Raw genomic sequence first — 123,784 nt, 5'->3', positions numbered from 1 at the left:
AATATATCAGTCTGTGTGTAATGAATGAATATAATATACAAGTTTCACTTTTTGAATGGAATTAGTGAAATAAATGCTGTTCTTTTGAACTTTCTATTCATCAAAGAAGTCTGAAAAAGAAAATATCTGAAATAGAAAATATCTGAAAGAGAATATTTTTCATCAGCCGTTTAGAATCAGATTTTCCAATGTCTAATTTATGAATGAATTACTCTTTTGAATGCGTAAAATGGGTTAGCATAATAGTCTGAAACATTCAGGGGCGTGTTTCCCGAAAGCATCGTTGGTGAACTATGGTCATAAGTCCCATTGAACCCATTGAAAACTGTTCTTATTTTAGTCCATAAAAACAGTTAAAATACTTAAAATTATAAGCGTGGCAGCCTCAGTGTGGCTAAGTCTGCAGTTTTCCTGTGAATTGGGCTACTTTTACACTGTTACCACCCTTCCCTCCTCCACTGGAACATGTTTTTTACCCTCCGTAATGAGATTTTTATAGGGGTTGGTTGGTACCGTGATTTGACTAGTTTTGATTAGCAATTGGGCAGATTTTGTTGTGTAGATCTGGCAAACCTGGGCAGCATATTAGCAAGGTTTTTGGAAATGTACCATGGTAGTACAGCAGAATATTTTTTAATATCAAATTTATTTTACAAAAATTACATAGCTTAAACATAGCATGCTACTTTTGCAATGTAGCTTGTTCAGTACTATATATATATATTATTTATATATATATATATATATTATATATATATATATATATATATATATTATATATATATATATATATATATATATATTAGGTGTGTCCCAATTTGCTTACTTATGCACTATTCTATGACGTTTTTAAAGGATTAGTCCACTTTTAAATAAAATTTTCCTGATAATTTACTCACCCCCATGTCATCCAAGATGTTCATGTCTTTATGTCTTCAGTCGAAAAGAAATTAAGATTTTTGATGAAAACATTCCAGGATTTGAAGAATGTGGAAAGTGGAAACACGTGCAAGGCGATAATATGTGTTTATAAAGCATATAGAATTGTAAATGACGAACATTTTGCTAGATAAGACCCTTATTCCTCATCTGGTATCGTTTAAAGGCCTTTGAAGCTGCACTGAAACTGTAATTTTGACCTTCAACCATCTGGAGGCCATTGAAGTCCACTATAAGGAGAATAATCCTGGAATGTTTTCATCAAAAACCTTCATTTCTTTTCGACTGAAGAAAGAAAGACATGGACATCTTGGATGACATGGGGGTGTGAAAATTATCAGGAAAATTTTATTTAAAAGTGGACTAATCCTTCAAGTATAAATAGTGCAAGTAATGCGTTCACATTGAAAATTCCAAAAATAAAAAGTGCACTTTAAATACCCGGATGATGCACTAAATTAACAGAAAAAACAAAGTGTTGAATGTTGGACTCTTCATGCACTCAACTGTTGCAGCCTTAATTACGTAGTGGAGGGGGAGGGGGGATCAGACTCTGTTGTTAAATGACAAAATAACCATTATACAATTCATGCACTACATGGATGAGTACATAGTGCATGAATACATAGTGTATAGTGTGTTGTTTGGGACGCAACTTATGTCCTTTCTCTAAGGATAGATTTCAGTTTAAATGAGCTAAGTTAGCATTCCCAAAACTGTTTACTAGTTTGAACATGTTACTGGAAATTAAAACTTTTCTGTGTGCCTGATCCCTATAGCCTTGGTTTTCTGGGCCTAATAAAAACACAAAATGAACTTCCGATCAATGTCACACTTGACCAAAATGAAAACAGTAGCTCCCAAGAATATCAATTGTGCCCTAACAAAAGTCTCAAATGTTTTGGTGGAGGTCACAGGCAGTCCAGGCAGGATTCTGTAGAGTGATTGATGACAGAAAACCAGTCATCGGTTGCATAACCTGGACACACAGCCCTTACCCCCTATTAACAAAGAAAACAGGGATCCAATTACCACATTAACACCAGAGTGCATTTGAGATGGAGCCTGAAGTTGTTAAAAGCCAGATCTGCTTGAATTAGATTAGATCAATGGGTTAGAACGCTGGTTTTTGTATGACTATGACTCATTTTTGTAGATCTAAATATTAAGATGAAGTCATGAATTGTAAATGGAGAAGAAGTTGATCACTTATATCCGTCCACTCATGAACAAATCAAAGAAAGCATCAAATGATGTTTGAATAAGGTATGTGTTTAACAGGGAGTGGTGGCAGGTTTAGTCTTGTGGGTGTTGCTTCTAAACCCACAATCTCAACAATCAGGTTTCCAGAGATGCGATGACACACCTTTACAAACAGGTGCTGTCATGTCTTTTTCTGCTCTGCCGGACGTGAACCGGGTGACCTTGCTCTTGTTGAGCACTCAGGAGGCCGTACACCTGGTGCAGAACAATGACTGTTTGGTCACATGACAAAAGTCTTTTCAGGTTTGATCAATGTGAAGTTAAAGGGATGAGCCGGATTCTTTCACGGTGAAATAACCCTGCAGTGTGCTATGGGAAAACCTTGACTTGACTTGCTGTGGTTAAAGTGAAATGCTGTGGATTCCACATATTCAACATTATCTTATATAATTAAACCAGTAAATCTATTTAAAAATAATTACTGCATCTGCATTTTCTACATCAATATGCATTTCCTTTCTTTTTTCTTTACAATGTGTTTTTTTTATATATAAAATATTTTACTTAACTACTTGCAAGGATTATATATATTCAGAAAAAACAAATTGCAATTTCATTCCCAAATGAGCTAATTTAAAAAAAAAAATAATACATTTTAAACTGATTCTTTTAGAGTCATTTAATTTTTTTTTTTTATGTTTAATGCAACCTAATAATTGGCCTCAACAACAATAGGCCTACCAAAAAATAAAATAAAAAAATGTGCTTAAATATTTAATTCAGTAGGCTAATATTTATAAAATACTGGCAAAATGCTCACTGTGATATGAACAACCAGAAAGTAACTACACTAAGTCTCTGCGTTGTATTTTTCATTCACTAAAAAGAAGCAGCTCAGAGTCATTCAGTTGAGAGGTAGACTATACCGGTTTCGCTGATGTCTTTGATTCACTAAAAAGACTGGCTCATAAGAGTAATTAGATCAGGAGTCAACTGACTACCCTGGCTGCTCTATTTGTTTTTGCTTGACTAAAAGAACCGACTCATAAGAGTCATTCATTCGGGAGTCAACCGACTACATCGGTTTTGCCCTATGTTTTTGATTCACTAAAAGAACCGACTCATAAGAGTCATTCATTCGGGAGTCAAACAACTACATCGGTTTTGCCCTATGTTTTTGATTTGCTAAAAGAACCGACTCATAAGAGTCATTTATTCGCGAGTCAACCGACTACATCGGTTTTGCTATTTGTTTTTGATTCGCTAAAAGAACCGACTCACAAGAGTCATTCATTCGTGAGTCAACTGACTACATCAGTTTTGCTATTTGTTTTTGATTCGCTAAAAGAACCGACTCACAAGAGTCATTCATTCGTGAGTCAACTGACTACATCAGTTTTGCTATTTGTTTTTGATTCGCTAAAAGAACCGACTCACAAGAGTCATTAATTCGTGAGTCAACTGACTACATCAGTTTTGCTATTTGTTTTTGATTCGCTAAAAGAACCGACTTACAAGAGTCATTCATTCGTGAGTCAACTGACTACATCGGTTTTGCTATTTGTTTTTGATTCGCTAAAAGAACCGACTTACAAGAGTCATTCATTCGTGAGTCAACTGACTACATCGGTTTTGCTATATGTTTTTGATTCGCTAAAAAGAACCGGCTCATAAGAGTCATTCATTCGTGAGTCAACGGACTACATCGGTTTTGCTATATGTTTTTGATTCGCTAAAAGAACCGACTCACAAGAGTCATTCATTCGTGAGTAAACTGACTACATCGGTTTTGATTCATTAAAAGAACCGACTCACAAGAGTCATTCATTCGTGAGTAAACTGACTACATCGGTTTTGATTCATTAAAAGAACTGACTCATAAGAGTCATTCATTCGGGATCAGTTTTGCATTTATTTTGAACAGATACATTTCTGGTCACATTGCTCCTAATGTGTAAAACCAATGTAAAAAATATTTCTCTCCATCAGTTTTTTTGTATATCAAGGCTTTTTTTAGAACACAAAAACATATAGTCATAGCACTGCTCCATTTTTCAACATCTCCTCATTCGTCCTTGTGAGAGTTTGTTCTCTCGTTTCAGGCTACAAACTGAGAGCGTAAACAGTTTGACATGAACTAAAAATAAAACATCCTAAAGAATGTTTCTCTCTCACGCTTCTCTCTACTTCCTCATCCTCTGTACAAATGGAATCATGAGATATAAAGAGGAAGCCAGATATAACTGCTACTGTTTTGTGTCGAGGTCCACATGACCACACGATAAATGCCGCTATTCATTAGCTTTCACAGCGAGGGAAGAACCTACTTTACAACCGCAGACTGGGTTTTACTGCCTCAGAGGGTTTGGTCTTGTATGACCTCTATTTAGGTTTCATTGTGTTACATCAATGCTTAACAGTGAAGTGGTCTTTTGTGAGAGGTGATTCATTAGTTTAGACATTATTAATGAATTACTGTGAACATCTTACACATTAAGTCATTTGTCAACAAGTTACAAATGAAGAGAGTCAGAACTGAGAGAATGAATGAATTCAACAGTGCCGACTGAGGCAATTTCCCTCTAAATAACAAAACAAATGGCACACCTAATCTTTCTGTCAGGGTGTCATTTGACCCTTCAGTCGAGGGTCGAACCTTTGGCTCCTCCCATAAACAGGAATAAACACACACTTCTCCTTCAGCATAATTATATCCTGTTATAAAAATTCCACTGTGTTCTGGTTGCGCCTTGATGACAGACTCATGAAGACAGGCGTTTTGAAGAGGCAGTTCAAAAGGTTGCTCCTGAGGAGGGGGAAGTGTCGCACCTGATAAGGAATTGATGCAGGGCACACGGGTCGCTTTGAACCTTTTGATCTGGGTAGGAGGTAAAGAGGTTTGCACTTGACGACCACACAAGCTCCAAACAGGAAGTGACAGTAGCACATTCTTTCAGACAGTGCCAGTCTAATTGGTGACAAAAACAGAATGTTTTTATCACATAGTCACTGATACAGTAGTTGAAGTTGAAGTGAATAATTCTTTTTCGCATTTGCTGATCTATCTTCCTGTTGCTGAGCTAAGAATGCATTAAAGTCACATTATGCAAGAATTACCTTCACTCAAGCATGAGAGAGAGAGAGAGAAGCAGAAAGCTGACCTGCTTAAATATTGATGAGTTTAAAACAGTCATGCCGTGCTCAGTAAACTGTTCAGGTCTTTTCCTTTCAGTGTTGCACAAAGGATGTCAAATCATCCATCCTGCCCCCTGCACAAGATAAAACGGGTCACAGATCCCTCACTGCCCAAATGGTACACTTACTTAGCTTTTTTAATTCATATATAAACAATAATCTATTTAAAAAATATATAAAACTACACACAAATTTTTTTTTTTTACCTTCAGTCTTATGCTCATTTGTTTTGTAGACACATAAATGTACTTGAATTATATATATATTATATATATATATATATTATATATATATATATATATATATATATATATATTCAATATATATATATATATATATATATATTCAATATATATATATATATATATATATATATATATATATATATATATATGAGATCATATAAAACAAAAAATAAGCAATAACAAATACAAAAAATAATATTACACACACAGCGGCTATTTACACAAAGTGAAATTAGCAATATATTCCATTTAAACTAAGTGAAACTAGCATATTTTCTTAGCGATTACACGAAGTGAAATTAACGATATATTCCATTTAAACTAAGTGAAACTAGCATATTTTCTTAGCGATAGATGCTATTTACACTAAGTGAAATTAGCGATATATTCCATTTAAACTAAGTGAAACTAGCATATTTTCTTAGCGATTACACGAAGTGAAATTAACGATATATTCCATTTAAACTAAGTGAAACTAGCATATTTTCTTAGCGATTACACGAAGTGAAATTAACGATATATTCCATTTAAACTAAGTGAAACTAGCATATTTTCTTAGCGATTACACGAAGTGAAATTAACGATATATTCCATTTAAACTAAGTGAAACTAGCATATTTTCTTAGCGATAGATGCTATTTACACTAAGTGAAATTAGCGATATATTCCATTTAAACTAAGTGAAACTAGCATATTTTCTTAGCGATTACACGAAGTGAAATTAACGATATATTCCATTTAAACTAAGTGAAACTAGCATATTTTCTTAGCGATAGATGCTATTTACACTAAGTGAAATTAGCGATATATTCCATTTAAACTAAGTGAAACTAGCATATTTTCTTAGCGATTACACGAAGTGAAATTAACGATATATTCCATTTAAACTAAGTGAAACTAGCATATTTTCTTAGCGATTACACGAAGTGAAATTAACGATATATTCCATTTAAACTAAGTGAAACTAGCATATTTTCTTAGCGATTACACGAAGTGAAATTAACGATATATTCCATTTAAACTAAGTGAAACTAGCATATTTTCTTAGCGATAGATGCTATTTACACTAAGTGAAATTAGCGATATATTCCATTTAAACTAAGTGAAACTAGCATATTTTCTTAGCGATTACACGAAGTGAAATTAACGATATATTCCATTTAAACTAAGTGAAACTAGCATATTTTCTTAGCGATAGATACTATTTACACGAAGTGAAATTAGCGATATATTACATTTAAACTAAGTGAAACTAGCATATTTTCTTAGCGATTACACGAAGTGAAATTAACGATATATTCCATTTAAACTAAGTGAAACTAGCATATTTTCTTAGCGATTACACGAAGTGAAATTAACGATATATTCCATTTAAACTAAGTGAAACTAGCATATTTACTTAGCGATGGATGCTATTTACACTAAGTGAAATTAGCGATATATTCCATTTAAACTAAGTGAAACTAGCATATTTTCTTAGCGATTACACGAAGTGAAACTAACGATATATTCCATTTAAACTAAGTGAAACTAGCATTTTTCTTAGCGATAGATGCTATTTACACTAAGTGAAATTAGCGATATATTCCATTTAAACTAAGTGAAACTAGCATATTTTCTTAGCGATTACACGAAGTGAAACTAACGATATATTCCATTTATACTAAGTGAAACTAGCATATTTTCTTAGCGATAACACGAAGTGAAATTAACGATATATTCCATTTAAACTAAGTGAAACTAGCATATTTTCTTAGCGATAGATGCTATTTACACTAAGTGAAATTAGCGATATATTACATTTAAACTAAGTGAAACTAGCATATTTTCTTAGCGATTACACGAAGTGAAATTAACGATATATTCCATTTAAACTAAGTGAAACTAGCATATTTTCTTAGCGATTACACGAAGTGAAATTAACGATATATTCCATTTAAACTAAGTGAAACTAGCATATTTTCTTAGCGATAGATGCTATTTACACTAAGTGAAATTAGCGATATATTCCATTTAAACTAAGTGAAACTAGCATATTTTCTTAGCGATAGATGCTATTTACACTAAGTGAAATTAGCGATATATTCCATTTAAACTAAGTGAAACTAGCATATTTTCTTAGTGATAGATGCTATTTACACTAAGTGAAATTAGCGATATATTCTATTTACATTAAGTGACAATAGCAGCATTTTCTTAGCAATATGCTATTTACACTAGGTAAATAAAATACCGATAGATTCTATTTATACCATGTAAAAGTATCAGTTCTTTGCAATATGAGTAAACAGTAATTAGATGCTATCTATACTTTTTATATTAGCAGATACTATTTGCACCTCAGTATTTTTGTACATTAACAGGATGCAATAATATCATAGAGTGTAAAGGATTATATTTGTTAAAATTATTTAATGGATGCTGCCTTATTGGGAGAATAAAAATCCTCCCTACACCTTCCCCCCTACCTAATAAACGCTTTAAATATTATTAAACACTTGTTTGCAGTTTTTTTTCACTTTTAGAACATTATTATCATTTTTACTGAAAATAAATGTGAGCTTGGCAAAAAGCGGATTTGAACCTGTGTTGAGCGTGTTAAAAGCCAGGTCTGCAAGCCTAACTCACTACAGCTGTGCCACTGAAGACATTGAATTTTAAAACCAGACACTGGTGGGCGGAGCTAGTGTAAATAGCATTTGCCAACAAGGGACGCTATTTGCACTTAGTGTAAGAGACACTCCTATATTTTTAATGATTCATTTGTGTTAGTAAACATGTATGAGTATATATACAGTCAAACCAAATATTATTCAGACATTTCTGATATATTTTTACTAGTGGGTGCAGGACACTATAGTTCATTTATGTAAGTGAGGATAGCAAAAATAAAGTAAACTGTGACATATTATACTCAAAAATTATTTATACAGTGGACTACCAGTAAAATTATTCAGACACTTTGACCTGACCATGTTTTGCTTAAGTGTTATCTGACATAATTAAGATTATTTTTTTTCTGACAGTTTAACTATGAGATCTTGTCACATTTTATTAACATTTTTTTTTAAACTATAGTAAATAAAATATAATAATGAATAAAATGTTGGAGGTGTCTGAATAAATTTTGGTTTGACTATGTGTATGTGTGTGTGTTTATTTTATTTTGCTGTTTTGTTGCTGTGTACATTTGTTTGTGATCATTTGCACACATTTCCCCTTAAATTATGATAATTTGAGCACATTTCCCCTTAAATTATTACTATAAGTGCATATACTGTATATGGGTTACAGTAATAATAATTTAAGGAGAAATGTGCTCAAATTTTATTTGATTTACGGCTAAAAATGACCCTAAATTTTCTTTATGAGACTGACTTGGTTAATGTGTTACTTTTGGTGTGTAAAGCAGTTGTATAGTCCTCTAACTCTATTTTGATAGCAAAGGTCACAGCACTTTGTATATGAGTGTCTACAGTGGAATAGCAGTCATATCAGTAGGAAGAGCGCTAAACCAGAGTTCAGGATGTGGTCTGCGGCTGTTGGTGACAAAGGGAGGGCTGGGGTTGAACTGTTAGGAACCCATGCTCAGATGACACCATAACAAAACTTATGACACCATGTGGCTACTGCCAGTCACTGCTCCACTGGGAGATGTTTACTCCCTTTTATGCTAAATCACCCTCAGCTCTGATCCAGCAGTGGTTTCCCATTACCCACCAGCTTCTATACCCATACTGGCAAAAAAGTGAAGTTTACTTCTAAAAGGTCACCAGAGAAGGTCACAAGTGTTTAATGGTTCATCTTGTGTGCAGAAATAGAACATTTGTCACTGTAGAGCAGAACATCCTGTACCCTTACACTAGAGTCACCGGATGTGATGTTTCATTTAATAAAAGTGGCAGATTTGCTACGATTAGGGATTTGGAAAGAATCAAGATTGTGACTTCTGCACACATTCGAAGAGTTTCTCTATGAGCGCATACACTGAGTAACATCCATTATTTATTCCTTTTGAAGGTTTGGGCTAGTACACAGTGAAAACACTTGAATCTTTAACAAGAGTACCATGGTGGTGACTGTATTTGGGGAAGCTGACGTGTTTTGTGTCTTCACTGACTCAAGGATCCATGGTTGTTCAACTTTAGTACGCAACAGGGCGTGAAACAGCATTGAGTGCACCTGAGCGGGCAGGAGGTGACGTGCCAGTCTCATGTCGCACTTCTGAGATGAGATATGCCGTGGTAAGACTTGCAAATGAGCTCCGTGTTTGTAGCAGAGATTGCTAGAGAGGTGCGTGCCGAAGCCTCAAGTTTCATCCTGTACAACACAAAAGAAGTAGTTGAATTCTTCCTTATAGTATCAGACAAACTCAGATCTTGGATTTTGGATGATCACAGATTGTTCTAGAAGAATTGTATGAACCAGAGTAAAATAATAATAATAATAATAAGAAGAAGAATATAAAATGTAACTTAAACTTTATATCTCACATTTGCAACATTATATATCAAATTTACAGCTCACAATATGACCTTATATCTTACAGTAGTGACATTATTTCTTAAAAATTTAAGCTTTAAATTTTTGAAATTGTAACTTTACTCCTCATAATTGACCTTTCGCCGGGAGTTTGATTGACAAGCGATCTAACCAATCAGAACGCCGCATCCGCCATTTTGTCCGACAAAGCAGCCAGTAGTTAAAAGATTAACCTCGGTGGAGTTAAACTTAAAAAATGGTGTGTATTGACGTGTTTCTGCATTTGAAACAACATTCATTCTCATGTTCATGGACTAATAGGAAGAGATGATCGTTTTTTACGAGCGGTTGAGCTGAGGATCTACAGCAATCTGTCACGACCATGGTCACGACACATTAAAGAGCAACAAAACGGTTTTTATTGTTTGAATTTCTTTAATAACTACACAGTTTGAAAGCTGGGACTTTGTTTAATATCATAAGTAACCTGCTCTGTCTTGTCTGTCGATGTGTGGTCACGGTCAGTATCCTCTTTGTTCCGCGATGTATTTTTCACTGCGTGTGGAGTGACAGCGCAGTGACAGTGACAAAACAACAGTAAATAAGGGAGGCGGGGCTCGGCGAAAGGCTAATTGCGACTGTATATCTCACAAAATGACTTTATATTTCACAACTGTGATTTTATCTTACATTTATGACATTATCTTGCAATATAACTTTATATTACCCAACTGTGATTGTGTTTCTCATAATTGCAATTTTATATCTCACATTGTGACTTTATATTCCTAAACCACGACTTTGTTGGATTGTGGATTATCAAAGATTGTCCAAGAAGAATTGTATGAAAGCCCTTGTCTGAACAAGAGTAAAAAAAAAAATAATAATAATAAAAAATTTATAAAAGGCAACTGCAATTTTATATCTCAGATTTACAGCTGTATATCTCCCAATATGACCTTATATCTTACATTATTTCTTAAAATTACAGCTTTAAATTTTTTAAATTGTAACTTTACTCATAATTGCGACTGTATATTTCACAAAATGACTTTATATTTCACAACTTTGATTTTATCTTACATTTGTGACATTATTTCACAAAACTTTATATCTTGCAATATAACTTTATATTACCCAACTGTGATTATGTTTCTCATAATTGCAATTTTATATCTCACATTGTGACTTTATATTCCTAAACCACGACTTTGTTTCTCATAATTGGAACTTTGTATTTCGCATTCACCAATTTTTCCTCAAAATTACGATGCATATCTCACAATTGCGATTTCATATCACACAATTTTTTCTAGTAATTCAACCTTTGCTTCTCATTATCAAGACTTTTGACTCACATTGTGACTTTATATTCCTCAGCTGCTAATGCATTTTTCATTATTGCAACTCTTTATCTCACAATGACTGTATATTTCACAATGTTACTCCAAATTTTAAAGTTTATATCTTTACTCTGAGACATAAATGGGTTATCATGTAATTGAGTTTATCCATTTTATAAATAAAATATTACATGTAACTTGCATGAGCTCATCCACAACCATGTTGTTCCAACAGTCTAGAGTTTCCCTAACTTTATAAATATATTAAAGCGTGTTGCGTATATGTGTTATACGTTTGTCAGGTAAAAATTCAGCATTTGTTTGAACCCGGACAGAGATCAGATCAATATGTTCTTGTGTAACCTGCTCGGCCGCTGGAACCACTGGGCCAAAACCAAGCAGAAAACCTCCTTCCTAAATCATTAAATGCTTTCCATTGATTGTGACTTAAACTGGAGTTAGCATGAACACATCATCATTTAATTAAACAGGCTTCTCCTGGATACTGAGGCAGCAGGAAGAAGATAAGCTAGTGAATACAAGAGACTTAGTCATTCAGCCAAAGCATGAACAAAATGGCTAAATATACTTGACTACCTCATTTGCGTTTACATCAGTGTGAACAGAATGAGTACACATCACAACACACTAAGAATGAATAAAATATAGTTGTAGCCACACTGCACATTAAATTTGTAATATTCTAATGAATACTTCAGCTTATGACCTACGTTCATTCGATCTCTCTCTCTAAATCCTTGGAAAATTCTGACATCATAGGCAAGGGAGCTGCATTTGAATCCGTTCCGCCAATGTTCCGCTCATCTGCTTCATTTTTGATAAGATGATTTCATACCCAAAGATTTTATGAGCCCCCTCATGAGATCTTCACTACACATGTCATGACATCATACTGGATAATGCACACTAAGCTCGCACCACTTACCAAATGCACATTAATAATGTAAATAGTTTTTGCATTTTAAAACATCGTGTCATTGCATGCTTCCACGCCAGCTCTTTCTACTCAGACTAACCAATGTGGTTCATGAGAAAAACAATTTTGGGGTAACGATGTACTAAAAATGGAAAAAAATTTATTATATAGACAACATTTTCAAAGCGATCCATTCACACGGATCTGCGAAAATTATTAAAAACGCTATATAGAGTACCTCAGGGATGACGTGTTTTTGTAGGCCAACCCGGAAGTTAGCGGCACACAGGTTCCCTCGATCGAAAGCCTTTTTCCCATAGACTTTTGGAAAATCACAAAAATAAGCTCTGTGTTTAACAAAGGGTTATGACACTTACACGTTTTGTCTATCAAGATAATCTTTACAAATTAACAACATTTATACATTTTGAAGCCTAAAGTCGTCAGATAAAAAAAGCTAACAGTTGGCGATAAACGGACTACAGCACACCATGGTCGCGGATCAACGTCACCACCACCAACTTCCTTAAACGTTATTTAAAAACAAGCTCGTTGATTATGATCTGTGCTGTGTATGAATACTTATCCACTTTTTCATGAGAAATGCTGTCCAAATGTCCTGTTTGTCATGATGACGTCTAAAGTCCCCGCCAAAGGAAGCAGTCCCGTTTAGCAACTTGATAGCAACCGCCGTTTTTAAGACACAGTAAAAAGTTAAAAAAAATCAAAAGTGGGTTATAACTGGTGTGTTTTATGTCATAGATCAAAACGTGAAAGTATTTAGAGGCTTTGTTAACCACAGACCTTATTTCAGGCGATTTAGCAAAATCCCATTAAAAAAACCCATAGACTTTGGGGTGATGGAACCAGAAGTCCTAAAATGCTAACTCGCTTCTGGGTTTTGCCTACAAAAACATCCCTCTATTATGCATGCCAGGCCAGTAGTTGGCGATGTCAAAGTGCTTATTATACTGAACACGTGACAGACATGTGCATTGCGTCACTGTTTTGACAAATTCATATTTTTGTAGTTTATGCAGAAACGGTAACGTTATAGTTTTTAAAAACCTGCCATTTGAAAACCTGTTTTTTGAAAAAAATTGCATTTTCAGTCCACTAAAATGCAACTGTTGTGTAAATGAACTGCCAAAACGCATAAAAAGTTTTACGTTTTCAGTTGAAAATGGTGTTGTACAAACAGCCCCTTAAAGGTGCAGTGTGTAATTTCTGCACCATTGGAAGAACGTATAACTGTATTCTGTTTGTCAGACAACAACACAGAGTACCTCAGGGATGATGTGTTTTTGTAGGCAAAACATGGAAGCGCGTTAGCATTTTAGGACTTCCGGATCCATCGCCGTAAAGTCTATAAGTTTTTAGTATGGGTTTTTGCTAAATCACCTGAAATAAGGTCTGTGGTTAACAAAGCCTCTAAATATTTTCACGTTTTGATCTATTACCTAAAACACACCAGTTATAACCCGCTTGTGATTTTTAAAATCTTTATTGTGTCTTAAAAACGGCGGTTGCTAACAAGTTGCTATAAGGGACTACTTTCTTTGGCGGGGACTTTAGACATCATGATGACAATCAGGACATTTGGACAGCATTTCTCGTGAAAAAGTGGATTCCTACACAGCGCAGATCATAATCAGCGAGCATGTTTTTAAATAAAGTTGTTTTTTAAATAAAGTTTGAGGATGCTTGGTGGTGACGACGTTGATCCACGATCATGGTGTGCTGTAGTCCGTTTATAGCCTTCTGTTAGCTTTTTATATCTGACGACTTTAATTAGGTTTCAAAATCTAAAAATGTTGTGTTAACTTGTAAAGATTATCTTGATAGACAAAACGTGTAAGTGTCATAACCCTTTGTTAAACACAGAGCTTATTTTCTGCGATTTTCCAAAAGTCAATGGGAAAAATGCTTAGGCTTTTGATCGAGGGAACCCATGCGAGGTACTCTATTGGCTCAACTAATGGCGTGGGTCTGGGAGGGGCTATCTGATTGTTGACCAATGGCAGCAGAGATAATTTTTTCTTTTTCTTTTTACCTGTTTAAAAACCTTTTTGTAGTTTTGTTTGGTGTCACTAGTGGCACATTACATATTTCACTTTTGATTAAACTGTATTGAAAATTACCTATACTACAGTAACCAGAGTCTGACCATGGTATTTGTTGTAAAAACACACTAACCACAATTTTTTTTTGCTACAATAAAATAAAACAGGCAAATATGAAGCACCCTGTTAATTGTCAATTGCCTAGATCTGAACTAGACAGATTAGACAATGACATTGCTATGTAATTGCTGGGGTTTTCAGGGTGGTATAGGACAGGGGTGTCCAACCCTGCTCCTGGAGGGCTACCATCCTGCAAACTTCAGTTCCAACCCTGCTCCAACACACCTGTTATTATCAAGCAACCCTGAGCACCCAGATTAGCTGGTTCAGGTGTGTTTGATTGGGGTTGGAGCTAAAATCTGCAGGATGGTAGCTCTCCAGGAACAGGGTTGGACACCCCCGGTATAGGAGATAACAGCAGTCTTTTGAATCAGCCTCTCACACAACAAACTTGGGTGTAAGTTTTGTGTTACTGTGTGTTCCTAACACTTTCAGATAACACACATTCTGAAACATGTGAGATAAGGAAGAGCGTGTGAGGTTTTATTCTTAGTCTGGGCTCAGTGTTCCTGTCACTGGCTAGCCTGGAGGATTTTAAGGCCTCAGCCACCTCATGCCCGCCTACAACTTCACTTTCATGTGTGACTTCTGCTAGAGAAACAGAAACCATGCCAACCATCATCATCACAGAATCAAGAACAATCCTGAACTTTATCTGACCAAATTACCTTCTTTTCATTTCTGGAAATGATGGATAGAGATAAAATGAAGTGTGTGGCGTCAATGCAACTTCTGGTTTTTGTTTTGGATTTGTGAGGGAAATATTACACCTCTCCAGTGAAACATGCATCAAACGCATTCCTTCAATCTGCTATTGACCTGCTGGCTCCACAAACACCTTGGTTCTCCCTCAGCCCATCTGTTCCCACACCTGTCCAGTATTCCTTATTCAGTAGACTGGACCTCTGGATTGTTGTAAACACTGAGAGGTGGAGAGATGTATCTTTTTGTTGAGGTGAAACAACAACAAAAAAGGACAAAAAATGGAAAAAGTAATAGAAGTTACAGGTACCAACACTACAATGGTCAAATTAAACATTTCCTTTCTTTGTTTTCATTTTGCTCAGTATAACGCTAACTGGTTAAGAAAAGCACTTTCTATTAATTCGAACGAGATATCACAATAACACCCTATGTTTGATCAGCCATCAAGAAAAGGAGATAGTGTCTTACACTAGCACTTTAAAAAAAAGATACATAAATATTTTCAGTTAGCCTTTGGTTAGCACATGAATAGCTTAGCATATTAGCTTAGCATAGCACTAACAAGAACTGAGGGAGGTGGAGAGGATTTTACATGTGGATACCACATAAGCTGTATCCCAAATCAGCCTTCTAAGTCCGCGAAGGTTGAACCGAGCATTGTTAAATGAGACGGTCTAGCCTACGGAGGATTGCTCATCGACTGCGACAGTAACATTTGTACTAGACTTTTTTGGAAGTTATATTCAACTGTCTGAAAACAAAAAAGAGTTCTTGTTTAAATGTGTTCACCTTTGTCCATTTATGTACATAATAAAGAGTATAAACTACATAAAAATCGGACTTCGAATGCGGCCATCGAAGGATGCAGCCTCTGAATTGGGATCCGGCTAATGTGACGAAGTTGTTTAAGTCCAGTTGTTTGATCTAGAAATCACTTTGTGTATACTTAAATAATGCAAATCAACTATTATGCCACTTCTAAAATGCCTCCTGATGTTTTTATATGCTGCTTTTATGGCCACTTTATTCTTAAAATTCAGTCTCTGTCCAACCAGCCTCCCCAAGATGATTCCAGATGATTCAACACTTCTGCTGTCAGCACATCATCCTCAAACTCCTGCTAACTTCGCTAACAACACGACTCATGACTCAAAATAAGGCGTGACAACCGGAAAGCAGCAAGATGCTAAAAAGAGCAAACAGAGTGGGTGCTGGAAGAAATGCCCCACTTTGAAAAAAAGAAGAAAGGAGAAGAGATATGAAAGACGCATCGAGACTCCCTTCAAATACGTAATACTGAGTGAAAAAGGATGGAATGGGAATAGGGAGGAGGGAAGAGGGGGTTGACTGATTCATCCGGTTTCATAGGCAATTTATTTTGGTTCAGTGGAATAACAAACTCTCGAGGGGAAACCTAAGGAGAGAGAGTGAACATAATACAGGCCAGATATGGCTGATGACGTCAAAGCGGAAGAGCGCTGGATTCTCCATCTCAAACAAAGTAGGACAAAATAGAGGGACACACAGTTTGATTGTGTCAGACATGGCATCCTTGAGGAATCCTTTCCAAGCCAGGCCATGTCATTCCTATTTCCAAGCGAACAAAAGAGTTCATTAATAATAATAAGCATCTTTGAGAGGACAAATGGAGGTCAGAGATTAAGTCCCCTCTGATTATTATGTCAATAGACAATAATACAACCAGCGTTTCCCTTTTATAAACAGAATCTGTTTGCTTTCGACGGCGCGGTGCGGTTTACCTATGGCGGCTTGTGATGATTGGCGCTGTGAATATTCACAGGTTTTGATCTTTTTGAAGGGAATGTGGGAGGGTTATGAAATCCAGCCAGCCCACCGCCCATTGATAAACACTAGGAGGGATTCTCAGGCAGTTATGCAAGGCATTAGTCATCCTGGCATGATTCATTTTGTCTCTCTCTCCTCACACTCCCCCGTTCAAAATCTTCTTCTGTTATTATTTTTTTATTTTTATGAGACGGAGGGGGTGCTGACCTCATTTTCAAAGGGATGCTATTCTGGGTCAGTGGAGGATAGACCAGTCAAATGCCCGTTCAGCAAGAGTGGGAAGAGGTTTATCTCTCCTCATGCACCATTGATGATTCTGATCATAATGAAGCATACAGCATATATTAAAATAGAAAACAGATATTTTAAATTGAAAAAATACTTTACAATTTTACTGTTTTCACTGTATATGATCAAATAAATGCAGCCTTGGTGATGACATTCTTCTTTCAAGAACATTAAAACATTTTACTGACCCCAAACTAGGGGTGTAACGGTACACGTATTCGTACCGAAAAATTTTCAAAACGAGTCTTTCGATTCGACGAATAGCTACAGAGTTGTAGCCCATTAAGCACTTTTAACCACCAATAATCGCAAGAAGCTTTGTGTTTTGTTGCTTTCGAAGTCTCATCCCTCAAATTCTGTCCATTTTATCACAAAATTCAAACAATAAATGCCTTTTTCACTCTTTGATGTGGCGTGACAGTTAAAGCGGCAACGCGGAGAGCGCGTGAACGCGATCATCTCCTCCTCTTTAATACTAGCTACAGAATAAACATAAATGATCACATCTGAGAAGGTATGTGGTAAAATGAAGTACAACTTACTGAAACGTATCTTGTGTAATCACACAATGACTGTTTTAACCGCAAAATAAAACAGCTTGTAAATATGTCACGTAGCATTTACCTCAGAAATACCATTCAGTGTCCACAGCTTGTTAGTTCGCTAGAGATAACTCTTTCGCTACATGTATGTACTATATTAGATATATTCATAATATTTTACTTAACATGTCTTGATTATGTAATGTATATGTTTAATGTATGTTTAAATCGGTCTTGAAAACAAGTTATGATGGCCACTGTGTAAATGAATATATTTTAACATCAAATTGGAGTTTAGAAGTTAATGCAAAAACTGCCTTATATGCAATTTACATATTTGAATACAATTTTTATGTGTGTTTACTATTATATCTAAAAATAAATAGCAAATAATTTAATAATTTGGGCTCTGTTGTTAATTATAGCCTTTAATACAGTATAATGTGCAAGAAAGTGCTCCCATAGCCTAGTTCACAGCATTAGCAGAGATAATTTTTTTATCCTTAAAGGGTTAGTTCACCCAAAAATGAAAATTCTGTCATTTATTACTCACCCTCATGCCGTTCCACACCCGTAAGACCTTCGTTAATCGTTGGAACGCAAATTAAGATACTTTTGTTGAAACCCAATGGCTCCGTGAGGCCTCCATAGGGAGCAATGACACTTCCTCTTTCAAGATCCATAAAGGTACTAAAAACATTTAAATCAGTTCATGTGAGTACAGTGGTTCAATATTAATATTGTAAAGCAACGAGAATATTTTTGGTGTGCCAAAAAAACAAAATAACGACTTATAGCTTCGTAGCATTATGAATCTTTTGTGTCGAATCATGATTCGGATCGTGTGTCAAACCGCCAAACTGCTGAAATCTCGTGACTTTGGCGCTCCGAACCACTGATTCGACACGTTGCTTCATAACGCTCCGAAGCTTCCTGAAGCAGTGTTTTGAAATCGGCCATCACTATATAAGCTGTTATTTTGGGTTTTTTTGGCGCACCAAAAATATTCTCGTCGCTTTATAATATTAATATTGAACCACTGTACTCACATGACCTGATTTAAATATGTTTTTAGTACCTTTATGGATCTTGAGAGAGGAAATGTCATTTCTCCCTATGCAGGCCTCACGGAGCCATCAGATTTCAACTAAAATATTTTCATTTGCATTCCGAAAATTAACGAAGGTCTTACAGGTGTGGAACGACATGAGGGTGAGTAATTAATGACAGAATTTTCATTTTTGGGTGAACTAACCCTTTAAGATAAAAAAGGATACAATTTTTGTTTACCGTTACACCCCTACCCCAAACTTTTAAATGGTAGTGTATTTTAATGAATAATTTAAATAATAGGCCTAATAATTTAATCTTTAAAAAAAAAAAAAAAAAACCTTTTCACACTTTCAAAAGCACTTAATCCAAAAAGAATCAGGCATTGTTAAAATATCTACTAGCTATGGTTACTTTTAAATGTCTGTCAATGGAGAAAGACTTTGTGATGTGGTATAGTTATGGCATTTACCAAATGGCTCAAACCTTGACTCAGTAGATTTATGATATCATCAATGTATATTCATCTTAATTGAACATGTGGACACATCTATGGCTCATCTAAGAGTTTTTGCAATTGTCTTTACCTTTATGATGTACATAAAGTAGTAGTTTTAGTGCAATGCCACACAAAATCATGCAATATTTTGTCTCTTGGAGTTTGTAGACTTGTTCCAAAATTTGTTCCAGAAAAACTACAGAGAACTGCACCTAGCTCCTGAATCGATGACATCATCGTGCTTACGTCAAGCCCGAGCCACTGCACTGGCATGTGCTCTGCCCCCCTTTTCCCGAAACAACCGGTCCTAATAAAAAAAAGCTTGCGTATGGAAATACTTTCCATAATCTATCGTACGAATGGTTTGAAACATTTTCAGCCAATTTAAACCCACAACTTCAGATTCTGAATCGTTCTTCAAATCCTTTTTTGCACACCAGCGTCAATTCGTGGGATCTTTGGCTGAACGAGTGCACGTCTGTATTTCATTGCAACTTTGTACTGCGGTGCCTTTGCAATGACATCATTAGCTCCCTCCTCTTCCTCACTGCTGATGAAGATGGGGGTGTGGATGGATGAAGCTGTGCTCGTCCTCACTCGCCCTCCTTCATCTTAGTGATGCTCAATTTTTCCTCCCCCCCCCACGCCCAACCAGTGCAGGCCGGGAATGTGAATAGAGAGGAAATTATGAATGAATCAGCAGCCATTCTTAATCTCATCTCTTCTTTCTATCTCTTCCCCCTCCCTCTTTCCTTCCATCATCTCAGTAAGAGAGAGAGAGAGAGCGTGGGGCTGTTGCCGTGCAGATTATGGGCTGTAATCCTCAGGCAGGGTGAGTGTGAATGACAGAGTTCCCTTACACACACACACACCGCCACCCCCCCCTTCCTCTACATCGTATGGGAGGCTGGATGTTTCAAGCTTGCACATGTAATGGCGACAGAAGCCACTAATACCTAAAGCATCCCTCCCTCCCCTCCATCGGAGAGCTGAGCCACAGCCGCAGCGTGGAGGCTGACAGTCCCTGAGCTTCAGCATCCATTCAGGAAAAAGTCAGCCGGAGGGGGGAAGGGGAGGTTCATATATACCGCAGCATGCGTGTGAGAGAGTCGCATTGTGAATGGAAAGGTTTGTGTGCCATTCACAAGTCAAGTTTAAATTGAGGTAGCAAACAGGATGCAGAACTGAATCTATAAAGTCTATAAATTCAAGCCTATACATTATATATGTAACAAATTAAGGTTGAACCACTGAGGTACATTCTCGTGTTATGCAGCACGTTTGAGCTTCATGCAAGATGTTTGATCTCATTCATGAAGCAGGTTTGGTTGAGTTTCTGTTTATGTTCGCTGATCAGTGTTCATGTGTGAATAAAAGCCTAAAGTAAATCTGTACATCATATGAAGCTAAATCATTAGACTAAATCATATGGATTAGTTTTATGGTATCTTAATTAAGTTTTTTAAGCGTCAAAGTGTCAGTTGCGTAGCTGTCAATGGAGGGATTTCATCAAAAGGATCTTCGTTTGTGTTATGAAGATGAACAAAAGTCTTACGGGTTTGGAACGACATGAGGCTGAGTCATTAATGACAGAATTTTCATTTTTGGGTGAACTATCCCTTTAAGTCCTGTGTGATGTGCAAATTCAATTTCCAACTCATCTCTAAAAGGAAGCTAATTCTTAAATTGTGAATTTTACACAACCCTGTTTGGTAGAGAGAGAGTCAATGGAAAAGAGAGAGTCTGTGTAAAGAGAATGCATCTAGATTTAGAACACATTTTCTTCCTTTGTAAAGCAGAGCTAAAAATAATACCTAATGGATTCAACAGATATTAGCATTGAGTGTGGCAGACGAATCAAAGGAACGAGGGATGAATGAAAGCTTGTGAATAATGAAAGCAGGCAGACAAGCGAAAGAAAATGAATGGATAAAGCATAAATGACAGAGAAGATAAATTTGAGAGAATTTTTGTGTTCATATCCTGCCTGAATCAGACATCAATACTGTTTATAGAAAGTAAACCATCATAATGACCATTTTACATAATATTACACAACGATTGTCAAATTTTATTGGCTGATCTCTGTGCAATTCATTTCGTGGTGGGGATTTTGCACATTTACATTATTATGCCAGAGAGCAGCAAAAAGTGATTCATTGAAACAAGCTGATTTAGGAAAGAAACAAGCAAACTGTCTCACTGAATCAATCACTCAACTGATTTGTTTAAAAAATACTGATTCATTCAGGAACAAAACACCACTGTGTTGCTCTGAGACACGCAATGGCGTTGACTGATGATTCCATTGATGGAGCAAAAATAGGCCATAAAGGGCCATTCACACAAAGAATAACTACAATGATATTTATATAGTGTCCACACCAATGTTCTTTTTATTATAAGCGCAGCTACATGTTATCTGCTGCTTTAAATGCTCAAGGCTTTTAAAGTAATGATTGGCTATTAATGTTTTCAACAGCAGTAAAACAATTCTTTATTGTTATCATTATTATTAAGGACAGTTCACATCAAGAATGATAGCTATATTAGTGTCCACACCAACGGCTGATAACATTGGCTGCATCCGAAATTGCATACTTCCTTGCATAAACAATATGTGACAAATGTCCAAATTCATAAAAGAGTACGCAAAAACTATCCCATGAGGCCATAGGAGAGGATTTGTGAAGTAGGTCACATGACACAACTAGACATATATGGTTTATCTGAGTTCTTCAAGCCTTCTCAGGTATTTTCATGATGTACATAGCCTTTATCAATGTTGAGAATACTATGAAATAACATGTGTGCCTTATTGAAGCCACACCATCTCACAGCAGGATGTTATTTCAAACACTCGACTGACGTTATGAAGGGAGTTTGGAGTAAAAACGTTATTAAATGTCTTTTGTTGGACAAGAGGTTCATAAATGCTGCTCATGTTTGGAAAGATGTTTGACGCGTGTTGCTTTTTCAAATGCACGTTATAAGCAACGTTTGATTAATTTCATTTAATCGTGCAGCCCTAATTTAAAATAAGTACCTCAAAAGGGAGTACGCGATTTCGGAAGAACCTGTTCTGTTTATTATAATCCTGCACTGCAGTTTTGTCCATTGCTATCCTACGACCAATTTGTACGTATTTTGCTAGGTGGCTAATTCGTACAATCTCACACGATTTGTCTAAACCCCAGTGATGGGTATGTTTAGGGGTGGGGTTAGGGGTAGGTCATTCATACGAATTCATATGAATTTGCCAACTTGTAAAATACATACGATTTAGCAAAAAAACATACTTTTCAGTCATAATCATGCACTGTTCGCTGTTGGACAGAACAGAACTGAGCTGGACGATGACATCACTGTTTTCTATATATATATAATTGAACTCATTTTTGATTTTTACAGCCGAATGAATCAATACTGAATTTACTTAAAGGTGCCCTCGAATGAAAAATTGAATTTATCTTGGCATAGTCAAATAACAAGAGTTCAGTACATGGAAAAGTCTCAAACACCATTGTTTCCTCCTTCTTGTATAAATCTAATTTGTTTAAAAGACCTCAGAAAAACAGGCGAATCTCAACATAACACCGACGTAACAGTTGGGGTGTACGCCCCCAATATTTGCATATGCCAGCCCATGTTCCCAACATTATGAAAGGCATTACACAAGGGCAGCCAGTATTAACGTCTGGATCTGTGCACAGCTGAATCATCAGACTAGGTAAGCAAGCAAGGACAACAGCGAAAAATGGCAGATGGAGCAATAATAACTGACATGATCCATGATAGCATGATATTTTTAGTGATATTTGTAAATTGTCTTTCTAAATGTTTCGTTAGCATGTTGCTAATGTACTGTTAAATGTGGTTAAAGTTACCATCGTTTCTTACTGTATTCACGGAGACAAGAGCCGTCGCTATTTTCATTATTAAACACTTGCAGTCTGTATAATTCATAAACACAACTTCATTCTTTATAAATCTCTCCAACAGTGTAGCATTAGCCGTTAGCCACGGAGCACAGCCTCAAATTCATTCAGAATCAAATGTAAACAATAAAACAGTATACAATACTCACATAATCCGACGCATGCATGACGAACACTTTGTAAAGATGCATTTGAGGGTTATATTAGCGGTGTAAACTTTGTTTATGCACTGTTCAAGGCAAGCGCGAGCTCCGTGGGCGTGGAGCACGAGAATTAAAGGGCCAGTAGCCCTGAATCGGCTCATTTATAATGATGCCCCAAAATAGGCAGTTAAAAAAATGAATTAAAAAAAATCTATGGGGTATTTTGAGCTGAAACTTCAGAGACACATTCAGGGGACACCTTAGACTTATATTACATCTTTTTTTAAAAAGTTCTAGGGCACCTTTAAGCTGGACAAAATTATTCACCAGTTATCACTGTAAAGTTGCTTTGACACAGTCTGCATTGTAAAAAGCACTATATAAATAAAGGTGATTTGACTTGACTTGAGTTGCCAAATTTGTATGAATTCGTACAAATGACTTAATGATTTTGTAAGTCATCTGCCAATTTGTCATATGATTAGCTGCTTATGATTATTATTCATTAGCTGGACAAAATTGTTCTGAAAGTGATTCCAAATATATTGTTTCTCTATGATGTTATGGTTATAGTTGTGGTGTGGCTTTTATAAAGCTAGAAAGATTTTTTTCATTACAGTTATTGTATTTTTGTCCTTGGTGTGAACAGGCCTGAACTGTCAATACTGTGCCATGGCTACAGCTGAATGACATGATATTCGCAACAACAGCAATCTTGCTCTTAGTATTGAATGATATATTAATGATAATGTTCTCTAAACCCTTGGTTAAAAACCCTAGCTGTACAGAAACAGCTGAAACCATTCACTCAGAAGCCCATCCATGAAAACAACAATCAGAACCAAGCTTTCATTCATGCTGGGATGAGAAAACAGTCAATTTTGGTCGCAGGTCAAAGTGACATATATTCCCACATCACCAAGTACGCAGATTTCCAAAAAAGGCGAGTCATAAAATGATCTAACATAGATGTAATGTAACACAGATGTATTGGAATCTATTGTATCTTCGAGAAGTCGTACTGAGACTTGAACAAATTGTGCATTCTTGCTGCATGAAGCAAGATAAATTCAGCCATCCACTGTATGATTCATAACAAGCAAATAAACCAGAGGAACGGAGATCGGTACACTATATCCCCTTGTTTTTTTGTCACCCACAAACATTCTTTCACTGCGTCTCTTTGACATTAAAATGACAACAAGTTTTTTTAATAAGCCAACACAAAATAATAGAAATGTCATTCAGGGCACAGTTGCTGGTGGCAGGGATGACATCATCCCTAGCTAATCCTGCTTCCTCTCAGCATGTCATTAAAAGCCAGTGGCTAGTGACCCTTCCGTGTCACTATTGACTGTCCATTCTGTGTTCACAGGAAGCTAATTGGCCTGATTCGCTTGAACAGATATGTTATCAGTCCCTTCCTGTTGGACATGTAACTGTACTAGAGATTAAGAACAGATGTTGTGTTCGTTCAAAGGCCATTGTAGTGACCTGGAGAAAGACAGAACAGTGTAGTTACAGCATTTTCCAGCAGAGGCTAACTGGACCATGAACCAGCCAAATCTTGAGCCTTATACATGATGTTAAATGTTCACCAGTTTGCAAATCCTAATGTTTATGTGAGAGGAGAAATATATTTTCTTTGGGTTCGTTTTATTCATTACAGTAAGCTGTGTGAATTCATTCATGGGTTACCATGGATATTTTTGTCACAAGGTTGATGATGTCAGGAGTTTGCTGTGGTGCATAAGATGATACATGCTGCCATCTGCTGGACAGACTGCAGTGTAAGGTAATTAACAGTTGGAGTACAACAATGGAAGAGTAAGAAGAGGGAGGGATATAAAAGAATTACAGGTGATTACAAATGGCATTTTCGTTTTTTGAGTGAAATGTTGCTTTAAAAGGGCTATACAGCCTAGCAAAAATTTGATTTCTTAAATCTAAATTATTCATTAAATTTTACATTACCTTTTTGTTACTGTACCTTTAAGACAGTTATACTTTAAGCTGCAACATTCAATGTGTTATTTTTTTCCTGCCAATACTGTCACCACAGCTCAGTGTCAGCTATTATTATATATCCTTAACCAATTTTATTTTTAGAACCAAATGCTTTAATTTAAGACATAACTTACACATTTGTGACCTCAAATGGATTTGAGGGGTAAGAAACAGTATCACTTTATCACTCAGGAGGGAAAAAAAATACCTTAATTTTATTCAGAGGCCCAAATTGAGCAAAAAACATAAATGTTCCTAAACAATTTTTTTTAGCATATTTGATACAATGATACTGTAGAGGTGCAGTATGTAGGATTTCTGTCCGCTAGAGGTCGCTAGAGGCCTATTCAAAACAAAGGCATAGCTTGACGACGCCAAGTTTGAGCACGGAATCTTGAAACATGTGGTCTTCACCTCAACGGACGGTGCAAAAGCATTGGGATAGGACTCGGGAAGAAATCATGTTCATGGATGCGATTATTAACATTACTGTAGTATGAAGCAGAGCAGGAGTGAATGTTGTTGGAGCTGAACAAGGAGCGATTGCGCAACACACCGTGAGCAGCTGAACTTTTATTATGTCACAGTCGCCGGTGCCGCTTCCGCTTTTCCGGTCATGAGTATGAGGTAAGCCAGCTCTGTTTATCATATTAAATACATTTAAGTGTGTTGAAAATGATGTTATAACGTTACTCTGAGCGTTCGCTCGGCGGCTGCTGTGAGACACTGTTACACACTGCAGTAAGATAGATCGATATTAGAATATCATATTAAATGCTGGATGGCTTGTGTTGATAAATGGCATGTAATTAATTTTTAAACATATTGTATGATGGAGAAAATGCTGTATTACTGTTACTAAAAATAAAGCTGCATCTGATTATGCCATGATAGCTACTTGATAAAATAGTGTTTTTCTCGGAGGCATGGTAAAGCATGGTACTCGCAAAAAATCAAGAAAATTGATTCAAATATTAAGACTAAACGTGTTGAGCTATATAACAACAATTAGTTTTCTTTCTATATATATTAAAACAGTTGTTCTCTTGTCTATTAAAACGTGTAATATATTAAAGTGTCTTTGGTGTTTCCATGGTTTCTACAAAATAAAAGCGGAAACCGAGGGTAACGCGGGTATGACGCAATTGACAGGCGACTCCTCACACGTCCCGGAGCCTTGGTTAAAATTGCAATTTTCTCACAATTTAAAAATAGTTGGAAACATTTGGGATATGGTAAGTACTCAAGTGAACAAAATATATAACACTGGCCTAGTGGTTTTTGGATATTTTACTGCAAAAATCTTACATATTGCACCTTTAACATGATTTTTCTAAAACATAATGTATGGATAATTCAGTAAACCTAAGTTGATTCAGTCCAGTAAGCAGTCATCTTGAAATATTACTAACAAGTAACAATATGTTTACTTTATACAAATTAATAAAGATTTCACAGCAAAAAGACACGTAAACAACGACCTGAAGGTGAACATTTTTGTTAAAAAAGTACTTTAAAGCTGCAATCCGTACATTTTGCCTCTTTGTCGCCATCTCTGTTTAAAACCTGCAATTGCAGTTATTTGCAGAATGATTATCTTTAAGTGGGTTGTGCGGCTCCTCAGTGCGGATGAATCTAATGTTTTGAGAATATGTGGCTGTCAGTCACCGCACCTGTAGATACTGTACTTGTAAGTATGACGAAAATAAGAATTGACCGGAAAATGTCATCTGAACAAGTAACAAATCTGCAACTTTTGCTCTGACCAACTGAGAAAAAAAAGCATTACAATAAATCGGTGGTGATTAAAATTTAACGATGGCTTACCTCATATCACATCAAACCGTGCAAATTATTATTATTGTTATACTTTGTTCTCAAATGTTAACAACATCAGCATTGCGTGGCTATATGTGTGTATTAGCGTTTCCTGTAGATTTCAATTTCTGTACAGTGTAATCTCTAACATTCATTTGTCATACCATACAATCCGCCATCAAAATGTTAAGTTTAATTATTTCAGCTGCTGTGAGAAAAGGTTAAAAATGATCTGCCACCTGCAGCATCCTCACATATAGCCTACTAGCTGGGACTCGTTCTTTATGTAAACCGATGTGACGTAATGACGCAAAGACAATGCATGCTCGAATGGAAACCTACCAGTACCACTCAAATTAGAAAACATTATTACAAGCTTACGGTTGTGAATCGGGCTAAGGAATGGAGAACGTTTTGAACACTGACTGGTTATGTACTTGCTCAAAAATTGATTTTGGATCATTTTTAACCAAAAAAAGTTACGGACTGCAGCTTTAAACTGTCAATCAGACGTCAAAAGGCATGAAGTAGATTGTGTATAACAGTTTTTTCAGCAAAGTTTTGATAATGTAGCTCATTTAAAGGCCTTAGAAATGTGTATGTCAAATCTTTATTGGATTAATGTGTTTTTATGTGTCATAATTTTTTAGTCACTTACATTTTTTACATGTATTTGTAAAAATCTGTATGGGTGCACAAAAGTTATTTTATTTTCAAAGGGAATGCGAGGGCTGAAAAGCATTATAAAAAACACCATACACGAGTCTGTGTTTTTCTCTAAATCATGCCCGAAGCTAAATAGCTGCCCAGATATTCATAAAGTATTATATTGTATTATTCTGTATGTCATTGATGGATTATATTCATTCTGAATATAAACACTATGTTACCCTAGAAGCTTTGTAATCATGTAAAACCTGACCTGTAGCAATATGAGCATGCAGTGAATGCTCAAATTTGATGTTCATTGGAACTGTCATAACTTAGGACACAAAGTTTAGGATACTGTGGTCTGCATATTTATGTCACCACATGCAAATAACTCCGCCACAAACAAGACATAAATCAACGGCATATTATGTGAGCATGTTTGTGGGGCTTTTAGCATTAGTATTACAAGAATTCTCTTGTTTCCTTTTAACTTGAGGTCACGGATTTCTTAGAGGGCCCCCAGACCCCCTTTTGCTTGGGGGCCTCTAAACAACATCAGCTTGTCCATATGGAAACTCTGACCATTCCTGGCCAGTTCTATGAGAAAACAAAACAGTATTTCATTTCAGCTGAAATCCCATTGGTTTAAGGGGAAATGGATTGCAATGAAACAGGAGGAATTTATTTGTTCTTATTTGATGTTAATTTTCTTCTTAAATCACACTGATCTCCAAAGTTTCTGTGAGGAATTTCCTCTGAACTGATAAAATTTATGACATCTTTCCTTATGTTTTAAGTTTGTGTTTGTCATATGAACTTTAAAACATCCCAGGTATAGAATATTATATATCCCCAAAATATCCTAAAGTACCATATATCATGAAAATATCTCAGTTATGGATTACTCTGTATCCTGAAAATACCTCCAAAATATCCCGGTTATAGAGTATAATCACATTAATATCCCAGTTATAGAGTCTATCCCCAAAATATCCCAGTTAAAGTGTATTATGTATCCCCCAAATATCCCAATTATAGAGTATTATGTATCCCAAAAATATCCCAGTTATAGAGTATTATGTATCCCAGAATATTCCAGCTTTACAATATTATGTATTTCATTTATACAGTATTATATATATCATCAAAATCAAAATATCCTAATCCTAGTTGAAGGTGTGTGTAGAAGCACATTGTCATGACTTATTTATTTAATTATTTTTAAGTATTTTATGGTTATTGTATGTTTTGATGTTTTATGGATTGTCTTAAGTGTATTGCTGAATCCCCTGTCTGCACAACAAATTTACATTTGGGTACTAATAAAGATACCTTGACAAATATATTTCAATTATAGTCTATTTGTATCCCAAAATAGCCCAGTTATGCAGTATTATATATGGACAAACTAACCCAAAAACTTCACTTTCCTGCCGGAATGCGCTCCCTCAGCTGGACTGAGTGGCAAAAGAACCTGCTGCATGACTGGATTTAATAAGGGAAACTGTGAAAACGCAAGAAAAACTAACGAATTACACTAAAGGTGGCTCGAAAGTGTTTCTCACAGCTTGTCAAATAAACCTAATCCATGGATATTGACATGCAGCCTGGAGTCGTGTTTCCTGACATTTATATGTGCCTGATTTTGACGCCGGGGAAACACATAAAGCAAATCTGCCTGTGAATATTGTATATAACTTCAATATCGGTAGGTCTAAATCCGCGTAATCATTTATATCAATGTTATATCGTCATATTGTCCAGCCCTAAATCATATAACGTATAGTTTATAGTGTCGTTTTTGTCAGTATTTATTTAAAAACACCCAATTATGCAGAATATAAGATAGAAAATATTTAGTTGACGAGTTGTCAACAATATATAACAATACAAAATATACGGTATGATTGAACATCTGAACTCCAGGCAGAGAAACATGGATTTGCAGTTATCATTTTGTGTCAAATTGTTGGGATTTTGAGGTAAAATCATACCGTATATATTGTATTGTTATATATTAGTTTGACAACTCATCAATTAAATATTTTCCATCTTATATTCTGCATAATTGGGTGTTTTTCAATAAACAACACTGACAAAAACGACACTATAAAACTATATATGTTTTAGGGCTGGACAATATGACGATATAACATTGATATAAGTGATTACGCAGATTTAAACCTACCTATATTGTATAAAATATTCACAGGCAGATTTGCTTTATGCATTTCCCCGCCGTCGAAATCAGGCACATATAAATGTCAGGAAACACGACTCCAGGCTGCATGTCAATATCCATGGATTAGGTTTATTTGACAAGTTGTAAGGAACATATTCAATTCCAACCTTTAGTGTAATCGTTTGTTTTACTCACGTTTTCGCAGTTTCCCATGTTAGATCCAGTCACGCAGCAGGTTCTTTTGCCACTCAGTCCAGCTGAGGGAGCGCGTTTTCGGCGGGAAAGTGACGTCGATGCATACCCTCTATATTGCCAAAAGTATTGGGACACCCCTCCAAATCATTGAATTCAGGTGTTCCAATCACTTCCATGGTCACAGGTGTTTAAAATCAAGCACCTAGGCATGCAGACTGCTTTTACATACATTTGTGAAAGAATGGGTCGCTCTCAGGAGCTCAGTGAATTCAAGCGTGGGTCTGTGATAGGTTGCCACCTGTGCAATAAGTCCATTCATGAAATTTCCTCACTACTAAATATTCCACTGTCAACTGTTAGTATCATAACAAACTGGAAGCAATAGGGAACAACAGCAACTCAGCCACGAAGTGGTAGGCCATGAAAAATCACAGAGTGTGGTCAGCGCATGCTGAGGCGCACAGTACGCAGAAATCGCCAACTTTCTGTCAATAGCTACAGACATCCAAACTTCATGTGGCCTTCAGATTAGCTCAAGAACAGTGTGTAGAGAGCTTCATGGAATGGGTTTCCATGGCCGAGCAGCTGCATCCAAGCCATCCAAGTGCAATGCAAAGCGTCGGATGCAGTGGTGTAAAGCACGCCACCACTGGAGACGTGTTCTCTGGAATGACGAATCACGCATCTCTGTCTGGCAATCCGATGGACAAGTCTGGGTTTGGTGGATGCCAGGAGAACGGTACTTGCCTGACTGCATTGTGCCAAGTGTAACGTATGGTGTGGGGTTGTTTGTCAGGGGTTGGGCTTGGCCCCTTAGTTCCAGAGAAAAAAACTCTTAATGCTTCAACATACCAAGACATTTTGGACAATTTCATGCTCCCAATTTTGTGAGAACAGTTTGGGGATGGCCCCTTCCTGTTCCAACATGACTGCGCACCAGTGCACAAAGCATAAAGCATAAAGGTCCATAAAGACATGGATGAGCGAGTTTGGTGTGGAGGAACTTGACTGGCCTGCACAGAGTCCTGACCTCAACCCGATAGAACACCTTTGGGATGAATTAGAGATTGCGAGCCAGGCCTTCTTGCCAACATCACTGCCTGACCTCACAAATGGATTTCCAGAAGAATGGTCAAAAATTCCCATAAATACACTCCTAAACCTTGTGGAAAGCCTTCCCAGAAGATTTGAGGCTGTTATAGCTGCAAAGGGTGGGCCAACTCCATGGAACCCTACGGATTAAGAATGGGATGTCATTTAAGTTCACATGCATGTAAAGGCAGGCGTCCCTAAACTTTTGGCAATATAGTTTATCTCCAAAACTATCCCAGTTATTGAGTATTATGTATCCCAAAATATCCCAGATATTTAGTATTATATATATTGCCAAAATATCCAAAAAAATATACCAGTTACACTCTTTAAAAAAGGGGGATTTCACAATGATTACATAGAAGAACCATTTTTGGTTCCCCAAAGAAAATTTCAGTTAACAGTTCTAAAAAAATAAAAATAAAAATATAAATACAAATTATTAGAATTTCTTAAGGCCCGTTCACACCAAGAATGATAGCTATAAAGATAACGATAAAAAAAAATCATAACTATATAAAAGAATAGCAATGCCCACACCACAGCTATACCGATAATGATATAGATAAATGAACGATATAGTTGGGATCACTTTCAGAATAATTTTTTTTCCAGCTGTTGAATGATAAAACCCTGGCAGCCAATCAGAATCCGTTCTAATTTAAGGGCTCGCACATTTAAAATGGAAGTTAATCAAAGTTAATCGCCAAGGTCCAGAAAAAGCACTAGCTAGTCTACTGGTTAAAGCCGTATAAATGCAACAAGAACAGCAAAACCATGTTGTATGCTACACACTTTGAAACCTTTTGTGCAATGGATATATATCACATGTATATCACATTATATTCTATATAGCACTGAAATATCTATAGTCAGTCAGTCAAACCATGTGAGGTTCATGTGAGTCAATCTACGTCTAATTCACATTTTCTGAGTATGAACAGTGGTGCATCTATAAGGCATGATTACAGACGAGATGCTTAAAAGACAAAGATCTGAACCTTTCATGTTTGTGTGGCAGGCTGTGTTTCTGCAACGTCAAAGTCTAAATTGATTTAATTCCCTTATTCTGGGTCTGGACTTATGAATGTGGTCTACTCATTGTTCCATAACCTCACTCTGTTTTCCTCAAACGATTCCTTCACGAGACCATATCACTATAAGCTTATGGTGGACAATTTCCCCCCCCCCCCCCCCCCCCCAAGACTGCATCTGAATTATCATGCTGATTTAATCTTTTTTGAAAGGCATTCATTCTTTTATTCAGCAATGATGGATTCAATTGATCAAAAGTGACAGTAAAGACATTTTTTCATCAAAGAATCCAGAACTAAATGTATCACGGTTTCCACAAATATATTAAGCAGCACAAATGCTTTTAAAATTAATAATAAATCAGCATATTAGAATGATTTCTGAAGGATCATGTGACACTGAAGACTGGTTATTTTATAATTCATTTTTAGTAATTAATTTATTGAAAATTCTCAATTATACATTACAAATAATTGTAATTTAAAAAGGGAGCTCTGGAAAAAGGAAAGGGAAAAAGAAGCATTTGCAATAATTAACATACAGGTTTGAGTCACAAATTTTAAGAACTTTGGAATACAAGAAACAAACAAAAAAATAAATAAATCTATATTTAAACATTTGTCCAGCTGTTCGGCATAGGGGGTTGGTGACCACGTTTGAAAAAGCAAAAGACACAAACAGTAAAATTCCATGTGAAAAGTTACGCAAGTCACATCTCAGCATCTATAATTTATCATTCTGACCCTGTCACCTTTCACCCAGATTGTGATGAGACGACTGTTGTGATGAGTTTATAAGGGCTCTTATAAGTATAATAATCTAATCTATTGATTTGCAGTATTTTATTTGGCTGATGGCTGTCTGATGAGGGCGGCAGAAAAAAAGAAAAGAACAGAGGTCACAGAGATCAATTGATCCTTTCACTTGTCAATCCATCAGAGAAATGCAAAGCCATAATGACAAGAAGAGAGCTGCCTAAAGAGAGCTGCTCTGACACACTACTAATCAATTATAACAGTGACAGTGAAAAGGCATTTAAAGCATGCCATTTAAAGCTGACATGTAATGATGATTCCACAAAACTGACATCAATTTCCAAGCTGGTTTGGTGCTCAAGACTAGCACTGTCATGTTCCTCACAAACAAATCTTGATGAGACTGGTCTGCTAGCATGGTATTTCTGATGATATTGGTTAACCAAAGAAGTTTTGCTAGTTAGTTAACGGCACAATATGTAAGATTTGTGTATTAAAAAATCCAAAAACCCCTAGAACAATGTTATATACTGTATATTGTTGACTTGTGTACTTACATTATCCCAAATGTTTCCAAGAATGTTTAAATCCAGAAAAATAAGCAATTTTAAACAGGACACAGACCGTGTCTATGCGTCGCCTATTAATGACATCATACCCACGTTACCCTCGGTGTCCGGTTTTATTTTGTGGAAACCATGGAAACACCAAATATATTGGCTGTTTCTCAATATGCGTTCTTCAGCGATCTTGCGTCCTTGTGTTCTTGCTTTACGTCATCATCAACCGTCGAAGTTCATTCCAATACTCAAGAACGCAAGAACGGAGGACGCATGAAAGTACCCGGATGTGTTCATGATATCGAGGATGCATCGAATGCAAACTTGGCTGGGTTCCAGTTCGGTTTTAGACACGCACTCGCGAACTTCCCTAAACACTTCCCCTCGGGGGAATCCCTGCCGCCATTTTGAAGTGCGTTCCACTTCGTGAAGTGGACGAGGGAAGTTTATATGGACAGACCCTCGCTCCCTCGATTTTGACCGAGGGAGCGAGTCTACTTCATATGTACACTTCAGGCAGCTCCATAACCCACAATACAACACGATTGTGACGTCGCCGCATATCGCGTTTACTTTACCCCACCACAAACAACTCTATGATATATTGATTATTTTTTAAACATTTAAAACACACATATATACATATAGAATGCTGTATTAAACAATTTTGTAAGGGGAAAAAATAAATAATAAATCAGCTCCATTGCGGATTCCAAGTGATCAAGGGCTTAGGACGTTCCAGTTCAGCCCATACAAAGGTTCCGCCAGAAGTGGGCACTCGTGCAACGTAAGCAATGACGTACATCCGAGTCAACGAGACCGAGTGAAGTTAGCGAGGGAAGGGCATTTAAAAACTGAACTGGAACGCAGCCCTAGAGGGAATCGAACAGTTAAAAATCCCAGAAGACGCTGCGGCGTACGGAAGCCTGTAAGCTTTGAAGTTCTCGTGAGATTCCAGCTACAAGCTCGCAAATACGTGACGGCTCGTGAAAGTAAACCGTTTGTTTTGCTTAATTTAAATAAAATGATAACCTGAAGAAAGCCTGCAGTATTTTTATTGACATATAAAAAATAATCTTAATATTGACAAAGCATAACAGCCAAAGGCTACTCATTTTCATAGATACACGCGGTGAAATAAAAAGATAATTATATGGAAACAATGTCTATAATTATATGAAATATTTTTTTTGAACAGGTTATGACATTTGTTTAATGTTATGTTGTATTTACTGTGCATTAGCCACTTATAATATGCTGGGACGGTCAGTTGGTCAGTTGAGCAACAAGATCGCAGCACATCTCAATTCTCAAATGATGCGTTCTCTGTCCTCGCGTCCTTCCGAGATCGTTCTTTCAAGGTCGCCTGGCAAGACCGGACTCCACGAGCACGCAAGTCCGTTGCGTTCTTGGAATTGAGAAACAGCCATTATGTGTTTTATTAGACAGGCGAGCAACTGTTTCGATACATTCATCGACAGAAAACTAATCATGTTATGTAGCTTAACACAGTCTTATTGTTTAAATCTTGTTTTCTTGATTTACAGTGCATGTTTTACCATGCCTAATATCGATCTAGCTTACTGCAGTGTGCATTAAGTGTCTAATAGTATCCGCTGAGCGAACGCAGAGTAGCACTATGACAACTTTCAACACAAATGTATCTAAAATGATAAAACAGTGATGCTTTACCCCACATACGCATGACCGGAAGAAGCGGAAGTGGCGACTGCGGCACAGTTTACCAGTGCCCAAGGAAGTCGACCGGAAGTTGAAGTCGGCCGGGTGCCGCCATCTTGTAGCAGAACTTCACTTGCGTTAGCATCCCCATTGACTCCCATTCATTTTGGCGTCACTTTGACAGTGAATAACTTTACGTCTGAGGCGTTTAAAGACTCCATTTGTCCATTATTTATTTCCAAAGATACACGACAATGTATAAAGGGCTCCATTACCTTCTATGTTACATTATGGCCCCGTAGAAACAGTTTTTGTAAAAATAAGCTAACGATTGCGTCATAACCACTCGACTCTCTGTCGCACAGAAGAGAAGTTACCGTACAGACAAGAAGAGAAGCTCGCAGGCAATCGGGGAGACGTCAAGAGAGAAGCCTACTGTCGTTACATTTTAAAATACTATACAAACTAATTAATCAGAATACTTACTCCTTCTCACTCACGCCAAAGAACTCCCCGCTCAAGCTCGCCGTCTCTGCAAGATTAACGATGGCAGTTTGCACGCACAGCTACTAGAAGATTTACATCTGTCAGACAGGTTGCTGACGTCATCAAGCTTAGTGTGAGTCTGCGCGTCAGAAAGGGAAGTGCTAAAAATCGCTAAAAATGGGCTTCACTTGACTCAATTGAGTTCCAATGGGGTCGCTGTGTCCATTTCTTTTACTGTCTATGCAGTTTACATATTGTGCCTTTAAAAAGCATGATGGCTAGACCTACACCAGCACCCCATGCCTCATAAATGCAATTGACTAAATATGCTGGTCTAAATAATAATAATAATTTGATAGGAATTTGTTTTTAAATGCCTCAGTAAAAACCTGTTAATTGATTAATGGTATGTTTCCTTACCATATATGGTCAAACAACACATTGAAATTATATAGATTTTTTGAGAATTCTCGGTTTTTATTGTATTTTTACTGTCAATGTACTATAATGTTACTGAAAGAATTATGTTTTATGGAAGTGAAAAAAGAACCCTGATAACCTTAAAGGGTTAGTTCACCCAAAAATGAAATTTCTATAATTTATTAATCACCCTCATGCTGTTTCACACCCGTAAGACCTTCGTTAATTTTCAAAACAGAAATTAAGATATTTTAGTTGAAATCCGATGGCTCAGTGAGACCTGCATAGCCAGCAATGACATTTCCTCTCTCAAGTTCCATTAATGTACTAAAACACATCTAAATCAGTTCATGTGAGTGCAGTGGTTCAATATTAATATTATAAAGCGACGAGAATATTTTTGGTGCACCAAAAAAAAACTAAATATTTAAAACTAAATATTAGACTTATTTAGTGATGGCCGAAACACTGCTTCAGGAAGATTGGGAGCACAATGAATCAGAGTATCGAATCATGAATTGGATCGCGGGTCAAACTGCCAAACTGCTAAAATCACGTGACTTTGGCGCTCCGAACCGCTGATTCGACACAAACGATTCATTATGCTCCGAAAGCTTCCTGAAGCAGTTTTTTTAAATTGTCCATCACTAAATAAGTCGTTGTTTTGTTTTGTTTTTTGGCGCACCAAAAATATTCTCATCGCTTTATAATATTAATATTGAACCACTGTACTCACATGAACCGATTTAAATATGTTTTTAGTACCTTTATGGATCTTGAGAGAGGAAATGTCATTGCTCCCTATGGAGGCCTGACTGAGCAATAAGATTTTAACAAAAATATATTAATTTGTGTTCCGAAGATGAATGAAGGTCTTACGGCTGTGGAACGGCATGAGGGTGAGTAATACATTACATTATTTTCATTTTTTGGTGAAATAACCATTTATGGTGCTGCAATTATTCAATATAAGGCATATTTTATTATTATTAATATTATTTAAAATAATTTTGATGGAGAAGAGTTGCTTCAGAGAATGAGAATGCTTTAGTAGAAACTTGTTAATTGGTTAACTATACGTTTCTTTACCACATATATGGTCATACACTATATCAAACAAACATTGAATGTAATTTTACAGACTATTTTGATGAACTTTAATTCATACTGTATTCTATTTTACTACAAAACAAATTTAATTAATTAAATGATAAAATTATAATGGGTTAATTCATTCCCTCTGCTTCTGCTTTACAAAGTGTCTTTCCCAGACTGGAGCACAGATTTCGATTTTCACTGATCTAGTCAGCATGTCTCCTGTTCCACTCAACGCAAAACACCCCCTAGTGCTCCTCATGCTCAGTCAGGGTTGGTTTGATATGCCTGAAATGAACACAAACACTGGGAGCACTCGTGTGGTCTTGCGGCCCTATCAGTGGCCGCAGCAGCACATGACTCCAAAACTCTCAGTCAAGCTGCCGATTGCATAAATGCAGAGTCCAAGGCACATGTAACACACAGCTCTGGTTTCCTTGACGACCAACCTGACCAGCTGACTGCAAAGGCCAGCGTCTCTCGCTCTGAACTTATCAGAAGTGTGGCCGCTGCCTAACTCCTTCATCTACAGGTCCGCTATGCATCCCACTCAAAAGGACCAAAAGCTTGACATTGTGTTAAGAAACCTGGGCGCCACAGACTCAACTTTCGAAGTAAGTGCCAAAAATGCTCTGTATAAAAACAGCTCGATCCTGAGGAAAACAAAAACAGTATTATCAATTGCTGCTTGTTTCTCTTCATCACATGTGATTTTATGGAAAGCTCTGGCATAATTCTTGGGGCTTGTTTTGTCAGTTTTAGTTACTAACAAGTGAATAAGTGTTATGTGAATATGAACCAATACTAGTGTACATTGTCTTCTGGAGCCATGTGGTGGATTTTGGGTTAACAGAGATTAATATATGTGTTTTTGATTTTGGAATAGGTCAAAATGTTATGTGACTGAATGTAACTGTCTCCAAACTGGATTCCAAACTTCTAAGGATCTTTTTCAAATCATCATAACCATCTTGCCATTATGGAATTATGCAGCACTAACATGAGTAATCTGAGAAGTTAATAAGACATAATTTGTGGTCTTGAGAGGCCCCATATGAATGCTGGGCTTGTTGAGGTAATATTTAGCCAATGGTTTAGTGAAATTCTTGTTGCCACCACATTATGTATTATTAATTTGTTTTACGGTGCCAGTTTTCAAACACACATAACCACCAAATCAGCAATGAAACTGCATATGAAGTTCAATTTTAAAGCATAAGGTCAGATTCTAATATGATGCAAGAGAAATATTTACAATTAATTAACACACATAATCAGTACTTTTTTCTAAACATCTTATAATAAGATATGACACTACATTTATAGAATATATTATGGAATATCCTACATTTATTGAAATAAAATAACACTGTAAAGCTTAAACATATATGATTTATTTATTCATTCTCTGATTATTATTCATTATCTCTGATTATTAAGTTTATTTATTCATTCATTACAGATATATATCGGTCATTGACGAATAAGGTTTTTAAAAGTGTAAAAAAACAAACAAACAAAAAAAACATAATGGAGATATAATTAATTTTTGACAACAATGAGATTAAAAACTATGTAGTTTTATAATCAATTAACACTGCTTTTGTCATTTTTTACAAGATGGACAAAATTTGTCACCAAAAAGTCATTTGGTTTAACCAAAATTTCGGTTTTACCGAATGACAGCTTTGGTTATACCGAATGACAATATTTTCAAACAATGCTAACAGACTGACATCTAGCTAGCTAGCTAGTTAGATTGCTAGCAAGCTAAGAAAAGGACAATCAAACAATTATATTTAGTACAAGTTTTTAAAATATTAAAAAATATTTAAAATATTATAAATTATAGTGGTTGTACCGAATGACCTGATGTTTTGGGACATGCATATGAGCAAATGAAAACATGAATTTTTCAAATAGTTCAGAGAGAGTTAGTTACTTTGCTTCATGACCATGTGGTCCTTTGCAGGTGTCTGAATGATGTCACATGACTTGATCCAAAATGGTCCCTTTTTATTGGTTACTCCGAAAGACATTCTTTCTCATATCAAAGCAACGACTTCTACACATAATACCATTTTGCACTATGGTTGCGTTTGAGTAACTTACAAAACAAGAGCCGAGTGGATTTAAATGCCACAAATACAATAGCTACACAAAAATGATAATCTTGGGAAAGCAGACTGGTGGGTTTTCAACAATCACGGTGTCGATATGAACCAGAAGGTGGCGGTATATAACATCCAGAAAAGCCTCGTGGGGCGAGTACCTGAGGCGGCGTTGCCTAGTTGTATAGGCTAATTCATTCGACAAATTCAGTAGCATTCAAATTCATCCCCTGGATCTCAACCAAAAGGGAAGTGGTATGTATCCACCAGTTGGGATTGAGTATAGTAAAAAATACCATTAAGTCACAAATCCCAGTTTATCTTCACATTCAAAGAACTCAACTGATAATACAAAGTTCAGCATTTAGGCCTACTTTCCTTATTAGAGATGCTTCCCAAGAACTGTCGTCACATTAAATGGAATGTTTGCCAAAATTACGTTGATACATCCTGTAAAATCTTTCTGACCTGTGTTTGACATTATGTTGATATTTGATGTTGAAAAAATCATGTCAGAATAAAATACATTTATAATATATACATGTATTAAATTTTAAGATATTTTAAGCACAAATGAAATGCCTGTATTGACCTTTTGACACTTCAAAATCTTTAAAATACATTTACATGAAGCAAAATTTTATTAAAACCTTTTGGATTTAATAAAAAAGATCTAGTTATACTACATTACATACTTTGACTGTCATATCTTTGTTTTTTATTATTATTAAGGCCTTTGGACAAAAAAAAAAAAAATGTACCCATCACGTCATTGACCCGTGTATTAATAATTTTCTGTAATGCTATTTTGGGGGCCTCATCCATGAAAGACAGCATTATATATTGTAAAATATAGCATAACATATGAATAGGTTTAGCTCTTGTCATTTTGTTTCATATGTTGTAGAGGAAAAGGCTGATAAAGACCAGAGTAATTTAATTACAGACTGAAAACAGATTTATAAAGGTCAAATGGCTTCAGGGGAAACAGTGGGACACCATCTTGTTGTTTTAGATAAACATGCACTACTTTCTCACTTCATCCTTTTCTCTGTTTACTTCCTTTAGTGCAAAAACAGCTACCATTGTCCAACAAAGACCTCTCAACCAGCTTTTAATATTTTGCAAATATCCTGGGTTTTATGAAGGATCAATCACTAGCATGCGTAATTTCATGTCACTGAGTAACTATATCCTTGATTAAACATTTGCATGAACAATCATGTCTACACACCTAAACAAAGCATTAGTGGGGGGAAAAAGAGAAAAGTGAATAACAACACAGTCTTGTTGTGAGGCACTGTGGATGCTGTGACATAAATGAGTATTATATTTAATAAAAAAATATTACTTACAAATTTTCCATTGTTTTTAGTCCAAGCAAGGTTTAACCAGGTGGCACAACCACAGTCAGCTACACCCAAAGCCTAATAATGTGAATGAAATACCCACCAACTACCACTACGAGGCGGTAGCGAAGAAGGAACTGCATTTAAGCTATTTTTGTCCAGATGTTAGATAAACCCCAGATAAAATTTGTTTACTGTATGCAAATCCTTTAACAACATTAATAAATATGTATTCATATCCTTAATGGCGAATTTGATGTATTAAATGTGACTGGTTGCTGGTACAAATAACATCTGTAGCTTGAAACAGAAGCATGGTTGCGTTTGAGTAATTTACAAAACAAGAGCCGAGTGGATTTAAATGCCACACATACATGATAATCTTGGGAAAGCAGACTGGTGGGTTTTTATAAGTGCTTTCAACAATCACGGTGTCGATATGAACCAGAAGGTGGCGGTATATACCATTCAGAAAAGCCTCGTGGGGCGAGTGCCTGAGGCGGCGTTGCCTAGTTGTATAGGCTAATTCATTTGACAAATTCAGTAGCAGTCATGCCAAATTCATCCCCTGGACCTCAACCAAAAGGGAAGTGGTATCCACCAGTTGGGATTGAGTATAGTCAAAAATTCGTAAACCATTAAGTCACAAATCCCAGTTTATATTCACGTTCAAAGAACTCTGATAATCCAAAGTTCAGCATTTACATTTCCTTATTAGAGATGCTTCCCAAGAACTAGCGTCACATTAAATGGGATGTTTGCCAAAATTACGTTGATACATCCTGTAAAATCTTTCTGACCTGCGTTTGACATTATTTAGTTTAAAAAATATAATAAAAAGGAAACTATCTGGCTGTCTGTGTCTGAGTGGCTAGTAGCTAGCTTGTTTCTTTTTTATTAATGGATCAGACATTTTGTCTGTTTACCTAGCTAGCTAGCTAACTAGTGTTTAACTGTTTGACTGGCTACCTAACTTGCTAGCTACAGTGTCTGTCTATCTGTCAGTACATCTGTCTCTATTCTGTATGTTAATCTATCTATCTATCTATCTATCTATCTATCTATCTATCTATCTATCTATCTATCTATCTATCTATCTATCTATCTATCTATCTATCTATCTGTCTGTCTGTCAGTTCACTCAAAGCTGAAAATGAATCTGTCATCATTTGTTGTTTTAAATCCATATGTCTTCCGTCAAAAACACAAAAAGATGATGTTATTTAGACATCATCAGTCACCATTTACTGTTGTTGCAGCTTCTTTTCCCATTCAGTAACAGAGAATGGTGACTGACACTGTCATTCTGCCAAAAGTGTTCTTTTGTGTTCCACAGAAGAAAGAACATCTGACAGGTTTGGAATGACATGAGGATGAGTAAATGATGACAGAAGTTTCATTTTTGGTGAACTATCTCTTTAAGACATCATCATCAATCTCACAACCTCATAATGACTTTTTCGTTCATGCACGGATGAATCATTGTTCCCTCATTTTAAAGAAACGCTATGTATTGAACTTGACCTGAGGACATATAGCTTATGAAAAGAAAAGAGCAAACTCCTTAAAATCATTCATATGTGCATATGCGCTGGACCGAAGCGCGTTAAATCAATCCACTTGTTTGTTGTAACGTATATCCCCCGTGAGGTGCTCTGGCCTGGTTTTTCTTAACTGCAACCACAGACAAAACACTGTTTAAAGGGCCTATTATTGGCTGCATGCATGCTCATCTGAATGAACTTCTCAATGAGCATGAAGCGCAAGGAAAAAGAGTGATTGGGAAACTCATTGACTTGACTGAGTCATGCAAAAAAATAAGTATTTTGGAAAGAGAGCCATGAAGATAACATGGATGCCTCTAAAAATGAACCAGTGGTGTTTTCTTCGAGGAGGCAAGAAAGACAGAGCCTCCTCAAAAGAGCAGCATGACATAAGTTAAAAAATAAAACATAATTTTCTGAAATAACACTAGTTTTAGAGGGAATTTTAGAGTTTGCCTCCGTTGAGGGGGTAATTGCAAAAAAAAAAAAAAAAGTCACATGAGAGAAGGCAGTGCCTCCTCGTCACTGTCATTGGCTGATTACAATGTTGGCAGGATAATGTTGACCAATCACTTAGCAAATCAGCCTGAATGGGACAAACTGGTGGAACTGGTCAGATTAATTATAGAGCAAACAACTCCTTCATGTCTGAATTGTAGTGATCTTGAAATGAAGTGAGCCCTTAAATTAACTTTGCCTGCAGCATTCATGTTGCAACAGTAAGAAGTAACAGATAAAATATGCATGAAATATCATTGTTTACGTATGTATTCCTGTAGTTATTTAAAGCAGTGTAAAAAGTGTTTATTAGTCAATTTAATTAGACTTCGATGTGACTTAAGTAAATGCAAATTTACACCTGTACAGTAGAGTGCGCAGCTCAAACAAACCTTTCTGCTATTCTGGTTTAAAGAAAAAGAGGATACAGGAGAAGGAAGTTTAACACTCTTATTCCTAAATCTAATATTAAGTAATTTTAGCTTATTAGTATGGCTGAATTAGATCACTGAAGGTCAGCAGCAAAGACATTGGTTAATAAAGTGAGATTAAATACCGAAAGTATATTTGTGTCATTTAATATAGTTAATTAATACAGGTTTGCGTAAAATTCTGAGATTGCAGTACACTGTTTTTATTCATTTTGAGGAATACTGAATGTTTTTGTGCAAGTGAGATGTGCACACAACACCTTTGCAATTTTTTTCTCTCAACATGGGGACAGGAGAGCTGTCAGTCTAAAGGTGGAAAAGTAACTTGCGTTACTTATTTGAAAAAGTAACTTGGATATTTTGTTGTAAATTGAAAAAGTAATCTGATATATTACTAGTTACTTGAAAAGTAATCTGATTACATAGCTCAAGTTACTTCTAATGTGTTACCCCCAACATTGGTCAATGCCATCTTTCTATGAAGAAAACGAGAGCATGTATGCGCATAAATTAAGAGAGATTTGGCTTTAGTTAAGGCAGTACCTATAAGTACGCCCAAAGACTATAGAATAACACAAGACGTGTTACTCGTATTGTTTTGAATGGGAGAAAGTATAACGCGCAATATGGCGGAATAAGTCCCGCCTTCTAAATAAGAGCCAATCGCCGACTGGTAAAGTCATCGCGTCACTGCAGCGGCCGTTAGAATCACCGGTTTCTATAGAAACAGTCAAACTCGCGCCTCCGAAATGAGGCACAAGAGACGCGCATTTAGGTCTGTGCATGCGCATTAGCTTGATCCAGCCTGAAAAATAGTGGGGGTTTTTTTGTCATGATTCGAGCGTTTGGAAAAAAATTATGAGACAGTTGTTGTCAGATTTCATTGGTGATTGAAAGCTTGGCAAACAGCTTTGGAGCTGCATGATGCCCAGGATGCCCGAGAGGCGTTTCAAAGATGGCCGCCGAGTGAAATGACTTGTCTTAAAGGGACTTTGGTACGCCTCACAAAATCAGCTAATGCCGCAATACGACTGCCAGCCCATTTTCCGTTGTGGTTTCTCTTGTGAAAAAAATGACATGTACTTGACCATATCTATGTATATATCCAAATTAATCAATATTGAATTGAGATTGAAATCAAATCGCAAGCTTATGAATCAAATCTGTGTCAATACAACCCCCAACCCCACAGGAATATTTCTCACTCCAAGCTGAACTCATGAATTGGCAGACCTGCAATTTGGTTTGAATTAGCCAGATTAAATAATACTTTTGAGTTGAATAAAACCAGTTTATTTATATGATACCATCATCTGTATTGAAATGCTGCCTTATAGTTTGCCAAAATGGTCACTTATGAAGCTGTTATGCTGCCGCTATTTATAGAACAAAGCAGCTCCCTAGGTGCTAGAGCTTTTCTCGGACATTAAAGGCTTCTATATCTTTTTTCTCGGAAGGATTCAGAGGTCACTGTCCTTTGCTCTCTCAATTAACCTCAACCTCAGATTTCAGATGGCAATAATGACCCTGAGAAGACTGTCATCACTGAACCCCATGCTGACAGTTTGGAAGAGGGCCTGGACCCAAGGCCTGAGGGCAACCTTATCTACTCCATCAATGATCGCCCACCCTGGTACCTCTGCATTCTTCTGGGTTTCCAGGTAAGACATGATCCAACAAATCTGTAGTTATTAGTCTTTTTTCGAGAAAGGTGGCTTAACCCCTGCTACACGTGAAGAATCTTACTGCACACGTCTCCTAAGCGGACAGGTCTCTCCTCATTTGAACTATTGACATGGTGGACCTTTAATTACCTTTCATTGCATGCCAAGAAAAAGGTGTGCAATCATCTGGATGGGGGAGTTGCTACTAAAGATAAGGTTTAACTCCTTAATACCCAGGAATGCTGCACTGACGCTTGGTCACATCTGATATCTCACAGATCTACTTATTTTATTCGGATCCAGTCTTTTTTAGGTGCACAGAGGCAGCGCTGTGCTAATTAATTGTATATTTGTTTAAACACACTGAGCCTAATTTCATTAACCCCTTGACATCAGGTGTTTATTTTTTATTTCTATTGTTCTTTTGACATAATTTCAACATAAAAGTAAATTGCTGAATCCCAGTTCGCCTACTTATACTATGCCCTAAAAATATGAACTGTTTTTCTGAAGAAAAAGTACATACTTTTGAGTGTGTAGCAGAAAAGTAGGCAAACTTTGGGACATACTACTTCATCTTAATAGCATCTTTAACAGACTGCAGTTTCGTGCATTTATCTAAACCTCTCTACTTAAAGGGTTATTTCACTCAAAAATAATTTTTTTTTGTCATACTTACCCTCATGACGTAATGCCTTTATTCATCATCAGAACAAAAAAATTAAGATATTTTTGATGAAATCCGAGAGGTTTATATCTCCCATCGAAAGCAATGAAGTTACCACATTCCTGGTCCAGAAAAGAAGTAAAGACATTGTTAAAATAGTCCTCATGACTACAGTGGTTCAACCTTAATGTTATGAAGCGATGAGAATACTTTTTGTGTGCAAAAACAAAACAAAAATAACTTTATCTCTTCGATGTCAGTCTCCTACGCAGTTGCCGCAGTACAGGCAATGCAGAGTTCACGTGTTTACGTCACGTCCGATTGCCGTCTCATGCATCAGCATCACACGCATGCGTCGTGCTGCTCACGTGAACGGTGTCGGTCAATACTGAGTTCTGACATAGAACATGGAACCCTGCACTGTCTAGGATACAACGTAAACAGCATAGGAGAATGATAGGGTAGAGAAGATATTGTTGAATAAAGTTGTTATTTTTGTGCTTTTTTTTGCGCACAAAGGGTATTCTCGTCACTTCATAACATTAAGGTTAAACCACTGTAGTCACGAGGACTATTTTAACAATGTCGTTACTAATGTGGTAATGACATTGCTTCCTATAGGAGATAGAAAAAAAATCCTTCTCAGATTTTATCAAATATATCTTAATTTGTGTTCTGAAGATGAAGATGGGGTGAAGGTGAGGGTGAGTAAATAATGACAGAAATTTCATTTTTGGGTGAACTAACCCTTTAACCATTGGTCGCACCATTCTCCATGTTTATAGTTTTTTTTTAACCACTTTTTATTTGTATTTGTAATTCCAATCAAATCCTCTTTTAACGCGCAATGGGTTGTGGGCAATGGTAGCTTTTAGAGTGTGTAGGAATCTGCACTTCAAATTTTAACCAGAAAAAGTAGACCATCTGGGTGTCTTTGTACGGAAGAGGATTAGGGCCAAGCAATAATAAAAAAATAATACCATCTCGAGATTAAAGTTGTTAAATCTCGAGAAAAAACTTGTTAAATTTCAAGAAAAAAGTCGAGATAAAATGTTGAGAATAAAGTCATTAAATTACGAGAAAAAAGTCGTTAGATTATGAAAACAAATTTGTTAAATTTCGAGAAAAAAAGTCGAGATAAAATGTTGAGAATAAAGTAATTAAATTACAAGAAAAAAGTCATTAAATTATGAAAACAAATTCATAATTTAACGAATTTGATCTCGTAATTTAACAACTTTTTTTCTCGTAATTTAATGACTTTAATCTCAACATTTTATCTCGACTTTTTTCTCATAATTTCATGAGTTTATTCTCAACATTTTATCTTGACTTTTTTTCTCTCAATTTAACAACATTTTCTCATAATTTAACGAATTTGTTCTCATAATTTAACAACTTTTTTCTCGTAATTTAATGACTTTATTCTCACCATTTTATCTCGATTTTTTTCTCGAAATTTAACAAGTTTTTTTTTCTCGTGATTTAATGAGTTTATTTTCAACATTTTATTTCGACTTTTTTCTTGAAATTTAACAACTTTAATATCAAGATGCTTTTATTTTTATTTTTTTTATTATTGCTTGGCCCTAATCCTCTTCCGTATCTTTGGAATACTCATTTCAACTTTCTATGATTTGGGACACACTAATTTTAATTGTACTGTTTAGGATGGATAGTATGCAAATTGGGACGCAGCACCAGTCTACATCTAGTCACATAGCTAGTTTGCTGCGCTTGGATCCTTAAAATAGGAGAGTTCAAATTCTCAATTGGTTTTAGTTTTGTTGCATCGCACATCGTCTTGTTGTAAAGTATTGTTGACTCTGACAAACAATTCGCTATAATTTTGCTTTCTAGTAGCTTTTCCTATAAGGCTGGGAATTCATAATGCAATTTTGCAGGTCACAAATTCTCAATAAGATTAATTTGATTTTAATATGATTCTTCTGGGTATATTTTAGTTACCATTTGTGCTTTGCGTATATTGCTTAAAGGGATAGTTCATGAAAATTGTCATGATTTACCAGCTGTCAAACTGTTTGCTTATCAACATTCTCTAAAATATCTTCTTGTGTTCTACTGAAGAAAGTCATAATATGATTAAATAATGACAGAATATAGATGTTTGTGTGAACTATGGCTTGAAGGTCCATTCATGGCAAGAACAAAAACTATAATGATAACTATAATGCTAATTAAATTAGTGTTCGTTTGCACTAATGGACGACAACATAGTTTTTTTTTTTCTAAGCATGCACTGCAGATTCATAGTCAATTAATTAAAAAATGGGTCAGAAAGTGATTCCAATGTTATCTTTCCTCTGTTGTTATTATTATAATTGGCATGGTCTCCACCATTATCTATTGTCAATAGTTTGGCTCACACAGAAGTTTAAAACCAAGCAGCTTTTGTTGGTCAAAGCAGTTAATTTGTGCGAAAACGAAATCTGCGAGGGGAACTTTCTGTAGTAATCATTCTTTGTGTCTAAGGATGGTTTCTTTCACTCCAAACTGCCAATTCTCATTAAAAACAAATGACTTCTGGTTGCTTTGCCACTACCAATCATCATCTGCCTTAAGGCTTCGCTGTCACTCTAGACCTTGTTATTCCTTATCATATGCATCTGTTGTTTAAGGTGAGGGGAACATGTGTGTTCTACATACTTGTCCTGATGACACATGGAGATCAAAGGCAACTGGGTGGGGGGAGAGAAAGGGCAGGAAGGTACACAAGGGACTTGCATCGACATGTGAGGTAAGATGATGTGCTGAGCGCAAAGAGGAGTACAAAGAAGAAGTCTCACTCCTCCAGTATGCTTTCTTTCATCTCTCCAGTGTCATGGAGGGGAGGAAAAGGCAGGGAGAGACCTGGTATTTCATGTCAGCGCAGACTCCCTTAGAGACCCCGATTCGTTTCTGCTTTCAGCACCGGCGTTTTTATGCTAATGCACATCCCTCTAGTGTCATGAAATTTTAAGTTCAATTCAAAACGGATTTAGCTGCTCTACTGGCTGCTGTGAAGGCATAAACTAGAACAGTCGAAAAACAATAAAACAACAGGAATTTAAGGGTGGACAACATAAAGCAGCAAAACTGAATTTATTAATTTATATCCATATATCTCTAGCTGTGTAAATTCTCTCCTGTGCATCTCCGTATCCGCACTGAAACGCACTGAGCATTCAGCCAAGTTTTACTTTTTGTGAGCCCGACAAATTTATGAAGCTTACTGGTTAGAGTAAAGAGGTGCTATCAATTCACAACAGATAGGCCAACATCTGTCTTCCATTTCTCGCACATCTCCCTGGTTCAGTCAGGCCGGATTTAAGATTTGCTACATTTTTTGTGATCATCTGTCTTCACTCGTGTCTCGCCCCGTATAACGAGTTGTTTGCGATGAACCTACGCCCGGTGTCATCCGTGGTATCTCTTCATTCCTGTTTCTTGCTTCACACAGCATTACATACTGGCTTTCGGTGGCATCCTGGCAATTCCTCTCATCCTTGCCGAGCCGTTGTGCATCAAAGAGAACAACGCTGCCAAAAGTCAGCTCATCTCCACCATCTTCTTCATCTCAGGCCTGTGCACTTTGCTACAGACCACCTTTGGGACCAGGTATTGGTAACGTTCCTCTGAAGTTATGTACACTGCCTATGCTCTTAAAAATTCCATGGATGTTAAAGGGTTAGTTCACACAAAAATGAAAATTATCCAAGGATTTACTCACCCTCAAGCCATCCTAGGTGTATACGACTATCTTTTATACGAACACACTCTGAGATATATATGACTATCTTCTTTTATACTAACGCAATCGGAGATATATTTAAAAATATTCTTATTCCTCCAAGGTTTATAATGGTTGTGAATGGGGGGGCCGCATTTTGAAGAGAAAAATAATGCATCCATCCATAAAAAAACTCCATGGGGTTAATGAAGGTCTTCTGAAGCAAAGATTTGATGATTTTTTAAAGAAAAATATCCATATTTAGAACTTTATAAATTCAAATAATTAGCTTCCGGCGGACGACTGTATGCAAAACGCGTAATGATGACGAACGCTGAGGCGCAGAGGATAGAGCAAAACAAATCACCGGGCATGGATTATGAGTCTAAAACGATCATTTTTAAAGAGAAATGTCGGAGGAATTTCAATATAAGAGAAGTGGAGCTTAAATTTGTTACACAGCCCTATTTGTTTGACCCGCGAAAAGCATCTAAGCTTATGATACTCCTACATCCTGCATCATACATCGCGTCAGAGGATTACTTATCTGGTGCAAGTCCACTTGCGCATTCTGTGTACGGTCGTCTGCCAGATACTAGTTATTTGAATTTATAAAGTTGTAAATCTGGATATTTTTCTTACAAAAACGCATTGCTTCACTTCAGAAGGCCTTTATTTACCCCTTGGTGTCGTATGGATTACTTTTTTTAATGGATGGATGCATTATTTTTTAATTCAAAACTCGGCACCCCATTCACAACCATTATACATCTTGGAGGATGGCTTGAGGGTGAGTAAATCATGGGATGATTTTCATTTTTGGGTGAACTTTAAAGGTTCCATGAAGAACCTTTCACATCCATGGAATCTTTGCATTGCACAAAAAGGTTCTTTATAGTGGCAAACGTTTTAGTGTATTAAAATCTTTTCTCACACTAAGAAAATAATGGTTCTTTAAAGAAATGTTTACTGAAAGGTTCCTTGTGGAACCAAAATGGTTTTTCTAACCCCCTTTTGGTACATTTATTTAACTATTTAACTCTTTCCCCACCAGCATTTGTTAAAAGTGACATTTTAAACAAAAAGCTGAGAAAATGACGTTTTTGTCAAAGACTACATCCGGATTGGATTCAGAATGATGATCAAAACAAAGATTCAGCAGATCACATCCATCAACCACATTATTTTTTAAGCAAAGCTTCTATTGCTTGTTTCTGCTTCTTCTTCACCTGTGTTTTGATCCAGAGATTCTGTATTATATGAGAAGATGTGTAATAGCAACTACTAACGAATAACTGAAAACATGCCCTGTGTTGCATTTAGAAGGGCTCATCCCTATGCCCTAATCCCTTCAAAGGTTTTTCCCTCCGGAATGAGCGCTTCGAAGGGATGAAGAGTGTAGAGGTCAAAAAAAAATTTTTTTTGGAAAGCACTTCTGCATTGTCCTAATGAGACAATTAAGGAGGCGCCTTCGTCACACATTTTTGTACGCTGGTTGACCCCCCCAAAAACGCTCTAAGCGATGAGTAGATTGTGCAAGCTGCGCCTTATGTTTAAAGGGTTAGTTCACCCAAAAATAAAAAGTCTGTCATTTATTACTCACCCTCATGTCGTTCCACACCCGTAAGACCTTCATTAATCTTCGAAACACAAATTTAGATATTTTAGTTGAAATCCGATGGCTCCGTGAGGCCTTCATAGGGAGTAATGTCACTTCCTCTCTCAAGATCCATAAAGGTACTAAAAACATATTTAAATCAGTTCATGTGAGTTCAGTGGTTTAATATTAGTATTATAAAGCGACGAGAATACTTTTGGTGCGCCAAAAAAAACAAAATAACGACTTATTTAGTGATGGCCGATTTCAAAACACTGCTTCAGGAAGCATCGGAGCATAATGAATCAGTGTGTTGAATCTGCAGTTCGGAGCGCCAAAGTCACATGATTTCAGCAGTTTGGCGGTTTGACCCGCGATCCGATTCATGATTCGATACACTGATTCATTTGTGCTCCGATTCTTCGTGAAGCAGTGTTTTGAAATCGGCCATCACTAAATAAGTCGTTATTTTGTTTTTGCCACACCAAAAATATTCTCGTCGCTTTATAATATTAATATTGAACCACTGTACTCACATGAACTGATTTAGATGTGTTTTTAGTACCTTTATGGATCTTGACAGAGGAAGTGACTTTGCTCCCTATGAAGGCCTCACGGAGCCATCGGATTTGAACTAAAATATCTTAATTTGTGTTCCGAAGATTAATGAAGGTCTTACGGGTGTGGAACGGCGTGAGGGTGAGTAATTAATGACAGAATTTTCATTTTTGGGTGAACTAACCCTTTAACATAAGTTTAGTTTATTTATTTATTTTTTGGCTTATCGCTCCAAGGCCTTTTACGTTAAATATAATGTATATTGTGTCTATGTATTTGAAACATTTGAATGGACTGATAAAGGGAGCTGTAAAGTATTTTGGTTGAAGTACAATGTCGTTTTGACCATAACAATGTACCAAATCTTACTTGTATAAATAGTACAGTAGTATAGAAAAATACTATACATACATTTATAGGTAAAATCTATTCTGTGACACCAAACAACTTCCCTGTGCAAAGGATCATGGGGGCCCAAAGTGTCCATCAGTTGCACCCTTCGAAATCCTTCATTCAGGGCCTGTTGAAGTGGCTAGTTTTGAGCACTTTGGTTTGGAACGACTCTTCAATATGGGCTATATTTCCCGCTTGGAATGCACCAAATTCTGGCATCATTTACTCACCCTCAAGTTGTTCCAAACCTGTATGAATTTCTTTCTTCTGCTGAACACAAAAGAAGATATTTTGGAGAATATGGGTAACCAAACAGTTGATGGACTCATTGCCTTCCATAGTATGGAAAAATATACTATGGAAGTCAGTTGGATCCATCAACGGTCACTGTGATTTTGACATGTTCCTGGATCAACATATTTTGTTTGTCCTGGAACAACATTCCAGTCTGAAAATTTAGTCTTATCCCTAAACCTAACCCTACCCATTACTTATCCCTAAAATCAGAGGGGAAAGATAAACGGTAAACTTGTCCCTCAAATCTGATTGGTTGATTGGAATGTTGTTCCAGGATCAACAAAGATGTTGATTCAGGAACATGTCTTACTTGGCAAAATCACAGTGATCATCCATCAGTGTTTTTTTCTATACCATGTAAGGCAGTGAGGTCCATCAACTGTTTTCGACATTCTTCAAAATATCTTCTTTTGTGTTCAGCAGAAGAAATTCATACAGGTTTGGAACAACTTGAGGGTGAGTAAATTTGATCTATTCCGTACTTCAGTGAAAGGAATATTACAAGTATGTCTCCTGCCAATGTTTTTATGATTTAACCGACATGATATATAAAATAGGCTCGGAGCAAAATAAACATTCTTTATGTCTTCTCAGGTTGCCAATCCTCCAAGGGGGTACGTTCACCTTCATCACTCCGACCTTGGCTATCCTCGCCCTCCCCAAGTGGCGATGCCCAGACATGAGTGCCACCGCTCAACCGAACACCACGGATTCTGCAGCCCTCCTCGTGGATGGCGACGAGGTGTGGAAGGCCCGCATCCGTGAGGTACTGTAGGAAATATAATTACAAAACTGAACATAATTGCATAATTTGAAACAAGTATGTCTGTTCTTGGCTGTGAGTCATTTGTCAAAAGGAAATGTGAGTCACCAGCTCAAGGAATAATGACTGATGGATGATAATTATCCACTATGTGCTCAAATTATACTGGGTGATCTCATTCATATGCATATGGTAAGTGCTCACATACATTTTTGTAAGTTTTGGAGACCTCGAAACCTCATCCAAACTGAAATCGGCTTTGTGAGCGAGTAGCAATACTCTCATAGGACATTTTAAATGGCAAAAGCTCCACAAGAATGAAATACAAGAGAAACATTATTGATTTGTGTACCCAGTAGAGTGAAACCACTGTAAATGCGTTAAATTGCAATGTCATTGAACGTTTTATTTAATTTATCGTAAATACAGTAAAATTCATAAAAAGGATTGATAAATATTTGCGTCTCCTAAATATTTTCATATGTAAAAAGGTTTGATTTAGAAGCTGTCAATACATTGAAATTGTAATTATCTTTAATGTATGTACAAAAATGTAAGAATGCTGTAGTACCTGTACCTATGATACTAATGAGATCATGGTGAACTTTTGTCTGCTTATTTAAAATAATAAGCGTTGATTGGGAGAGTAGAACTTATATGTATATATTTAACATATGAATATGTTTTGAATATGCTAACATATGAATTGCCATATATTTGCAATATAAAGGGCATTTAAGTTTTAAGGTTAATTATTGCACTTTTATTGATGTTAATTATCTGTAAATTATCAGGAGGCTTTTGTGCTGTATTGTATTCATATAAAGTTCATATTCAAAGTTCATACAAAAAGTTCATATAAAGTTCATAGTTCAATTCTTTACATTTACAATATATGGCAAATTGAATGAATTCATATAAGCAGTAACCCCTGTGAAGCCGTGGTTTACAATAAATGTATAACAGCTAAGGGGCATTGTTAGGCACGACGTGGAGTGGAGTGCATGCCTAATACCCCCTTAGCTGTTATAAAATCACTGTAAACCAAAGCTTCACGGGGCTTATTGCTTTTATAAAACGGTTACCACAATACCAATATTAAATCCAAAAAATATGTATTAATGCAATGCAACTTTCATGAAGTAAAATCATTAAAAGCCTTCCTTCCACTGCAACAACAGAAGTTACATTTATCACGACATTAGATGGCGGCAAAGATTGTCTTTTATGAGCGAGTCAGTCGCAAAGACTTTTATATTGAAACTTGTTGCGAACACGGAACAAGACGCAATTGACGAATGCTTTGACTAGCGCTGTCAGTGTCAGCAGAGCACGGGGAAACCCATTAAATGTTAAAAGGACAAGATCGCAGCGGACATTCAAACTGATTTTTTATTATGAATGTAGGACTGACCTGAAGAAAAATGCAAAATCTGAATTCAGGTAATAAACTTGGTCACACAATGAGCAAAATCAATAGAGAACAAACAGATGTTTACATTGCTAAGAGTGGTAGCTAAGACAGACGCAGCAACATAAACACTCAGTGGTGCAGTGATACTTATGTAATGTGGTCAGCTGGTTTTGGGAATTTTACAACATCTTCAAACGCGGATCAACCAATCAGAATCAAGGGCCAGAACTATCCATTTTATGTAAGTCAAGTCATCTTCATTTATATATAGCGCTTTTCACAATACATATTGTTTCAAAGCAGATTCACAGTGACAATAGAAAAAATTAAGTTGGTATTTGATTGAATCACTTCTGTTGTAAAAATTGTTAATTATTACTTTAGGGGCCGCTTAAATGACACCTTTCCTACTGAAAAAATCCCTGAATACCTTTAACTCCCTCGGGTCAGCGGTCACGCCGGCGTGACCACCGTGGTTTTTTTCTAACCAGTGTGAAAGAGACTCAAAATACTCTGTCAATGTTGCACATACAATTAAGAGTTATACACCATTCAATCTGATAGTTCTCAGAAAATTAACTGTAACTTAGTGAATACTAATCACAAAAAAATTAGACTTATGTCTAAAAAACTTGAAATGTCAGGTTTTAAATCGTGTAAGTCAAATCGAAAACAAATATTCTCTGTTTATGTAATCTGTATGAAAAGAGAGCCATGTCAGAAGTCCTTGATTCAGCTTATTATCCGCTAATGCGGCCACGCCCACAGAGCCAGCGCTATTCAGACGCAAATTCTGAGTCAATACATGCATTCATCGTCTCAATCGTGTATTTATTGTCTTGAAAAGTGTTTTGAATAGCCATAGTTAGCGATCTCTGGCCTCTGTTAGTTCGGTTAGTTCCTGGATTGCCTATTCTTCTTTATACTGTGTTTCTTGACCAAAGATGTTTTAGAAAATTTAAATCTCTCTATTGTTTTATATGAACAAGCAGGCAGCATAATTTTTACCTCATTTTGAAGCAAAAACTCTAGTCTACAACCTCCAATACCCAGAAGTCTTGTGAACAAAGATTTAATATATATTTTTTGGCTTTATTTCAGTGACTTAAGTTTTTTTTTATTTTTAATTTTTTTCAATAACCACGCATATACGTTATTCCTTCAAAAACACAAACATGTACATACATGTTCCTCACATATTATTGTAGCCTAGTTTGTGCTGAATACAGTGTACTGACACTTTTTCCATTAATATGTTTATGAACAACTGAAAAATGTCAGGGCATGTCAAAACTTCTCCAGGGCCCCAAAAATCCTCAGACCCCTGAGGGTTAATGCATTCTTGCCGTTCATTTAGTCTATAGGTTTGTTTCTTTGTTTGAGTGTGTATGCAGAAGCTTGGTCTTTTCTTTTTTTTTTTTTTTTTTAAAGTGATATTTGCCAAATTACTTGTCTGGTCCGCATAATACAGAAAAATTAGTTGTGTCCGGGGATCTATGCGAACTGGAATAATTTTGATAACGTTTTAGGGGAAGGAAATACATAGGGAAAGGGAAGGAGGCCTTCACAGGGGATAATTTAGTTGACATGATAATATCTAGGTGAAAGAGTTTCTATGTGTGGGGAATTATCTGACTATAAAAACAAACTATGAACCCAATAATAAATCAAGAAGTTAATAATTATAATTATATAATAGATATGACCAGGTCGTATACATGAGATGTCGAAGAGAAACCAGTTTGCGATTTATGAATGTAAAACATATTTTAATAGAATGTCCATTTTTAAATGATAGTTGACTATGTTTTTATTCAAAAAATATATTTATGGACATTTTTTAAAAAAGGTTTCTACTGGAATCATTTTAGAATTTTTTTTATCATACATTAAATTGAAAGATTCTATATAATTGTTATCATTACTATTGTTATATATGTATATGTATATTAGTTGTTTTTAATTAAACATTATTGTAATTAATTATTGTAAATAAAGTACTGAAATTATACTGTGATCATAATTATTTTTAAAATTGAAATACTGCTGATTTTGCCATGAATTGCTGCTGCTATGGTGTCAAATCATAAATATAAAAAGTATTATTATTAATGATGAACAAAAACAATTAATGCAGAATTCAATAGTCAGCCTGCATAATTTAGCCTCTTGTTTTATAAATAAATATTAAAATTTTTAATATTTTCTCTGAACTTTCCAACCATTTCCAGATCCAGGGTGCCATTCTAGTGGCCTCAATGCTTCAGCTTGTCCTGGGGCTGTCGGGTCTTGTGGGGCTAGTGCTGAGGTTCATTGGGCCGCTGGCCATTGCTCCCACCATCAACCTCATCGGACTGTCCCTCTTCATCCAGGCCGGGCAGAAGTCAGGAGCTCACTGGGGAATTGCTGCTCTGTGAGTTACTGCTGAATTATGGGTAACATCGAGAGCTGAGTCTGTACAGTAATCTGTATTTCTAATTGTGTAGGGCTTCTGTTTGGCTCTCAAAATGCAAGGCCCTTTTAAAAACAAAACGCCCTCAGGGTTCAGTGTTTATCTAGAGATCAACCCTCTTCAGTGTTTTCATTTAAATGATAAAACATCGCTCAGATCCTTTGATGAAAAATGCTGTTCATTAATCATTACTCATCCTCAAGCATGCCTAAGAGAATACAGAATACATTAGTCCTGTCATCGGTCCTGCCTCAGACCTTCCCTGTCCAGGTGCCTCTGAGTAAACAAAGGTTTAAGGCACATATGTGTGTAACTCTGTAAATAAGATTCAGCTGCATGTTCGTTGTTGTCAGCTACTTTAAAAAAAAAAATCAAATCTTCCTAATTCGAGTCAAGTACTTAATCTGATCCTCACTAGTCTTAATCTTAAACCTCACCTACAGCGTATACAGTATGGAAATCTTTGTTGTTGAAATGAATCAACTGAAGTAGGATAAAAAATTCAAATCATACAGTCAGGTCCATAAATATTGGGACATCGACACAATTCTAATCTTTTTGGCTCTATACACCACAATGGATTTGAAATGAAACGAACAAGATGTGATTTAACTGCAGACTTTCAGCTTTAATTTGAGGGTATTTAAATTCCAAATCAGGTGAACGGTGTAGGAATTACAACAGTTTGTATATGTGCCTCCCACTTTTTAAGGGACCAAAAGTAATGGGACAATTGGCTGCTCAGCTGTTCCATGCCCAGGTGTGTTATTCCCTCATTATGCCATTCACAAGGAGCAGATAAAGTGTTCAGAGTTCATTTCAAGTGTGCTATTTGCATTTAGAAACTGTTGCTGTCAACTCTCAATATGAGATCCAAAGAGCTGTCACTATCAGTGAAGCAAGCCATCATTAGGCTGAAAAAACAAAACAAACCCATCAGAGAGATAGCAAAAACATTAGGTGTGGCCAAATCTACTGTTTGGAACATCCTTAAAAAGAAAGAACGCACCGGTGAGCTCAGCAACACCAAAAGACCTGGAAGACCACGGAAAACAACTGTGGTGGATGACCGAAGAATTCTTTCCCTGGAGAAGAAAACACCCTTCACAACAGTTGGCCAGATCAAGAACACTCTTCAGGAGGTAGGTGTATGTGTGACAAAGTCAACAATCAAGAGAAGACTTCACCAGAGTGAATACAAAGGGTTCACCACAAGATGTAAACCATTGGTGAGCCTCAAAAACAGGAAGGCCAGATTAGAGTTTGCCAAACAACATCTAAAAAAAGCCTTCACAGTTCTGGAACAACATCCTATGGAAAGATGAGACCAAGATCAACTTGTACCAGAGTGATGGGAAGAGAAGAGTATGGAGGAGGAAAGGAACTGCTCATGATCCAAAGCATACCACCTCAACAGTGAAGCATGGTGGTGGTAGTGTCATGGCGTGGGCATGTATGGCTGCCAATGGAACTGGTTCTCTTGTATTTATTGATGATGTGACTGCTGACAAAAGCAGCAGGATGAATTCTGAAGTGTTTCGGGCAATATTATCTGCTCATATTCAGCCAAATGCTTCAGAACTCATTGGACGGCGCATCACAGTGCAGATGGACAATGACCCGAAGCATACTGCGAAAGCAACCAAAGAGTTTTTTAAGGGAAAGGATTTGCAACCAAGTATTAAAAAGAGAAAGTCTAATTTATGATTGTTAATCTGTCCCATTACTTTTGGTCCCTTAAAAAGTGGGAGTCACATATATAAAACTGTATACAAACTGTTGTAATTCCTACACCGTTCACCTGATTTGGATGAAAATACCCTCAAATTAAAGCTAAAAGTCTGCAGTTAAAGCACATCTTGTTAGTTTAATTTCAAATCCATTGTGGTGTATAGAGCCAAAAAGATTAGAATTGTGTCGATGTCCCAATATTTATGGACCTGACTGTATGCACATTAAAATTATGGTTTGGTTAAAAACAAATGGATTATTGACATTTTGTTCTTGAAGGTAAGAATATGTTTAAAGCAGGGTTTACATGTTGCAGGTACTTAAAGAATTTGATTTTGCTTTGCTGGACCTACAAAACAAATAAAAATAATGGATTAAAACAACTGTAAAACTCAATAATGTCAGGAAACGTATTACCTCAAAACATTTAAAGTCCTCTTGTAGTGAATAATTTTATCCCATAAAACTCATCTTTGATCACCAAAATGACACATTTAAATGTTTTTTCCTGTGAGAACAATTTCTTTATGCCTTTAAATAGCTTGAATGTAACTCTTGGCTCATTTAATACATGCATGAATATGCAAATTAGCCTCGCCCGCTCTCACTCCTTGCCTTCTAACAATCAGTATCCTTACAAACGCTTTGAGCAACTCAGAACGTTGGTGGAGAAAGGCATGTAGTTCATCATAACATCGTAATATACATCATACACCCACTATATTGCTAAATGTCAATAAATTTGTTCATATCAACAGAAAAACATTGACATGATTACAAGTTACAAGTTAGTTTGTGACGTCACAGACACAAGCGATTTCAGCGAGTTTGTGACTATTTTTTGTCTTATTTTTTGGCTTTGTCTTAAAGCATTATAAAAACACCACATAGACATATAAACATTAAACTTTAAGTAGACTAACTCATTTTTTTCAAGTTGGTAGAACTTAAAATTTTTGTGACAAGTGGGCCGGGGCCAAGAGCTGTGGAAGTGGAGCAAGGCCAATGTGGTGCACAGGTGTCTCTCATTAACAATCACGTCACCGGCATCCCTTCGCTCCCACAGTTCTCAGCCTCGCCCCACTCATCATAAGGTTAATTACATACAGTTCATTTACATAAATAAATATAGTAGAGGGAGAATGCAGGCCCGAGGGGGCGGAGTTACAGCTCGAGTTTCTCATGTTCAGATCTTGGTTAAATGTTAGATAGCAAATAACACATGCTATTATAACTATCTGTCATTATATACTTGCATGTATATAATCATACAACATACAATTTAAAGTTTTGCAGTCCAACCTCAACCTAACCAAAGGCTCTACTTTTCACCTCAATGGTAACCCTACAAAACTAACTCTTACAAAAATGCATTGTTTCACTTCAGAAGGCCTTTATAAACCCCCCAGAGTCGTGTGGAGTACGTTTATAATGGATGGATGCACTTTCTTGAGCTTCATACTCGTTGGTCCCGTTCACTGCCATTATAAAGCTTGGATGTGTCAGGATATTTATTAATATAACTCCAATTAAGTTCATCAGAAAGAAGAAAGTCATATACACCTAGGATGGCTTGAGGATGAGTAAAGCTTGGGGTAATTTTATTTTAAAGTGAACTAATCCTTTAAGTCTGACGCAAAACAGGCTTGGAATTAGAAATCTGCTACAACTCAATCATATTAAGTTCAGCTTACTACAATTCAATTGAGTTCACGCAACTTTTTTCTATTCAGTACAATGAACTTTCATTATTAATAGAGTGAAATGAACTCATTTCATTTAACTAATTTCAATGTTCAGTTTTAAAGTGTACAATCATTTAAGAATTATTATGATTTTATGAGATGTTATTTTATATGTCATCTTTCTACAGAACTGTTTGCCTGATCCTTCTCTTCTCCCAGTATTTGAGCAAAGTTAACCTTCCTCTTATTGCTTATAAGGACAAGAAGTGGAAAGTCTTCCAGTACCCTCTCTTCAAACTCTTTTCTGTGAGTGTATTTTATCAAATTATAATTCTGTCTGTATAACATAATTATGAAGGTATATATACCATGGAATCCAAAGATCTGAGGCCACTAGAGAAAATGCTTCAGCATTGCTGTTTGAATTGTCATTACAAATGCTATAATAGCATAACAGTTTGAGTGAAAAATTGAATTACGTAATATTGGGTATGTCCTCATTTTGCCTCAGTGACCGCAATCGCCTGCTGAACCATGTTTTTGAGTCCTTCAGTTAAATTAGTGACCTAGAAATAATGCATAAACTCAAATATATGTTCTTTATTTATTTAAAATTTCAAAAAAACTTTATTTCCATGTTTAAATGGAATAAAAAGACCCCAATATGAATTTCAATGTGGTCTTAAACTTTGTATATGTTATATAATCATCTCATATAATGGTCAGGTTCACTAAAATGGTATATTTTAAGTAATAAATAGAAATAAACATATGGAACAGAAACTGTATGATGTGGAACATTGATATAGATATGATGCATTTGCAATTCAGCAACAGATTTCCACCGTAGTCAGTAAACTAGTCAGTGCTTATAACAGATAAGATATGACATATATTCTGTCAAATAGGGGTTATAAAGTAACTACGTCTAAAATACAGAGCAGTCAGTGAAGATCATGTCAAAAGAGTTGTTGGAAAGGTTAAAATGAAAATAATAGTTTCAAGTTTTACTGTTGAAATACCCCGGGGCAAATGCTTCCCTTGTCACATTTTACATGCTACAGATAGCAAAAAAAATTCCAAGCATTACTAACCTGAACAAACAAATAATAAATCCAGCCTTTAAAGGTTCAAAAAGAAGAAGGTGTACATTCATTGTAATGTACATGGCAAGGAAACTTAGAAAGCCATATGTTTATGTATGTTGTATTTAATGTACAGGCTTTATTTGGGATGTGTGGAGCCTGGCTGGTGTGCTTCCTGCTGACGTATTTCAATGCCCTGCCCTCATCCCCGGATGAGTATGGATACATGGCCAGAACTGACATCAATCTCAATGCAGTAAAAAGTGCTGCATGGTTTTATGTGCCTTATCCAGGTGAGCTGCCATCTACCAGCTATAGATGTTACAATTCACATGGGCTTTTTTTTCATAACCCTGCAGTTTTTAAAAAAAATTGAAATAAAACCTAGTCTCTTAGTCTTTTTTGCTATTGTCGGCATAATTTTTTACACATTATTGTCAACATAATTTCATCATTTCATATATATATATATATATATATATATATATATATATATATATATATATATATATATATATATATATATATATATATATATATATATATATACAGTTTCGGATTATTGACATTTTATTTTTGAAGATAAGATTATATTTGAAGTCTTAAACAGAAGTCCAACCAGGGTTTACACATGGTAGATAGTTGAATATTTTTTGATTTTGCTTTGCTGGACCAACAAAACAAATTAAAAGTAATAGATTAAAAAATCTACAATCAGAATTATTATGATCTTTTTTTTTATAAGTAATTTTAATAAGGAAAAAAGGATAAGATATGTAAACTTTTAAAGTCTTACTATTTTGTCATAATTTTCTACTTTTTATGTAAAGATTTTATTGTTTTACCTTTGTTTTCAGACCCAGAATTTCACACTTTATTTCACACTATATTTATTATATTGTGTCACATTATAGATATATATATATATATATATATACTTGTGTTTGTGTGTATACACAATATTTATAAATCACATTTTAAAAACTTTGATAATGTAACCAGTGAAATAATCACAGAAAATACAAATTTCTGTCATGAAACTCTAGATGGCCCTTTACCTCAACCTGCTCGTAATCACATCGTTATCTATTCACCTTATTCTGCCCCGCCCACTTTTATTACTTCGCTCTTCTGCATTTCTTCTTCATTTTGTAATGCGACTTACGCTAAACTGACGCGACACATCCAGTAGCTAGTTCAGTAGTTAGAAGATTGTTTATAGCTATCTATAACTTTAGCAAAATGACAAATAACGTTAATGCCGTAAACATTTTAAATTGGGAGCACGGAGAAGACATTATACAATGATCAGATGGTCTCATATTGTCCCATCCATTGACTTTGTTAACGTGGGTAGATGATATGAAGAAGTGGCTAAAGGTAACCTATGGAGACAGGAGTTGATGGAGCAGCATGTAGAGTGTGTAGGTGAAGACTGGAATTATTTTAAATCAGTTTTGTTAAACAAGAGATAACTTTGTGATTTGTGTTTTAGAAAATGTATAATTTAATATGTTGTATAAAATCTGTTGCAATAGTGTTATCAGGAAGCTAGAGACACCTTTTACTCGCCTTCATAAGGTAATATTTAACCATTTAATTGTCATATGTAATAAATTGTCATATGTAATAAACCAAGATGGAATTAATTTGCAAACTTGACATGACTTATTCCACTTAAATCAGAAGACTTAATTCCTTAAAGTTTTAAGGGGAATCTACAGAGCTCACATTATATGGTTTTATAAGAAATTACTGACAGCTAACATCTGGCCACTGTCACAGACACGCCAGGCTCCACCACTGTCCAATCACAGCGCACTCCCTCACCCGAATACTGATCACACGCACCTGCACCCAATCAGCACGATAAATCAGCCACCACATCAAAGACACTCACACACACTCCGTTACCGTCCGGTCTTGTTCGCATTAAGGACTTGCCTCCATGCTTCAGTCGATCTACTTACCTGTCTCCAGCATCTCCAAGTCTTCTCCTGTGTGCCAGTATCAGTCTCCATTCACTCACCATTCACGTAAAGATCATCATTCAACTCACCTGCACTTCTGTTTACTCTGCTGTGTGTTCAATAAAATACCATTGTATTCTCCAGTCTCCAATCTGTCTGTATTGTGACAAGACCGGGCCAGTAGAAAAACGTTCAGTGGATATAACACCTTGTTACACCCCCTTCAGGGACGTCTTCTGCCTGAAGAGAGCATCCAAGCTGCCTCCACACTGGCCATGGGACTGCACCATCGATCTGCTTCCGGGTGAGCCAGTGCCCAGGGGAAGGATCTATCCCCTGTCAATCCCAGAAAAGAAGGCCATGGAAGAGTACATCAAAGAGTACATCAATCCCCTTCCTCTCATCCCAGCAGTGCTTGAACATCTCCGGGGTGCCACTGTCTTCACCAAGTTGGACCTCCGCAGCACCTATAACCTCATCCGGATACGTGAGGGGGACGAGTCGAAGACCGACTTTGTGACCCCTACTGGACACTATGAATATCTCATCATGCCGTATGGCCTGGTCAACACCCCCTCTGTATTCCAGGACTTCATACATGAGGTGGTCCGGGAGTTTCTTCACAAGTTCGTCTTGGTGTATATTGATAACATCCTGATATACTCCCGGAGTATGGCCGAACATTGCCACCATGTTGCGGAGGCCCTGAAACGCCTGAGGGAATTCCAGCTCTTCCTGAAAGCAGAGAAATGCTCCTTCCATCAACCCTCAGTGCAGTTCCTTGGATACAACATCGACAGCAGTGGCATCCAGATGGATGAGAGGAAGGTGGAAGGCGTCCGGAACTGGCCAGCTCCCTCCACAGTCAAAGAACTCCAACGATTCCTGGGTTTTGTCAACTTCTATCGACGTTTCATACAAGATTACTGCACCATCTCCAGCCCACTTACAAGCCTTCTCCGCAACAAGCCCAAGTCTCTGTCCTGGACACCTGCTGCCACCAACACATTTAACATCTTGAAAGAAGCATTCACCACCGCTCCTCTACTTGTCCATCCAGACCCTGACAAACCCTTTGTCACAGAGGTCGACGCCTCGACCACCGGAGTAGGAGTGGTCCTTTTACAGCAGCAGGGGAATCCCAATAGACTCCATCCATGTGCCTTCTTCTCCCGCAAGCTCAACCCAGCGGAGGTCAACTACGACATCAGCAACGGGGAACTTCTCGCCAACAAGTTGGCCCTGGAAAAGTGGAGGCATTGGCTGGAGGGTGCTAAACATCCCTTCCTGGTACTCACAGACCATAAGAACTTGGAGTATCTAAGAGTAGCGAAGAGACTGAATCCTAGTCAAGCACGCTGGGCATTATTCTTCACCTGCTTTAACTTCCCTATCTCATATCATCCAGGTTCCAGGAACATCAAGGCCGACACCTTATCTTGTCTGTATACTCCTGAGGAAAATCCAGAAGAACCTGGAACTGTCCTTCCAGAAAAGCTCATTGTCAGACCCATCACCTGGTCAGAGGAGACCATACCCTCCTCCAATGCCTCCGCTAACACTCCGCCGGGTTGCCCGCCAGGCTTGCAGTACATCACCAGGACACGGCGCACTCCACTCATCCACACTGCCCACACGTCACTTGGCACTGGCCACCCGGGGGTCAATGAAACCCTCTCGCTGCTGAAAGAGCGCCTCTGGTGGCCAAACATGGCATCAGACGTCAGCTGATGGCTAGCTGGCCTGCTATCATCTGAAATCTCTGTAACTTACAGGAATAATGTGAGCTACTGCAAGACTATAATGTACCATAATACTATCGTAAATATGTACCAAATGTATAGGTGGCAATGGTAATAATGCAAGATTCATTGTATTTTGTTAACTGCTTGTTACTGATCTCAAATGTATTCATAGAACGGACCTCACAAATCTAACGTTAGGCTAGTTAGGAAGTAAGATGACAAAACAAACGCAATGGCGTCACCCTTGTTGTCATGGAAAATAAGGTGAATAGGGCACAGCTGATTGGTTCCTGCTGTGTCAGTAGACAGTTAGTTTGCATGCTCAACCTTCAAAATACTTCAACCTTCAAAATGCATCTAAGCCTAGCATTGTCTTAATAGAGCAGTGCACTTCAGAAACCCTCCACCTTCCCCAGCTCCACCTGTACAGATCTGCTATGGGTAATTCATGTATGCTATATTGTACAGCAGCAGCATGTCTTACTTGCTCACAACAGCGTGTCATGTATGTAATGGCAGTAGCAAATCCTGCACTTGCTCCACCCAGACCAAATATATCTATACAAAACAAAATTGTTTTTGTAAAATTACTTTCATTTTCATCTATCTATCTATCTATCTATCTATCTATCTATCTATCTATCTATCTATCTATCTATCTATCTATCTATCTATCTATCTATCTATCTATCTATCTATCTATCTATCTATCTATTTTTTTTATTATATATATATAGGATTTATTTCCTAAAAGTGCCAAAAAATGCCCATAGTTGAGAAAAAAACATCCACACTTATCTCTTGCTTAACTGTAAACATTCCAGAAGAGAAAATCTAATTAATCTTATCATGAATTAAAATACCATTTCATAATAGCAAAAAGCCAATGAATGGTTTAATGCAAATTCATGGTTTCCCTGGAACTCATAAAAAACAGAACATTCTGTTGACCATCTGACGGTTATGAATAATATATGAATGTTGATTTTCATAGTCAACGAAAATGAACATTAGTTATTTCAACAGTACTGTCAAAGCTGGTTCCCAAGTGTTGATTGCCAGCTGTTTTTAAAAGATGTGTCTGTTTAAAGAAGAATGAGCTATCTTGAATGATAGTGTTTCTTTCAGAATCCATAGTTGAGAGATACATATGCTCTGAGGGCACTGGTGATAAACATGAATGGGGCTTCTCTACTTCATCCTGAACAAGATTCAGGTACTGTCAGTCACTGGGAACCATAGTTTGCTTTGCTAGGGTTAACTCTCAATCATAAAGGTATTAAGGTCTAAAACACATGCAACCACCGCCCATGTTTCAGCGTGCTGCCCACTCAGGTCTTTTCAGTCATTCTGTTGTATTAAGAAATGCATTCAACACCAGTTGGTCCTCTGCTGTGAATCAGCTAGCAAGTATTTTGTATTTAAAACAGCTTTAAGGTTTCCAGCATTGCTATTCACTGCGTCACATTTGACTTCTTTAGATAAAGCCTTACTGGTATTGCCCAAAGGCTTCCATATTTGGGAATGTGGTATTTTAAACTTCAAATAGCTAATACAGGTTTGACTGCATGAGTTTCTGAATGTTAGTGAGGACAATCAGTCATTTCGCTTGACCCATTTAAATCCCTTGAGATATTTATGTGCTCCAGGCTGATACAAGAATAAAGGAACATGGGCCTCATGTTACTGTCTGTATTTTCTACTATATGCTCTCTCAACCATCTACTCAAATGGTCTGATGCTCATCAAAGCTAAATTTATTTGATCAAAAATACATTGAAAACAGTAATATTGTGAAATATTGCAATTTAAAAGAACAATTTTATATTTTAATATATTTAAAAATGTAATTTACTCCTGTGATGCAAAGCTGAATTTTCAACAGCCATTACTCCAGTCTTCAGTGTCACATGATCCTTAAGAAATCATTTACATATGTGTATGCATGTATACTGGCCACTTTATTAGGTACACCTTGCCAGTACCGGGTTGGACCCCTTTTTGCCTTCAGAACTGCCTTAATTCTTCATGGCACAGATTCAAGAAGGTGCTGGAAACATTCCTCAGAAATTTTGGTCCATATTGACATGATATCAGCATGCATTTGCTGCAGATTTGTCGGCTGCACATCCATGATGCAATTTCCTGTCTTGATTAAGATCTGGTGACTGTGCCATTTGAGGTTAGTGAACTCATTGACATGTTCAAGAAACCAGTTTGAGATGGTATGAGCTTTGTGATATGGTGTGTTATCCTGCTGGTAGTAGCCATCATAAGATGGACATGGTCAGCAACAATACTCAGGTAGGCTGTGGCATTTAAACGATAAACGATAAATAGAGACTCATCAGTCCAGACAACATTTTTCCAATCTTCTATTATCCAATTTTGGTTAGCCCATTTGAATTGTTGCCTCAGTTTCCTGTTCTTAGCTCCCATCTACTTCAAGGTTTAATGTGTTGTGGATTCAGATATAAAGAGATGGTTGTGCGTGAAAATCCCAGTAGATCAGCAGTTTCTGAAATACTCAGCCCGTCTGGCAGCAACAACCATGCCACATTCAAAGTCACTTAAATTACCTTTCTTCCCTATTTTGAGGCTCTTTGAGATCGTCTTGATCATGTCTATATGCGTAAATGCACTGAGTTGCTGCCATGTGATTGGCTGATTAGATATTTGCGTTAATGAGCAGTTGAACAGGTGTACCTAATTAAGTGTCATTCACAACCTTGAGAAACCTGTGCTTATGTATTACTCAGAAAGTCTGATTAAAATCTGGTATTCTAAGTATTTTATTTGGCTGAAAATCTGAAACAAATTTGAATAGGAGTCAAAGAAAACATACCTTCACGCCACCATAACAACCCGTTCAAACTCTGCTTCCTTGTGTCATTCGACAAAATGAAAACACAACAACCCAAAGGTTTTTTTAGGTTAAGTGTATTAAAAAAATATTCCACCTTAAACACTAAGTGGAAATGTGGCTTTAGTTTTCTAGTACCCTTATAAACTTTTTATGCTTCCAACCATACTATAATTATGTATGCAAAACTCTCCCTTACATATTATTTTTATTTGCACCATAAAGTATACTAAGGAATTTTTTTACTGTCGCAAACAAGCATTTCCTCATTTCCTAACTCTTTTTCAGGACAGTGGGGTTTACCCACTGTGAGTGTGTCGTCTGTACTGGGCATGATGGCTGGAGTTCTGGCCTCAACAATGGAGTCCATTGGAGACTATTATGCGTGCGCTCGTCTCTCTGGTGCGCCTCCACCGCCCACGCATGCTATTAACCGTGGCATTGCGATTGAAGGCGTGGGCTGCATCTTGGCTGCCCTGTGGGGTAGCGGTAATGGAACCACCTCCTACAGTCAGAATATCGCTGCTCTAGGAATTACAAGGGTAGGATTTGTCTGTTTATTAACAACAGTAATAATAATAACTATAGCTATCTTTATTGTTGTTGCCACCATGTTCAAATTCAATTCTGTTGAACATTAACAAAGCAAGTTATTCATTATTTTGCTAAAACATTAACTAGGTTTCCTTAAAGGTGCCCTAGAAATTTTTTTTTAAAAGATGTAATATAAGTCTAAGGTGTCCTCTGAATGTGTCTGTGAAGTTTCAGCTCAAAATACCCCATATATTTGTTTTTTTATTCATTTTTTTAACTGCCTATTCATCATGCAGCATGTCTAATCGCGTAAGTACAGTATTTATTTTGATGTTTACATTTGATTCTGAATGAGTTAGAGGCTATATGCTCTGTGGCTAATGGCTAATGCTACACTGTTGGAGAGATTTATAAAGAATGAAGTTGTTTATGAATTATACAGACTGCAAGTGTTTGAAAATGAAAATAGCAACGGCTCTTGTCTCCGTGAATACAGTAAGAAACGATGGTAACTTTAACCACATTTAACAGTACATTAGCAACATGCTAATGAAAAATTTAAAAGATAATTTACAAATATCACTACAAATATCATGTTATCATGAATCATGTCAGTTATTATTGTTCCATCTGCCATTTTTCGCTATTGTTCTTGCTTGCTTACCTAGTCTGATGATTCAGCTGTGCATATCCAGACGTTAATACTGGCTGCGCTTGTGTAATGCCTCGATCATGGGCTGGCATATGCAAATATTGGGGGCGTACATATTAATGATCCCGACTGTTACGTAACAGTCGGTGTTATGTTGAGATTCGCCTGTTCATCGGAGGTCTTTTAAACAAATTAGATTTATATATGAAGGAGGAAACAATGAAGTTTGAGATTCACTTTATGTCATTTCCATGTACTGAACTCTTGTTATTTAACTATGCCAAGATAAATTCAATTTTTGAATCTAGGGCACCTTTAAGGTTTCCTACTCACATATTAGTAGTAGTAGTGACAAGTCAATTTTATTTTATATAGTGCTTTTCATTTATTTTATGTAGTGATTTTTTTATTTTTATATATATATATATATATATATATATATATATATATATATATATATATATATATATATATATATATAATCTCAGACTTTATATAGAGAGCTCTGCAATATACAGTACATTTGGACATACATTTATATCCAAAGTTATATAGAGAGCTGTCCGATCATATTGTTTAAATTTTGCGACAATATAAACGCAGTTGAGATTTGCTATATAGTATGCTGTAAACTTATACAGTCTATACAACTTTTTATATAGATCTATGTGATAATAAAGCAATAAGTCCCGTGAAGCTGTGGTTTACAGTGAATTTATAACAGCAAAGGGGGCTTGTTAGGCAAACAACGCCCCTTAGCTGTTATAAATTCACTGTAAACCACAGCTTCATGGGGCTTATTGCTTTTATAAAACGGTTACCACAATACAAATATTAAAGCCAAATAATATGTATCAATGCAACTTTCTTTTCCTTCCTTCGGCTGGAAAAAAAATAGTCCCTGACAGTGAACAGCAACAGAAGTTACATTTATCACACCATTATATGGCGGTAAAGATTGTCTTTATGAGCGAGTCAGTCGCAAAGACTTTTATATTGAAACTTGTGGTGAGCACGGAACAAGACGCAACTGACGAATGCTTTGACTAGCGCTGTCAGTGTCAGCAGAGCACGGGGAAACCCATTAAATGTTAAAAGGACAAGATCGCAGCAGACATTCAAACTGATTTTTTAATATGAACAGAGGACTGACCTGAAGAAAAATGCTAAATCTGAATTCAGGTAATAAACTCGGTCACTCGATATCTCTCTAACAGTACTCTTCTACATAATGCAGTAAGCTTCAATGAACAAAATCAATAGAGAACAAAGATATGTTTACATTGCTAAGAGCGGTTGCTAAGACAGAGCAGCAACATACGCATTCAGCGGCACAGCGATACTTATGTCAGCTGTTTGTTTTCGGGAATTTTACAATGGCTTTGAGCTTGGCTCAACCAATCAGTTCCGGCCATTGATTCTATCTGTTTTATAACACTGTATTTGAGAATAAAAATCTGAGAATAACATGCAATAACATAAAGCTTTATAAAGGCCTACTTCAAAAATAAATAACCATGAATTGCAAATGAAGTTTGATATGTTCTTAATATTAATATTACCATATGATGTTCTTAATAATATCACCAGAAATACAGTATGAGACCATGCTGCATGTTTTTACACTTAAATAGCTTAATAAATACGTACATACATTTCTGCTCATAAATTTTAATACCCATATGGACAATCTGCAAATGCAGATCATTAAAAAAAAAAAAAAATGTGAATAAGCTTTTCATAACTTGTCATTACTGATATTTGCACATATTCCAGAAGATAAAATAACTAAAATAATCATGTTAGAGAAATTAATTAATTAATTAGTTCTACTGAAAGAATATGCAGTACACGGATATACTTAGAATTTTTCCCCTTCACAAAATCAAAAACTAATTTACACAAATGATCCTGATCAGAAGTTCAGTTTTTTTGGTTCTTAAAATTAAAAGATAAGTTCACTTTCAAATGAAAATTACCCCAAGCTTTACTCACCCTCAAGCCATTCTAGGTGTATATAACTTTCTTCTTTCTGATGGACACAATATGAGAAATATTAATAATTATCCTGACGCATCCAAGCTTTATAGTTGCAGTGATCAGGATCAACAAGTATGAGCTGAAGAAAGTGACAAGTGAGGGACTCATCCCCATCTATCACCAATCACCCATCTATCTCCAACAGGAGGCAACACATGACATGACATCAATGAAATTTTCTGAGGAATTTATAAACATCTGCTTTGCAGCTTCTTCAGGGCAGTGCTGTTTAAAAAAGTCTTATTTTTATTTCAATTTTTAAAAATGTTAAACATGCCAAGTTTTCTTTAAATATCTCCATTTCATGGGAATGACAATTATTGCATTCCCTGGATGTTCACAAATGTTTTTTTTTTTTTTTTTTTTGGTTTGTTTGGTTTGGGTTTCATGGCAGTGTCTTGGATGATTTATCTTTTAATGACTTATCCCTACATTGTGTGCCAGGTTGGCAGCAGATTGGTACTTCAGACCGCTGGGCTTCTTATGATCATCTTGGGACTCTTTGGTAAATTCAGTGCAGTCTTTATAACTATTCCAGACCCCGTTATTGGTGGAATGTTCCTCATCATGTTTGGGATGGTAGCAGCAGTGGGTATTTCCAATCTGCAGGTACACCTGATAAAGTTATGTCATTGTCATGAAATTGCATGTCAGGGCGACTTTGTCTGTTTCATTTGTATTTCATTTCTTGTCTTGTTCTTATCTAGTATGTAGACTTGAACTCCTCCAGAAATCTCCTGATTCTTGGCTTCTCGACCTTCAGTGGTCTTGTGCTCCCAACCTGGTTTCATTCGAACCCAGGCATGATCAACACAGGTGAATATAACATTTAAAACATATACAGCATCACCTAACGTATGGAACTCCTTTCCACGCCACAAGCTGAGTTTGACCCACAACGCTGAACCACTTTTCCTGTTGAGGGCCCCTGTTAATATTTTCACACCTAACAGTAGCTTCTACTCCTTTGAGGAACTTGTTTTATTCTGTTGATCATTTTGTAAAAGTTTTTAACCAAGTAAAATCCAAATTTGGTATTAATGTTTTTAGAAAAAACTAATCTTAGCAACTTTAGATTTATTTTTGAATAACTAAAAAGAAAAGAAAACGTGATTCATCAGACCAGGCCACCTTCTTCTATTGCTCCCTGGTCCAGCCCCATATGCAACAAACTGTGTATTCTGGCCCTTTCTATCAGAACCAGCACAAAGTTCTTGAGCAATTTGAGCTACAGTAGCTCGTCTATTGGATCGGACCAATAAAAACTTGACTTTAGAATGAAACAGCCAAGTGAACAAACGGACAGATAGACTACACAACATTTATAATATTATTTTCAAATTAATTTGTAAATTATTATAATTTTAAATGATTGTCCCTGGATAAGTAGACTACGCTTGAAATAAATTAGCAGTGGCTGGGACAGATTTTAAATATCAATTCCAATCAAAAAGATGCAATCTAATCCTGTTTACATGAAATAAGCCTGCTCACGAGCAGGTTTAAGCTTACGGACCTGTCGCTATGGCAGCAAGTCCAGGATGAGCATTGAAGAACCAAACAATCCAAGATTATGCCAAATTGTCATCAGTCAAATTCAGCTAACCGAGTTAGCAACGTACGATGAATGTACGGAAGAGGATTAGGGCCAAGCAATAATAAAAAAATAAAACCATCTTGAGATTAAAGTTGTTAAATTTTGAGAAAAAAGTTGAGGTAAAATGTTGAGAATAAAGTCATTATATTACGAGAAAACAATAATTTATTTAACGAATTTGTTCTCGTAATTGAACTTTTTTCTCAAAATTTAATGAGTTCTCAACATTTTATCTCGACTTTTTTCTCAAAATTTAATGACATTTTTCTCATAATTTAACGAATTTGTTCTCGTAATTTAACGAATTTGTTCTCATAATTTAACGACTTTTTTCTCATAATTTAATGAGTTTATTCCCAACATTGTATCTCAACTTTTTTCTCTAAATTTAATGGCATTTTCTCATAATTTAACGAATTTGTTCTCGTTATTTAACAAATTTGTTCTCGTAATTTAACGACTTTTTTCTCATAATTTAATGAGTTTATTCCCAACATTTTATCTCGACTTTTTTCTCGAAATTTAACATTTTTCTCATAATTTAACGAATTTGTTCTCATAATTTAACAACTTTTTTCTCATAATTTAACGAGTTTATTCTCAACATTTTATTTATTAAAATTCAAATAAAATAAAAAAAAAATAATAATAAAAATAAAAGCTGTTTAAAACTAATTAGAGAATAATTAAATGAAAGAACTGCATTGCTGTGCATTAGACACAAATGTTGCTTCAGCAACTGAACAAGACACAAAACAGTAGTTCTTCAAGATCTCATTTGAGAGTCAAAACCACAGCTATGTGGGAGGTCACCCGGTGCAAGTGGCACATCCCAAGCTTATCCACAGTGGTGAGAAGCATTGTCTGGACTCCTGAGGTTAGAGCGACTTATCTGCCAATCCTCTTTACAAGTCTCCGTTTGACTCTGTTGTAATCTCCTCCCTTCAGCATGAACTTTTCACGTAGAAACATCCGGGCCTGTGCACCCTTTCGATGAACTTTGTCCTAATCTTCGTCCCGAGTGTTGGGTTAAAACTGCTTAAAATGAGGGGGATTCATCAACAAAAGTCCAATAGTGCTTTATCAGGGGCTCTTTTAAGCAGTTTATTGACAGGCTCAGGAATTAGTGATCTAAGCTGACATATTGAACTCCTGACCAACGCTTGCTGTGTTGGTCTTGTCAGGTGGACATTAATTGGTCCTAGAACATCCACCCTATTAAGACATCATAATAAGATATCTTATACCAAGAGTTTCTACGCCCACCCGTTAACTTGCGTTGGACATCTGTCATTGTCCATCTGGCTCTTTGTGACCTGAATCGTTTCTGTCAACAGGCATAAAAGAACTGGATCAGCTCATTATGATTCTCTTCACCACACACATGTTCATTGGAGGATTCTTTGGGTTTGTTTTGGACAACACAATACCAGGTAAGTTATAAAAAAACATTACTGTTGGGCATGTTAATCTGCAGGGGCGCGCTGTGGACAAAAGGTTTAGCTAGCATGCCTGTTACGCCTTTGTACGGCCTTGTTTCAACTCTTCGGAAACCATATGAAAGTCGTTATTCAATAAAATGACATCTGTGAACATAGCGGGAATTGCTAATGAATACTCTTAACAGTAAAGGTTCCAAAAGGGAATTTTTACAGTGATGTCATAGAAGAACCATTTTTGGTTCCCCAGAGAACCTTTCAGTGAATAGCCATTTTTTAGTGTAAAGAACATTTTTGTAATCTATACAGAATCTTTTTCCACTATGAAGAACGTCTCGGTTACAAAGGTAACCCTCGTTCCCTGAAGGAGGGAACGGAGACGTACGTCGGACAGACCGACGAATAGGAATCTCGCCAGAGAAGCCAATCTACTTCGAGTGTAACTAAACGAGCCAATGCACATTGGCATGCAATCATCTGCATCAGCTGCTCACCTCGCAGCGCGGGTATATAATGAGCAGCAGGTGCGTTGCATCTTCAGGTTTTCGCTGAGGAGCCGAACCAAGCAGGCGGCAGCACAGCAGGACAACAACTGTGGCGACGGGACGTACGTCTCCGTTCCCTCCTTCAGGGAACGAGGGTTACCTTTGTAACCGAGACGTTCCCATTCAGTCGGTCACGTTCGACGTACGTCGGACAGACCGACGAATAGGAATCCCTACCAAAGCGCCACAGGAGCTGCCCTCCTCCAGCGCTCTGTTGTAAGCCACCTGAACCCCTTGCCTGCGGACGGTGGGACAGGGCTAACACACAGAGAGGGTCGATCACTGTTGTTCCAAAACCCATTCAGTGAGACTATTGGATAACGCTGGGAAAGCGTAACCTTCGTTTGAAGGAACGCTGCGGAAGCCACATCCTTCCCCGAAGGAGTTATGTGGAGAAGTACATATGGACTAACCCTGTAGGGCTGTGCTACATATGGAAGAACTGGGGTGACTCCAACTCGATAGAGATGGGTTCTCCCAGAGGGAAAGACACGGGCTTCGTTTAAGAGCAGCCGTGGAAAAGCCATATGGGATCCCCGTAGGGTCACACATATGGAACCCAGCCTAAATCCGGTTCTCAAGGATACAACGGAGTATAGGCCTGGCGCCAGACGCTCCGCCACGTCGGCTGCCGAAGGGTAACCGGAGGACTCAACAGGGTCTGCCCGTAGGGACTCTCTGGAGAATAGAACGCGCATGTAGCGCAGCAAGCCGACACTAAGCCGGGGCCTCTCCGTGCCTCTGACCTGAGGCGAGAACACGGGAGGAGACCGGCTCGACACGAAGGCTATAGTATCTAGCGAACGTGTTAGGTGTCGCCCAGCCCGCAGCTCTACAAATGTCTGTTAGCGAGGCGCCACGAGCCAGCGCCCAGGAGGATGCCACACCTCTCGTGGAGTGAGCATGCAACCTGAGCGGGCAGGGCACGCCCTGAGCTTGGTAAGCCAGGGCGATGGCATCCACTATCCAGTGGGCCATCCTCTGCTTGGAGACAGCCTTTCCCTTCTGCTGGCCTCCGTAACAGACAAAGAGCTGGTCTGAGGTCCTGAAGCTTCGAGTTCTGTCTATGTACAGTCGCAAGGCGCGAACTGGACAGAGCAAAGCCAGGGCTGGGTCTGCCTCCTCCGAGGGCAGCGCTTGCAGGCTCACTACCTGGTCCCTGAAGGGAGTGGTAGGAACCTTGGGCACATAGCCAGGCCGGGGTCTTAGTACCACATGGCTATCACCCGGCCCGAACTGTAGGCACGATTCGTCGACCGAAAATGACTGCAGGTCCCCTACCCTCTTGAAAGCGGAGGCCAATGCCACCAGCAGCAAAGTCTTCATAGACAGAATCTTTAAGTCTGCTGACAGCAAAGGCTCAAAGGGAGCAATCTGAAGTGCTCTGAGCACCAGAGTAAGGTCCCAAGAGGGTATGGAGGGGGGACGAGGAGGATTTAACCGTCTCGCCCCCCTAAGGAACCTGACGACCAGGTCGTGCTGACCAACAGATTTGCCATCTATGTGGTCGTGGTAAGCGGAGATAGCAGCAGAATGGACTTTGAGGGTGGAGGGGGACAGCCTACGCTCCAACCCCTGCTGCAAGAAGGAAAGCACGACACCGATCGAGCATCTTCGGGGGTCTTCCCGGCGAGAAGAGCACCACTCGACGAACAGGTTCCACTTCGAGGCGTAAGCACGTCTCGTAGACAGTGCGCGAGCCGAAGTGATGGTGTTAAGTACCTCGGGGGTAAGTCACCTAGAACCTCCGCGTCCCGTCCAGGGACCAGACATGGAGTTTCCAGAGGTCTGGACGCGGGTGCCAAAGAGTGCCCCGTCTCTGAGAAAGAAGGTCGTTCCTCAGAGGAATGGGCCAGGGAGGGGCTGTCGCGAGGAGTGAGAGTTCTGGGAACCAGGTCCGGTTGGGCCAGTAAGGCGCAATCAGCAAGACCTGCTCCTCGTCCTCCCTGACTTTGCACAGAGTCTGTGCAAGTAGGCTCACTGGGGGAAACGCATATTTGCGCAGGCCCCGGGGCCAGCTGTGTGCCAGTGCGTCTGTCCCGAGTGTTCCCCCGGTCAGAGAGTAAAACAACTGGCAGTGGGAGGTTTCTGGTGAGGCAAACAGGTCTACCTGAGCCTCTCCGAACTCTCTCCAGATCAGCTGAACCACCTGGGGGTGGAGTCGCCATTCTCCTGGCAGCGCAGCTCGTGATAGCTCGTCGGCCACACGGTTGAGCACACCGGGGACATGAGTGGCGCGAAGCGACCTCAGAAACTTCCGACTCCACAGGAGGAGATGGCGGGCGAGTTGCGACATGCGACGGGAGCGTAGACCACCTTGATGGTTGATGTACGCAACGGTCGCAGTGTTGTCCGTACGGACCAGTACATGCTTGCCCCGTAGCAGGCCTTTGAGGCGGCTCAGAGCAAGGCGTACTGCCAGCAACTCGAGGCAGTTGATGTGCCAATGCAGATGGGGTCCCGTCCAAACCCCTGACACTGCATGCCCGTTGTACGTGGCACCCCAGCCGGTGGCAGAAGCATCTGTGAACACCACAGCATGCCGGGACACCTGTTCTAAGGGCACTCCTGCCCGAAGAAACAAGGGGTCCCGACCACGGACTGAAGGTTCGGCGGCACTCCTGAGTGATTGACACCCCGGAACGTGCCACGCTGCCACGCCCATCTCGGGACTCGGCCGTGAAGCCAGTGCTGAAGCGGTCTCATATGAAGCAGACCGAGCGGTGTTACAGCCGCAGCAGCCGCCATATGCCCCAGGAGCCTCTGAAAGAATTTCAGTGGGACCGCTGTCCTGCCGTTGAACGTATTCAGGCAGTTCAACACTGACCGAGCACGTTCCTCTGTGAGGCGTGCTATCTGCTCGACCGAATCCAACTCCATACCGAGAAAAGAGATCCTCTGCACCGGGGCGAGTTTGCTCTTTTCCCAGTTGACCTGAAGCCCCAACTGGCTGAGGTGTCTGAGCACCAAATCCCTGTGTTCGCACAACTGATCCCGGGACTGTGCTAAAATGAGCCAGTCGTCGAGATAGTTGAGAATGCGAACACCCTGTTCTCTCATGGGAACAAGGGCTCCCTCCACGACCTTCGTGAAGACGCGGGGAGACAGGGCCAGCCCGAAGGGTAGGACTCTGTACTGATATGCCCGACCTTCGAACGCGAACCGCAGGAAAGGCCTGTGTCGCGGAAGGATCGAGACATGAAAGTACGCGTCCTTCAGGTCGATCGCTGCAAACCAATCCCGGGGACGGACGCATTCGAAAATGCGTTTCTGCGTGAGCATCTTGAACGGTAGCTTGTGAAGGCTCCGATTCAAGACGCGCAGATCCAGGATCGGTCGTAACCCGCCGCTTTTCTTGGGTACAATGAAGTAGGGACTGTAGAACCCTGACCTCATATCGGCTGGAGGGACCGGCTGTATCGCATCCTTCGCCAGTAGGACTGCGATCTCCGCACGCAAGACAGGGGCATCGACATCTTTCACTACAGTGAAGTGGACACCCCTGAACCTGGGGGACGCCGGGCGAACTGAATCGCATAGCCGAGCCTGATGGTCCGAATGAGCCAGCGGGACGGACTGGTGAGCGCTAACCAGGCCCCCAGAGACCGTACCAGCGGGACCAGAGGAACCACAGGCGCACCCGCAGCGGGGCAGCGAGGTGGAACGCAGGGACGCGGCCCGGGGGCTCTCTCTGCGAGGCGGCCCGACGCGGCGTCACAGTGTGCTGTGCAACACTTACCTGCTTCCACGGGTGGACAGAGGGAGCAGTCGAGGCTTTGACTGCCTGCTGCTCGCTGCTGTCCGCTGGCGAGAGAAGAGGGGGATGAGAGTGGTGAGGTTCTTGCCCTCCCACTGCTCTCCGAGCCCTCTTCGGACCCGGAGATAGAGGAAACTGCTCTTTTATTGAGAATTTGGGTACCGCTGGCTGTTGGGCCAGCGGCGGAACAAAAACAAAAGGAAACAAAAGATTTTCCACCCGGCCCTCCTCCGGGGGAAGGAGCGGTGCGGTCACCACCTCCTGTAGAGCAGTCCTCTCCATCTCCGGGTCGCCCGTCCTAGGGCCGCTTGGACTTGGCCTTGCCACCCTTCTTCTTGGGGGTGGCGGGACGGGCTGGGCGCCCGACCGCGACCGGCTCCACGGCGCCGCTTGGCCGGAGGCTGCTGCTGCTGGGGCGCGGGGAGCGGGGCGGCCGCAGGGGCGCCCTCGGCGACGAGCAGTCTGAGGTGCTGCGGGCGGTGGTGGAGCAGCAGCTGACCGCCTCGGCAGGATATGACTGATGGCCTCAGACTGCTTTTGTACAGTCGAGAACTGTTGGGCAAAGTTCTCGACCGCGTCGCCGAAGAGGCCGGTCTGGGACACGGGGGAATTAAGAAACCTGACCTTGTCGGTATCCCTCATGTCCGCGAGACACAGCCAGAGATGGCGCTCCTGGACCACAAGTGTGGACATCGCACGACCCACTGACCGCGCCGTAACCTTCGTCGCACGAAGCGCGAGGTCCGTCGCGGCACGAAGTTCCTGAAGAACTTGTGGGTCATGACCACCCTCGTGCAGATCCCTCAGTGCCTTGGCCTGATGGACCTGCAACAACGCCATAGCGTGTAGGGCAGAGGCAGCTTCCCCACAGGCCTGGTAAGCCTTGCCGGTAAGATCCGACGAGTGCTTACAGGCCCGGGAAGGGAGAGACGGCTCCCCCCGCCAGGTGGAGTTAGGGCACAGTTGCATAGCAACGGCCCGTTCCACAGGGGGTATGCGCGTATAACCCTTCGCTGCCCCGCCGTCAAGGGTGGTGAGGGAGGAGGACCCACCGACACGGTTTCGGGCAGTAAAGGTGCCGTCCACGTGCCAGTGAGCTCTTCATGCACCTCCGGGAAGAAAGGCACTGGGGTGGGGGCTGAGAACCAGCCCTTGCCACCGAGATACCAATCGTCCAACCTCGAGGGCTCGGGACACGGTGGAGGATTCCACACGAGCCCGACCCTGTTGGCGGCCCCGGGAAAGCATAGCCATCATTTCCGGGTCTGAATCGGGCACAGTTGTCACTCCCGAGGGAGGCAGCTGCGCTGAATCGTCATCCGCGGAAGTATCAGGCTCACCCTCCGATGCAGCGATCGACATCCGGTCATCCTGGGGAGCTCCGAAGGATACGGATGGTACACACCTCTGGGGTGGTCCACCACGCTCCCCGGCAGCTCTACTGGCTGCGGAGTGCAGGAGGGATGAGGGTTCCTAGGGGGTTGGTTCCCCGAAGGAAGCGCGCTCACCGTGATCCTCAGGTCACCAGTGCCGCTGCCCGAAGCAACCCTCTGAGGAGGATTGGAACGAGGCAACGGCACCGGGACTCCGCCCCTTTGCAGGAACTGGAGTCTAGACCGCAACTCCGCGACGGTCATCATCCCACAATGGGTACATGACTCGTCCACAAACGCCGCCTCAGCGTGCCTTAAGCCCAAGCACGCGATACAGCGTTGGTGACCATCCCGGGGCGCCAGGTAACGACCGCATCCAGCAGCACACAAGTAGAACGACATCTTTAAAAAGACGCGAACTACTCGTGTAAGCTCTTTCAAGGACTGACTCTTTTAGGTGCTGAAGCACGCAGGGGAATAACCGCTGCAGCACAGACAGGGAATGTGCAGCCTGTCGTGTGCACTCTCTTTGCAGACGCTGCTCTTACCAGCTGTGAGAACAGCTTTTTAGCGCTCTTAAAGCGCACCGTCACCAGCCGTGAAAACGGCCTTCACGCTGATACACAGCTTAATTTGCTCAAATAAAAAAGGCAAAACACAAAGCAAAAGAAGAAAAAAATCGGCCCCGCTGCTGTGCTGTTCCTCCTGCACCGGACGAGAAGAGCAGTCAGAGAGAGAGCTGGCTCGTTGAAGTCCGTTCTTCAAACACTCGCTCGTAGAAACCACCGTGTTTGCAGTAGTTCGGCTCCGAAGCGAAAAGCTGAAGATGCAACGCACCTGCTGCTCATTATATACCCGCGCTGCGAGGTGAGCAGCTGATGCAGATGATTGCATGCCAATGTGCATTGGCTCGTTTAGTTACACTCGAAGTAGATTGGCTTCTCTGGCGAGATTCCTATTCGTCGGTCTGTCCGACGTACGTCGAACGTGACCGACTGAATGGGAACCCTTTGTGAAAGATTTGATGAATGTTGAGGACCGTTCACACCAAGAACGATAACTATATTAATGTCCTCACAATTAACATTCTGTGCGTGCTTTAAATGCTCAAGCTCTTAAGGCAGGATGGATTCTTATTGGCTGTAAAGGTTTTTATCATTCATCAGCTGGAAAACATCATTCTGAAAGTGATTCCCATAAGATATTGTTCCTCTGTGATGTTATTGTTATAGTTGTGGTGTGGACTTCATATTTTTGAACTTTATAGTTTTCATCCTTGGTGTGAACAGGCCTTTAAAGGCTCTTCATGGAACCACTTTTTAAGAGTTCAGATCTAATTGGCATATATCTGCTTTTTCTTCTAGTTGTGTCAAAGTATTGTTAATATAATTGTTTTCTTAGGAACAGAAGAAGAAAGAGGAATAAAGAGCTGGAGAAAGGCTGTTCATGAAGGATCTCAAATACACATCACTGATCATTCCTGTTACAATCTGCCTTTCTGCACAAACTTTATTCAGAGGTTCAAATTGCTCCACTACCTCCCGTTTCTCCCACCACTTGAGTCACAGGAACTGGGAACGCATCTGTAGTGCCATAGCTCCCTGTGGTGAGGCTTGGTTTTACAATGGTACATTCCAGGCAAGAGGTGTGCAACGTTCAGGCCCGGCTCCACCATTTTAAGCTCATTAGAATAGGAGTCCACCCTAATCACAGAGTTGCTCCAGGATTCATACAACAGGGACATTTTCAGCTCTTTTTGGATTTTTAAAGTACATGAAACTTCCTCAAAGCTCAAACCAGTCTTCATTATAATACATCATTGATGTCGGGCGGAAACCTCATATGTCCAAAACCGCTATTTTTCAGGAAATGTAAAAAACCTAGACTATGTTGTCAAAGTTGATATTGTGGCTTTATATGTGGTCAGACACTATCAGGAAAAAAAATCAAGCTTAACCCTTAAATGCATGACTGTTTCGCCATTCATTCTTACATATTCGGGTCTTTATCGACCCAAATCAATATCTAACACTGAAGGATCTCTCCCTGTCGCAATAATATAAAACTCCTCTGATATTAGAGTAACAATTACAGAAGAATAAAATAAATCATATTTTGTTACCTTTTGGAGCTTGAAAGGGCTCCGTTTGAGCAGATGTTCATTGCCATCATCACTGTCCTCGTCAGAGCTCATTTCCCAGTAAATCCAGCAAATAATGGGCTAGTTTTATGTTTGAGGTCGCAAATATGAGCCCATTCATGATCTCAAACGTATTCTCAAAACTATATAATTTTCAACATCTTCAAAATCAGTATTTCGATCGCTAACAGCTTCACCAGATCCATCCAGTAACAGTTACAGTCATATATGATTGCGTTCAGCACTTGTTCTGCAGTAAATCGCTGAGCCATTTCATGTTTCTCTTATTATTTCGTTTTCTGTCTAAATGAGTCGTCACTTCAGCATTGTGTATCAGACACTGCCACCTTGTGGAATAAAGGTGAATTGCACTTATTCCGTCATCTAAAATTCAATTATTGTTGTGCAGAAAAAATATACGTACACTCATACACACCTCGGGTCGTTTGCGACCCTATACAATTTTGACAAAAAATGAATACAAAAATAGGCATTCTTTTATAATATTATGTTTTATTCTTTAAAATGAATTGATCGAGGAATACCAAGAAGGTTGATGTCTAACTTTAAAAAATGAATGAGGAGGAGGGTAGTGAATGGTCACTAAAGACCCGAGGTATGCATTTAAGGGTTAAATTGAGTTACAAGGTTTTTGACCAGCAGATTTTGGAGAATTTCAGACATTTTGTCCGTCATTAGAATGGCAGCATCTGAGGCATTACATTTTCATCAACGTACAGGTTATAAAGTTTATTGTAGCTATGTGGGCGCTGATTTTTTTCTCTCATTTGGTCAAAATCTCAGGTTATAAAAGATGAATTGCTTCGCACAGGCTAATTCAGAGAGTATTAGCTATCACTCAATGACAAATGCTTGACTACAGGCCGACACACCAAGTCAATGTCAAAGAACTTGCGGCGACAAAAGTGTGTTGTCGCCTCATGTCGGCTACATCTAGGCCAAAAAGCTGTGTTTGAACACACCAAAAGGACTGCAGGCGACTGCCAACTAGCACATGCATTCTGCGCCGGCGTGTAAGGAATTAACTGTCTACATCTGCAGGTATCAATAGACTGTTTTCGTCATTCAAAAAAGGATACTGAAACTAGATCGGCAGATATACAAACCATAAACAAAGCAGCGCTTACCATTTTTAAAATCACAACGTGTGAAAAACGCAAAAACGGCCAACTGTTGACTTGAGCCCCATCCCAAATGGCACTCAAAACACTCGCAGTCTTCCTATGAATCTGCACTTTTCTGACATAATTCATAAGTCTGCTGTGGAGCTCGCTTCAGCGCTGGCTCTGCAAAAAAGGCACATAAATGATGCATTTTGACTGCTTGTGAGCACCCTTGTGAAGCCTAAAATGACAAGTGGGACGTCTTATGGTGTCATGGACTTAACAGACACGTGCATGCGGCAGCCAATTTAAGACCACAAAACCGAAAGTGCATATGAAGAGTGCCATTTGGGACAGGGCCTTGGTATGTCATCGCCCTAAGACACTCTTTTCCCCTCCTTAAATACATAAAACATTAAAGTGAAGTGACTTGTGGACAAGTATGGTGACCCATACTCGGAATTTGTGCTCTGCATTTAACCCATCCAAGTGCACACACACAGCAGTGAACACACACACCGTGAACACACACCCGGAGCAGTGGGCAGCCATTGCTGCGGCGCCCGGGGAGCAGTTTGGGGGTACGGTGCCTTGCTCAAGGGTCTCACCTCAGTCGTGGTATTAAAGGTGGGAAGAGCGCTGGATATTCACGCCCCTCACCAACAATCCCTGCCGGACCTGAGACTCGAAAACATGACCTTTGGGTTACAAGTCCGACTCTCTATCCATTAGGCACAACAATTAGCCTTTATATATGCTGTTTCTTGAGTAAAGAAAACAACCATCTTTATTTACCCTTGCAAACAAGCAGAGATGGTGTGGCACTTCATTCAAGTTATGAGGTTGCACCGACAGTTTGAGGATGTTAGGACGTTTAGTCACAAGCTCTTTTTAATATTTTTCATTGATTAAATATTTGCAAAACCCACAGTCAGATGTAAAGAGTGACCAATAGTAATGATTTATGAGGAAAAAAAATTCAAATGGTTTCTGCCCGACAGCAACTGTATCTCACAAAAGTGAGTACACCCCTCACATTTTAGCAACCATTTTATTATATATTCTCAAGGGATAATACTATAGAAATGAAAATTGGATATACTTTAGAGTAGACAATGCTTGTATAGCAGTACATATTTACTGTCCTCAACATACAACCATTATTGTCTAAATAACTGGCAACAAAAGTGAGTACACCCTAAGTGAACATGTCATGTGTTCCAAAGTGTCCATATTTTGTGTGAGCACCACTGTTATCTAGCACTGCTTTAATCCTCCTGGGCCTGGAATTCAACAGAGCTACACAGGTTGTTGCTGGGATCCTCTTCCACTTCTCCATAATGACATCACAGAGCTTCTGGATGTTAGACACATGGCGCTTCTCCACCTTCTGCTTGAGGATGTCCCACAGGAACCATCACCTTCAGCTTCCTCAGCAAGGCAGTTGTCATCTTGTCTGTGAGTTTGGGGTCATTATCATGCCATTCAGCCCAGTTTCTGATCATGTTCTGCTTCAGAATGTGTTGGAATCCATGTTTCCCTCAATGAAGCACAGCTCCACAGTACCAGCAGCACTCATGCAGCCCCAGATCATGATGCTACCACCACCATGCTTGACACAAGACACAATTTTCTTGGTACTCCTCACCAGGGTGTCGCCACACATGCTGGACACCATCTGAACCAAACAAGTTTATCTTAGTCTCATCAGACCACAGGACATGGTTCCAGTAATTCATGCTCTTGGACAGGTTGTCTTCAGCAAACTGTTTGCAGGCTTTCTTGTGAGCCAGCTTCAGAAGAAGCTTCCTTCTGGGACAACGGCCATGCAAACCAACTTGTTGCAGTGTGCGACGTATGTTCTGAGCACTGACAAGCTGACCTTCTGCTTCTGCAACCTCTAAAGCAATGCTGGCAGCACTTGTGCATCTGTTTTTTGAAGCCAGCTTCTGCACCTGACACACAGCACAAGGTCTCAACTTCTTTGGCCTGTTCCGAGTGGAACCCGTCTTGGAAAACCTCTCTCTATGACCCTGGCCACTGTGCTATAACTCAGTTTCAGGGTGTTACTGATCTTCTTATAGCCTAGGCCATCTTTGTGAAGAGCAACAATTCTAATTCTCAAATCCTCAGAGAGTTGTTTGCCATGAGGTGCCATGTTGAACATCCAGTGATCAGTATGAGAGAAGTGTACTCAAAGCATGAGCATGATGAATAGGACATGGCTTTGCATGGTTAAACAACATACAACTGTTATCACTTAGAGGTACTCACTTTTGTTGCCAGTTATGTAGACAATAATGGCTGTATGTTAAGTTATTTTCAGAGGACAGTAAATCTATACTGCTATACAAGCAGCACATTGACTACTCTAAAATATATCTAAGTTTCATAGTCCCTTGAGAAGATATACTAAAATGGTTGCTGAAATGTGAGGGGTGTACTCACTTTTGTGAGATACTGTGTGTATATATATATATAACACAACACAACATCGTATATAATAACACATTGGTATATTTAAACAAGTAACAAACATTTTATTTTCTATTTAATATATTTATGGACAAATACAATTGAAAACTTCACTTGAGCTTGTGAACATGTCTGTACATCACTTTTCAGTGACGTACAAAGAGTATGAAATCCCAGCCTAAGATTTAGGTTTCAGAAAGTTCATAATACTCATAATAAATCAAATAAAACCCATTTGCGTCAGTGGAAGCTAGTTGCACTTGTTATTTGCAAATAAAATGTCACCTCAGGGATGTGGCAGATTTGCTGTACCCTGGAGCTCACAGCTCACTCCGTTGCCATAAACATTGCCATCGTCATGACAATAATTGCACACCTTTTATGCTATAACCTATTTGTCATTGCATACCACCAGCTTTGTTGGCAAAAAACACTTATATAACACAATATAAAAAATGTTTCTTCCTTCCGTTTTGTTCTTTCTATCTTTTTTCTCCTGGTCCCATTTCAGTTCTGCTTTGTGACATTAATTGAATTCCGGAAACTGATTTTTATGCTACCTCTGAAAAAAAAAAAAAAGACCAAATATTAATCTTTAAAACCTCTTACTAAATAGATGACTATGATGATGTCTTCAAATGCAAATGCAAATGCAAATCAACTGAATCTTCAGATCGAAGACACAAAGGTCTGTGAATAAATACATCAATTTGTGTTCATCTTCCTTGAAATGGACGATGCAGTTCATGTTTACGTGTGTTACTAAATAAATATCCTATTGACCTGTATTCCTATTCATTTTATTGTATTTTTATTTGTTCAAATTAAATTTTCTAGAATTTTATAAATTTATTAATGTATTTATAAAATGGCCTTATACAAAGTACAATTAAAAAGAAATTAAAACATGGGTCATTTTTGTCATTATTTACTCATGTTCCAAACCTGTATTACTTTTCATTACTACTTTTGAGCAATGTCTTTTCTTTTTTTCTTTTTTTTCTTCCTCATACGTTGAAAGTGACTGCGGTCTAATATTGTTTGGGCCCCAAAGTTCTTGTTTTGTGTTCTACTAAAAGTCACAGATTTGTAATGAAAATAGGGTGAGTACATAATGACAGAATTTAAAATTATTGTGTGAACTATTCCTTTTAGACATTAAGTATGGAGAAAAATCATGCAGAAACAATGTTCAAAAAAACAAGCGTTAGATAACTGAAAAGAGTTTAGACACTGGTCACTAGTGGATTTGGACTCCTCGGCACCACAATATTTAGCTCACTTACCTAAGAGCCTTCTTTTTTCTTTGACGCAGGACTGTTGCGTCAAAGTATCAATAAACAGAAAGACAGAGATCGCCATGACATTTCAGTCGTGCCAAATGAAATTACTGCACTGCCAGTTCTCATTCCCTTTCAGAGGAATTCATGCGACAACATTTGTTTTAAATGCCTATGGGAATCCTTGTGATAACTGCAGTGCTGTCTGAGGCCACGCTTGACTAAACAAGTAAAGCACAAGCAACCAATTTTCAAAGTCACCCTCAATCAATCACAAACATCTTATTTGCATCTGAAAAAAATTCCATGGAACAAGTTCAGTGGTATGCGGCACTTTTGATGGGTTTTTATTGAATAACCTTTCATTTTAATGCCATTATGTCATGAGGAAGTAACTTTCACCAAAATTCTAGATCAAGAAACCCCTTCTAGACTCTGAAACATCCCATACGTGCAAGGCAGATCACATGTCGAGCCAGTGAGTAATCAATGTGTGTGTGCATAAATGCAAATTCAACAGTCTAATAGTTAAGTATAACGTCATTCATCTTCCCATTTCACGCACGTAATTGTACTTCAGTGAAGTTCTGATGAATCGCCTCCAGATAAAGGTTTATGTATGCATCTTAATTTGTGTTTCGAAGATGAAAGAAGGTCTTACGGTTGTAGAATGGCATGAGGGTGAGTAATTAAAGGTGCCCTAGAACTTTTTTTTAAAACATGTAATATAAGTCTAAGGTGTCCCCTGAATGTGTCTGTGAAGTTTCAGCTCAAAATACCCCCTATATTTTTTTGAATTCATTTTTTTAACTGCCTATTTTGGGGCATAATTAGAAATGAGCCGATTCAGGGTGTGTGGCCCTTTAAATCTCGTGCTCCACGCCCCAAGAGCTTGCGCTTGCCTTAAACAACATAAAAAAAGTTCAAACAGCTAATATAACCCTTAAAATAGATCTTTACAAAGTGTCCGTCATGCAGCATGTCTAATCACGTAAGTAGTGTTTATTTTGATGTTTACGTTTGATTCTGAATGAGTTTGAGGCTGTGCTCCGTGGCTAACGGCTAATGCTACACTGTTGGAGAGATTTATAAAGAATGAAGTTGTGTTTATGAATTATACAGACTGCAAGTGTTTAAAAATGAAAATAGTGACGGCTCTTGTCTCCATGAAAACAGTAAGAAACGATGGTAACTTTAACCTCATTTAACAGTACATTAGCAACATGCTAACGAAACATTTAGAAAGACAGTTTACAAATATCACTAAAAATATCATGAATCATGTCAGTTATTATTGCTCCATCTGCCATTTTTTGCTGTTGTTCTTGCTTGCTTACCTAGTCTGTTGATTCAGCTCTGCACAGATCCAGATGTTAATACTGGCTGCCCTTGTGTAATGCCTAGAACATGGGCTGGCATATGCAAATATTGGGGTCATACATAGTAATGATCCCGACTGTTACGTAACAGTCGGTGTTATGTTGAGATTCGCCTGTTCTTCTGAGGTCTTTTAAACAGATTTATATAAGGAGGAGGAAACAATGGAGTTTGAGACTCACTGTATGTCATTTCCATGTACTGAACTTGTTATTTAACTATGCCGAGATAAATTCAATTTTTGAATCTAGGGCACCTTTAATGACATAATTTTCAGTTTAGGGTGAACTAACTCTTTAACTTGCATCCGCTCAAGTTAGAAATGTTGATTAATTTGAGTCATTAATTTCATGTTCATTCAATAAAATGTTTTTTTCAAATGACGGCCCTAGTTGTAATGCAACAAGGCTTGGTGTGGGAAGTAGTTTCACTACATTATAACTAATAGGTTACAACTGTTGTATTCACACTTACAGTGAAGCCAGTGAGATAATTTGACTCACAGAAGTACTGGCATAAATCTAACAGCATTACAACTCAGCCTCCTAATCTGAGTTGGACTGCTAGGATTGGATTACATTAACAGATGTATAGGCTGACTAAGCAACAAATCGCCTGGTAGGCCTTGAACATTGTGTATTAGTGAAAGTCTGTCCCCACCTGCCAAGAGGTTTATAGGTCCAATCGAGGAGCTGTTGACACCCTTTCTTTTCTTCACTGGAGCAAATGTCTAATTCAGGAATAATTCCCCCAAAAATAAATTTACTTGCGCTCAAGTCATTCCAAAACTCTATGACTTTCATTTTTTTCTATAGAAAATGGAAGGAAAAATTGTGAAGAATGTCCTGGTTGCTCTTTTCCGTGCTGTTACAGCGAATGTTGCCTAGAGCTATTAAGCTTAAGAAAAGACACCATAAGGGGCTGTTCACATATCGTGTCTTTTCAGCACGCAAGTCAGTTATTTCAAATGTAGCCGCGCGACAGGCGTGCTCAAAATGGAAGCAACGTAACAAAAAAAATTCCGTAACAAAACATCGAAAGCTCAGCCGAACAGCTGATTATAGCTGTACAGTGTGGTTTTTATATCTCATCTCCATAAATATATCTAGTAGTAAAGCTAATGCAACGGCTAGAAATCAATTTATCCTAAACTTCCTCGACGTCGTGGAGAGCGCAGTTCATGGTTGCATAGCAATGACAGATGTCCCAGGAGCACAAGCGCTTTGGAAAGAAGGAGAAATTGGCGCGGCGGCGCTTTCCACGTGTTTTTAAACGTGATATGTGAACGGCTCCTAAAAGTGCTCTCTATGACTCCCGCACTATATTCCAAGTCTTCTGAAGCAGATCGATTGCTTTATGTAAGAAACAGAGTCAAATTCGTTGATAGTCTTTTTGCTCTTATCAAACAACTAACTACATGTACTTTCTAAAGAGTAACGGTTAGGGTTTGGTTTAGGGTTAGTTACTTGTAATTATGCATAATTTATTGTTATTACTAAGTACATGTAGTACATGTAACTACAGCTCTAAAATAAAGTGTTACCAAACACTTTGTTCACTAATTTCCTCTTTGAGCTGCACACTCAACCAATTGTGCCTGTAATGTATCATGAACTGTTCCAGACTCATAAAACTTTCTTAGACCTGAGAAACACCTATTCAAACCACTTCTATTACGTTAATGGGTGTGATGTTTTGTTGTACCAAGTTGTTTGGCATATGCGCCTTTGTTCTTTTATAAGGGTTCATATGTGGAGATGGTTTTTGAAGCTATCGCCCCAGTCCCCGAGCAGATAACAGTTTAGACCGTTGCTCTGTACCTGTTCCAATAAGTCCCTTGATCCAGCTTTAGCCAAAGGTACATCATATTGAATTATCACCAACAGACCAAACGGCCACCAGCTGGTACTTGCGTCCTGAAAAGGGGGCAGTGCATTTGGCATTCATTTAGTCAGTAAAGTGATCCAATTAGGGTGGAATACCACAGCTGCCCCACTAAAGTAGCACTGCAAGATGTTAACACCTAGTACAGTGATTCCCAACAAAGGCTATGTAAGCAAACCAGGGTTTTAAAGAGATCGTTCGCCCAAAAATCTTTTACTTGAATGAGAAACCTGAATGAGTTTCTTTCTTCTGTTGAGCACAAAAGAAGATATTTTGAAGAATGTTGGTAACCAAACAGTGGATGGTAGTCATTGATTTCCATAGTAGGAAAAAAATACTATGGAAGTCAATGGCTACCGTCAACTGTTTGGTTACCAACATTCTTCAAAATATCTTCTTTTGTGCTCAACAGAAGAAAGAACTCATACAGACTTTTTGTTTTTGGGTGAACTATCCCTTTAACTCTTAGGCTGTCTGTATCTTATGTCATAATTTATTGGCCACGATGCACACCTGTAGAACAATAGCTATGAGGCCACAGACATCTGACAGGTTTATTTGGTGAGAGAAAGGCGTGTGTGTTCTGAATCTCTCGATTAAATGTCATTTTGATAAGTTAATCCTTCAAGTTGTGGCTTTGGGTTCTGGCAGGGTAGTCTAGCTTAATTAAATTAGAGAATGAATCCCTCATATTTTTATGAGATGTAATGTTTATACATGACTGTAACTCTAGAGTTGCATAATTTGAATTAAAACTAGATTTTTACATTCTCTGAAGAAAGCGAGAACGGTGCCTGCCGTGCAAAGCACACTGTATGGTTGCTAAATGATTTTTAGTGTGAATTCTGATGGCTATTTTTACATTTACCTTTACAGTCATCTTATAGTTAATCTTTAGAAAATACCGATTTAAAGTTGGCATGAAATTGTGAGAGTCTTTTCTTCCCTATTGTGACACATTTCTGATTGAAACAGCTTCTTGAACAAAAGAAAATGTCGGGAAAATGTGGGGAATTGATTGGTTTGCTATTGGTAGATCTCAAGTGAGTGACAGGTTGTCCCGCCCTCACACCAGTAAACATATCATCGGAGAAGAAAACAGATGTTGCTGCAAGAGGGAGCGGAAGTTATTTTGAAAGTCTGTTCACTCTGTGGCCATCTTTGCAGTGCCTCCAGGCAGCTATTTCAGCCATCCAAGACCAAGACCTATCTATTTGAATGGGGGAATCCTAAAATCTCAAAAACTGCTTGGCGAACCCACAATTAAATAACATATTTCAAATCAGCAACAAAATCTGACATGAACTGTCCCATAAATGTTGTTTCTTATGCTCAAATGGTGTTACAAAAAAAGCTTTTTAGGCTAGACGAGCCAATGCGCATGTGCAGTCCTAAGCGCGAGTCTCAGGTTTCTATGGGAACCTGAGCTTCTAATGACAGCTGCAGTGACGCAATGACTTTATCAATCAGTGATTGGCTCTTTTACTTAGAAGGCGGGACCTATTTCGCCATATTGCGAGTTGCAGTTTTTCCCATTCATGACTAATAGGAGTGAACCATCTTTCTATATCTTTGTTAAAGATTACAAGGGCACATGAATTTAAAGGTGCCCTCGAATGAAAAATTGAATTTATCTTGGCATAGTCAAATAACGAGAGTTCAGTAAATGGAAATGACATGCAGTGAGTCTCAAACTCCATTGTTTCCTCCTCCTTATATAAATCTCATTTGTTTAAAAGACCTCAGAGGAACAGGCGAATCTCAACATAACTCCGACTGTTACGTAACAGTTGGGATCATTAATATGTACGCCCCCAATATTTGCATATGCCAGCCCATGTTCCCAACATTATGAAAGGCATTACACAAGAGCAGGCAGTAACGTCTGGATCTGCACAGGCAAATCAACAGACTAGGTAAGCAAGCAAGAACAAAAGCGAAAAATGGCAGATGGAGCAATAATAACTGACATGATCCATGATAACATGATATTTTTAGTGATATTTGTAAATTGTCTTTCTAAATGTTTTGTTAGCATGTTGCTAATGTACTGTTAAATGTGGTTAAAGTTACCATTGTTTCTTACTGTATTCACGGAGACAAGAGCCGTCACTATTTTCATTTTTAAACACTTGCAGTCTGTATAATTCATAAACACAACTTCATTCTTTATAAATCTCTCCAACAGTGTAGCATTAGCCGTTCAAGGCAAGCGCGAGCTCCGTGGGTGTGGAGCAGGAGAATTAAAGGGCCAGTAGCCCTGAATGGGCTCATTTATAAGGATGCCCCAAAATAGGCAGTTAAAAAAATGAATGAAAAAAAATCTATGGGGTATTTTGAGCTGAAACTTCACAGACACATTCAGGGGACACCTTAGACTTATATTACAAATTTTTTTAAAAAGTTCTAGGGCTCCTTTAAAAAACAAAAAGATTTGCACAGATAAATAATATATAATACTGCAATTTTCCATGAAAAAAAAAAACAAGAATCGGCCATTTTGATTTTATCTTTATTAATACTATATCTTGTAAAACTCAAAATGAATATATATTTTTCAAACTAAATAGTTTTGATGCCTAAATTCACACGATTTTAAAATTGATTTTAGTTTTTAGTATTTTTTTAGTTTTTATGTATTCATTTAAATAATAAATTAATGTACAAAAAATAGGCTTTTTTTTTTTACAATTTTGTAATTTATCAGATATCGACATGAAAATAATTAGCAGCTTGTTGTAAGACAATTTGTAAGACGAAAGTAGCCAATTAGTTATCTTGAGCTGTTCAAACTTTCATTACTGTAAGTGTTACAGATGTTAGTCACTAATGATGCTTTCTTAACAGTGCATGTCCTTTATACTGTATTGTAAGAGCACATAATTTTTTTTTATTATTTTTTTGGCAATTGCCACAAAAGCCTGTAGGTAAATTCAAACTAACTAAATACTACTTCCAAGCTTGTAACAATATGCAGTATAATAACTGTACAAGCGTGTTTCATGCATTGCCAGTTTCTAGTACTTGCTTGTGATTACACCACCCCAAATGTGCTATCTGCCAGCTATAAGCCTTTTCCTCTTGGGACAAAGCCATTAAAGTAGTTTATGATCAGTGGTTTATGCTGGTGCCACGCATTATCTGGATGGGGAGGTCTTCACACAAATCAAGTTCAGCACTTGTGATCACTTTTTTTGGATCATGTGAAGCAAGGCTTATCAGTCTCGCCGCTGTCCAATGCGTTTTAAAATGAGAACAACAAAATAAACAGTTTGACAAATTAAGGTAAGGCAACACGCCGGACTGAACCAAGAAAAATAGTTGAAAAACAGATATTCTCTGCTTTGTTGAATGAAAGTGGCTGGTTTTCTCTCTCAGTGTGACCTCTTTTTTCAAGGAAAGACAAGGGGAAATATTTCTAGGAGGTGACAATGTTGCTTGTTGTTGTATTTCTTGACATGAATGAGAAATGTTGTTCTCATGGGTTTTTATGCCTCATATCTAGGAATTTCTGTTCTTGACCCAATATTTTAAGCTGAAACAGTGCACCGATTGACGTCGCAAATGCCCTGGGAGCAGACAATTGGAGATGGATATTTATTCGGGTGGGATCCAGTAAAGAACATTTCATGAAACATCTCTCATATTGACGGGAGGCTGATTAGACCTTCTTCAAATTACACTTGTGTTTTGTATCTGTCAGGTTCGGATGTTCGGCTAGCAATGCTGTGCATACCAGCTCTTGTCTTTCTGCGCTCTCCTCCTCTTTGGGAACACCCTGCTTCAGCCCTCCCAACATGTGGTATTGCTTATAGCAGTAAATTCTGATATATTACTGGGAACATGCAGTAGCTTAAGAGAGGCTTTGGTCTCATAAAATGAGGCATTTATCACCAAAAATACTTGGTTAAATATTTGTGATGCTTCAAAATACTATATATGTTTTAAATATTTATTTACTATTTATCTTAGAAATATTATATATAGTATATATATCTACTATTCATACATAAAAATATATAAATATACATGCCGTTCAAAAGTTTGGGATCAGAATACACAGTGCATCGCAGTTTGTTGCGTATGGGGCCGCATAGCCACAGATCAGTCAGGATGCCCATGCTGACCCCGTCCACCACCGAAAGCACCAACAGTGGGCACGTGACCATCAGAAATGGACCATGGAGCAATGGAAGAAGGTGGCCTGGTCTGATGAATCCCGTGGATGGCCGGGTGTGTGTGCGTCGCTTACCTGGGGAACACATGGCACCAGGATGCACTATAGGAAGAAGGCAATCCGGTGGAGGCAGTGTGATGCTTTGGGCAATGTTCTGCTGGGAAACCTTGGGTCCTGCCATCCATGTGGATGTTACTTTGACACGTACAACCTACCTAAGCATTGTTGCAGACCATGTACACCCTTTCATGGAAATGGTATTCCCTGGTGTCTGTGGCCTCTTTTAGCAGGATAAGGTGCCCTGCCATGAAGCAAAAATGGTTCAGGAATGGTTTGAGGAGCACAACAATGAGTTTGAGGTGTAGACTTGGCCTCCAAATTCTCCAGATCTCAATCCAATCGAGCATCTGTGGGATGTGCTGAATAGATAAGTCCGATCCATGGAGGCACCGCCTCACAATTTAAAGGATCTGCTGCTAACATCTTGGTGTCAGATACCACAGCACACCTTCAGGGGTCTAGAGGAGTTCATGCCTCGACAGGTCAGGGCTGTTTTGGCAGCAAACGGGGGACCAACACAATATTAGGAAGGTGGTCATAATGTTATGCCTGATCGGTGTGTATATATACACAATTCTCCTATATTCTAAAATTTTCTGCAGTTTTTTGGACCCTACTACAACAAACGTGTCCTGTTAAACGTGTCCTGCTTTCATGGGGCTCAGCAAGGGCCGGAGGGAAACATACATTTTTGGATAGACAGTCATCATAGGCCTGGAGGGCTAAAAGAAGTCTCTGAAAAGTCTGATAGCCACTGTGTTTTCTTGGTAATACGCAAGCTCTAGAGGGAGAAATGATGAAGTGATGAAGGAAGTGAAATTTCAAGATTTCAGCGGCTTGATTAAATTAGTGTCTGTCGTGGAGTGAAAAATTAACCTTCTGTCTGATCTCAAGTTACACATCAATATCAAGAAAAACAGGCAACAGAAAATAAGACGATTAAGTTATCCCTCCTACACGCACAGATGCAAGTGCGCATGAGGGGAGGTGAAGTGAAACTTGTGACAGCCTGGTGAGAGCGGGCGAAAGAGGAAAAAGCTGAAATAATACATGAAATCATTATCAGAGAGGTAAGACAGTGCATTAGTTCATAGAGCGGACATACCCATAAAACAACGCTCTCATAGGAGAAAGAGTGCAAGGGTTTGGTCAAAGGTCGACATTGAACACTGTTCTGTGAGAAATAGTTTTGCAGAGAAATGTTTCCTTGCAGTAGAGGAGAGTGGGGTAAGATGTGCCAGTTTTGTTTTGCTCAACTGAAACAACTTTTTTTTTCTAAAATGACATTTTTAACACAGTGTCAAGGGGTAAGTTGATCCATCTAGGGTAAACTGACCAATTTATTTTTAAGTAATAAACTAAATATAACTGGCCCATGTGCAAAGCTCCATCCCTCTTGGTTCATCAGACAAGCTTTAAAGAATGTCCCACAGGAATGAAAACGGAAATGGAGATTTCTGTAAACAAAGCGACTTTCAGTAAAATGTGCTTGAAAAAATGATTGAATATTATTCTTATGTAGACTGAAATAAGTTTGTGATAATGCAAATGTGATGGGTGATTTCTGCACTAATGCTAAATATAAATAATAAAAATCTGTTTAATAATGGACTACCTTTCTAAATATTTTGTTCTTATTTTTGATATGTTAAATTATGTATTGATACATACATTTATTATTATAAAAAATTAATTTGTAGGGTTTCAAGTGATCAAAAATTATAAAATATATTAGCTTTTACGTAAATCTTAATTAACCTTTCTTTGCTAAAATAATATTTTCAATATCAATAACAGACAGGAAGATATGGCCCTTTTTAAATATATAGTAACATAAATATTGTGTATTGTTACCTTTACAATACAGATATTTTGTAAATTTCCTAACGTAAATATATATAAAAAAATATTTTTGTAAGTAATATGCATTGCTAAGGACTTCATATGGACAACTTTAAAGGCGATTTTGATTTGATTTGTTATATATATATATATATATATACATTGTATATACAGTTATGGTCAGAATCATTGGCACCCTTGATAAATATGATCAAAGATGACTGTAAAAATAAATCTGCGTTGTTTATCCTTTTGATCTTTCATTCACAAAATTAGCAAAAATCTAACCTTTCATTGAAGGAAAATAATTAAAAGTGGGGGGGGGGTCACTTTATGAAATAAATGTTTTTCTCCAAAACACGTTGGCCACAATTATTGGCACCCTTTTATTCAAGACTTTTTGCAACCTCCTTTGCCAAGATAACAGCTCTGAGTCTTCACCTATAATGCCTGATGAGTTTGGAGAACACCTGAGGAGAGATCAGAGATCATTCCTTCATGCAGAATATCTCCAGATCCTTCATATTCCCAGCTCCATGCTGGTGCTTGTTCTCTTCAGTTCACCCCACTCATTTTCTTTAGGGTTCAGGTCAGGGGACTGAGATGGCCATGGCAGAAGCTTCATTTTGTGCTCAGAGACACATTTTTGTGTTGGTTTTGATGTTTGTTTTGGATCATTGTCCTAATGGAAGATCCAACCACAGCCCATTATTGGATTTCTAGCAGAAGCAGCAGGTTTTGATTTTTTATCTGTTGGCATTTGATAGAATCCATGAAGCCATGTATCTGAACAAGATGTCCAGGACCTCCAGCAGAAAAATAGGCCCACAACATTAAAGATCCAGCAGTATATTTAACCGTGGGCATGGGGCACTTTTTATCCCTGTTTGCACCAAATCCATCTGGTGGGTTTGCTGCCAAAAAGCTCTTTTTTTAGTTTCATTTGACCACAGAAGCCGGTCCCGTTTGAAGTTACAGTCTCTGGACTGAATATGCTGGAGATTGTTTCTGGATGAGAGAAGAGGATTTTTCTTGAAACCCTCCCGAACAACTTGTGGGAATGTAGGTGCTGTTTGATCATTTTCTGAGACTCAAGACTCAACTAATCTCTGCAATTCTCCAGCTGTGATCCTTGGAGAGTCTTTGGCCACTCAAACTTTCCTCCTCACTTCACATTAGGACAATTTAGACACACATCCTCTTCCAGTCCGATTTGTAACATCTTTAGTTGATTGGAACTTAATTATTGCCCTGATGTTAGAAATGGGGATTTTCAATGCTTTAGCTATTTTCTTACAGCCACTTTCTATTTTGTGAAGCTCGACAATCATTTAACTATATTCTTTGGTTTTACTCATTGTGATGAATGTTTAAGGGAATTTGTCCTTTGTGTTTCCTCATGTTTATTCTCCTGTGAAACAGGAAGTCATGGCTAGACAATTTCATGTTCATGATCACCCTGGTGTGCTAAAAAAAAAATGTAAATATGAATGGGAATATACTTCAGAAATATTTTACTCATAAAAAATTCTAGGGGTGCCAATAATTGTGGCCAACATATGTTGGAGAAAAACATTTATTTCATAATGTGATTTTCCCCCCACTTTCAATGCTTTTCCTTCAAAGAAAGGTTAGATTTTTACTAATTTTATGAATTAAAGATCAAAAGGATAAACAATGCAGATTTCTATAGTCATCTTTGATCATATTTACAAAGGGTGCCAATAATTCTGACCACAACTGTGTATATATATATATATAGGCTATACAGTTGCATTTTGTTTCATTACAATCAAATATTCTGAATATTGAAGCTTTCTGTTTGTGACAAAAAAACTTTGGAATAGGGCTAGGCATAAGTAAATTTCTTTTTTTTTTTTTTTAGTTCATCTTTTATTTAATGTCCTAGCCTAATAGTTTCACCTCCATCTAATTTCTCCTTGCCTAAAGGGTAAGTTCATTTAAAAATAGTTTACCACTCTATTAGACAGTTTTAGCCAGAATACTGTACTACTGCTGTAGATGTCACTGTTTACCTCAGTGTTACACACGTCTGTCACAACCGACCATATGTAACACTGAAAAGTGAAACACGTGTAATTTGAGCACATGAGATTTGCATATTTGATTAAATGTCAAGTATGTGCAGTATGAAACCAACAAAATATCTTCACTGCTAGTTTACACTAAATTTTCCGTTGGCAAAACTATGAATGGCCAGCTGCGCTGCATTTCCTACAGTTTCCATAATAACAAAATCCAATTTAGCCAAACCGAAGGTTTGTTTTGCTCTTCGTCGGTTAAGACGTTTTAATATATCGTTAGTACAGGAATAATAAGATTCAGTAAACACACACGCCTGTTATGGAAGGTTTTCCAGAAAAATAGCTACCAAAAGCATCTATTACGCCTCAGGGCGAAAACACTCCAGCTCCAGAGACTTGCAATAAGAAACATCTTACAAACTATTTACATCTTATAAACAAGCGACTCCATCCTGCGAAAATTAGCAGGAAAACATATCCATTAAAATAAATCTCATTTGGACGTTTGGATGGTGATTGTGAAATCGATTGAGTGAGAACCAGAGCGAGTAGACGACCGAGAGAAACTGGGGTGGGCGGGAGTGCGCTGAAGTCACACGATAAAAAGGCTTTGCTCTTGGGAAAAAACTCTTGATTCTTTCCGCAGCCTTCCGTTCTCCATCGTGCGGTATGAAGCGTCTACCTGGATACTTACCATCATTACGCAGATTTAGGTGACTTTCTTTCCCTCCCGACTTGGATTCTACTTTATGATGATTTTGGATATGTACCTTTGGGATGAAGAGAACCCTTTCCCTGCCCGCCGAAGTAAGATAAAATAGGGTTTCGCTGACATTGGAGTTACTCCTCTCGTTCCATATGAAGAAGTCAAACGTAAGTGAACGGCTTTTGCTTTAACGCGTGAATCACATGTGATTTGCATTTGTTTTTCGCTACGTTGCGCTTGAAAAACTGCGCTGCCTGCAGACGATAACTGGAGGGAATGTAAATGAACAGAACAGCATGTTTTATATTACAACATATTAAAGCAATAGTCTTGTCAGACTTTCTTAAGACGCACGAACACGCGCAATTTTCCGCACTTAATTAGTAGCCTAGGTGGGGGGTGTGAAAGAAGCCATATAATGGTTTATTTAAAATTAACTTGACATTAAGTACCACGAACATGCCTTGATTTTGCAGAGGCGGGTGTCATTGTAACAACATTGTTGTTTCCATCCACTTTACTTGTCACAATCTATTTAGTCATTTCTACTCGATGTGAATTTTCGGAGTTTGAACTAGAAATGGTTCATAAATTATCACTGCAACTTTCTGAAACATTTAAATCAGGAATTAAGCTTAAGTTTAAGTAAATGTTAGTGGGATAAACTGATTCGATCAGCTCAAACGTTCGCCCTGAAGAAAAAACAACAACAGCTTTTTATTTACGTTCAAATACAAATATAGCCTATATTATGTTCTCGACAATCTTTGGTGTCCTCTTGATGATATATGTGAAGAATATGACAATTAATACATGATTTATGACCTATGTACTGTATATAAAGTTCTCAAAAACGGACATAAGAGTAAAATACAATAAAACGACACGACCTTTGAACGTATACGCAGCGCAGGTGCTGCATGAACATATTTTGTGAAAACTAGAATTTCCTGATACATTACTCGCTATCTTGGACATGTTGTACAACGGGAAATAAGCCAGTGGAAATGGTTTTCATTGACTGTGGGGGATATTTACTCAAAATGCATTATGTATCTATCAACCATTATGTATCTATCTTCCTATGTGAGGCTTTGCGCTTGTCTTTTATAAATAATGGACATTCACCTGAAAAACATTTGCCATGTTGTAAGGATCTTTTTACTCTCACTCCAAGAAGACTTAGTCTATAGTGATGTATTAAGAGTAGACAGAAGTCATTGACCTTGCACCTTCTGTGCCATGCTTTGAATTTGTATTACCTCTTGCTGGGAGTAAGGCAGTTTTAGGGTGATAAATTGGCATGTGGTGCTTGACACCGCATGACACCTCAAAATGGAGCATTCACACTGACCGCTAAACTTCCACATAAATAAAACACGTGTTTTTGAGTAGCATAGACATATTGTTGTAACGTAAGCGGTTTTCTCCTGCATACAGGTTCTTAATTTGCTGAAGAACCTTTAACATTCATGTTCTTTATAGTGGAAAAAGGTTCAACACACAAAAAAAAGAACCAAAAAATGTTCTTCGTTGGCAGTGCTGCGAAAACCTTTTGGAAACTATTTTTAAGAGTGTGCCACTATATTTGAATATCATTGCTTTCCTGTTGCCATTATCACTTATGAAATAAAGTTAATCATTTGCAAACGTAAGCACAGGGAAGCTCTGCACACGTGACCAAGTTTTCTGATCAAGACAAAGTCGTTTCATTTTGTTCGAGAATTCAATGTATGAGGAAAATGTGTGTTTACAGCTCCATTTTAGTGTATAATATTTTGTGGCTGCAGTTGAAAAACCAAGCATGTGAGTAATCATTGAACTAATTTATTTCTGCCACCCGTGACATACATCGAACCCTTTGCCAAAACTGATTCACAATTATGTGAAACATCTACCATGAAAGCAAACACCTTCAATCGTATGCCAAGCCCCAAGGCAAAAATAAGTGACAGTTTGTAACGTGACTATGAGGAAGTACGCTACGCATCGAAAACTAGCAATCTTGAAGTTGGTGAAAATTTTTTATTTTGCATAATTGAATTTCCTCTTTGAGTAACTAATACCAGATTTCTGTCTGGTATGTTCTTCACACATGTCCACATGAAGCGCATAATACATCAGTGCTTCTTCCTAGAAGGCTCCATTGTAGAAACATTGTAATACGTGCAGCTGCAGTTGACATTCTTGTGTATGCACTGTATTAAATGTACAAATTTGATTTGCATGTTTAACCTCTGGAATTAGACATGGAAAATGGTATTTTAGCACCTCAGCTTTGAAGTCATTGCAAATGAAATGAGATACAGTATGGCTGGTGTTACTTGTGTTGTATAGAGTAGTCCACAACAGTAATCCCGTTTATAATCTTTAAAACTGGTTTTAGTGATAACAAATCTTTCAAGACACAGCTAGCACGAACTAAGAGATTTTAAAGCTGTGGCATATGCTTGTGTTTAAGTCATAAGTAATTTGTTTTCATTTAGTAATTTGAGCTTTATTTTAAAAATCATGTTTAATTTGCAAATCCCTGGAAGGTTTAGTCACTGTGCAAAAGTCTTAGCTAGGTAACAACTGAATGTTAATATTTAAGTTATTTAGTGAATGTGGGATGTTGAATGTGTTCTGATAAGAAAATATATTAAAAAGTGTTATTATTGATGGGCAATTCTGGAGTGTATGGAGCTAGAAATGTTTTTGTGATGCAATTAAGTATTTTTTCCCTTCCTGTTTGGTCTGTAGATGAATGATAGTGTGTTGATGTGTCTACGTTTGAGAGTTAATGATCTGTAAATCTGATTTTGTCATATCAGATCATTCAACCTGTGCTATTAAAGAAAACTGACGAAGGGAAGATTTTTATATTGTGTAAATTAAGAAGCAGAAGTCCACTTAGCACTAAACAGTTACCCACAAACCCAAAACCACACAATGAGCTGAGTCAGTATTTAAACAAAAAAGATGGTACATTGCTAAGTTAATACATAAATATGTGGTTTATCAAGACTTTCTGAAGATAAAGTACCATAAATAATTTGTGTTGAACCATAATTTAATGAAGCATTATCGCCAACATCATTGCACCCATTCCATTAAGCATGTTCACCTATTTACTTTGTTTCCATATCCTTTTAGTCTTTATACTTGCCTGTCTTTGACACTGACTAAGCCTAGTCCAAATAAAAAGGTTTTCAATAGCGGATGCCCATTTACAATAAAGGGTGAAACTTCATCCCTGTTTGGAAAGAGCTTAATTGTATAATGGACTCTCTAAAGTGAATTGAACCCAATGATAGAAATGAAATCACTGGACCGGCAAATAAATGTCTTGCTTTCATTGGCGCACTTTGTACTAAATATGTCAATAAAATGAAACTCCTAACATATAACATGATCCTCATTAGTGTTTTACTACTATTTCTGTATTATGTGTTCCAGTTGTATGTTGTTTTACAGCAGAAATTGGTTTACCCCAAGTAGCTTTTCAATGCCTGGCTCAATTGGCAAATGGAAATTTCGCAAAAATATTGTTGCGTTTCTTTTCTCTCAGAACTGATTTTTTCAGTGTTCTCCTCAAAGCTTTGGATGGGTTCCATTAGCATTACTACTTTTCTTGGTTAGTTCCCGAACAAGACCTCCCTCCAGGACAGGCTATTGCCCAGACTATTGTTATTTTTGCTCCCACCCAGTCATAGAGTCCCTCTAAATTAGCTATCAAATAGCCAGATCACATTTCATTGGACTCCTGTGGCCTGTTCCCCTCTATTTAAACACTCATCAGGGGACATTGCAGTGTAATTGATGTTGCCCCAGCTAGTATAAATCCGCTACATCTTTTCCTATTGTTTCCTTTGGTTTAAGATGTTTAGCAGCATCCAATGAGTTTACTGACTAACCCCATTGAATAAATAATCATTACAAAGCACAGAAGTGTCAAGTCATGGGTGGTGAGGAAGAATTTGACATTCTTCTGTCTTGGCAACATGAGAAAGCATATATATTCTTTGGGACATGTGATAGCATCTTTAGCTAGTGTTTATTCGGTTAGCCAGAGGTTTGTAAAGTGCACCTCAATGGACACGGTCAGACTGAGTGCAATTTGCTGAAGCAAATTTGATTTGAGCAGTTTTTGAGTGGATACTGGCCGCTGACTATTCAACAGAGGCTGAAACGATTATGCTAGTTTTCCGGACGCTGATGTTTGTCCTCTTGCTATTCTGGCCTGCGCAAGTAGATCACATGGCTTCACAAAGCTGTCTGCCGGACTCACATCTGGTCACTTTTTAAATCAAAACTAAGAGACTGTATTGTTCCTCTCACATGTTGAGAATCTTTTAGCATGAAGCGTTAGCATTTGTGTCTAATAGCTAATATGCAGCTAGCTAATATCAGTCATTGGGATTCTGCCTGAATTTGAAGGGTTAGACTGATGTACACCGTGAGATATCCAAGTAATGACTGTGAAAAGATGAAAAGAAGGTAGATAGATGGTGACTAGACTTTTTTTTTTTTGCCACCATGTGTTACACTGGGCTCTGTTCTCACTAATAAGATTATGTAGTGAATGGTACATTGTTCAGAAAGAGCTTGTACGTCTGGGGAGCTTGCAAAGTTAATAAACCCTTGCGATCAAAGTGTCTGGTCAGCATGACTCTGGTGATTATCTTATTCTTTAGAGTTTACTGTTAGCATTATGTTCAAAAGGAAGGGTTGAGTTGTCGCTCTCTTTTTTTTCTCTCTGCCGGTGTCCAGATCAGCTCATGGTTAGCCATAATGAGATATTGTTCTGCTTCACATCTCTTTTGTCTAGCTAAGTGAAAGTGACCACTTTTGACATGTTGTAGCAAGCTAACAAATTCAAGATTTATTTGTGTTTATAATTTGGTGGTCTGTACTATGTCCTATGAAAAGCCATTTTTTTAGACAAAATTTAGAAGAGTTTAAAACAAAGTTGCACTTGTAAAATATAGAGCCACGTTGCAGGATATGAAGTCAAAATTACGAGGAAAATAATTACAATTGCGGTATATAGAGTCAGATTTAAGATGTGACTTTTACATTTTACATCTTGCAAATGTAACTTTACAGTTACATTGTAAATGTAACTTTACAAAAACTAAATTTCAATTGTGCGATATAAAGTCATGTTGTATAATGTTGCAATTATGAAGAAAAAAAATTTAAAAAACGTGATATAAAGAGTCACATTGAGACATAAAATCACAATTACAAGAAACAAAGTCACAATTGTGAGATATAAAGTCCCGTAATTATGAATGGAAAAGTTTGAGATAAATAGAGTAATGTGAGATATAAAGTCACAATTATGATAAACAAAGTTGCATCTGTGATATACAGTAGTCACATTGTGAGAAGTAATTGTTTTATTTATTTTTTTCTTAGGCAGAAACAGCTATAAGCTGCTTATAGGGCAGAATAATCCTATTTTTTTTTTATACAATTTCTTTCTATATAAACAATTTTTAATGTTACTTTTTAATCTTTATCTTGGTTTCATTTTTAACTGAGCTCATAGCAGTGCATTCTGGGATTGCCTTCACCATTAAGAAAGGTATTGTAGGAGACAGCATTTTTTGAAATACCTTCACTTTCACACACTTTGATGCCTTAAAGGCCATGCCAATGGTTTAGGAGCAACATGTTTTTCACTTGATCCTGTCAGCGGTTACTTACACTATATTAATTTATCACAGTCAGCAATGAATTTGAGCACAAGTGACTTTAAATGGTTCATAATTAAATGGGAGACAGGCGAGAATTTGTTGTTGTGTCCAAAGTACTTGCTGAAATCGTAGTTCTTGGCTATGAAGGCACTTTAAAGTCTTAGAGGAAGTCGTATGGTAATATAACCAATAAAACATGTGGGCTTCCATGTGCAGCTTCAGTCACCAAATTTCAGCAAATTCTCATCTGGTTCACAACATGCAAGAGCTCTTTACAGTTTATTATTGATGCTGTCTGAAAGACTTGCCACAGATGAACTGCTTGTTCGAGTGCATACTAAATTCCAGATGCTGTCATGTGTACTAGCTTTGTTTACTTTGAATTACATATTCCAGTCCATTAATTCAAAGCAAGACCTAAGTATTTACATATGGCCTGTCTTATTTATGGTTCGATGCAAATAAACATGTCCTCTTTAACCAGGAAGAACATTTTAAAATAGCTGGTTGGAAAGGAGATACATTTTTGTCTTTGAATATAAAGTCATGATTATTGCATTATTTTCATCTTATAAATTTGTATATTTGCTTAAAAAGCCTATGACCTTCCTAACGGTATGATTGTATGTCAATTTAATGTGAGTTTGACTCAATAAAAATAATTTATGCCATGATGTAATCAGTGATGGACCAAGGCTTATAGTTGTAGGTTTAACCTCTTTACTTTTCATGTCAACAGCTGAGACCTTCCAAACATGGTTTTCAAGAATAAAAAAAGCTGGTAGCATGAAATTTGAGATCTCATAGTTTAGACTTGTTATTTAGTGTTAGAGAGCCGGACTAGTTTATCAAGATTTTCTTATATTCAAATTTTTGTTTAGTTGTGTTCTTTAATTTGCATGCTGTCTTTGTACAGCCTGTAAATTCAGTTTCTTTGAATTCAAACTCTGTAAAATCACCATTAAAACACCACTTCTCCAACCATTCATATTTAGACTAAATGTTTTTGGTCTTTGTATTGAGTTATGTCTCACTGTTGTCTTGAACGTCCTGCCATGGTGTTTGCATTTTTATGATGCTCTGACACATTTCCGAGTGAATCAGGATATCCAATGAGAAAAAGTGTAGAGGTGGATTTTATTTTATTTTATTTTGAATAATGAAAAGTGTACATTACGTACCCTTTTATAAAACAACAGCAAAATAAATGCCTGTTTGCTTTTAAAAAGAGCTAAATAGAATGTTTGCTAAAATATAAGCTAAGTAGAATGCTAGTTTGTTAAAAAAAAAGACAATGGAATGTTAGTTAGCTCAAATAATGGCTAGTTAGATTGTTAGTTTGCTAAAACAATTATTCAATATAATGCTAGTTTGCTATAAAAAAAACTAATCAAATTGTTAGTTTGCTAAAACAACTACTCAATATAATGCTAGTTTGCTATAAAAAAAAACAAATTGAATGTTAGTTTGTTAAAACAATGGCTAAATACACTGCTAGTTAGCTCAAATAATGGCTAAATAGATTGTTAGTTTGCTAAAACAATGGCTAAATACACTGTTAGTTAGCTCAAATAATGGCTAAATAGATTGTTAGTTTGCTAAAACAACTACTCAATATAATGCTAGTTTGCTATAAAAAAAACAAATCTTATGTTAGTTTGCTAAAACAATGGCTAAATACACTGCTAGTTAGCTTAAATAATGGATAAATAGATTGTTAGTTTGCTAAAACAACTACTCAATATAATGCTAGTTTGCTATAAAAAAAGAAATTGAATGTTAGTTTGCTAAAACAATGGCTAAATACACTGTTCGTTAGTTAGCTTAAATAATGGCTAAATAGATTGTTAGTTTGCTAAAACAACTACTCAATATAATGCTAGTTTGCTATAAAAAAACAAATCGAATGCTAGTTTGCTAAAAACAATTGCTAAATATACTGCTCGTTAGATCAAATAATGGCTAAATAGATTGTTAGTTTGCTAAAACAACTACTCAATATAATGCTAGTTTGCTATAAAAAAAACAAATCTTATGTTAGTTTGCTCAAACAATGGCTAAATACACTGTTCGTTAGTTAGCTCAAATAATGGCTAAATAGATTGTTAGTTTGCTAAAACAACTACTCAATATAATGCTAGTTTGCTATAAAAAAAGAAATTGAATGTTAGTTTGCTAAAACAATGGCTAAATACACTGTTCGTTAGTTAGCTTAAATAATGGCTAAATAGATTGTTAGTTTGCTAAAACAACTACTCAATATAATGCTAGTTTGCTATAAAAAAAACAAATCTTATGTTAGTTTGCTAAAACAATGGCTAAATACACTGCTAGTTAGCTTAAATAATGGATAAATAGATTGTTAGTTTGCTAAAACAACTACTCAATATAATGCTAGTTTGCTATAAAAAAAGAAATTGAATGTTAGTTTGCTAAAACAATGGCTAAATACACTGTTCGTTAGCTTAAATAATGGCTAAATAGATTGTTAGTTTGCTAAAACAACTACTCAATATAATGCTAGTTTGCTATAAAAAAACAAATCGAATGCTAGTTTGCTAAAAACAATTGCTATATATACTGCTCGTTAGATCAAATAATGGCTAAATAGATTGTTAGTTTGCTAAAACAACTACTCAATATAATGCTAGTTTGCTATAAAAAAACAAATCGAATGTTAGTTTGCTAAAACAATGGCTAAATAGAATATTAGTTTTCTAAAAAAAAGACAGAGGGCCCTATAATACACCTTGCGCAATGCGACGCAAGGCGCAGCGCAAGTGTGTTTGCTAGTTTGCGTCCGGCGCCGTTCGCGTTTTCCCGTTCAGCGCCACGTCCTTAAATTAGTAAATGCATTTGCGCCCGTTAGTGCGCCCATGGGCGTGCTGGTCTAAAAAAGAGGTGTGTTCAGCCGCATTGCCGGCGCATTGCTATTTTAAGGAGCTGAAAATAGACTGCGCCATAGACCAACTCAAACCTGGTCTAAAGTCTAAAGTCAATGGCGCAATATTTTTTTGTTAGAGCGCGTTGGTAGAAACTGCGCCTCTGGGCGCGTCGACTTTGCTTATTACACACAGGGATGCGCATCACACAAACATGCCAAATATTAAAAACAAAAGGATTACAGTGTAAAAGAATATTATTGTGTAGGCTACATAAATATAAAAATGTAACTTCGTTTACCTTCTAACTAAACATTTAACTTCGCGCACGAGCAGATCGGTTTCTTCGCTTGAAAAGCGTTCAGCTTTTCCGCCAACAAATTCCACCATGTAAATAGCAATCCGCCATGGCGCGAGCGCATCTCGCTCTTAAAGGGAATGGGAGATGACACTCTGATTGGTTTATTGAACGTTACACCCATTACTCATTAAGAAAATAGGGACAACCCATTTCAAAAATGCGCCCCGGCGCACGGACCGTTTTTCCGTCGTTAAAATAGCAAAAGTGGATTTGGACACGCCCTGAGTGCACCTGCGCCGTGCGCTTTACACTTTGCGTTTAGATCGTTAAAATAGGGCCCAAAATGTTTGCTAAAACAATGGCTAAATAGTGTATTTTGCTAAAAAGACAAATAGAATGTAATTTGCTAAAATAATGGTTAAATAGAATGCTAGTTTGTTAAAACGATAGCTAAATGGGATGCTAGTTTGTTAAAAAATAAATAAATAAATAAATAAACAGCTGTGTCTCATTTCGCAGCGTCCTTCGGAGGTCGCATTTGTCGTCTGCAAATGTCATAAAGGAAGACTTATTTCAGAACAGTAACCATTATAAAATTGACCATTATTCATAGTGAAGCATAAATTGTTGTCATTTTTAATGAATTTGGAATGTATTGGTCAGCTTACTGAAATGAAGCAGCCTCAATGACGTATGCGGCTAACAAATACAACCTCCAGAGGACCCAGCATTCGAAATGAGACATAGCTTTATTTGACTAAAACCATGGCTAAATTAAATGCTAGTTTGCTAAAATAACAGCTAAATTGGTTAACATTATCCAACAGCGAAAAGGAAAATTATTTCATGTTGATGTAAAATTCAACTAATGAATCATTCACAATAAGGCAAGACACATGCATTAAGAAAGTAAATATGGTCAGTTTTGATTGATATTTTGATGTTTTCAGTTTTGATTCATTCACTTTAAACATGACCCCTGCATTGTGCTCTAGCTTGAACTGTTTTTAAATGCAAATGCATTTGATCAGGTCACGTGATCCCAAAATCAGCCTAATTTTCAAAAATACGTAGCTGCAGAGGATCAATTTTGTAATTGTGCAATTACATACTCGGAGCATCTCGCAGCCGAACAGCCTGTCCTCAGATGAGTCTGCCCTTCACCTCTGCTCCTCTCTCTCTCTCAGAGCAAAACTGAAACTCTTTCCTTTACTGGCCCGTTTCTCCCGACAAGGCTCATGCATTGTTTGTCTGGGATCACCCTTGTAATCAGGGTTAAGAGCAAATCTGCCTCTTGTTATGCAACAAGCTCAAATCGCAGGTCTGGAAAGAGTGGAGCAAAAGCTTTAAGCTCTAAGCCACCATGGGACAGCCAGCTTTATAGCGGCGGAAGGGAAGCAGAGTTTGCTAGACAAAAACGTTCATTTATTCTATTGAACCTGACCCGGTTATTCTTAAAATAGCAGTGAAAACATTTTCCGTTTTGCCTAACACTCCTCTAAACAATGAGATTATAAATTAGGACACAGATCTGTATTATTAAAAGATTTCAGATATGATCGATTAGTCTCAGACTGATCTTTTAATTCTTGTTTTTCAGATTTGGATATGCACCTGTGTCCATTTATTGCTGTACATTACAGTTGCTGCCTATTCCAGTGAAATAGGAAATCCCATTACAGATGACATCAAGAAAATTTCTTTGTTGGTAAGAGCTTGGACATTCTTATCTCTCCAGTGCTGAAGGTTTTTTTTTCTTCTGAGCTTCGTTTTTTGAAAGACAACAGCAATGGCTGATTTATCGACGCTCTTGGGAAAAGAGCTGAAATTTATTTCATGTGTGTTGGAATGAAAGCTGCAGACATGTGGTTCAAAGTATGATAATAGAGTCGTATACATGAAACAAATGCTTTTCTGCAGACAGACAGCCTCTTTAGAATCATCAAAAATCATTGGCCTGAAAGGATTATTGAGTTTATCACGTTGTTTGAACATATGAGTTGTTTAATGGTATTCACTTTCCTTTAGCAAAATATTTATGAATTATGATGCCAAATCACTGTGCGTGCCATATGCTGAGAGGTTGTCAACCAGTGATTAAAGTGTAAATCTTCTGAAGTAAATATGCAACATATGTTTGTGGTTTTCATTACTATACTTAAGCCAAGGTTATAAAGCAAATTACAGTAATTCCATGTTTACATTGTGGTTACTTAATAGTAAATTTTCAGTTTTGCATCTTTATTGATGATAAAATGACCATGTGGATTGTAGTCTTTGGCACTTAGAACTGGCTTTTTATGATTTCTTTCTCTCCCATTAGAAACAGAATATTCCAAAAGACTACAAGATTACAGTACGTTATATACCTAAAGAAGTGGTGAGTTGTTGTTATTCAGCGTTCATTGAATCATTCACGGCAAAAAAAAACGAACGTGGTGATAATGATGTATTGTCTTTTATTCCCCCCTGCTGACGATTTATTTTTTTATTTCTCTTCAAGAGTGGTATGTGCTGGGTGAAGTTAAATGTATTTCACTTGGAGGTGAGCTTAAAAGGCCTGGCGCAGAAGTTTGGGAACATATCCTCCAATAAAGATAATATAGGCACTTTTGTCCAAATACTGCAAGAGATGCGGTATCACATTGGACATGGCTTGGTAAGTTACTTTAACCAGAAATCTTGTAAACCAGTGAAATGTCTTGTATGTTTTATTTAGATGTCCTTTCAACAATAGTTTCTATAAATAAAAAATAGGTTTTGTAACCAATGAGCAACTTTTTTTAAATGACTTAAATGAAAAGAAAAAATGCAGCGCAAAATCTGGCATTGATTTATTGAGGAATTTCTTTTCCAAAAATATTTTTAAATAAATAAATAAATCACTTTTATGTAGAGTATTTTTTTATTTTTTTTATTTATATCACTTTTTTTTTTTAAAGATGTATTTGTTTATTATTATTTTGAAGCAAAACATTGTAACCAATGAGCAACTTTTGTAAAATGACAAAAATGAAAGAAAAAAAAATGCATTGCAAAATCTGGCATTGATTTATTGAGGAATTTCTTTTCCAAAAATATTTTTAAATAAATAAAAAAAAATCACTTTTATATAAGTAGTGCAAAATCTGGTATTGATTTATTGAGGAATTTATTTTCCAAAAATATTTTTAAATACAAAATATCACTTTAATATATATATATATATATATATATATATATATATATATATATATATATATATATATATATATATATTACTGTTTAAATTTATATATATATATATATATATATATATATATATATATATATATATATATATAATTTATATTACTGTTTAAATTTATATTTGTATTTAAATCTTTAAAAACTTTTTTTTTAAGTAAAACATTGTAAATCAACATGAATTCCATTTTTTTCTGTACCTTTAGGAGGATTCAATGCTAGAATTCGAGTGTCACTACGTAGAGGAGATGTGGCTTACGGCAAAGTATTTTGAATTTGTGGAGGACTTTTTCAACACTGCCAATTCGTCGAGAGAGGCTGATGATTGCGAGCCTCCACCGTGTCCCACATCCACAAAAACAACAGTAACGACAACTACAACAGCGTCGACAACGTCAGCGCACCATAGTACAAATGGTGAGGCACATGTCATAACCAGTCTTAAAGGCCTTTATAAGAAGGCATGTTCCACACATTGCAGAGTGCTGTCTGTGTCATTTTTTAATTAAGCTATTGAGAAACCGCAGAATGTCGTTTGTGGAAGACCGCCCATTTGCAACTGAGGTTTTAGATGTTAACACCCGCTTTTAAATCATATCTCTTGAGGCAGCTTTGGTTGCAATTTTGCACATGCTCTGTGTGTGCGTGGGTGTGTGTGTGTGTGTTCCACGCCTTTTCAAACGAAGCCGCTGGACAAAACAAGAGAGGCAACATGTTTTTGTCAGCCCTATTATGACAGAGTCTCAGCTGAGTTTCAAAACCAAGAGATGCTCCCTAGTGAACAGCATGAAAGGGAGAACAGAATCGAAGTCCAATTGTCACCATGTTGATTACAGAGCAATCTTCAGATCTTCCCAAGCGCAAGCTCTTTCTTTCTAAAAGCGGACAGATCAGATCTTTCATGGGGCGGAGAGAAAAGGAGATTGTGTCCGACTTTTTAAGCATCTAACAATGAACGGTTTCTATCTGAGACTTTTAATGCTTCTCTGTTTCTGGTTTTCTCTAGAGAAACGTAACGGTTTGCCTGATGACCCCAAAAAAGGTGAGATATCACATAAATGTCTTCAGTCATCACTATTGTACACTTCCAAGGGATAGTTGATCCAGAAATGGGAAAAAACACTTACTCATCCTCATGTTGTTCTAAACCTACATGACTTTCTGTCTTCCCTGGAACACAAGAAGAGATACGCCTATTTTCCAAATGATAAAACTGAATAGGGAATAAGGCCGTCAAGCTCCAATAATCTCATAGATTTTTATGTTTTATGGAGGAATCCAGGAACAACATGAAGTTGAGTAAATGTTGATGACAGATTTTTTTTTTTTTTTTTGGCCCTGTAGCTGTTAAAACAAAACTGCATGCATTTTGTGGAAGAATGTTGTTTTGTTTGTGCTTCAGCTCTGCACGACTGTGCGGATGAATATGGTTCTTTCTCATAGCTAAAAAAAAGAGAGAGAGAAAGATATCCTACTGCTCATAAAACATTCACTACTTGGATTAAGAGATATAACCAGTTTAGATGGAAAGGATCTCAAGTTGACTAGCTAAAGACGTTACTGTAGCTTTACCCATTAATATTTCCTTGAAAATAAATTCCAGCACAGTGCTACAACAACCCATAATGAAATTACCCTTCACAATAGATACAATGAACTCTGTCGGAGAGCTACAATTTATCTGTTCAATAAAATAACGTACTCACCTGCTGAGCAATAAAAACGTCATTTCCGCTTCGCTTTTACAACATTTCCAATCCTACAGGTCTCGCATCTCTGAAAAGCCAAGCCTATGTTGATTCTTGTTTTATTACGAGCATCAAATTATTATCACGCATGCATCAAAGAAGCCAGAGCAACTGTCCAAATTTCCCACAAAACAGCCCCAACTGGCTTAAAATATAAACACTGATAATAGGCTTACCATAGTGAATCAGGGTAAGACAAAAACACGTTTTGAAATTTAAACAAAAAAAGTGTACCTTTATAACATTTTATTTTATTTTTGGGGATCTATTTCTTTAACATTTATTTGAAGAAAATGTCAGATGGCAGGTCTCTTTAAGGATCAAATGTTCTCTTGCTAACTGTCAGTCCAACAAGAGCATGTTTGCAAACTAATTAAACCAGTCTTATTTCTCTGTAGGGGCATTCCTTCCGAAAGTTGTGGAGAGCAGTCTAATGTCCCTCCTCGCCATCCCGTTCATCGCAGTGGTGTTTTTGTTGGTCTGGAAGGTATGTGTGGTGGTGTGCCCTGCTGAGCCTTCAAGATCACAGCATTTTCACTTTATGTCCTTATTGGTATTGTTTTTTTTTGTTCTTTGTGATGCAGATTAAATCCAGAAGAAACGCCGCCCAAACTGAACGGAGTCCGGAAGAAGGTCCCGCCCTTTTCTCAGGAGAGGAAGCCAGTGTACCCCCATTAGATGTGGAGATATCTGAAAAGTAATGTTTGCAACAGTCAAATCTACATAGTGTGCTGTTTTTTACACTTACATTGACCCTTAAAATATTTGGATACAGTTGTACAGATTGCTATGGTACAGATGGCTATGTTCACACTGTCAGTCCAAATCCGATTATTTGTGTATTCAATTGGAATCTGATCTAAAATGATTGACTGTCCACATTGTGTATCACAACTGATACGCTTTTTTTGTGTCCATGCTGCTCTTTTGTTTTTTGGAATATCTGCATTGGTTTCTATGGCAATGATGTTGCGTTGATAGGTAGACTCCAAAAACAACAACTGCAACTTGGAGGGGTTTGCAATACAGATATTGTCTTATTTACAACATGACTATGTGCAGCTGCCACGCTGGACTACTGCATCTTCTGAGGCAGCGGCAGAACTGTAGGAGGCTGGTCGAATCAACTCCCTCCCCCTAATTAAAGTTGCTATCTTAATTCCTAATCCTAACCCAACCCCTAATCCTAACCCCTCCCTGCACCTATCCTTATAATTTGGCGGGGGTAGGAATTCGGCACAACACCTGGCATGAGCGGCTTTATTCAGTGCCATCATCTCCACCGACCTGAAAACATGTCTCCCTTATATTGTCATTTTCTCAGCACAACCTTGTTTCTGCAGCAACTTTTAGCATGTTTACTATAACAACATCTGACATTTCCATTTTACGTGGCGTGAGAAAGTCACATAAACCCAGTGTTGTCAAGTCCTCAGTTTTCCCGCGGAATTGGGCTACTTTTACACTGTTGCAGCGGGTTGTTTTTCATGTCCACGGATTGAATCGACCCCGAATAACATGATATTTAGCCCTGGGAATGCAAATTTTTTTAAGGAGCAATTTGGTGGGTTTTGTTGTGAAAACCTGGCAACCCTGCATATACCATGCAAAATCGGATCAGAGCTGAAGCGGATTTCCAGAAATGAGATTTGAATAGGATTTCAAACCACATATGAATGTAGCTTGAAACGAATTTCATGTGATTTTGTGATTTTTTTTTTTTTCCGTTCACACTTGCTAAATCTGAATTCAAATCAGATATACACAAAAATTTGGACTGACAGTCTGAACGTAGCCCATATGTATTGTTTTATAATATGAAAACTTAACAAATTTGTGTTTTGCAATGTTCTGCATTTTAATTTTAAAGGTGCCCTAGAATCAAAAATTGAATTTATATTGACATAGTTAGATAACATGATTTCAGTACATGGAAAAGACATACATTGAGTTTCAAACCCCATTGCTTCCTCCTTATTATATAAATCTCATTTGTTTAAAAGACTTCCGGAAAACACGGGGATCTCAATATAACACCAACTGTTACGTAACAGTCGGGATCATTAATATGTATGACCCCAATATTTGCATATATGCCAGCCCATGTTCAAGGCATTAGACAAGGAAAGGCAGTATTAACGTCTGGATCTGTGCACAGACAAGGTAAGCCAGCAAGAACAACAGCGAAAAATGGCAGATGGAGCAACAATAACTGACATGATCCATGATAGCATGATATTTTTTTTTATATTTTTTAAAATTGTCTTTCTAAATGTTTCGTTAGCATGTTGCTAATGTACTGTTAAATGTGGTTAAAGTTACCATCGTTTCTTACTGTATTCACGGAGACAAGAGCCGTCGTTATTTTCATTTTTAAACACTCGCAGTCTGTATAGTTCATAAACACAACTTCATTCTTTATAAATCTCTCCAACAGTGTAGCATTAGCCATTAGCCACAGAGCACAGCCTCAAACTCATACAGAATCAAATGTAAACATCAAAATAAATACTTTACTCTCATAATTCGAAGCATGCATACAGCATGCATGACGAACATCTTGTAAAGATCCATTTGAGGGTTATATTAGCTGTGTGAACTTTGTAAATGCACTGTAATATAGTCGAGAGCTCGTGTGGCATTGAGCAGGCGAATTAAAGGGGCGGCGCTGCCAAAATCAGTGTATAGTTAATGATGCCCCAAAATAGGCAGTTAAGAAAATGAATTTAAAAAAAAATCTATGGGGTATTCTGAGCTGAAACTTCACAGACACATTCAGGAGACACCTTAGACTTATATGACATCTTGTGAAAAAGCATTCTAGGGCACCTTTAATAAACAAACTAATAAATAATATTTGTTTAATAAAAAATAAGTATGTATAAAATGTATAAATGTTATTATATTTATTAAGTGTGGCTTAAGTGTCCAAACATTTTTGGTATCTAGTTTGTAATCAATTGTGTGCTGATTCTGTTGTTTCACACCAACTTCCTGTTTTCCTTTTCCAGAAACAGATTAAATATTAATATGGCAGTGTAAATCCAGCCCCAGCTTAACCAACGCAGGTAAACAATGATCTCATAAGTTCTTAAAATAAATGAAGTATTAACTTAACCTACTTTAACACAAGCTATTACATAATTTTGTTTCTCATTTACGGCATTTCAGTCAGTACTTCAGACGGCACAACGGACAGGAACAAACAAGCACCACCTCCGAAAGATTCTCTTACTGAACTTCTAGCTGTGAAGGACACATACTGGCCTGAAAACTGCTCTTTGAGAACTGATGCCCTCTCTTATCAACCACTGCTGAACCCGTTGGGGTAGATACGGTTGCTCCTTCTGAGAACTTCTGAGAGTCGCTCTTCATGCTCTTTAACACTTCCTTCTCCTCTTGGAGACCGCAAGGAGACTGTGCAGGAGGAATTAGATGAAAAACAGAACGAAAGCAACACGGCATTGGATTCACCCGGAGATGTCAAATAGCCAAGCGCATTTTTTCGAGCCCAGGATTCGCAGTTCAGAAGGAGGGCAGCCATATTATTGCTTGAGAGCAGATGGCTATCTAAAAGGAGTTAAAGCAGAATCGACTACCTCCAGCTGCACTGGTCCATCTCCTCCTTTCTTTCATCATCCTTGTTCTCTCTCTCTTTCTTTTGGTCTGGGCGTCCAGATAGACGCCTTTTCAGTTTTTTTGAGTGCTTGAATCAGTAAAGTCATTCTCAGATTGTATCATCTGCTTTGTGAATTGTTTTTATTATCACTATAGACTGGTGGTGTGGACTTAATTTATTTATTTTCTGAATATGACATGACACCTGCATGGCATCAAATATCCATCGAGATGACGAATACACAGTCATCTCTACCTTAAAACATATCTCGCAATCCTTAATCGCTTGTGTATTTCAACAGTAAACGCTACGTTCATACTAGCTGCAACCTTGTAAGTACTATTATAGCTCCTCATCTGATAGATGCTTTTAATGCTATATATCGAATATTAAAGTCTTTTCAGTACACCGGCAATTAATGCACTTAGTTCCGCTTTACAGCTTTTTATAAAGTCTGTTTCAGTGTTTTTGAAGTCATTTAGTATATAAAAAAAACCTCTGGTGGCTGCTAATTTTATAGACGACTCCGCATTTGTCAATGGTCATGAGAGTTTTATAGCTTGTAGATTTTGATTTAGAATAAAATCAGATTTTCCTGCCATCCCAGAAGGAATTTTATTCAAATGCATCATGGGTCAAAACAAACTGAAGTAGTGTTGCGTCAAACAAAACGGTACACCACAAACAACAAGAATCGATTTATTTAAATACAGAAATTCAGTGGTCCTTTGACGCTGTCGGAAGATCTCGCTAACAGTACTAAGTAACCGAAATATAAAACATACATGTATGCTTTTTCTCATATTTTTGTGCCTTTTCATAGCATGGCTCTCCCTGTAAAGATTCTTTTGGATAACCAGCCATATATTTATTACGAAAAAAAAAATAATAATGTAATAATGATTTTGCACTAGTCATATATATATATTAAAAAAAAAAAAAATCATCCTCTAGGACATTTCAGATGACTTTCCAAGAAAAGCATAACAACAATCCGGTTCCAGCTTCGGTCTCCTGCTGAGTATGAATCAATTTATGCATGTTGACATCTGACGTCTTAATCTGTACATACTGATTTATGATAGCTACCACTCATATAGACAAGTGCTAATGACTTTGAGACGAAACTCAGAGGAGACCAGATTTGATTTTGTACCCTGCTTTCTCCAACTGGTTGTATTGATCTATATCCTGTGTTGTGGGGAATAACCTGTTGTCTGCCCAGTCTTTGTTTTCTTAGTTTTTAAGATACAGCATGTAATGTGAAGTTGACATTTGGTAAATAATATCTTGTCCCGGTTATGGTGGATGTTTACAGAAACTCGTATTAACATTGGCAGCGATGGAAACGTCTCTCATTGTAGTGTTCTAATGGTTTTCATGCAGTTAATCCGAGTCATTCTGAAGCTCTCGATGGGGCATGTCAGTGAAAGTATTTACTTTTTCCATCACAGATTTCCTGTAAACTGCTTTTCAGACTGTCTCAGTGTAGTTCAGGGCAGTGCTGGTCACAGATGATAAACATGCAAGATTCATTTTTATGCTGAATTTGTTTCTGGAAAACTGAACTGGAAGTTCTCAGTCTGTCTAGAGGGTGATGACGCTTCCTTTGGCGTCTTTGTCTGTGCCCTGATAAGGAGTCAGTAAGTAATAGTGACAGATAAGCTGCACCAACTTCAAAAGTGGGAACATTCCTACAGGTTGTATAAATTTTTTTGAGTGAAAACTGTGAAAAAAAAGTGTGTATATGGCATCGCCCCAAGTCTTAAGACCCCCTGCAACACAAACCGTAGACCATATGAGCCACCCCATGAAATTCCCACCACTGCCCGCCCTGTTGGCAAAGTGTCGGAAGACACTGTTGCTCCATTTTGTGACGCTGAGATCAGACTGGGACGTACAAGGGAACCGTTTTTCAGATTTGGCACGTCCCAACTGCCGCAATTGGATCCTGCATCATATTTGTAAGACTGCAGAACACAGCTAGTCAGGAAGCCAGTCAGGGTGCCAAAAGTAAATAAGGAATTGTGGCCCAGTCATTGTCTGGGTGACAGTCTACTGTATTCTGTATTTTATATGAATATATGCAAATATATGTATGAGATGTGAATAAAGTACATTTATCCACCATTGCTGAGGCTTGGGTGGGCTTACTTCTCATTACGACTAATAAAACCATCATATTGACAGTTGTGCTGTCTGCGTTAATTTTGCTTTTTTATATTTTTGATAGTTTCCTGTTTTAAAAATGCACTTAAAATCCATTTGATTTTGACACTGTTCAGTCATTTTCCCACACTTCTGTTGTTTCAAACCCACATTACTTTCTTTTTGCAGAAGGAAGTATTCACTGAACTTCCTTGACATCCATTGTAGTTCATGAAAGTTCATCAGAGAATCATTCTTTTGAGTCAGATCTTTTGTTCGTGAATCCTGAATGATTCAGTCTATTGGAGTGTCTGACTCAGTGATCAGTGGTTATGAATCACTTGAGTGAATAACGAGTAAAAAATCTATCTCACAAAACTATTGTATGACTTCAAAAGACTTGAAATATAGATTTTGATTCTTATAGACCACATTAATGATGTTTTGATTGATCCACAATGACAAATCATCATACAATTTCTTTACACTCTTAAAAAAAAATAATGGTTCCAGAAGTGGGATTTCATAGTGAAGAACCATTTTTGGTCCCCATTTTTTAAAGAGTGTAGTGTAAATATATCTTCAAAAATTCTTCTTTTGTGTCTCACGTGAGAAAAGAAAGAAAAACATGTAGGTTTCCAATGACACAAGGATGTAATAATAACAGAATGTTGATTTTTTGAACCAACTCTCCTTGTAAGAAGAGCGTGTGAACTTCTTTGTTGTCTGTTGCTGTTTACTAGGAAATAACATGTCCATGTCAGTAATCCGATTTGGGATTCAAATTTCATTTAAATTAAACCATCCTCTTTCCTGTTAAATGGAACAATACATTTGCAATATAATTAATGTGGGGCTTTCTTACAAAAGTCATTCCAAAGAAAATCCTACAACATTTTTTTTTTAAAAAACATTTACTTCAATATTTTGTATTTCAGAGTTATTTAAATGTCATGTCACCATTCCAGTTTGATCAAGCGCCACAAGAAAAACTATGTAAACACAGAAACTAAAAGAAAAAAACACCTAAAGAAGATTTTCAAAAAAAATGCACTTAATATGATCTCATATGAATGTTCTTAAAGTGACAGATCACCCAAAAATATAAATTCTGTCATCAATTGGCCCTTTGCCGGGAGTTTGATTGACACGCGATCTAACCAATCATAACGCAGAATCCGCCAGAGCAGTCAGGAGTTAGAAGATTAACCTAGGTGTACTTGAACTTGAAAAACGGTGTGTACTAATGTCTTTCCGCATTTGAAAAAATATTCCTTCTCATGTTCATTCATGTTTATTTGATGCTATAAATTAACTAGTAGGAAGAGATGATCGGTTTACGAACCACTTGAGGCGCTACAGTGATCTGTCACGACACATTAAAGAGCCACAAAGCGGTTTTTATTGTTCTAATTTCTTAAAAAATTACACAATTTGAAAGCTGGGACTTTGTTTAATATCATAAGTAACCTGCTCTGTCTTGTCTGTCGACGTGTTGTCAGTGTACACTTTGCTCCGGGATGTATTTTTCCCTCTGTGTGGCGTGACAGCGTCATGGCTTGTCGGACAAAGCAACGGTAACTAAGGGTAACTCCGTTTACACTAGTGCATTTTCGTTTTTAAAACGCCATTTTAAAATGAAAATAATCCTCGTCTACACTGGCGTTTCCACATTTCAGAAACGACACGACCGAAAATGCATGTCACATGACCGTTCATGCACTCTGAGCATGCGTAGGCAAGTGCAAACAGTTGCCTCTTGCGTATGTAGGCAGCTGCAGTATTAAATAAATGCAGTTTAACTGCACAATAGCTGCTCAAAATGACAACAAAAGGAGCGTTCCATTCGACCGTAAGTGGACTGCGAAGTGGACTTCACAGGGTATTTCGCCATCTAGTGAGATTCCATTCCGAAGGGAGCGAACATGTTCAGTTCGAATGGCACTGCGAACGGCATACGGAATAAGGGTACATCGATACATCGCTTCACAGGAAGTAGAGAGGTAAAATTACCCAACTGTCATTGCGCACCGCGTCACCAATCAGAACTGCGATGGAGCAGAGCCGTTGAAAGAATTATTAAACGGCTCTCTGATGGAGGAATTTACGTTTGAATTTTGAATATTCATAAATTTTGTTATTATACGAACGAAAGTATGAGGTTATGGCGATGAGTGTTGCATATTTTATTGTATGAATGACAAAGTAAAAGTGTTGAAAAGCAGCTGAGGCTCTGTCATTTTTTATTTTACTTTATTTACCTCAGAAGTGTTTACTATGCAGCTGTGCGTGGAAAAGAAAGCGCACGAGATGAGACCCAGACGGTGGATTAAGAATACATACAGTTAACCAAATGAGAATTTATTTTCATATGGCATGACAGTTACAGCTTCAAATCTGCTAAGAGTCAATTTTAAATTCGAAAGTAAATTATAATATTTATTTATGTTATATCATAATCTGCGCGACAACGTCGTTGACTTTCTTTGATGATGTTTGCAGGGCGTTCCAAATGAATGATTATTGCCAGCGAAGTCCACTTCAACTGATATACCGTACTCAGGGAGTAGGGAGCAGTGAACACTGCGTAGGGACCCTGTCGAATGGAACACAGCTAAAGTCAGCAAAGATTGCAGTTCAGTCTCAATGTTATTGTTTACATGGTCGTCAAGGATACACTGAGCGAATGTGGGCAGCTAAGCCATAATTTTCAAAAGTCTCCATTTTATGTCCATTTACACTGAAACACAATCCTGGCATTTTCAAACTAAAACAGCGTTTTCGAAAGTCTCTGTTTCCGACAGGTGTTTTAAAAGAAAAACGCGCTAGTGTAAATGGGGCCTCACTCTCATGTCATTCCAAACCTGTATGATTTTCTTTCATCAGTGGAAAAAAAAAAAAAAAAAAAAAAAATGGTTTTGTCCCTACAATAAAAGTCACTAATGTTGTTTTTGGACCCCTTTGACTTTCACTGTATGGACAAAAATAGTGCAAACACAGGTTGAGAATGACATGAATATAAGGAAATGATTACAGAATACTCATGTTTGGGTCAAACTATCCCTTTAAATGTTTTAGCTCTTGAAGCATTTTAATTCCCTAATTAGTTTGAGTCTGTTTATGGGCCTGCAGAGTGAAAATGCACTGTTTAAGTTGAGTGATCATCATAAAAGTTAGGCCCAAGCTAGAAGGTCAATGTAATTAAGCCGTTTTACCATGTACCAGCCGTCGCTTGCGGAGGTTATCTGGATGGTACGTAATATAAACCTGCTGCGCACAAACTCCCTTAAATGTTCCCTTGTTAACTCACACATTTTGTTCTCTCCAGATGTTTACAACCTTCAGAGGAGGAAGAAATGTGTTGGAGAATGGTTAAAGTAAGAAACAGTGGCAAAATCTAAGCAACTCGATCTTGTTTATTTGTTCAAGTAAAGGATATATGGACAGTCGTCTCTCCCTCCCATGCATGTGTGGGCAGCGGCCTCCCGCTGCGCAAATATGCAGGCGCTTCAGCGCGCTACACTAGACTCTGCCATCTCTTGAATCTTGAACCCAGATTGCAGAAAGCATAATAAAGAAGATAAAAATGGAAGCGATTTTGCATAACAGTCTACTGCTCGGTCTCCTCTGCCCTGCTCGGCGGCCCCCTCTGCTCTTTCGCGCCGCATTAGCGTGGGTTGGTACGCTGGTTGAGAGCCCAGGCAGATGACACTATAAGCCTGTCCCCCTGAATGCCAGCCTCTCCTGTGACAGTACGTACATTAACAAAAAAGGGCTTTTGAATGTGTGTGACAAAGGTCTTTATGAATTTAAATTGTGTGCGTTTTTTCTCGGCGGTGGGAATCGGCACAGGACCTTAGTCACAGGTCATGTGGTTTAGGGTTACTAAAAGCCTCTACCAATAGAGTTGTGTTGCGCGCTTTTTGCCCTTTTACAAAGCCCTTTCTGCAGCCGAGAGAGAAAGCGCTCACCCCCAGGTGGGGAGCGGAGACGGACGAGTCTGGTCCCTGGAGGCCGTAACCGGAGGCTTATCAGAGCCCGACGTTGTTCTGTAATACTCCTGTGAAAGGCCTTCTCCGCCACCTCCCAATAGCCGCGTCTCTGGGCAGAAGGCTGTAATGGAGATCTCCGTGGCCCCTCGGTAAGCAACCAAGGAGCGAAAGGGGGGTCTGTCTCAGGATGAGGCGTCCCGCTCCAAAGCCGAGCGGGGACGCTGGGAGAGATGACACTGCCGCGTAGGCGTGACAGAAGAGAGGAGAGGTCTAATGAGTCAGAGGGGAAAGGCTCGGGTTCTACTCAGGGGTCCCCCGCCACGAAGCGTCACCTCACAGGGCGCAGGTGGACACGCCCGGCATTCGAACGCCACCGCGTTTCTCACAGGCTCCCCGAGGAGCGCTTGTGTCGTGGCTCAAAAGGATTGGATAAAGACTGGGAAGGTTTACACCAGTTCAGTGACATTCAGATTAAAACCAAGCCTCGCCGATTCAGCCGGGATGAGTAACCCGAGATTTGCTGATATGACTAAGGCGAATACATGGTCCGATAAAGATGCGGCACTACTGTGTAACTATGAGTCATGCCAACAGTGGTGCATTGCTCACTGCTTCTTGGCTGTTATGCCGATTGAAATCCTAAATGTTTTGGCTGTAATTTTGCCAGCTGATACAACTGGCGTCATACCATAGCAGCTCAAAGGACTTCCTGAAAACAAGTTGAAGTGAAACTGATTTGAGAGGTCAGGATGACGCATTTATCACACAGAAGCTTTTATCTGTCCTTCTGCAATGGAATAATATATAATACAATTCATAATTCAAACAAATGATCATTAATATGTGTCAACTTTAATGTAAAATGCAGTTTTAGTTTATTTGGTTCCTTAAAAGTCACTTCAGGGAGAGTTTTTAATTTCAGAATTCATTATATAACCTCACACATCATTTTAATTCCCAGGAGGGAAAAGGGTGTGTAAAAGGAGGTGTTTCCTTTTATCAACAATGAGCAATGCTGGGTGTTCATATTGTTCACTGCTCTTTGAAATGCTGATTCTTTTCACACTATTCCATTGAATTATTTCAAAAGAGTAACTTGATAACATTGAGGGTTTAG

The 123,784-nt window shown here is 37.9% G+C and overlaps 2 protein-coding genes and 1 long non-coding RNA gene across 3 annotated transcripts; all 3 read left to right on the top strand.

Moving 5' to 3' along the window:
* Positions 1-9,534: 9,534 nt before the first annotated feature.
* LOC137015291 (uncharacterized) lies at positions 9,535-20,231 on the top strand. The gene is made up of 3 exons (XR_010893934.1): positions 9,535-9,602; positions 9,708-9,826; positions 20,185-20,231. It is a non-coding gene; the product is annotated as an uncharacterized lncRNA (long non-coding RNA).
* A 22,805-nt stretch (positions 20,232-43,036) lies between these two features.
* Positions 43,037-85,542, top strand: si:dkey-106n21.1 (solute carrier family 23 member 2). The gene is made up of 12 exons (XM_067379296.1): positions 43,037-43,090; positions 44,913-45,068; positions 49,199-49,356; positions 52,908-53,079; positions 56,722-56,903; positions 60,547-60,664; positions 61,580-61,736; positions 68,310-68,563; positions 71,692-71,856; positions 71,955-72,063; positions 74,182-74,277; positions 81,360-85,542. Exons 1-12 carry the CDS (start codon positions 43,037-43,039, stop codon positions 81,545-81,547), a joined length of 1,809 nt encoding a protein of 602 aa, XP_067235397.1. The 3' UTR covers positions 81,548-85,542.
* A 13,410-nt stretch (positions 85,543-98,952) lies between these two features.
* kitlga (kit ligand a) lies at positions 98,953-118,710 on the top strand. Its single transcript, XM_067379184.1, has 10 exons — positions 98,953-99,235; positions 109,536-109,643; positions 110,259-110,315; positions 110,439-110,594; positions 111,367-111,577; positions 112,167-112,202; positions 113,307-113,395; positions 113,493-113,605; positions 115,920-115,976; positions 116,080-118,710. The coding sequence occupies exons 1-9, from the start codon at positions 99,221-99,223 to the stop codon at positions 115,948-115,950; spliced, it is 816 nt and encodes a 271-aa protein (XP_067235285.1). The 5' UTR covers positions 98,953-99,220; the 3' UTR covers positions 115,951-115,976; positions 116,080-118,710.
* The last annotated feature ends 5,074 nt before the right edge of the window (positions 118,711-123,784 follow it).

The sequence above is a fragment of the Chanodichthys erythropterus genome, chromosome 24 (assembly GCF_024489055.1).
Source record: "Chanodichthys erythropterus isolate Z2021 chromosome 24, ASM2448905v1, whole genome shotgun sequence".
Classification (NCBI taxonomy): Eukaryota; Metazoa; Chordata; class Actinopteri; order Cypriniformes; family Xenocyprididae; genus Chanodichthys; species Chanodichthys erythropterus.
This window is presented reverse-complemented; position numbering and strand designations above follow the sequence as displayed.

Bases quoted from the DNA above. Each gene is read 5' to 3' on its own strand.
- si:dkey-106n21.1 (XM_067379296.1), top strand. From the start codon at position 43,037: ATGTTGACCAATCACTTAGCAAATCAGCCTGAATGGGACAAACTGGTG. The intron at 71,857-71,954 runs GTACACCTGATA...GTTCTTATCTAG, and splicing joins TGGGTATTTCCAATCTGCAG to TATGTAGACTTGAACTCCTC. The intron at 74,278-81,359 runs GTAAGTTATAAA...TTGTTTTCTTAG, and splicing joins TTTGGACAACACAATACCAG to GAACAGAAGAAGAAAGAGGA.
- kitlga (XM_067379184.1), top strand. The intron at 111,578-112,166 runs GTGAGGCACATG...GGTTTTCTCTAG, and splicing joins AGCGCACCATAGTACAAATG to AGAAACGTAACGGTTTGCCT. The intron at 113,396-113,492 runs GTATGTGTGGTG...TTTGTGATGCAG, and splicing joins TGTTTTTGTTGGTCTGGAAG to ATTAAATCCAGAAGAAACGC.